General features: G+C 39.2%; 1 protein-coding gene, 1 long non-coding RNA gene and 14 gene segments (V, D, J or C); 2 read left to right on the forward strand and 14 right to left on the reverse strand.

Moving 5' to 3' along the window:
• The first annotated feature begins 21972 nt into the window (after positions 1-21972).
• LOC119011574 (M1-specific T cell receptor alpha chain-like) lies at positions 21973-61695 on the forward strand. Its single transcript, XM_037084804.1, has 5 exons — positions 21973-22031; positions 59398-59610; positions 59861-59905; positions 59996-60103; positions 61310-61695. Coding segments are annotated over exons 1-5 (408 nt in total). The 5' UTR covers positions 21973-21991; the 3' UTR covers positions 61312-61695.
• A 17919-nt stretch (positions 61696-79614) lies between these two features.
• On the reverse strand, positions 79615-81101 carry LOC119011729. The segment is given in 2 exon segments: positions 79615-80599; positions 80902-81101. Coding segments are annotated over 2 exon segments (429 nt in total).
• A 42-nt stretch (positions 81102-81143) lies between these two features.
• On the reverse strand, positions 81144-82009 carry LOC119011734. The segment is given in 2 exon segments: positions 81144-81509; positions 81642-82009. Coding segments are annotated over 2 exon segments (402 nt in total).
• Positions 82010-84049: 2040 nt separating this feature from the next.
• On the reverse strand, positions 84050-84884 carry LOC119011735 (the record flags this gene model as incomplete). The annotated part of the segment is given in 2 exon segments: positions 84050-84366; positions 84497-84884. Coding segments are annotated over 2 exon segments (372 nt in total), but the record flags the coding sequence as incomplete, so codon positions are not given.
• Positions 84885-86830: 1946 nt separating this feature from the next.
• LOC119011723 lies at positions 86831-87670 on the reverse strand. The segment is given in 2 exon segments: positions 86831-87229; positions 87320-87670. Coding segments are annotated over 2 exon segments (510 nt in total).
• Positions 87671-88925: 1255 nt separating this feature from the next.
• Positions 88926-89759, reverse strand: LOC119011727. The segment is given in 2 exon segments: positions 88926-89572; positions 89661-89759. Coding segments are annotated over 2 exon segments (432 nt in total).
• A 3451-nt stretch (positions 89760-93210) lies between these two features.
• Positions 93211-97429, reverse strand: LOC119011214. The segment is given in 2 exon segments: positions 93211-93590; positions 97208-97429. Coding segments are annotated over 2 exon segments (435 nt in total).
• A 7984-nt stretch (positions 97430-105413) lies between these two features.
• On the reverse strand, positions 105414-106329 carry LOC119011733. The segment is given in 2 exon segments: positions 105414-105779; positions 105892-106329. Coding segments are annotated over 2 exon segments (402 nt in total).
• A 1375-nt stretch (positions 106330-107704) lies between these two features.
• On the reverse strand, positions 107705-108464 carry LOC119011728. The segment is given in 2 exon segments: positions 107705-108094; positions 108222-108464. Coding segments are annotated over 2 exon segments (429 nt in total).
• Positions 108465-111045: 2581 nt separating this feature from the next.
• Positions 111046-112102, reverse strand: LOC119011726. The segment is given in 2 exon segments: positions 111046-111535; positions 111643-112102. Coding segments are annotated over 2 exon segments (435 nt in total).
• A 3419-nt stretch (positions 112103-115521) lies between these two features.
• Positions 115522-117014, reverse strand: LOC119011730. The segment is given in 2 exon segments: positions 115522-116582; positions 116884-117014. Coding segments are annotated over 2 exon segments (423 nt in total).
• A 111-nt stretch (positions 117015-117125) lies between these two features.
• On the reverse strand, positions 117126-117949 carry LOC119011732. The segment is given in 2 exon segments: positions 117126-117491; positions 117600-117949. Coding segments are annotated over 2 exon segments (402 nt in total).
• A 7010-nt stretch (positions 117950-124959) lies between these two features.
• LOC119011724 lies at positions 124960-125798 on the reverse strand. The segment is given in 2 exon segments: positions 124960-125476; positions 125604-125798. Coding segments are annotated over 2 exon segments (429 nt in total).
• A 41-nt stretch (positions 125799-125839) lies between these two features.
• LOC119011731 lies at positions 125840-126622 on the reverse strand. The segment is given in 2 exon segments: positions 125840-126223; positions 126303-126622. Coding segments are annotated over 2 exon segments (414 nt in total).
• Positions 126623-128312: 1690 nt separating this feature from the next.
• On the reverse strand, positions 128313-130246 carry LOC119011722. The segment is given in 2 exon segments: positions 128313-128902; positions 128992-130246. Coding segments are annotated over 2 exon segments (564 nt in total).
• Positions 130247-132822: 2576 nt separating this feature from the next.
• LOC119011736 lies at positions 132823-138378 on the forward strand. The gene is made up of 2 exons (XR_005072263.1): positions 132823-132894; positions 137703-138378. It is a non-coding gene; the product is annotated as an uncharacterized LOC119011736 (long non-coding RNA).
• The last annotated feature ends 5801 nt before the right edge of the window (positions 138379-144179 follow it).

Genomic DNA, 144179 nt, shown 5'->3' on the forward strand with positions numbered 1-144179 from the left:
CAGTTGTTTCACCCTCAGCTGAACTCTGGACCTGGTGTCAGTGGTTCTGATCATCGGGTCCTGTGACCCGTCAGACCCGTCTGTGTTGACACGTCACAGACCGTCACGGCTGTTTTTAGACCGAACCATCAGATAAGACTCCTCCTCTTTTCAAAGGAACCACAGCGGTTGATGGAAAAACCTCGAGCTGCGTTCAGCTGCTGCTGCCGGCTGCTCCCATAGACAAACAGTTCAACAGTTTTTGTACGACAGTTTTTCACAGTGTTTACGGATACGAAGAGATGACCAATGAAGATGGCACAGTCACTGTGACATACACTGTGAAGAAAGTCAGTCTGACACTCGTACAAAAACCTCCAGATCCTTTTCAGGCCTGCGACTCCCTGTGCAGAGTCACTGGTTCTGGTTTCAGGGCTCCTGAACCCACAGACTGGGCCATGACATCATGAAGAGGTTTTGAACATGTTCTTGACATCATTTGGAAAGACCTGGAGAAACCTTTTCCCTCAGAGAGGAACCAGAGACATGGAGACATTTGGTTCAAATCCTGACTATAGAAAAAACCCCCAGTACATTTAACATTCATTGGATAATGATGGCGAGTTAAAAACAATCACCAACAAACTGAAACAATCTGCTAACGGCAGAGAAGTTAACATGCTAATTATTAGCAGCTATAATATTTACCATGTTCACCATGAGGGCTGGGTATCACCAGGTACCTCGCGATATGATACTATCATGATATTTTGCCTACGATAACAATAATATCAGAACTCAGCAATACTACGATAATCGATATATTGCAAGAAATTTCATCCACAATACATCACGATATCGTGTCACTAAAGAAATTCAGAATCTATTGGCTGCACTGAATCCATTTCACAGGAATTACAAAACATTGTCAATCAATTTCACATGAATGACAGCCAAGTAAAACTAAGTGTGTACTGCACAATGGCTCTTCTTAACACGCACTGACTGCAATTTAAATATCGATATTTGGCATCAGTGTATCGATAACGTACCTCAAGACAAAATATTGCGATATATCGTAGTATCGATATTTTGGTACACCTCTGTTCACCATCCAGTGTTAACATGTCAGCGTGCTTAGAGCGCTGACACTACAGCGCAGTAAATAAATGCAGTACAGCTCCAGTTGTTTCACCCTCAGCTGAACTCTGGACCTGGTGTCAGTGGTTCTGATCATCGGGTCCTGTGACCCGTCAGACCCGTCTGTGTTGACACGTCACAGACCGTCACGGCTGTTTTTAGACCGAACCATCAGATAAGACTCCTCCTCTTTTCAAAGGAACCACAGCGGTTGATGGAAAAACCTCGAGCTGCGTTCAGCTGCTGCTGCCGGCTGCTCCCATAGACAAACAGTTCAACAGTTTTTGTACGACAGTTTTTCACAGTGTTTACGTACCCACAGTGAGTCGAGTCAGTCTGACACCCGTACAAAAACCTCCAGATCCTTTTCAGGCCTGCGACTCCCTGTGCAGAGTCACTGGTTCTGGTTTCAGGGCTCCTGAACCCACAGACTGGGCCATGACATCATGAAGAGGTTTTGAACATGTTCTTGACATCATTTGGAAAGACCTGGAGAAACCTTTTCCCTCAGAGGAGAACCAGAGACATGGAGACATTTGGTTCAAATCCTGACCACACCTGGTTCTTTACAGTTCGTGTCCACAAACGTCCTCCGGCGCCTGACCAGCTGAGTTTGGAGTGACTTGTGTCCGTCCTCGAGTAACTGATTAAGTATTCACAGTAGCTGTTAAAGGTATCGGCTCGGCTGGAGGTCCAGAGGACTGAATCCCTGAGAGCTGCTCAGGTTCTGGTCTCGTCAGAATTTTGAATGACATCTACATTTAACCCACATTGGATAATGACGGCGAGTTAAAAACAATTGGCAACAAACTGAAACAATCTGCTAACATGCCAACAGTTTTTCCAGTTGCTAACACAGTAAAATGCACAGCACAAATATTTAACCTGACACACAGAGATCAAACCTCTTCTCAAGTCTCCAAAACTTTAAACACATTTTCTGCTTTACACACATTTTGCAATTCAAAATATCACTGTTTAAATCCAATGAACACAGTTCAAAATCACACTACATGAACTAGTTGGCCACTAAATGTCCCACCAGGCCAAACAACTGTTACTGTAATTGTTACCACTTCAATCAGGAAGTCAGTACTAAAAAAACCACTGGTGAGCTTTTTTTTCCAACAACAATGGAAGAGGTTACAGAGAGTGGAAGGGGAAGAGGGAGGGTGAGAGGTGGAGCTGGTAGAGGAGCTCATGGCTCAAGTTACTTTTTCATGATGCTATATGTCATTTTGGTTGCAGTGCTTCATTTTGCAGGATATATGAAGTATTTGGGTGTTTGGTTTTGTGAATTGTGTTAAGTATTTTGATAAAACCAGCCTAGTTTGCAAAATCGCAATCGGAAAAAAACCAGCTATAGCAGCTGTAGCAGCTATAATATTAACCATGTTCACCATCAAGAGTGAACGCGTCCACACGCTTTGAGCGCTGACACTACAGCGCAGTAACTAAACGCAGTAGAGTGCGGTACAGGTGTTTGGCCCCCAGGTGATCTCTGGACCTGGTGTCAGTGGTTCTGATCATCGGGTCCTGTGACCCGTCAGACCCGTCTGTGTTGACACGTCACAGACCGTCGCGGCTGTTTTTAGACCGAACCATCAGATAAGACTCCTCCTCTTTTCAAAGGAACCACAGCGGTTGATGGAAAACCTCGAGCTGCGTTCAGCTGCTGCTGCCGGCTGCTCCCATAGACAAACAGTTCAACAGTTTTTGTACGACAGTTTTTCACAGTGTTTACGACGCACAGTGAGTCGAGTCAGTCTGACACCCGTACAAAAACCTCCAGATCCTTTTCAGGCCTGCGACTCCCTGTGCAGAGTCACTGGTTCTGGTTTCAGGGCTCCTGAACATTTCTGGTCTTCATTTGGAGAGACCTGGTGAAACCTTTTCCCACAGCGGGGAACCAGAGACATGGAGACATTTGGGTTCAAGTCCTGACCAGAGAGAATCCCCCGGTCACACACGGGTTTTCACGGGTCGTGTCCACAAACATCCTCAAGTAACTGACAAAGTATTCACAGTAGCTGTTAAAGGCCGTGGTACTGTGATAGGATGCTACCTGTACAACAAGCCCAGCCGTGAAGTTTCCTCACTACTAAATATTCACTATCATAACAAAGTGGAAGCGACTGGGAACGACAGCAACTCAGACACAAAGTGGTCGGCCACATTAAATGACGGAGCGAGGTCAGCGGATGCTGATGCTCAGAGTGCTCAGAGGTCGCCAACTCTCTGCAAGGTCAATCGCTACAGACCTCCAAACTTCATGTGGCCTTCAGATCAGGTCCAGAACAGTGCAGAGAGCTTCATGGAATGTGTTTCCATGGCCGAGCAGCTGCATCCAAGCCAGACATCAGCACAATACACAGCGTCAGATGCAGTGACGTACAGCACGCTGCCACTGGACTCTAGAGCAGTGGAGATGTTCTCTGGAGCGACCAATCGCTCTTCTCCATCTGACCTGATGGATGAGTCTGGGTCTGGTGTTTGCCAGGAGAACGGTACTTTACTGCACTGTGCCAAGTGTACAGTTTTGTACAGCTTGGCTCCAGCTTGGCTCCTTAGTTCCAGTCAAAGGAACTCTGAATGCTTCAGCACACCAACAGATGTTGGACAGTTCCAGCTCCCAGCTCTGTGGGAACAGTTTGGGGATGGTCCTTCCTGTTCCAACATGACTGCACCAGTGCACAAAGCAGCTCCATAAAGACACAAGGAGAGAGTTTGGTGTGGATGAACTTGACTGGTGGGCACAGAGTCCTGACCTCAACCTGACAGAACACCTTTGAGATGAATTAGAGTGGAGACCGAGAGCCAGGCCGTCCTGTCCAACATCAGTGTGTGACCTCTCAAATGTACTTCTGGAAGAAAGGTCTGACCGTCACTGTGACAACAGTAACTACAACAACACAACCGTGAAGGAGACAAACACTTGTGAGTTCAAGTTTTGCTCTAAATCACGTCACATAATCACGGCCATTCAACTGCAGGAGCTGCCAGACTGCTGCAGGAGACAGACGCTGTTTTTCATGCAGAAATGTCATGAAGAGTCAGTAGGACAGACAGGAGGACAGACAGGAAGACAGACAGGAAGACAGACACCTCTACAAGTATAACTGCTGGATTGCTGCTGTAAGACAGTTACAGTTTCTATGTTACTGTCGTTTGGTCCTGTAACATTGCTTTGTGGAACATTTCTCTGTATTTAGTTGAGTGCAGGACCTGTTTGGTGATCAGACTGAACACCATCAGACCGACGTGCCCTCGTTCCACACCTCTGGCTGATCCATTCACACAGGTCGGCTCTGATTCGACCTCCGGAAGCATCAGCGCTGCAGTGAAACTGTCTCCACATCTGAAACTTTCACAGGAGGACGATGTGGAGAATCAGGGACAGTGAGGACGGGGCTTCGGAGAAATCTCTGAGAAAGCTGGAAACTGTCCCGATGTCTCATGAACATTATCCAGTGATGTGACGCTTACAAATGTTGACACACAGTTAAAACTGCAGTCTCTGGCCTGGCAGCTCCTTCGCCCACCTGTAACTCAAACACCACCCCTTCATCTCTAAAGTGAGAGTCAGGTCATGAACATGTAATGTAGCAATGTCAGCGTCAGTGGTACGCAGCCTCTGACACGTACAAACGATGATATCAGTGGTTTGCAGAAATGTAAAGTGGGCTGCTGAACCACGTTTCATCACAATCCATCCTGCAGCCATCAGTTCATTCACTCGAACTGACTCGAGTTGACCAACTAAAAATGACGTCAGATTTTGTATTTAAATCAAAGAAAGCTCATCTGATCTGAGTAGCAGATTCAGAGGCACCTCCACCATCTTGGTCAGTTAGGTACAGCAGCACCACATGGACAAACCACACAGAACTACAGCAAAACTCAAAGTTAGTTACATTTTTGATTATGATTAAATTTTTGAATGATTATTTTAACTTTTCGAGCGTTTTTCAAGTTCAGTTCAAAGATGCTTTAATCAATAGATAATTGAAGGTGCAATACGTACGAATTTTAGTTGAACGTTCCAAAAATGAAATGATTGGCATAGTATGAAGAAACAAAACTGTGTTGCAAAGATCTGTTGACGTTAGCATGCTAACCAGCTAGCCCCTCGCCATTTTGTACCGCAGGAGATGGTCGACAACAACCACACAGAGTCCGCTAACACGACAGGTTAACTTAGCTTACAAACTAACAGCGGCTACAGTCAGCAGCAGTTAGCGGCTTTGTTTGGAGTAACAATTCAACAGGTGGCCAGTTCTTACATATTTTGAATTTGATATTGTGTAATGAACATTTCTACAAGAGAAGATTGTCATTTTATGAAACAATAGAATATTAAACGTTGTGTCAAACAGCAGCTTTTGTTGTGAGAAGCACTGAGATTGTCCCAAATGAAAAGAGATTATTTCATGACAAGAAGAGTTTAAATAACACTGATAATGATGCTCAGCATGTTATGAAATTATCACAGTAAAATATGAAGACAGAACATTTGGTGTTTAGCTGTGAGGAGTTTTTGTCTGCTGGCAGAGACCCTGAGCTGCCTCCTCCTGCAGCTGTCAGAGGTTTTTGTACGAGGGTTTTTCACCGTGATGGGGTGGACCACAGTGACTGAGCCTCCGCACAGAGCTGAACAAAAACCTCCAGTCTCCTCTAAACCGTCTGTTTCAGTCAGGAAACATCCAGAAACAACAAATAACCAGCACAACACAGCTGTGCTTCAGGTGAGTGCTCAGCTGCTTGTTTTCTACCTGAAAACTGTAACATTTCTTCACTTTACTGGACTTCATGTGTCCGACATGCTGCAGCTTCTGCTGCACAAATGTTGGACAATCTTTCATTTACCAGATAGATACTCGACTGAAACTCCTTGTGTTTCTTCCTCTGTGTTTCACAGCTCAGTGTGTGTCAACGTAAAGTGGATTTTTAACATTTTTGAGCTTCTCTGATGAAAATGAGCATCGTGAGGTTTTTGTATGGGGCTGTAACACTGTGATGCTTTAATATTTGGGAAAGCCACCAAACTCACCGTCGAACCTTCAGGTAAGAAAACTCACTTTCTACTTGTTAACATGATCAGATTTAACTTCATTTAAAGGCTCTGTTTAGGTTTGGAGTTGAGATTTTATGTTTTAAAGCTAAAATTTGACGAATCAGCTGAGTTGAGACGAGACGATGAGCTGCTGTGAAGCAGAGCTGCAGACGTCCTCAGTTCACACCAACAAAATCGAGATTTTAGAAAAAATTGATGCATATTGACAGAAGACGTCTCGTGCAGGAAGTCCTGGAAAAGTCTTAAAATGTCTTAAATGATGTTTTCTGTCAATTCTGAGCCTGAAATCTGCGATGCTTTAAGTCTTTAAGTCAGTCTGTTGGTGTGCTGTAATGACAAATAATAACAGTACTCAATCAAAATATGCACCGTAATTCTATTTAATCATCAAGTACAAGAACAAACCACTTCAGGTTCAGGAGAAAACTCAAACTTAAGTGGATTTCAATTCCTAAAATCATTTGAAATCCATCAGATCTTGAAATCTGTCGTTTCTGTGTGCACAACTCAGAAAGTTTAAATAATAATGAGAAATTAGTCTTTTTCATCATCAGAACATTAATTTGCAGTGCAAGAAAATCTCTATATGATAAAGAATAACAACTAAAAACTGTCGCAGCGTTAAAGAGAAAAACATAAAAATGAAAATCATGTTTGAATTTACAGCATCAACTGAAAATGTTACTCAAGCATTTTAAATACCTTCAGATAAATTGTGTTGGTTTCTACATTTTGCCTCTTTGTTGTTTTTCTGTTTGTTAAAAAGCACAATTCATGATAATAATAAGAAATAAACAATTGCTGATAATTGTAGCAATTTTTTGTACGAGAAAATATAAAAAGTGCTTTTTATGATGAAGAAAAACAACCAGAGATACAATAATCAGTTAAAACAGTTATAGGTTGTTAAAAAAACTATTAAATATTTAGATGCACGATGATTCACACAAACTAAATCTACAGATCTGGAAGTTTCAGAAAGGTCCTGAAATGTTTTTTAAATGTAAAGTCTGAAGTGTTTTTAGATAAAATCTGTTACTGTCAGTTTTAAATTCAGTTTTAAAGCTTCAGAAATGTCGAAATGTAAAACTATCCAGACTGATAACGATAATGATCAACATAAATATTCATATTGAATACTTAAATATTATTTTTGCGGTAAGAGAAATGCAGCTAAAAGCTCTTTTATGTTGATGAACATCCACTTAAAACAACAGAGTTAAAAGGCATTAAGAGAAAAACTAACTGTGTTCTGGATCGAATGAAGTCAGAACAGAAACTAAATAATTTTCTTTACCTTTGTGGCCATAAAGAGATAAAAAATATGTTCATCTCTTTATGCATTTGTCTTCTGATGAGAAATCAAGATTCTGATGATTATAATGAGAAATATTAATATAAAAATAAAGAGAAATCTAAGTTGTAAAATGAAATGAAATGAAACGATGTCGACTTTGAGGATTTAAGTGATTTTAGCTACGGGAAAATAAAATAAATCAGCTCTTCTATATAAGATATGAACCTCAAAGTGTTTTTTAAAATGCATTGTTTGTGGAAAAATGACAGTTCAGACTGATTGTTATAATTATTATTATGTAATGATGAAGTTCATTACTATAAGATATTACGTCTGACTTAAATCCTTTAAGTGAAATCAAATATAGCAGTTTGTAAGTTGTTGTGTTGTAAATCATGTTTGTGTTACTGAACACTGTTTGTGGTTCATAGTGTGCAAGAAAGTGTAAAAACTAGAATAAATGAGAGATTTTAATTCTTGATGGCTAGTTTGACTGATTTGGTGATGATATAAAACAGCATCATCTGCATATAGATTCATTTTATAGTCACTCGCAGACAAACGTCTTTGTTGAATAAAATAATGACGGACTGTTTCAGAGGATTTTGATGTTATTGTCTATTCTAGTCATTAAACAGTTCCAGACTGTAGAAACAGCTACGATCTCACTGTGATTTCATCTAAAACTGAAGATTATTTAGTTTTAAATTCAGCGTTAAAAGTCTCCTGAATGTTTCTCATTGTGCTGTTTGTCTGCTCAAAGTCCATTCTAATAAATCTGCTACTATTACTAATAAATTTTATTGTTATTATGTATTGCACATTAAAATATGTAAATATAACTATGTGTTAGAAAATAAATCTATTTGTTGAACCCAGTTGAAACTCCAGAACTTCAGTACACATTTAAAATACTTGTCATTACTTGAGTATTTCTATTTTCTGCTACTTTAAACTCCCACTTCACTACTTTAACTTCAGTTACTCTGTACTTTACAGATAACATCCTGCATAACTTCTGAAAACATCTTTCTGTCTCATATATCATCAATCAGATTTCTATGTTTTATTATATATTAGAGAAATGCTGAATATCTGATCTGATGATTGACAATAATCAGTCGACCTGCAGTACACAGCACGGAATTATACTGTTTGTATCAGTTACACTTACATGTACTTTTGGTACGTGAAGACTTGTTGTCATATGAGTGAGATGCACTTTTACCAAAGTAATATTTTAACACCATATCTTACCTTGGACTCGATTATGACTGTTGGTACTTTTACAACACTGTCTGTAATGTTACAACGATGTGTAAAGATGAATTTGCGGCGCTCAGGTGACTGTTTAACACCTGGGTCAGGATCTGTGTGGATCTGGTTTATCATGCTCTTGGTTCCGTGCAGTTACGTCTCCTGTTGCACCGACCCTGTTCATCCTGAATCCTCTTCAGCCGGAGGGGGTGCCGTTGAGCGAGCTGGCCGACGAGGTCTGCCTGGCCACTAACTTCCGTCCGAAGGGAGAGGAAATGGTTGTGAATGTGCGCGGGAAGCGTGAGCTTAGACATAACACCAGCGACGCCGTCATCTCCGAGAAAGAAAAGGGCTACTTCTACGCTGGATTCTCCAACGAGACGATCTACTCCTGTGAAATCAACGGCATGTCAACCAACAACGAGAACGGTACGAAGACTGCTGCCATGATATTCAAAACTATAAGTTCAAACTGTCCTGAAGCTCAGCAGTGACGTTTGTCTGGATCTACTGTCAATCATCAGTGTTCAGGATATGTTCACATGAAATATAACAAATATTACCTGTTTATTATTTGAATCTTTCACCTGTAAAACATTTGAACATCAGTCACACGTTCTTGTTTGTGGGTGTGATTCATTAGAGATCACCGACTGATAGAAGTCAATATTTTATCAATATTTCACATCATAATCAGCCACAGACAGATTGATGAGATCAGACTGGCAGTCTGAGATACTCAGTGATCTTCATCGTTGTCTCTCGGGTTTGTCGTGAGTCTCTGACGACTGTTTCTCTGTGTTTTCAGTCGACCTCTGCGCTGACCTCCATCCAGGTGAGTCCAAACACACCTGAACACCGGCTCGTTTCAGAACAGTGTCCTGTCAGTCATGTGGTGGGTCAGAATCAGAATCTGTTTGGTCCAAACACAAACTGATGGTGTTGTTTCTCTCCCGTTCAGAGAAAGCCAAGCTGAACCTGTACCTGCTGCTGATGAACGGGGTGCGAGTGGTGTTCACCAAAGTTCTGGCCTTCAGCACCATCTTCACCATCCGAGCCGTGCTCCCGTAGACGTGTTTGTCCTTCACAGGCTCCCGTAGACGCGTTTGTCCTTCACAGGCTCCTGTAGAAACCTGCCTGCACACCTGGAAACCACGTAGAGCATCGTGGAGGCGCAGAGCTGTTTCATTGTGTCGTCATATAATCTGCTTTGTACTGTAAAATATCTGCTGTCAAATATATTGAATATCTTCTGTCAGTTTTCTTTAATAACTATTTGAAAATGTATCTGAGTGTTTTTCTGACTCGTGTTTCTCGACTGATCGATCTGACGTCAGCGTGATGCCGTTAACTTTGTGCCTGTTCTGCTTCTAATAAAGTTCAGCAGCTCTGATTGAGTTTCAGTCTTCAGTCTGTGAGTCTGTGAGCAGGACGATGAAGCAGCTGACATCATGATTAAATCACACAAACACACAAACACCAAGAAAAGTCACAAGATTCAAATTAAAAAGTGCGACAAAATAAATAAAGCAACACAATGAAATGATGTATAATTATTTCTCCGTCAGGTTTGTTTCACTGCCGCAGTTTATCTGAATTTTATTTCATTTGATCTATTTTTTTTTTTAACTCAATACAAGCAAACACAAATTGTCATTTGATGACAGAATTAAATCTTCACAACAAAGAACAGAAGAAACAACAAAGTGAGTCAAAGAAAGAAACAAATTCAAATCCATCAAAGCAAATGTGTAAATGTTTTTCTTCAATATTTGGACAATTTTCATCCAGAATTTCAACAAAATGTTTGTGAATTTAAAATGTCGACTGAGTGGATTGAGACACGTGTGTGTGTGCGTACGTGTGTGTGTGCGTGTGTGTGTGTGTGCGCGTGCGTGCGTGTGTGTGTGTGTGTGTGTGTGTGTGCAGCAGTTCACAGTTGAAACCACAGCTCAACAGTCGGAGCTGAAGCTGCAGATACGATCAGACAGGAAACAGCTCCGTGTGTCTCAGCTGGATTAATGTTTTACTTCATGAGAGACTTAAAAGTGAAGACAGACTGAGAACACAGAACACAGAACATACAGAACACACAGAACACACAGAACACAGAACACACAGAACACACAGAACACAGAACACACAGAACACAGAACACACAGAACACACAGAACACAGAACACACAGAACACACAGAACACAGAACACAGAACACACAGAACACAGAACACACAGAACACACAGAACATACAGAACACACAGAACACAGAACACAGAACATACAGAACACAGAACACACAGAACACAGAACATACAGAACACACAGAACACACAGAACACAGAACACACAGAACACACAGAACACAGAACACAGAACACACAGAACACACAGAACACACAGAACACAGAACATACAGAACACACAGAACACAGAACATACAGAACACAGAACACACAGAACACACAGAACATACAGAACACAGAACACACAGAACACACAGAACATACAGAACACAGAACACTTTTACAGATGTCAGATCAGAGCTGATGTTAAACATTTGTTAAGAGATTATAATAAAGTTTTTTTTCACAGAAAGGTTCAGTTCTTGTTGGTTTGAAGCTCCCAGCTCATCAGATACTGATGGAACCGACCCACAGGCCCGACCCGATCCACAGGCCCGACCCGATCCACAGGTTCAGAGCTTCAGTTTCTGATGAGCAGGAAGAGACTCAATATCAACTTGTCAACATAAAAGACCCCGAAGGAGAATCAAGGTGGAGAGTGAGGATGTTGTGTGTGTGTGTGTTGTGTGTGTTGTGTGTGTGTGTGTGTGTGTTGAATCATGAGCCAGCAGCAGGTTCTGATGTCACTCACAGGCTCATCATGATCAGATGTGTTGATGAGGTCATCATGTTGTTTCCGCCTGTTCAACCTGTTCAGTGATGAAACTCTGACGTCATGACGCAGACAGGGCCGTCAGCTCACACACTGATGATGATGGAGGCTGAGTGACGCTGCCACCTGGTGGACGACACAGGTAAGTCACAAACATTTCAAATTCAAATCTTTATTGACACGAACATTTAAGGATGACACGTCATCACGTCAAGTGTTCTGAGTTGGTTTGTCTCATGTTTGATGATAATTCTGTCTGTTGGAATGTGCGTGAGTACTGACAGAGAATCAGTGTTAGCATCATGAGCTAACAGTGTTAGCATCAGGTAGTTGAGCTGAGCTAACAGTGTTAGCATCATGAGCTAACAGTGTAGCATCAGGTAGTTGAGCTGAGCTAACAGTGTTAGCATCATGAGCTAACAGTGTAGCATCAGGTAGTTGAGCTGAGCTAACAGTGTTAGCATCAGGTAGTTGAGCTGAGCTAACAGTGTTAGCGCTGCAGGCTGCTCCCTGGGAGTGAATGAGTATCTTCTGATGAATGAGTCGAGAGCAGAACTGTACAATCTGCTCACGTCTGACAGAACGACTCTGTCACATGATGAGTATAAAACAGCTTCTCTCAGGATCAGCTTGTTTTTAGGCCACAGGTGAAGTCTGGTTCTGAATCAGGTCACGTCAGCTCATCTCTTTCCTTCCTGTCTGTTACAGGAACTTTAGGTTGAGTCCTGCAGGAGGTTTGATGTCAGAGAGGAAGAAGCTGAAGAGGAGTCATGAACCTGATCAGCACCAGGACGGATCCAAGAAGACTTCTCCTCAGCACCAGGTACGACTGCCCCGTCAGCTCACATCACACCCTCTGTGACAGATGAGATCTGCGGAGGTGAACCGCTGAATGACATGAAGTCACTGCTGAACAGGGTTCTGATTGGGTCGTCTGGACTCAGGCGGCTGAATCACAAACTCTCTGTAACTTTCTAAAACATCAGAACCTCAAACAGACGTCGTGTTAAAGAACACGGACACTGGAGCAGAACCTCATTCTTCTGTGTAAACCCGACTGAGTCCAACAGAAAGTAAGAAAGTAGGAAGTTTAACTGGTTCTGAGTAGTTTTAAAAAAGACTCCACAAACTGAATTAGTGCAAAACAGACAACACTGCTGGAAAAACAGCTCAGACCAGCACCAAAACACAACATGCTGGACTTGCTGGTGCTGGTCTATGCTGTTTTTTTCCAGCAGGGAAGAACCAGGAGCTAAAACTGAAAGCTGAGAATTAAAATGATTGTTAAGTGACAAAGATGATCAGGATGTTGGTCGTCAGACTGAAGCAGCAGTTTTTATCCCAGTGTGAGTCACAGTGTGAACAATCAGGGAACTGGGAGACTTTATTTCAGCCGTGGAACCAAACTGACAGTTCAGACTGGTGAGATTCACGTTTTATTGACTTCACACTTTAACACGCTGATCGTTGGTGTTGATGGTTTTAACATTATGCAAAAATACAAATGAACAAAATATTTGTAAACTGACACAAAACTGCACAGAGTGATGATGAATATTAAAGTTAAAAAAGAGAGAATGATCCAGACAAATCAGATTAATATGAAATGTCAACTGAAAAATATAATAAACTAGTTTAAATTCAAATGTGCAAATGGATAAAACTAGACAATAACAACGAAATAAAACATGATAAAAATCACAAAGCCCAAATGTCTGGACGCTCGGTACCTGGAAAAGATGTTTATATATTTAAAAAAGGGAAAAATGAAGGAATCAAAGAATATTTTTACTAAATAGTCAGTAAAGAAATCTTCCATCTTAAAAACTCATAACTTTGACTCAACATGAAACTTATTTTCATTCATAACTCTGAATAACATTTGCTCCTGTTCGGGTCAGAACCGATCGTCTGCACAGTCGTTTTAGTGTGTGTGTGTGTGTGTGTGTGTGTGTGTGCTGGTGTGTATGGAAGTGGAAACAAACTGATGTTCGGCGGCGGCACGAAGCTCGTCGTGTCGACAGGTCGGTGAAAAGAATCTGATTTTTAACACAAAATGTAGTTTTAAATGTTAGGATGAGAGTCGAGGGACCGGTTCTACTAAAAACTGTGATTTTTCACCTTTTGTTGGAGTCAAACTGGTCCCAGTCTCAGTCGGTGGTTCTGACTGGTTTTTGTTGAGCTGTGTATGTCAGTGTGACTGGTCAGGGAGGGTACAGGACCGTATTTGGACCCGGAACAGAACTGACTGTACAAAGCAGTAAGTGATGTTTGGACCTGGTTTGGTTTCGTAAGAGCAGAATGTTCTGCCTCTTTAGTTCTGTCACAGATCAGGATTAAGTTTTTAATCTCAGATTAATGTTGTTTGTCTTGTTGCACTGTGATGATTAAATGTGTTCAGGGTTAAATTAGACTGGCGGTTCTGAAAACTCTCGTTTTCTGGGTTAAAGTCAGTAAAATACAAAATAAACACACAAATAAACTGGAGAAGTCGAGATTTCTTAAACCCGGTTTATTTGATTCAGGTTTAAATGTTTGAGTTGAACTGTTACAATAAAAGAATAAAACATTTATCATACGACAAAATACAACTTTATTTATTACTGTTCAGGACTCTGACACTATGAAACCAGTTCATCTAGTTTTATAAAATATTAAAAAAATAAATTAATTTGTGTCAAATGAAAAGTTTAGAGGTTTAAACTGATCTGATGAAGAAGCTCGGGGAGGTTTTCAGTCAGCCGTCCGTCACAGTGTGAGAGGAGCTGCAGAGAAACTGAGTTTTGGGAGAGGAACTCGGCTGATCGTCGACTCAGGTGAGACAGAAATCAATATTTAATATTAAAGATAAACCAACACTCAGAGAAACTCCTTCTTACCAACTAGTTTGTGTCGACAACTAAGTCCTAAACATCGTAATTTTGATATAAATCTGCTGTGACTTTAGTTTGCAGCAACAATCTGATTCTTCACTTTCCTCTGAGAAGAAATGAGTCTGAAACCAGTTTGACTTGTTTTCACCAGGAAGATTTTTTTCCTTCTTTTAAAACACAAAATTAAACTTTTAAAAGAGAAAATAAAAGCTGTTAAAACGAAGATTTTTACAGCTGGTTTGTAACCAGCTGGTTGTTGGACAGTGACGAGTTTTCAGTCAGCCGTCCGTCACAGTGCGACAGGAAACACAGGGAAAGTGAGTTTTGGGAGAGGAACTCGGCTGATCGTCGACTCAGGTGAGGTGAAAAAGTCACAAATATTGTTTTTAAAATAGGAAAAATGTTTTATAACCGACACTGAACGAATCTCCATCCTGTCGAGTCTGTTTGGCTTTATGAAGTCTTAAAAGTCTGGAAGTGTTTGTGAGGTCGATCCAACAATCTGAACTCAAACATGAACCTCCAACAGACAGAAAGAAAAAAAGAGCACAAAGTTTCTATTTTCTCAGAGTTTTGCAGAATCGAATCAGAAGGACGATGATGATGATTTAATATAAAAGTTAGAGATGAAACGTTTGATTCTGAAAAAGCTTTAAATGCCGACGTGTTGCTGCTGTTCTGTCTGAACTGAAGGAAAGATGATGTAGAGACTGAAGGGGACAGAGTTTGTAGAAGACGTGAGTGGATCCAGTTTTTGTGCTGCTGCGTGTGACGGTGTGAATTCTGGTGCTGCTTACGGTAAACTGCTGTTCGGATCGGGCTGCAGACTGAGCGTTCAGAACCGTGAGTGTGAAAAGTTTAACTTTGCTGGTCTCAAACTCTCTGTTCTGTCAGAGCTTAAAATCCTGAATGTTTGCTCGGCTTGTGTGAATGATTCTAATGTTTTATCCCTAAAAAACAGAAAAACAAAAAATGTAATGAACAACTCAAAGAAAATGTGAGAAATGTTGATTTCCTGAGATTATTTAATCCAGGTTGAAATATCTGAGCTCAGTTTAAAGATCGACAGAAACACAAAGAATCACAGTAACAACAAAAAACTGGTTCAAGTTCAACTTTAAAACTGTCAGTTTAAAATAGAAGTGATAGAGAAATAAACTGAGACAGCAGGTTTAAAGTTAATCCTGCTCAGATTTAAATTCAGGTGACTGAAAGTTAAACATGAGACAGTTTGAAGTTTTCGGTCAGCTGCCAGTCACAGTGTGACCAGAGGAGCTGAAAAGATCATTTTTGGAGACGGAACTCGTCTGATCGTCGACTCCGGTGAGAGAGAAACTCGTGTTTTATACAAGTGAACACAGACTGCAGGGTTTAATAAGTCTTAATATTAATATCAGCTTTAAACAAACTTCAAGTGAACGAGAGGACTGTTCTCATCTCTTCCTCCCTCAGAGAAGATTCAACAGTCTCAGCTGTTTATTCAGGATGTATTGATGAGTGAAGCTGCTGTCAGTGATGAAATGATCCACTGGACTCTGCAGAGTTATTCAATCAGAACAGAGCAGAAAATGATCCAGTGAAACTCTGTCAGGTTGTAAATATGTCAGAAAATAAGAAAACAGTGTTTGAAAACACTGAGATTAAACTGATTTTCAGTAGAATCAATGTGATAATCAAAACATGACGTAAATAATTTACAAACTCTTCAGTCACATCTGACTGTTGATGTACAAAGTGAATTTTCAGTCATTGTTTTTTTGAAGGAAGTCTGGTTCAGTTGTTCAGTCAGTTTGTGTCATGATGCTTCATGTTGTGTGAATACTGGAAATCAAAAGATGATCTTTGGAAGAGGAACCAGACTGAACGTTGAGCCCAGTGAGTTTATTATGGTTTAAATGTTTAAACTGTTCAGTGTAGAGCAGCAGATAAAGGAGGTGGAACCTGGTCGTTATCTGGACTGATTGATGAGTGAAGCTGCTGACGTGACAGAAATGATTAATTTGACTCTACAAAATCATCCAAACAACAAAAGTAGAAATCGAGGTGTGAATGTAAATCACCAATATGTCCTCAGAAAACATGAACAATGAAGAACCATCAGCTCCAAACAGAAACTGCTGACAGATCGTCTTTAATCATTCACATATTAATCACTGACTTAAATACTTGTACACACACACGTACACACTGCATTAAATAAATGTATCAATTAATATTATATCATCAAATAATTAATTAGATGTTTGTGACAGATGTCTTAATAGTAAAAATCATGTTTTTTTAAGTGAAGTTTGGTTCAGTTGTTCAGTCTGAGTTTGTGTCATGGTGCTTCATGTTGTGTGAATACTGGAACTGACAAGATGATCTTTGGAAGAGGAACCAGACTGAACGTTGAGCTCAGTGAGTAATTTATCATCATAATAATTATTTATATGAAGCATCTTTAAACTCACAGTTTACAGAGTTTGTCATGAATGTATACAGAGTAGATGGAGATAAAAACTTGTAGTTATCTTGACTTATCAATGAGTTTATCATTGAAACTGCTGACAGTGATAGAAATGATTGATGTGACTCAGAAACATGACATCAGCACAAAATAGAAAATAATTCAGCAGACGCTGTCAGGTGAGACACTTGTTGATCTAAATGTCAGGAACTATGACTGGTGATTCCTCAGTTCTGGTGTTTTCCAAAGACTGTCTTAATAAAACACCAAATAAAAAGAATCATCCAGCTAAAAGAAAGACAACTCAATAAAAACATGTTGATCAGAATAAACAGTGTGATAAATAAAGTAGTAACTCTTAAATCATGTCTGAATATTTATGTGCAAGGTACATTTAACATTCGTAGGTTTTTTAAGTGAAGTCTGGTTCAGTTTGTCACTCTGAGTTTGTGTCATGGTGCTTCATGTTGTGTGAATACTGGAGCTAAGATGATCTTTGGAAGAGGAACCAGACTGAACGTTGAGTCCAGTAAGTTCTGATAGAGATCAGAATTATTTCTGTCAAGAATTAAAATGAATGTTCTGCAGAGTTTGACATGAATTTACAAACCAGAGTAAACTATGTTTCATTACCTCATGTTATACTAACTTGAATTAATCAAGTTATTTATTAAATGAGTCATTAAAGTGAAAAAGGGAAATTATGTCCTTCAGTGCATTTTAAATCTGTTTAAATGTCACAACTGTGATGGGTTTTATTGTTGGATCAGAACTGGTCAGTTTTAGTTTTCTGTCTGGAGTTTGAGGTTTTTGCTGAAGAGTTTGTTGCTGTGTGAAAACTGGAGCAGGACAGAAGATGATGTTCGGTTCAGGAACTCGACTGACGGTCGAATCAAGTAAGAAATGTCTGTCTGATTAATACAGAAAACACAAAACAGAGAAGTCAGAATCACTTTTCAGTGATCCGGTTCCAGTTTGTGTTTTACTGTCGTAGATTTTAGATTAACGTGACCTCTGACCTCTGATCATCTGTCATGTTGGTGAAGTTTTAAAAAGTTTTAGTCGACTGTTTTCAGATGATTTTCAGTTTGCCGTCGTGGTTCAGACACTCAGCTGATGAGCTCTTGTAGTTCGAGGTTTCTGTGCTGAGACTCGACACTGTGTGAATTCTGGAGGCTACGGTAAATTCTTGTTCGGCTCCGGAACCAAAGTGACCATCGAGTCCAGTGAGTCTGAGTTTTTCTTTTTGTACTTTTTAAAGTGAGATTCCCAACATGATCATAAGACGTTTAAAACCAAGATGGACACAAAACATGAAGCGTTAAATTTAACACGAAGACCTTAAAAAACAGCAGCAGCATCAGTAGAAACATAATTAATTAATATACACGTTAAAACATGTCGGCATGAAGAAAACACACTGATGGATTTAAGAGACAGGAAACGTTAATTTCTGTGAACTGTTTTAATCTTAGTGACATTCAAAAACACACTGTGAAATCGATATAATATAGAATACCAACTCTAACAGATTTGATCTGCGACGGCTGAAGAACTAATTAAACAAACGTGAACAAAAACTGTTGTGGGTCTGTGAAGGTAAACAGCAGCAGCACAAACCGACACTCACAGTCCTGAAAAAGGCTTTTTAAATGTTTGTTTTACAGCTGAATATGCAACTGTTATGATCCTATAAATGAATAAATGAGGCTCAGACCATGAAAATGTTTTACTTCATACAAAAGTTTGTTTTCTCACAAAACATGTGAAGTTGTTTCCACTCAGAGAACCTGCAGTGATAAAAACTAAAACAAAGGAAAGTAAAAACTTCATAAAAAAGGTAAAACAAACAAATAGAACATCATTATAATGTTACACACATGTGATACAGTATCATGACACTCCTGTGACACTAGAATATAAAAATCTATATGCAAATATTTTAATCTTATATTAAAGAATAATGTACCAATATCAGTTTCTTTATGTGAATGGAATGTCACCATTCAGTCAAATGTAAAAATGATGTTTTTCCAAATGGAGTTTGGTTCAGTGAGTCACCCTGCTGAGTTTGTGTTCTGGTGCTTCATGTTGTGTGAATACCGGAGCCAACGATAAGATGTTGTTTGGCAGTGGAACCGGGCTGAACATCGAACCCAGTGAGTTCTGACACAGATCATAAACACTGTTTATATAAAAAGAAGAATGAATGTGAAATATCTGAAAGTTACATGAAGCTATGTGAGAAATGTTCACATGTAAAATGTGCAAAAACTCAAGTTGTTTTAAATCAGAAAAGATTAATTGACAAAAAGAACCTCGTCTATAATGTGCAGTGACACAAACTCAACGGCTGACAAAGTTCAAACACGGCAAAAGATCATAATGTTAAATACTTAAAGTATACAAACATGAAAATGTAAATTCAAATTATGATATTAAAGAATAATGCACAAATATTCAGTCACATGTTAAAATGATGTTTTTCCAAATGGAGTTTGGTTCAGTGAGTCACCCTGCTGAGTTTGTGTTCTGGTGCTTCATGTTGTGTGAATACTGGAAGTGTAACTAAACTCTTCTTTGGTAGTGGAACCAGATTAACCATTGAACCCAGTAAGTACTGATGCTAAATATTATTTACATCAAAAGCAGATTGTACATGAATCATCTGAGTCTGAGTTGGATATGTTGCACGCTGAGATCAAATTCTGTTTAAAACGTGTTTGATGAATTCACCTTGGCTTTTTTCCATTGGATGAACCTGGTTTATTTAATTAGGTTTGTATGATCCAGATTTAACAGAACTCCTCTGAACAGAGTTTAAATTAATACTTTAAGTGTCTGATGGTTTTTTTGGTGACATTTGTTCCATGTGTTGTCTCGGAGCTCTCACCTCTGATATCAGTCAGTTTAAAGTTGGGATATTTCTAGTGGAGTCTGGTGCGTCAGTGTTTTTGTTCAGTGCTGTCATGTTGTGTGACTGCCAGCGGACGTGAGAAACTCATCTTTGGTTCTGGTTCCCTGTTAGTGGTTCAGTCCAGTAAGTCTTCTGCTTTATCTTTATTTCATGAAGTCATCAGTGAGGCTGCTGACAATAATGAATATTGTTCATTCAGCTGGTCAGGCTGCTGAAGTGATGATAAGTGAGCATAATGCTGCTGTCAGGTAGAAACTCAGTGAGGTTTGTGTGCTGAAGCTTCGGACTGTGTGACTTATGATTCTGGTGGAAACAAGTTGATCTTTGGAAGCGGCACCAAACTGCACGTTAATGACAGTAAGTCGAATCATTTCCATTCACTCAAACAAATTCATTTAAAAGTTAAGCTCAAATCCACAAAGACTGCAGATCTGATCTGATTTTAACATGAATTCACAGAAGAATCAACACAGTGAGAGACACATTTTTAACAAAGCATTTACAAAAGTTACACAACTAAAAATCATGAAAATAAAAACATCAGTGAGGATTCTTTACGAGCCTCATTCGTGAAACAGTTCAGTCACTCTCTCTACTGTAAAGTCAACATAAGAAATATTAGAATCAAAATCTAGTTTAATTATAAAAAACCTGCTTATTTTGTAATGATGATGTCATCATTCAGACAAAAGTCCCAAATGTTAAAATTGTGTTTTTCTAAATGAAGTTTGGTTCAGACTGTTGCTGTGCTGAGTTTGTGTTATGATTCGTCATGTTGTGTGAATACTGGAAATCGAAAGATGATCTTTGGAAATGGAACCAGATTAACTATTGATCCCAGTGAGTACTGATATTGATCATTAACATCATTAATATGAAGCGTCTTTAAAGGTAAACATCTTGTGTTTTACTTGGACACACTGATTGTGATGATCAAGTCATCAATGTGTTAATGAAGAGAACATAAACACTATAACACCTCAATAATGCAGATAACATTAAAAAGTACATTTAATTTATGGAGTAAAAGTCACATTTTTTTAAATGAAGTTTGGTTCTGGTGGTCAGAGTTTGTTTTCTGGTGCTTCATTTTGTGTGAATACTGGGTACAGGATGATCTTTGGAGGTGGAACTAGGCTGAACGTTGAACCCAGTGAGTACTGATGGAGATAATAAATATTACTTTATGAAGCATCTTTAAACACGTTACCTATGTGCTGCATAAAAAACAGAATATTTAATAATACGATGAAGCCTGATGGATGAGTGAAGCTGCTGACAGTGATGGAAGTGATTCACTCAGCGCTTCAAGCTCATAAAATCATCATAAATTAATAATTGAGTCATAATGTTAGAAGACAACATCCATCAACAAACATGTAAAGTTTTTAATCATTGTCTTTATCACAGTAAGAAGTCATCCATGTATTAACCAGTAAGCAGCTCGTTCATAACTTACACTGTACAGTAAAAATCACCATTTGCAGTTTATTCAAATCATTTTTTTTATATAATTAATTGTGACATCTTTGAAATTGGACCAAAGTCCCAAAACTAAGAAATAATGTTTTTCTAGATGAAGTTTGGTTGAGTTGGTCACTGCTGAGTTCATGTGATGCTGCGTCATGTTGTGTGAATGAAAATAGAAACAAGCTCATCTTTGGAGTTGGAACCAGATTAAACATTGAACCCAGTGAGTACTGATCATAATCAACATTTATATGAAGCTAATTCTACAAAGTTTAACCAGGATATTTAAAATTGTAACAAATAGTCTAAATGAAAGCAAATGTCAACATTTTCATTTAGGCATAATTTATAAAAAATATATAGTCCCTTTATTTTGAATGAAAGAAGCTGCTCATTAGTTTTGATCATAATTCCTTCAGACAAAAATCCTAAAGATTAAAGTGATGAAACAAACTGTCCACATTTTATGAAATATTTTAGGATGTAGCTGTTTTAAAATCAAATTTAAAAAACCTGATTGTAAAATTAATCTTTTTTTCATTTAATCCTTTTTTTAAATGGAGTCTGGTTCAGTTTGTTACTCTGCTGAGTTTGTGTTCTGGTGCTGCACGTTGTGTGAATGATGGTGCTGGAACTAAGATGATCTTTGGAAGTGGAACCAGACTGAACGTTGAGCCCAGTGAGTTCTGTTAACTGACTTAATGACTAATCAACAAAAACTGCTGAATGTGATGGATGTTTGACTTTTGGTGGTTCAGTGTTGTTTTAAATGTGTTTGACTGGAAGTCAACACAGTTCAGAACATGATTCAGTGTAACTCTGCTGTCAGGATGTCAGGAACTAAGAAAACAGCTTTTAACTTCCAAAATAAGAAATCAAGATTTTATTAGCAAATAATGCTGAAATATTTAATATTAATTAACAAACACTTAATTGTTTATTTCAGTATCTCTGGGTATACATGGCCATTTACAATTTATTTATAACATATATTAAAATACATTAATTTAATTGAAAAATATTGCCCTATTTCAACTTAAGAGACCTCTTTAATGTAAAAATCTGTTTTTTCTTATATGAAGTCTGGTTCAGTTTGTCACTCTGAGTTTGTGTCATGGTGCTTCATGTTGTGTGAAGAGTGGATATGAAAAGTTCATCTTTGGAAGAGGAACCAGACTGAACGTTGAGCCCAGTGAGTAGTTTATTATAACTGTAATTTATATGAAGCATCTTTAAACACACAGTTTACAGAGTTTGACATGAATTTATCCCAAACCAGAGTAATATACGGAAAAAGAAAACTTGTAGTTATCAGGACTGATCGATGAGTGAAGCTGCTGTCAGTGATGGTAGAAAGCAGAACATTATTCAGTATAAGTCTGTTGTCTGGAGATAAAATGTCAGGAACAGGAACATCTGTAGAAATAATCATCTTGATCTTGATAATCAAGTTATCAAAATCAGTTATTGTCAACCGTGTATTAATCCCTGACATTAATATGTCTAAACTAAATAATGCACAGGACATGCAAACATTTACATTTGATCAGAAATTAATAGATGAAATAAATATATTGATAATATATTGATAATTATTCACCATGAAGGTAAGTGGGGTCTGTCTTTAACTGGACAGAATTCTCAATAGTAAAAGAAGACGTGTTTTTTTAAATGAAGTCTGGTTCAGTTTGTCACTCTGAGTTTGTGTCATGGTGCTTCATGTTGTGTGAATACTGGAAATAAGATGATCTTTGGAAGAGGAACCAGACTGAACGTTGAGCCCAGTGAGTAGTTTATTATAACTATTAATCATGTGAAGCATCTTTAAACACAGTTTACAGAGTTTGACATGAATTTATACAAACCAGAGTAGAAGATAAAAAAGATAAAACTTGTCGTTATCAGGATGTATTGATGAGTGAAGCTGCTGTCAGTGATGAAATGATCCACTGGACTCTGCAGAGTTATTCAATCAGAACAGAGTAGAAAATGATCCAGTGAAACTCTGTCAAGTGAAAAACTTGTATATCTAAAATGTCAGGAATTATGAAAAGTCTTTATAAAACACCAAAAATGAAGAATCATCCACCTGAAACAGAAAATATCATCAGATTGTCAAATCAGTTAGTATCAAACTGACTTTGAATCACTGACTTTAATACTTTTACACCAAATGATGTACAGTACATGCAAACATTTACATTTGATCAGAGCTAACTGAGGTCTTTCTTTAACTGGACAGAATTCTCAGTGGTAAAAATCAAGTTTTTTTAAATGAAGTCTGGTTCAGTTTGTCACTGAGTTTGTGTCATGGTGCTTCATGTTGTGTGAATAATGCAAATAAGATGATCTTTGGAAGTGGAACCAGACTGAACGTTGAGCCCAGTGAGTAGTTTATCATCATAATTATTTACATAAAGCATCTTTAAACACAAAGTTTACAGAGTTTGACATGAATTTATACAAAACCAGACTAGTTGATAAAAAAAACCCAACAGCTTGTATTTGCAGAGACATTTAGTTGATGCAGTAGAAAGTAATAAAACACTGTCAGATGGAAAAAATGTGCATCTGAAAAATGTCAGGAACCGAGAAAAACACCAGAATATGAAGAATCCTCTGGCTGAAACAGAGAACAGCTGTAATATTTTCTCATCATAACCTGAAATTCTACAGAGTTTCAGAAGAATCAATGTGATAATAAAATGCAGGACTATTTAAATAGATAAATCATATGTTAATAATTTATGTTCAAAGTGAATTTTTCAGTTGCAGTTTTTTTAAATGAAGTCTGGTTCAGTTTGTCACTCTGAGTTTGTGTCATGGTGCTTCATGTTGTGTGAATAATGCGAATCAAAAGATGATCTTTGGAAGTGGAACCAGACTGAACATTGAGCCCAGTGAGTACTTTATTATAACTTATTCATATTAAACATCTTTAAACACAGTTAACAGAGTTCAACATGAACATATAAAAAAACCAGAGTAGAATATTAAAAAAGATAAAACTTCAGGGGGAAAAAATTATGAAAATAGTCTTTAGTAAAAACCAAAAATGAAGAATCATCCAGCTGAAACAGAAAATATCATCAAATTGTCTAATCAGTTAGTGCCCATCATGTATCAATCACTGACTTTAGTACCTTTACATTGAATAATATACAGTACGTGTCAACATTGATCAATGATAAATAACTTGATAAAATGTTTTATTGATTATATCTTTAGAATTATTCAGCATGAAAGTAAATGGGGTCTTTCTCTAACTGGACAAGATTCTCAATAGTAAAACTCTTGTTTTTTTAAATGTTTGGTTCAGTTTGTCACTCTGAGTTTGTGTCATGATGCTTCATGTTGTGTGAATACTGGAAATAAGATCTTCTTTGGAAGAGGAACCAGACTGAACGTTGAGCCCAGTGAGTAGTTTATTATAACTATTAATCATATGAAGCATCTTTAAACACAGTTTATAGAGTTTGACATGAATATATACAAACCAGAGTAGAAGATAAAAAAGATAAAACTTGTAGTTATCAGGATGTATTGATGAGTGAAGCTGCTGTCAGTGATGAAATGATCCACTGGACTCTGCAGAGTTATTCAATCAGAACAGAGCAGAAAATGATCCAGTGAAACTCTGTCAGGTTGTAAATATGTCAGAAAATAAGAAAACAGTGTTTGAAAACACTGAGATTAAACTGATTTTCAGAAGAATCAATGTGATAATCAAAACATGATGTAAATAATTCTCAAGCTCTTCGGTCACATCTGACTGTTGATGTGCACAGTGAATTTTCAGTCATTGTTTTTTTGAAGGAAGTCTGGTTCAGTTGTTCAGTCACAGTTTGTGTCATGATGCTTCATGTTGTGTGAATACTGGAAATCAAAAGATGATCTTTGGAAGAGGAACCAGACTGAACGTTGAGCCCAGTGAGTTTATTATGGTTTAAATGTTTAAACTGTTCAGTGTAGAGCAGCAGATAAAGGAGGTGGAACCTGGTCGTTATCTGGACTGATTGATGAGTGAAGCTGCTGACGTGACAGAAATGATTAATTTGACTCTTCAAAATCATCCAAACAACAAAAGTAGAAATCGAGGTGTGAATGTAAATCACCAATATGTCCTCAGAAAACATGAACAATGAAGAACCATCAACTACAAACAGAAACTGCTGACAGATCGTCTTTAATCATTCACATATTAATCACTGACTTACATACTTGTACACACACACGTACACACTGCATTAAATAAATGTATCAATTAATATTATATCATCAATTAATAATCATGAATTAGGTGTTTGTGACAGATGTCTCAATAGTAAAAATCATGTTTTTTTAAATGAAGTCTGGTTCAGTTGTTCAGTCTGAGTTTGTGTTCTGGTGCTTCATGTTGTGTGACTGGATCCAATCAATACAAGATGTTCTTTGGAAGTGGAACCAGATTAACCATTGAACCCAGTGAGTACTGAAATTCATTATGATCATTGTTAATATGAAATCATAAAATCAGGACAAAGTTGATAATTTAACAGTGAACGTTACGCAGAACACAGCAGCTGAGGGAGTATTAATGAGAGTAATCAATGTGTTAATAAAAATATAATTAATGTTTTGTTTTGGTAACAGAAGCTTCATTATTTATTTATAATATTAAAACAATATTTATATGAGAGTAAACACACAGTGCTCAGATTGATGCAGTTCAGTTTGTGTCACGGTGCTTCATGTTGTGTGACTGATGGAGGTGGATTCAAGATGATCTTTGGAAGAGGAACCAGATTAAACATTGAAGCCAGTGAGTACAGATTAATATTACAGATGTCCAATATAGAGTATGTTAAAATTATTATTGTGTTTTACAGGAATATAAACAAAACCCAAGTTGCAGCATAGATTAAAAAAAAGAATCATCAGTCAGTGACGACTGAAAACAGCGTCTAATAGTGATGGAAACACTCGATTGACTTTCAGACTCGTGAAATCACTACAGAGTTAAAATACTGAGGTCAGGTGGAAACGTTGTGCATCCAACATTTCAGGAACTAAGAAATCAGTTATTAGAGCAATTTAAGAACCTTCCAGCTAAAAAAAGATTAAAATGAATTAACAAAAATCGTTGAAAACTTGTTCTTGATCGTAATTATTAATTCTTAAATGTATTCATCAAGAGCATGAGCACAAAATGAGACTGTCGATCATATAGTCAAAATATAATCACTTTATTAAAAATATATATTAGTAAAAAATTAATTCAATGAAAAATATTGACCTTTTCACCAGGCAGTATTTTTTCTGATTGGAGTCTGGTTCAGTTTGAAGCTCTGCTGAGTTTGTGACATGGGACTGAATGTTGTGTGAATACTGGATCTGCAACTAAGATGATCTTTGGAGGTGGAACCAGATTAAACGTTGAGCACAGTGAGTAGTTTATTAAAATAATTATTATATGAAGCATCTTGAAACACAGTTTACAGAGTTTGGCATGAATATATACAAACCAGAGCAGAAGATGAAAAACATAATAAACTTGTAGTTATCAGGATGTATTGAGGAGTGAAGCTGCTGTCAGTGATGAAATGATCCACTGGACTCTGCAGAGTTATTCAATCAGAACAGAGCAGAACATTATTCACTATAAGTCTGTTGTCAGGAGGTAAAATTGTCAGCAACAGGAACATCTTTAGAAAATATAAAAAATCAATAATCATCCACCTGAAATGAAAACAAACTCAATAAAAAACTGTTAATCAGAATAATCAGTGTGATGAATAGTAAATAGTTCAAATTAAATTAAATGTAAATCAAATGCATGATTATCTAAATTATTAAAGCATATATTGATATTTTACGTGCAAAGTGAATTTCTCTGTCTTAGTTTTCTTAAATGAAGTTTGGTTCAGTTGTTCAGTCTGAGTTTGTGTCATGGTGCTTCATGTTGTGTGAATACTGGAACTGACAAGATGATCTTTGGAAGTGGAACCAGACTGAACGTTGAGCTCAGTGAGTAATTTATCATCATAATAATTATTTATATGAAGCATCTTTAAACTCACAGTTTACAGAGTTTGTCATGAATGTATACAGAGTAGATGGAGATAAAAACTTGTAGTTATCTTGACTTATCAATGAGTTTATCATTGAAACTGCTGACAGTGATAGAAATGATTGATGCGACTCTTCAGAAACATGACATCAGCACAAAATAATAATAATAATTCAGCAGACGCTGTCAGGTGAGACACTTGTTGATCTAAATGTCAGGAACTATGACTGGTGATTCCTCAGTTCTGGTGTTTTCCAAAGACGGGTTAGGGTTAGGGTTAGGGTTAGGGTTAGCTAACCCTTAATAAAACACCAAATAAAAAGAATCATCCAGCTAAAAGAAAGACAACTCAATAAAAACATGTTAATCAGAATCAACAGTGTGATAAATAAAGTAGTAACTCTTAAATCATGTCTGAATATTTATGTGCAAGGTACATTTAACAGTTTTTAAGTGAAGTCTGGTTCAGTTTGTCACTCTGAGTTTGTGTCATGGTGCTTCATGTTGTGTGAATAATGTCAAGATTATTTTTGGAAGAGGAACCAGACTGAACGTTGAGCCCAGTGAGTAGTTTATTATAACTATTATTCATATGAAGCATCTTTAAACACAGTTTGACATGAATATATCCAAACCACATTAGAAGATAAAAACATAATAAACTTGTAGTTATCAGGATGTATTGATGAGTGAAGCTGCTGTCAGTGATGAAATGATCCACTGGACTCTGCAGAGTCATTCAATCAGAACAGAGTAGAACATTATTCACTATAAGTCTGTTGTCAGGAGGTAAAATTGTCAGGAACAGGAACATCTTTAGAAAACATGAAAAATTAAACAAAGACAAACTGAATTAAAAACTGTTAATCAGAATAATCAATGTGATGAATAGTAAATATTTCAAAACCTGTTGAATTAATGTTATAAACAAATGCATGATTATTTAAATAGTTAAATCATATCATGATATTTTACATGCAAAGTGAATTTTTCAGTTGAAGTTTTATTAATGAAGTCTGGTTCAGTTTGTCACTCTGAGTTTGTGTCATGGTGCTTCATGTTGTGTGAATGTTGGAATTGACAAGGTGATCTTTGGAAGTGGAACCAGACTGAACGTTGAGCCCAGTGAGTAATTTATCATCATAATAATTATTTATATGAAGCATCTTTGACATTTACAGAGTTTGACATTACTTCATACAAACTAGATCAGAAGATAAACAAGTTCAAACTTTGATTTATCAGGATTTATTGATGAGTGAAGCTGCTGTCAGTGATGGAAATAATTCACATACTCTTTGGTCACATCAGACTGGTTCAGTTGTTCAGTCACAGTTTGTGTCATGATGCTTCATGTTGTGTGAATACTGGAAATCAAAAGATGATCTTTGGAAGAGGAACCAGACTGAACGTTGAGCCCAGTGAGTTTATTATGGTTTAAATGTTTAAACTGTTCAGTGTAGAGCAGCAGATAAAGGAGGTGGAACCTGGTCGTTATCTGGACTGATTGATGAGTGAAGCTGCTGACGTGACAGAAATGATTAATATGACTCTACAAAATCATCCAAACAACAAAAGTAGAAATCGAGGTGTGAATGTAAATCACCAATATGTCCTCAGAAAACATGAACAATGAAGAACCATCAACTACAAACAGAAACTGCTGACAGATCGTCTTTAATCATTCACATATTAATCACTGACTTAAATACTTGTACACACACACACACACACACACACACACACACACGTACACACTGCATTAAATAAATGTATCAATTAATATTATATAATGATTATTAATCATAAATTGGGTGTTTATGTGACTGGACAGATGTCTCAATAGTAAAAATCATGTTTTTTTAAGTGAAGTTTGGTTCCATTGTCACTGCTGAGTTTGTGTCATGGTGCTTCATGTTGTGTGAATACTGGATCCAGTCAATACAAGATCTTCTTTGGAAGTGGAACCAGATTAACCATTGAACCCAGTAAGTGCTGATAAATGTCTTAAAGACTGAACATGTTGTACAGGAAAACAAACAAATACAGAATAACAGGCGTAAGAGATAAAAAGCTGCTAACAGTGACTGAAATCATTGTTTGACCCTTCAGACTCATAAAATCAACAAAGTAGAAAATAATGCAGTATAATTCTGTCAGCCGTCACATTGAATCCTTTTATATCCAGAATAGAAACTCAGATAACAGTCTAAAAATATAAGAAATGATGAATATTCAAGCTTTTATGAGCAAAAATTGAGATTGTTCTGCACTTAATTAATTCATGAACGCTAAAACAGTTTGTCCTGTGATGCAGAGTAAATATGGCTGTTTACATTTGATTTGACATTAACACATATTACCAATACACGTATTTATTGAAAATATTACCTTTTTCTTAACTGGACAGAAGTCTTCAGGCTTTTCTCTATGAAGTTGGTTCAGTTTGTGTCATGGTGCTTCATGTTGTGTGAATGCTGGATACAAGATGATCTTTGGAAGAGGAACTAGACTGAACGTTGAGCCCAGTGAGTAGTTTATTATAATAATTATTTATATGAAGCATCTTTAAACACAGTTTACAGAGTTTGACATGAATATATCCAAACCAGAGTAGAAGATAAAAACATAATAAACTTGTAGTTATCAGGATGTATTGAGGAGTGAAGCTGCTGTCAGTGATGAAATGATCCACTGGACTCTGCAGAGTCATTCAATCAGAACAGAGTAGAACATTATTCACTATAAGTCTGTTGTCAGGAGGTAAAATTGTCAGGAACAGGAACATCTTTAGAAAATATAAAAAATTAAACAAAGACAAACTGAATTAAAAACTGTTAATCAGAATAATCAATGTGATGAATAGTAAATATTTCAAAACCTGTTGAATTAATGAGATAATCAAATGCATGATTATTTAAATAGTTAAATCATATCTTGATATTTTATGTGCAAAGTGACTTTTTCAGTTGCAGTTTTATTAATGAAGTCTGGTTCAGTTTGTTACTCTGAGTTTGTGTCATGGTGCTTCATGTTGTGTGAATGCTGGAGCTAAGATGATCTTTGGAAGTGGAACCAGATTAACCATTGAGCCCAGTGAGTACTGACACTGATCATAAACAATATTTATATGCAGCACTTAAAAACTTTGCAGGGTTAGACATAAATATTCAGGAGACCAGGTTAATAAAAACACAACTTTACCTGTGAGATGCATAAAAACTAAATATAAGGTGAGGCCGAACTAGATGTAATCAATCGATGTCTCGCATGTTAAAATTGATATTCTGCTAAATATACTGTGTGAAAACTGCAGGTACAAATTTCATATTTGAACATGAGATCTTTGAAAGCAAACTTGTTGTTAAATGCAAAATTAGATCAGAAAATAAATAAGATAAACAGCTGCGTCAGTCTTGATTCACTGATGAGTGAACAGTTTGAGATGAATCAAAATCATCAGCTAAAGTTCATCAAACGTGAAACACTAAAATTTGTTGGTCAGAATCTCGGCTGTACCGTAAATGTCATTATTAACATTAACAATTATTAACAACAAACCAAATTAAAAACAACAATATTTTTAATAACATCCGTCACACCACAGTTTCTTCAGCAGGCATCTGTACGTATTAAAGATAGTTTTTAAACCTAAATGTTAAAACATTATCACTGTCTTAAATCACAGTCAGCACATCGTTGTATGTAATATGAAAACTGCTACTTTCTGAATGAAGTTTGGTTGTGTTTGTTTTCAGTATCAGTTGTGTAGTTATTATACCAATTTAAATTATATTTATAAATTATATTAATATATTAATTAGTATTCTTTAAACTGAACAGAAGCCTTGTGTTTTTCTAAATGTCTAAAGTTCGGTTCAGTTGTTCAGTCAGTTTGTGTCATAGTGTTTCATGTTGTGTGAATACTGGAGGGGGAAATAAGATCTTCTTTGGAAGTGGAACCAGACTGAACGTTGAACCCAGTGAGTACTGCGATAGACCATTTTGTATATAAATATATATATATATATATATATATATATATATGTAAAGCATCTCAATGAGTAATGAGTGTAGTGTTTAACTTGAACAAACTGATGATGATAATCACGTCATCAATGTATTGATCAATATAAACATCTCAATAATTCTACTGTTCAGTTAATGTTAAAATACATTTAATATTTATGGTGTAAATGTAACAGGTTTTAAGTGAAGTTCGGTTCAGTTGGTCTCTGCTGAGTTTGTGTCATGGTGCTTCATGTTGTGTGAATACTGGAGGATATAAGATCTTCTTTGGAAGTGGAACCAGACTGAACGTTGAGCCCAGTGAGTACTGATAGAGATAATAATCAATATTTTTATAAAGTATCTTCAGAAACAAATGTTGCCTGTGTTTTGCATCCAAGACGGGATCGTTGTCCAAGATAGTCGACTCTTCAGTCTCGTAAAATCATCAGAACGTAAGAAATGATCATTCGTACTATTTTCGACTATTGGAGAACATCAAAATACACCAACATCCAGATCGAAGAAAGACGTGAAGTTTTATGAGATGAAATTGTTTAAATATTGTCTTTAATTTAAAAATCTAGTCATCAGTGTTTTAATCAAGAGCATGAACAGTTCGTAAATTGTCCTAATAACTGGAGACTATAAGTTATAGATAGTTTATTTATTGAATTCATTAGACGAGAGATTCTAATGTAAAAATATAGTTTTGTGGATGAGCTCTGGTTCAGTTTGTCACTCTGAGTTTGTGTTCTGGTGCTTCATGTTGTGTGACTACAACAACTCAAAAGATGATCTTTGGAAGTGGAACCAGATTAAACATCGAACCCAGTGAGTCCTGAATCAAATTATAATTAGTATCTATACGTGATGTCCTTTAAAGCAAACATCACCTCATTTAACAGGAAACATCGATGAAGATAATCAAGTCATTGAGTAGTTTGTTCATAATTTATATCCTAATGTACTTTGTATCACTTCAGTTTATTTTTTTTTATGTTAAACTAAACTAAAGAAATACCTTTTAATGATTAATGACTTTTTAGGAAAATTGTGACCTTTTTTTTTAGAATTGGACGAAGGTCCTAAATATTAAAATAATGTACTTCTGAATGAAGTTTGGTTCAGCTGGTTACTGCAGAGTTTGTGTTCTGGTGCTTCATGTTGTGTGAATACTGGAGGTGTGAATAAGATCATCTTTGGAAGTGGAACCAGACTGAACATTGAACCCAGTGAGTACTGATGTAGATTTAATATACTGGTTTTACAGTTTTTAGAGTTATTCAAACATTTATACTCTTCTACTTTTCCACTATTGATTCTACTTCAGATGCTACTTCAAAAAAGTCAAAGCTTTTCAACAAACCCTCAAATTTTCCAGACTTTCATACATGATTGTTTTTATTTAACTTTTAAAGTCATCGATGCAGTTTAGTGTCAACGTCTCAACATCCGTCACACCACAGTTCCTTCAGCAGGCGTTCTGTACGTATTAAAGATAGTTTTTAAACCTAAATGTTAAAACATCATCACCGTCTTAAATCACAGTCAGCACATCGTTGTATGTAATATGAAAACAACTACTTTCTAAATGTTGGTTGTGTTTGTTTTCAGTATTAATTGTGGCGTTATTACACCAATTTAAATGATAAATGATATTAATAATCAAAGAATTTAATGAAAATAGTTCTTTATTTATTTAATTCTTTAAACTGAACTGAAGCCTCGTGTTTTTCTAAATGTCTAAAGTTTGGTGAGTTCAGTCGGTTTGTGTCATGGTGCTTCATGTTGTGTGAATACTGGAGGTGCATATAAGATGATCTTCGGAAGTGGAACCAGATTAAACATTGAACTCAGTAAGTCCTGAAATAAATTATAATTCATATCTATATGTGATGTCCTTTAAAGCAAACATCTCATTTAACATGAAGACATCGATAATCACGTCATCGGGTAGTTTGTTCATAACTTATACTCTTAACGTATGTTTCGACAATTCATTTTATTTTCATTTTAAACTAAAATAAATACCTTTTGATTATTAATGGCTTTTTAGGAAAATTGTGAGCTTTGAGCTTTTTTAGAATTGAACGAAAGTCCTTAATATTAAAATAATGTATTTCCAAATGAGGTTTTGGTTCAGTTGGTCACTGTTGAGTTTGTGTTCTGGTGCTTCATGTTGTGTGAATACTGGAGGCTTTAATAAGATCAACTTCGGAAGTGGAACCAGACTGAACATTGAACCCAGTGAGTGCTGATAAACATCATAATCAATATTTATATGAGGCGTCTTTAAAAGCAGATACTGTTGTGTTTAACATTGATCAAGATAATAACATCATCCACATTTTGCCCATAATTTATACCTTGGAGAAAATACAATAATTTCCTTCTTTTCAAGAAAATTGTCACATTTTTAGAACTTCAACAAGTTTGATTTCTTGAACAGAATTCCTATGTCTAAAAATATGGATTTTTGAATGAGCTTTGGTTCAGTTTGTCGCTCTGAGTTTGTGTTCTGGTGCTTCATGTTGTGTGACAATGACTCAAAAGGTGATCTTTGGAAGTGGAACCAGATTAAACATCGAACCCAGTGAGTCCTGAAATAAACTCTAATTAGTATCTATATGTGATGGCCTTTAAAGCAAACATCTCCTTTAACGTGAAGATAATGAAGTTATCAAGCGGTTTGTTCATAATTTATATCTTAACATACATTTGATCAGTTCAGTTCATTTTTTAATTTTTATTTTAAAACTAAATCAAAGAAATATCTTTTAGTAATTAATGACTTTTTAGGAAAATTGTGACCTTTTTTAAAAATTGGATGAAAGTCCTGAGTATTAAAATAATGTATTTCTGAATGAGGTTTGGTTGAGTTGGTCGCTGTTCAGTTTGTGTTCTGGTGCTTCATGTTGTGTGACTGCATCGACTCAAAGCAAGCTCATCTTTGGAAGTGGAACCAGATTAACCATTGAACCCAGTGAGTACTGATATAGATCATAAACATTGTTTATATGAAGCATCTTTAAAGTCAAACTTTACTGGTGTTATTTAAACTAAACTGAGTTCATGACTTTGATTGAAATAATAATTCAGAATATCAAATATCTCAATATGCCAACCAAGAAGTTTAATCTGGATGATGCTGCAGTTTTGTTGTTATCCAACATTCAAAGATGGTTTAATGAGACTAATCGTAATAAATACACTAACCAAGTATGTTTAACAGACAAGTGTTTTTAAACTGTATCTTTACTTTGCAGTGATTATTAGAGGGAACATGTTCAGTTGCTCAGTCAGTTCAGTTTGTGTTCTGGTGCTTCATGTTGTGTGAATACTGGAGGCTTTAATAAGATCGTCTTTGGAAGTGGAACCAGACTGAACATTGAACCCAGTGAGTACTGATAAACATCATAATCAATATTTATATGAGGCGTCTTTAAAAGCAAATACTGTTGTGTTTAACATTGATTAAAATAATAACATCATTCACATTTTGCCCATAACTTATATATTGGAGAAAATATAATAATTTCCTTCTTTTCAAGAGAATTTTCACATTTTTAGAACTTCAACAAGTTTGATTTCTTGGACAAAAGTAATAAATCTAAAAATAATGTTTTTCTGAATGAGCTTTGGTTCAGTTAGTTTTTGTTCTGGTGCTTCATGTTGTGTGAATACTGGATCCAATCTGAACAAGATGTTCTTTGGAAGTGGAACCAGATTAACCATTGAACCCAGTAAGTGCTGATAAATGTCTTAAAGACTGAACATGTTGTACAGGAAAACAAACAAATACAGAATAACAGGCGTAAGAGACAAAAAGCTGCTAACAGTGACTGAAATCATTGTTTGACCCTTCAGACTCATAAAATAAACAAAGCAGAAAGTAATTCAGTATAATTCTGTCAGCCGTCACATTGAATCCTTTTATATCAGTTTGTTCAATATCTCAGATGCAGAGTAAATATGACGGTTTAAATTTCATTTAACATTAACACATATCACAAATACATGTATTTATTGAAGACTGACCTTTTTTAACAAGACAGAAGTCTTCAGGCAAACTGGTTCAGTTTGTTACTCTGAGTTTGTGTCATGGTGCTTCATGTTGTGTGAATGCTGGAGGTGCATCTAAGATGATCTTTGGAAGTGGAACCAGATTAAACATTGAGCCCAGTGAGTACTGACACTGATCATAAACAATATTTATATCCAGCACTTAAAAACTTTGCAGGGTCAGACATAAATATTCAGGAGACCAGGTTAATAAAAACACAACTTTACCTGTGAGATGCATAAAAACTAAATATATAATATAAGGTGAGGCCTAACTAGATGTAATCAATCGATGTCTCACATGTAAAATTGATATTCTGCTAAATATACTGTATGAAAACTGCAGGCACAAATTTCATATTTGAACATGAGATCTTTGAAAGCAAACTTGTTGTTGTTAAATTCAAAATTAGATCAGAAAATAGATTAGATAAACAGCTGCGTCAGTCTTGGTTCTTTGATGAGTGAACAGTTTGATCAGAATTATCAAATATATCAGTTGATAAAGTTCATCAGATCATCAGCATGTTCGTCAAACGTGGAACACTAAAATATGTTGGTCAGAATCTTTGCTGAACAGTAAACGTCAAAATTAACCTTCACATGCAAACCAAATGTAAAGATTATGTTTTTCTGAATGAGGTCTGGTTCAGTTCATCACAGCTGAGTTTGTGACATAATGCCTCACAATGTGTGACTGGAGGGTCAAGTCAGTTTAAGATCATCTTTGGAAGTGGAACCAGACTGAACATTGAACCCAGTGAGTACTGATAAACATCATAATCAATATTTATATGAGGCGTCTTCAAAAGCAAATACTGTTGTGTTTAACATTGATCAAGATAATAACGTCATTCACATTTTGCACATAATTTATATCTTGCAGTAAATATGATAATTTCCTTTTTTCAAGATAATTGTCACATTTTTAGAACTTTAAAAGTCCTAAATCTAAAAATAATGTTTTTGGAATAGAGTTTGGTTCAGTTAGTCACTTTGAGTTTGTGTTCTGGTGCTTCATGTTGTGTGACTGGAACTAGTCAAAACAAGCTCATCTTTGGAAGTGGAACCAGATTAAACATTGAACCCAGTGAGTACTGATATAGATCATAATTAATATTTATATGAGGCGTCTTTAAAAGCAAATGCTGTTGTGTTTAACATTGATCAAGATAATGTTGTTCACATTTTGCCCATAATTTCATAACCATAACTATGTCTTGCAGTAAAGATAATCATTTCTTTTTTTCAAGTAAATTTCGATTTCTTGGTCAAAAGTCCTGAATCTAAAAATGATATATTTCTGAATGGGCTTTGGTTGAGTATGTCACTGAGTTTGTGTTCTGGTGCTTCACGTTGTGTGACTGGAGCTAATCAAAGCAAGTTCATCTTTGGAAGTGGAACCAGATTAAACATTGAACCCAGTGAGTACCGATAAAGATCATGAACTTGGTTTATATGGTTTCTCTAATAGCAAACACTGTCATGTTTAACATGAAAACATCCAGCTAGATAATCTGGTCATTGACGTATTAATGAAGAGCATGAACAGTTTGTTCAGAATTTATGTCTTGCAGTAAATATCACCATTACATTTTATTCATTTTGTAAATAATATATACGTCTTTTTTTTTTAGTCTGGTTGAGTCAGCAGCTCTGAGTTTGTGTCATAGTGTTTCATGTTGTGTGACTACAACGAATCAAAACAAGATGATCTTTGGAAGTGGAACCAGATTAAACGTTGAACCCAGTGAGTACTGATATACATCATAATCAATAAATATGGAGCATCATTTAATCCAAATTGATTTGGATAGAAGAAATTGACTAGAAGACAAAAAATATGATTTTCATAAAATCTGCACAAAGTAGAAAATACTTCAATAAGGCGCTTGACGTAAAACAAAAACATAAATTATTTTATTATGATGATGCTGCAGTTTAGTTTTTATCCAAATACTTGAAGATGGTTTAATGAACAAAATGAGCACAGTCATAATAATTTCATCAACCAAACGGCTACTGACAGAAAAGCATCTCTAAAACCGTTAGTTCAGTGCTGTACAGTAAATATTATAAACTAAAGATCATTTGTTTCTGAATGACGTCTGGTTCTGTTGTTCAGCCCGTTCAGTTTGTGTCATGGTGCTTCATGCTGTGTGAATGCTGGAGGTGGATATAAACTCTTCTTTGGAAGTGGAACCAAACTAAACATTGAACCCAGTAAGTACTGCTAATAATGTCAAATATTGTCGATATCAGGCTCAAAAAATCGCAAAAGTAGATGGTGAAAAAGAATTCAGTCTAACTTTGGTTGTAAAATCTAAATTGTAAACTTTCCACAGACGAGACGATAGTTTTGTTTTAACTGGATGATGAGTTATCCAAATTATTACAAATCCTTTTTGGACACCAACCAGTTGTAAGATCATCTTGATCATTTTCATCCTAAACATTAAAATCATAGACAATCAAATTTTGATATTTAATAGAATAAATGGTTTAAAATAACTTGTCAGTCATCAGGTAAAGTTTGGTGCTGACTTTGTGTGCTGGTGATTCATGTTGTGTGAATACTGGGAACCAGTTTAGGATCACCTTTGGAACTGGAACCAGATTAAACGTTGAACCCAGTGAGTATCAACGTGCAGCATATTATAAATACTGACAGTGACATGTTAGATAGTGATGAATAAAAATCTAACTAGCAGAAAAATGTGATATGTTTAGAACAAACTAAAAACTGAATTTCTAATTTATAAAAAATAATATACAGGCAGATTTATTTGACATTTGTAGACATTTAGTTGGATTTTTATAATTGTGCCTGTAGATTCAGTTCATTTAAATGAAACCTGCACTTGTTCAGTCTCAGTCGACCGTCTTTGAGGGTTTTTACCAGGCTGACTGACACTGTGTGACTGTGGGAGATAAGCTTCTGTTCGGCCGAGGAATCAGGCTGAACCTTCAGTCACGTAAGTTCATGGAAAGTCTGAAAACAAGCTGAATGTACTTTGGATATTCAGGGTGGAATTCTGCAGATGAAAGAGCTGCAGGTCATACTTTAATTACTAATGAAGTTTTATCTGGAGGCACTGACTTCAGTTCCTTCCCATTAGTTTCTCTCTTACTTCGAGATTTTGGAGATACTGTTTTCAAAATGTCCAGTTATTTCCCCAGTATGAGCAGAAGAAGCTCCTCTTCCAACCAGATGCAGCACAAAATAAATTTGACCCCAAATTATCAACTGAACCAACTGAATGAAGCTAACATAACATCAGCTCATATTGGCTGAGGTTTGTGCACTGACGTCTCCGACTGTGTGAATGTGAACAAGATTTTCTTTGGAAGCGGCACCAAACTTAATGTTTATTTCAGTAAGTTAAATTCTTTTAATTCTTTGGTGACAATACGATTGAAAAGTTTGACAAGGTTTCAAATTAATTTTTCTTATGTACTAAGATTTTCCATCAACATACAGACACAAGATACTGAAGCATCATATGACTTTAATGTTTGATTTTCACACAACAGACTAATATAAAATATTTGGAAGTTTAACCTTAAAAATCAGAATTACAAAAATAAAAGTTGTCATGAAAGAGAGTTTTAAATCTCAAATATCTCAGGATTTCTGAGGAAAGGGGCAAACTGAAATCTAGATTTTCTTTTGCTTAGTTTCCAAAAAAGTTGATGTTTTATTATTTTTACAAGCATGTAATGTAATAATGAATGTAGTATTTCTCTACAACGGAAGTTGTACAAATAGATTTTAGAAGATATTAATGAGAAAATTAACAGCAGAAAATGTGAAACATCAAATGAAAAATAGAAGTTTTTGGATTCTGGCACCTTGTTGAAATAAAACCGTATTCAGGGCTGTGAGGGTTATTATCCTGTCAGCTCGCACGGTGGGACAAACTCTCAGAGAGTGACGTTTGGAGCTGGAATCAAACTGACTGTGGAGACACGTGAGTCAACTCATCTAAATGACCTCAAATCAATCTGCCATATTCCAGAAATTCACATGACTTTTTATTGACCAAACGTAACAGAGCTTTCAGTTACAAACTAATACTTAAATCCTGACATAAAAATGTGCTTGTAGAGGGCTTATAAAACTGAAATAACACATGGAGTTCATTTCAAATACACAAAATTATTCACACACTTCTATAAACACATGCAGCCTCCCGGATCCTTAAAGACTTTACCGTCCAATACATCCATCACTGTTTCTTAAACATTTCTACTCTTGCAGACTTAGGAGAGTGAATTTAAATTTAAATCTTTAAGTAAAGCTAATAAAGCTAATTATCTCTTTCTGCAGCTGTGGTGGTAAATTAAACAAACTAACTACAAATCAACACAATGAATAAAACCAAGTATTCAAAAGTAAGTTTAACTTTAGTATCTTATCCTGTGAACACACTGACTTATGAAAAGTTAGTGTATCTGAATCACAGAGTTTAGACTGAAAACCACCTTTATATTCATGATGAACAGATTGTTTAAACACACAGTTAAGTCCATGCTGATATCTGTTGATGTGCTTTTCCAAGTAAGATCGTTGAGTTCACTGTGAGCCGTGTCACTGCTGAGGTGAAGCAGAGTTTATGTCAAAGTGTTTTGTGTTGTGTGAACACTGGAACTTACAAGCTCACCTTTGGGTCGGGGATCAGACTGAGCGTTGAAGCCAGTAAGTCCAGTCAGTCTGGTTTTATTTCAAACATCTGATTCAACATCAAACAGATCTCAAATGTCAAAGGTGAACAGCTGATTTAGAATTTAAACACATCAGCTACTGTACAACTTGCATTCAGTTTATATACAGTCAATGTAATGTAATGTACAGAGGTCACACTGATGACAATAACCACACCGTCTGCAAACAACTTTAGTTTTTGATTAATTTTGCTATTTGGTTTCCATCGGTTATACTTCTTCTTATGAAGACAAAACATTATTCTTAAATGTTTCACATATTTAGTTTTCCTTGATGGAAATATTCCAGATTTCTTTTGCTGATATATTACTCACTGGTTTTTGATATAAAATATGTTGCCCCATATTCACATTGAAGAATTATAGACCATCAGGCCAAATACAAGCTTGCTGCAACTGTTTTAGGTTTCTTTAATCTTTAATCAGTGTATGTTCACAAGGATGTGGGTCATGTAGTTATTGTTCAGATCACATCCACTGTGTGACACTTACCGGAAACAACAAAATATTTTTTGGAGAAGGAACCAAACTAACTGTACAAAGCAGTGAGTATTAAGATTAACACTTTCAATGGTTTTGACTTTTTCTTCTTTCTGCCAAATCTGCTGTTCTGTTACGTTATTGAAAATGTCTTGCTGTCTAAAAACATAGCGCTGAAGAGTTGAAATCAGTGGCCTAATATTTCAGCATAAGGTTTTTAAATAATTGAGTGGCACTAAAAATATATCCTTCATACATTAAACACATTTTCAGAAATCTGGGATCAGAGTATCTTCAAAAAAGGTCAACTCTTCTGTAATGGGAAGAGTTACAGAATGGGAACTGAAGTGGTTGAAATTGTCTCACACCATGAGGGAGCATGCCATCATTCAACTCATCTAACAAATGTGAAAAAATCAGTTTCATGACTAAGTGGCTTCAAACTCAGGTTGCTTGTTCCAGCATTGATCGGTTGTTATTTCTAAAGATGCCAAATGTATTTTATTTGGGGGAAAATGTCCAAAAATAATACAAAAGATTTCAAGGAATGCTTTTTTTCTTTTCTTTTTTTTCTGGAAAACCAAATATTTGAAACATTAAACAATAATGAATAAACAAGTCGCAAATTCAATCCAAAAACTAAAGCTGTTTGCAGACGATGTGATCATTTCCATCAGTGTAACCTTTAGTTATTGTTGAGGACAGAAACACTGTGAGACTGGGACAGGAAACAGAAAAATATTGTTTGGTGAAGGAATACAGTTGACTGTTAACTCAAGTGAGTATAACTTAACTTTTAATATATCTCTGCTGTATTTAGATGTCAAACATCGAAAAGAGATGCAAGATTCTAAACCCTGTTAAACCCCCCAAAATTCAGTCTCCATGATGATAAATCAGTCACTGCTGATGAATGTCTTAACTTTCTTTTTGCTTTAGAAATACCTCAGTTTAGTTTTGATGGAATTCTTAATGCGTGACAGCCTGGTCCTTAAGAAAATAGTGTATCCACTAACATTTGGCAATACAGTTGCTCCAATCATTAATTTCTTTGTTTATGAACTTTAAAACTGAATTAATGAAAAAAGTAAAATAAGTTTCACTTAATATTTCTAAAACATGTTTAATATAACTCTTGTGTCTGACTGAGGAACGAGTTGATGTAGTTATTGTTCAGATCAGGGTGACTGTGTGACTTCATCTGGAAACTGGAAAATCTTTTTTGGAAACGGAATCAAACTAACTGTCGAGAGCAGTGAGTATTCAAATACAAATATAGTATTTATAAAGAAAGAAAAAGATACATTGACTTTTATTTCATGTAAGTAATCCTGTTTGCTGGGAGTTAACATGAAGTTTGTAAGCAAATCATTAAAAAAACAACAACAACAACAAAAACCCTCTAATGACAAACCGCATTATGAAATGTTTCAGAAAACATCTATAATTTGCAGATGATGTTATTCTGTTTGTTGGATTCAGACTGATAAAAGGCTTCATATATGTATCGTTACGGAGGGACTCAAACAGACTTTTGTTGTTAGTATCACTGATCAGTGATCAGATATTGAGAATGGAACATTTTGATGTTTTTGTTTTATAGACAAAGATCGAAAGGCCATTTATTTAATAACCTATTTTGTCAAAGTGAAAAGCCTTTGTTTAGTAACTTTATTCTTCACCATCTTACGGTATTTACTGATGTTGATCTTTAAATATAATCCATTATTTTAAAGTCATGGTTGGTCTTGAATAACAATTTCTAACAAATTAAGCTGGACATGACACAGCAGCTGCTTGCTGACTGTTGGTGTGTTTATGTCGCAGTGTTTGTCAGAGTGTGACTAACTCTGTGGATAAACTCATCTTTGGTTCAGGAACAAAACTGACTGTTGACTCAAGTAAGTTATAATATCTGACTGTTTCTGTCTATATACGACAAACACTGTCTGATTGGAGTGCCGTGATGTACTGGTATTGCAATTGTAATATGTTAAAAATGAAATATCGATATAGTGTAAATAATACAACACCTCTTAAATTATTTATGTTTCTTTCTGTTCTTGTTTTGTCATAATAGAAGTAATAAGCAGTAATGCACCTTAATGCTGGTAACCAGCCATCGTACAACTGAAAAATCTATTAAGGATAATCTTTTGTATGCTTTGTACAGTTGTAGTCAAACACTCTCTCAACAATCGTATTTTGAGTGTAATTCACCCGACAGAAAGGAAATAACTTTAAAACTCAAAAGATATTCCAATAATACAGTTACCGTGAATTCTTTGGGCCATGATAATCATGTAGCAAGATATAGTGACAGCCCTAAATATGATACCAGGGCTCAAAAAACAAACAAAAAAAATGATTAAAAGGCTAATTTTATTTTGGAACAAATACAAAATCTGTATGGAGGCAGTTTTATTCAAAGTTGTGCCAGAATATTTTTTAAGCAGTTTCAGTCCATGTGGTTATTGTTGAGCTAAGATCCACTGTGTGACTTCTGGATCTGGAAACTTCAAACTGATGTTTGGAGAAGGAATCAAACTAACTATAGAAACCAGTGAGTATCATCAATTCATATATCAACATACATTTTATATATTTATACCAAGGTATGATTTAGTTTTGACACATCTCAAAAAAATGCAAATGTATGGCTGTTGATATGAAAAATCACATGTTCAAACATGATAGTCTTACCAATGTGAAAAAGCTGATGCGTTGCCTGATCACATATTTTGGCTCTGAGCAAAATATGTTTACAGCCATTAAAAGATTAGCAGCAGTTCATGTAGTTATTGTCCAAATCAGATCCACTGTGTGACTACTGGAGGAAACTTGAAGCTCATTTTTGGAGAAGGAATCAAACTAACTGTAGAAACCAGTGAGTATCAAGAATCTGCATCATTGTCAGAGAAAATAAACATGCAACATAAGCTGTTTATGCGCAGGTATGAGTTGTTAAGTAGTTCTGACGAGTTGAAATAAAATCAGCTATAGTTAAAAAAAATACCATGACCGCACAATTTCATATTGATGTTGATGATACAATAACTGTCCATGACATGTTGTGTAACTTTTAGAGGTGATCAGATGATGATTTTAGCGGTTTTGTACTTTAACATCAGTAGTCAGTTTTTGAGAACATCACGGTCCTGGACTGTGACCTTTTTTCAATCAAATGCTGACCAAACTTATTGTCGAGATCAGTTTATTCACTCATCATTCATATAAACACATATGAAACAGACAATTATGTCTCAAATCCAAATATGATTGTTTGCAGATTGTGTAATTAAATTGTCACAGTTTTGTGGCACATCAGTTATTGATCTGAGCAGAAACATTGTGTGACTGGCTCTGGGGCGGCAGCCTGGAAAATCTTTTTTGGGGAAGGAATCAAACTAACTGTAGTGGCCAGTGAGTATTGTCATAATTTCATCGCATATTTATTTATTAGTTGCATTTAAGGTAAAGATCAAATTTTTTGACAGGATGCAAAATATTGATCAACTTCAGCAGCTCAACAAACACAAAGTTCAGTGAACATACTTCTGTTACCTGTTGGTATAAACATACATTTGACATTCTTAATTGGGGGAATTGAAAACGGTGGAAACTGGAATCTATACAAGACAGGGCAGACACATACTGATGTATATAACAGGAAATATTCAATCCATTACTGAATTCAGAGTATTTAATGTCATATGCACGTAAGGAAATATGTCTCCCTGTACAGGGAAATTCTTCCTTTGCCCTCCACAGAATGACACTGTAAAATATTAGCAATTTTAAAAGGCAGCAAGTTAAACATGTTTAAAAAAGCAGCAACAATAATAATAATAAAAAACAGAGCAATATAATCTCACTAACCACTATAACTTATTCTCCACCTTGTGTTATGACTTTTTCATTGAATTCAGGGCAGATATGATCAACAATTTAATAGAACAGACTGTAGAATTACATTTTTAATATATCTGTGTAGGAGTTTGCTCCTATTTATTTTTGTTATTTTTATGTTTTATCCCCATTCAAGTTATTTAGACTCCCTGCAGTTCTTTGAGTTGACATAGATAAACCTGCTGGTCCCTCTGGGTTTCTGTTGCTGGATTTCTCAGAGTGTGACTGGCTCTGGAGTTGGTAAACTCACCTTTGGCTCTGGTGTTAAACTGACAGTCAACTCCAGTAAGTACAAAGATCTCCTTTTTTAATTTGCAGTTTAAAACAGTCAAATGTTCACTTTAGGTGGACACATTTAAAACAAATGAGATAGATTACAGGAAGCAGTACCGAAACCATGTCAGAAAAAGTCTTACTTCAAAAGATTTAAAGATTTTAATACCAGTAATTTACCATTTGATAATAAAAAAAAGCTTTGAGAAGGAATTAAATGAACTGTAGTGAACTTTTAGTATAAAACTTTGTCTATATTTTAATTTATGAAAGGCGTTAAACTGTGTTGCTGTTATCTCCCCCAAGAAATTCTTGGTATTGACACAATGCAAAGTAAACCATGTATGGCTAATATTATCATAACAGCTAAATGTCATCACAGTTCACTTCGATTTTCTTCATAAATCTCAAAATTACATCACAAATGTCCGTTAAATGGCTTAATATCGATTTTGACGTATCATCAATGTTAAAATGATTAAAATATGATGTATGATTACGTGTATGACATCATGTAAAGTTTTTAGGTTGTCAGAGTTATTCAGGATTCATATAAGTAATGCAAACAATAATACACTAAGTAATGTCGTACATGTCTGGGTTTATGTAGCTGTATTTCCCACAGTGTGACAAACTCTGCAGCATCTAAACTCGTCTTTGGATCTGGCATTAAACTGACAGTTGGCTCCAGTAAGTACAAATTGATATAAATATATTATCGCCTATTTAATATTAATAACAACTGTGTATCTGAAGCTCCATTGACATACAAATAAAATGAGCCAGTTTTATGTCATTTCCCCAAAAATGATGGGACTACTGGGACAGCAGCAATATGGTATAATGACACATACACACTCTTTTATGATCATCTGGAGTTTTAAAGCAACACTTTCTAAAAGCCATTTCTCAGTCTTTGTTATGGGACTGATTATACAGTAGAACATGTAGTTATTGTTCAGATCAGATCCACTGTGTGACTGCTGCAGGAGACACCAGGCTGATGTTTGGAAAAGGGACCAAACTAAAAGTAGAAATCAGTGAGTATTAATAAAGGAGTATTTACAAGAGTTATTGACACACATATGATATATACATATGATGTTCATGTCTGCCATTGCTTAAAAATCTTTATTCATAATTAATGTGATTATGGAAAAAAAATCACAGTACCATAACAGTCTGCTGCAGTTTTCCTGCTGAAATCCAACATAATCTCAAAAGAATTCAGATTATTTCAAATCAGATCAATATATTGATTTAATCTGATAGAACCGTGTGTCCATACTGTTATCAACAGTCAGTAAAAGTGTGGCAGTTTGCAGAGAATGTGATTATATTTGTTGCTGTTAGGTTCGTTAAGCTGCAGGGTTTTCTGTTGAGAAATTGAACACTGTGTGACTGGGACAGCAAACTGGAAAATACATTTTGGAAGGGGAATCAAACTGGTTGTGGAAAACAGTAAGTTTATTTATTATTGTTGCCAATGATCTCCAGTTTATGGATCCAAAATGTACGCAAATAGATTAAATGTCAGCAGGACACTATTATTTTCACATTTTAACTAGTAATACACTGTTAAAAACTAGTGCAATGCATTTTTAAACAGTGGATTCTTTTATTATTTGTAATGAGAGAACTTCCAATTATCACTCAAAATAATAATAGATGTAAAAAACAATATTTGTGCTGCTTAGCTCTTGGTTTGGTGTCCTGTTTTTGTTTGATGCCACAGAATCTCTTCTCAACAGAGACTTGTGATTAATGTCATTGGATCTCTTACTGTGTGAATAATTATGGGCAGAAGATGATCTTTGGTTCTGGCACAAAATTGAGAGTTGAATCCAGTAAGTTACTTTCTTCATTTATAATGAATTTTATTTGATCAAACTGTCGGAATTAGGCATTTTTTTGGCCATCCTACATAATCAACATACATACTTGATGAAATCTCTTGACACAGCTTTAGTGTAGACAGAAAAAGAGCATTTACTCTCTATTCCAGCCGTGTAATTGGTTCTCTTGAATCTTTTGTGTATTGTTTTTACAGACATTCATGAATTTCCCTGTAAGACACATAAGGATCATGAGGGCTATATTACTTGCTTATTAATATTACCTGGATTACTTGCATGTCATCTTCTTTAAAGTTTGAATTGAGTAGCTTCATGATGAGGTACTTCATGTCATTGGTCTTTGGGTTTAAGCACTTTGGTTCCTCACTGTGTGACCACTTTTGGAAATACAAAAATCATCTTTGGTTCTGGCACACGACTGAGAGTTGAATCAAGTAAGTTATTTAAAGATTTGCAAGAAATACAAACTTTAAATTCAATGTTTTTACCTTGATTCACACTGCCAACAGCCACATGCTAAAATCACATTCTTTTTAATGAATTCAGAACAAATATTTAAGCTTAAGCAGAGTTGATTTAAAGCCACATACAAATTATTCGGGATATATTTTTCCCTCTTCCTTGTAAAATATAAATAGTATTGTCATGGGATAATTTATGGTCTGTGTCACGGTCCTCAGGGTTCATGTAGTTGTGTTTTGTGTTGTGTGACTGGCTACTCCAATGCAAAGCTAATCTTTGGCTCTGGCACAAAACTGGAAATTGCACCAAGTAAGTAACTTTATTCATTTGTAAGAACGAATGTTTGATATAATCTTACACATTTTACAGCAAATTCTACAGTTGCTGAAATATCCACCAACTGATTAATCTTCAGTTCGAACATACAAACAACTCTGTAAAAAAAACTGCTTTCACTGCTGTAGTGTTGATTTTGAAATATGTTATTATATTTTGTATTTTATTATTTTGTTTCAAATTATTCAGTCATATGCAGTCATTCTGCTCAAATCCAATTAGTTTTAAAGCATCCTAAAAAGAATCGATCATTATTTAGTAAAAAGAGAATCTGCATGAGGAAACAGTCATTAATGTTTAGAGTAGATCCACTGTGTGACTGACTCTGCAGGAACAGGGAGGCTGAGTTTCGGAAAAGGGACCAAACTAAAAGTAGAGAGCAGTGAGTATCAACTCTTTATAGTTAAAAGGAAAATGAATTGTGAGTCTGAAATTGAAATAGTCACATTATAGCATCATCAGAAGTCTACTGACATATTTTGATATAGAGAAAATTGGTCATCACAACGACGACGACATCTGAGGCTGCTCAAACCTTTTAAAAACTGTATTTAAAAGATTAATCTTCATAGATTCTAATCAATCCAGTTTGATTTGGTTTACTGTGATTTATGAGAGAGGAGTCAGCTTCTACTAAAAAAGTTGTGAATCTAAGTTCATACTAATCAGTAAGATTTTAATGTAGAATGATAATATATGACATATTCATTTCTTAGTGCTAACTCTAAATCTTTTGGCTGTTTATGATTTAAAGCTTGATGAGGAAACAGTTTGTAGTCATTGATCAGGTCAGATCCACTGTGTGACTGCCTCAGGATCGAACCGGAGACTGATTTTTGGGAAAGGAACCAAACTGACTGTAGAGTTTAGTAAGTAGAATTGAAATTTTCAATTAGTAAATTACAATAAGTTCTCACACGCTATCACATTGTTTCTCCTTAGTTCAGACAAGTTTAAGATAAAGATCTGTTATCATTGGAAGAAATGTGTTCTTAATGTCTTCACGAAACAATGACTGACACTTACCAGTCATTGTTAAGTTTTAAAGAATTCAACATGCTCAAAAATATCTGCCACTGAAGTTAATAATTTTACAAATAATGCAGTTACATTATATATGAAGAATTTTGATGGTTTTCACTAACAATCAAACCCTTCAGCTAGAAGAGTAGGAGTTCAAAAGTTAAACTGTTTGCAGATGATGTGATTGAATTTGTTTCTGTGAGGTTTTCACAACAGTTGTTGTTAAAGACTGAAACAATGTGGGACTTCAAACTGGAAATTCTTCTTTGGCAAAGGAATCAGGCTGATTGTTGAGTCCAGTAAGTGCTGCCAGTTTATTAGTAAAATGTGGTATATTTAACATGTTCTTAGTTTATCAGGTTAGACTTTTTACAAAGATAAAATGAAATGGAGAAAAACATGAATGCGAACAAAAACATCCATGATGTTAATAAAATGTTTAATAAGCCCAACTGTGATCAAATGAGATTGCACAATTCAAACAGATTGATATAAGTAACACGTTTTTTATTTTTCATCACTTTAGTACAATCCATTCATTCCAAACTTGAAAGAATTCAGAATAATCTGTTTCCGATTAATACATTTGTTTAACTTAAAGAACCCTGCATACATATACAGTTGTCAGTATTCTCTCAGTAAACGTGCGGCTGTTTGCAGATGATGTGATTATATTTGTTACTGTTTGGTTATTGATGCTGCAGGGTTGTTTGTTGACAAACAAACACTGTGTGACTGGGACAAGTAACCTGAAAATCATTTTTGGGAAGGGCATCAAACTGTTCGCGGAGGACAGTAAGTTCAATTATTATTGTTGCAATTTAACCACAGATGACACAAATTAACTAAAAACCTGCGACAAGACAAATATCTGCTTTAGCTTTTTCAGTCCAGGTTATTGCATTATCAGCAAACTGAAAGTTGAACTTTGATGTTAATACCTCACCTCAAGTCCAGCTCTAGAACAGATGTTGTGCTTAATATTAAATATTCTTACAAATTATTACTGTGTACACTGAACTATTTAGTTGTGATGAAACCTTTCTTTTTTTGTATTTTAAACCCCAGAGAACAACAGTAAAGTACATGTCAGCAGGACACACCGATTTCCACATTTAAACTCAAATCATACATCGTTCAAAATTAGGAAGATAAAATTAGGAAACAGTGGGTGTTTTATTTGACATGTAGAAGTGTTGGAAAATACAGTACTTATGATGCAAAACTGTTGGTTTGTTGGTCAGGAAGTTTTTTCTCTGAGACTTGTGATTTATGTCATTGGATCTCTTACTGTGTGAATGTTAATGGACAGAAGATGATCTTCGGTTCTGGCACAAAACTGAGAGTTGAATCGAGTAAGTTACTTAATTTATTTAAATGGGGTTTTTGTTATGAACTGACATTTTTCAGCTGATCTACGCCTTCAACTTAAATGCTCCAAGAGATCTTTAAACACAGATTTAATGTAGACATAAACAAGAGCAAGAACTTCAGATTTGCTTTCGAACTGTTGAAATAATTTAATATTTGATAACAGTATAAAACTTGACATTACTGTAAACATTAATGACTGCTTATTTCTGCATATTACCCAATGACACAACCTACAACCTGTATTACACAATGAATATTTAGATGTAAGTTAATGCCTGAAAATATCACCTGCAACACACAAAACCAGCAGTGCAAAGACAAATCCTGTTGAAATTGAATCACATTAACTTTGATCACTGAGCCTGAATTACACTCATCAATGTATTCATTTTCAAAAACAGAAGCAATACCTGGTACACATAATTCATCACATTATTTATATGACTGAATGTAAAATAATTACAGAAGAGGATTAGTTCGTCTAGAAATGAGAGAAAATCCAGTTGCTCTATTAAAGAACACAGTGAGCGGATTCAATTATTCTAAAAAACTAATGTAGTGAAAAACAAAACAGTACGTTAACACTGTTTCTATAAAACACACATTTAACTTGTTCTCGCTGTAAAAAGCTTAAATTCACTGAAGCTCATCATCGTTACTGAGCCGTCTTGTTTCAGTGATGTCAGTATTTAACGTATTAGAGTTTCTGAGTGTGTGACTGATTCTGGCCTTTACAAAATCAACTTTGGTGCTGGAACAAAACTGATTGTTGCTTCAAGTAAGTCAATATTCATGTTTAACTGAAGGCATAATTTATTAATTATTTATATTCAACTGTGAAACAGATTTATTTTAAACCGTTAAATCCCTTAACGATGAATATCTTTAATATTTTATTTTAGAATTTCACAATACTTAACAGGTTTATATAAGTTGTGACTCGTCTGGCTTTAAGATATTTTCAGTTCCAGCCTAATTGTTTATTTATCTGGTTTATGTATCTGTGGTGTTTATTTAAAGGTGCCAGTAGTTTTTGTTGAGTCTGTTTCCAGTGTGTGAATGATGGAGTGAAGCTCCTCTTCAGCACTGGAACAACTCTGCACATTGAAGCAAGTAAGAAACAAATATTTTTTTACTTGAGGTTCAGACAGATAAACTTATAACAGAATGATTTATTATTTTCTTGTGAACATCAGACCTGAATCTCTAAAGAGTTAATAGAAGAGAGAGTAAGTGGATCTTATTAATATTTTAAACTTCAAACTCACAGCGAAAGTTATCTGAGACTCTCTCCACTCTCTCTTCACTTTACATTTTTATCATATTCTCATTTTTCATATCAACTTTATTTCCACATCGAAAAATCTGCTGATGCTGATAATGATGGAAACAAAAACAAGAATTAATGTTGATAGCAGTGCTGCTGCAGCGTTTCTCTTGAAAAGCATTTTAAAAATTGAACTCTTTGGAACTGGAGCTGATCTGAGATCAGTGTGTTTGTGTTGTTGTTGCTGTCACGGTGTGACTGGCTCTGGAAATTATAGGATCCTCTTTGGTTCTGGCACCAAACTGACTGTCGAGTCCAGTAAGTTTTTAATTCGTATCAACTCTGAAAGATTGATTATTGATCTACTGACTAATTTAACTCACAATGCAGATTGTGTCAGTTCCATGTACGCTAAGAACAGAAACATGCTAATTAACTCCTGAATGTCCAAAGTGAAGATGAAGATTAGATCAGATTAGTTTTCATGAGGACTGTGAGGAGACAGTTACCCAAATAACATGATGCTTGACTAAATAACTTCAACTGCACTGAATACAAACTACAGTTTTTGTTATATGTTCAAAGTTCTCTAATAGTTTAATATTTGATCATTATTACATATTTTGAGAACACAGTAGTTTTAATGGCAGCCATTTTAAGTTAGTGCTTGAGGAGTTTGAGTCGTCTTGAACACATCGATGTCAACATTGTTCACCAACTAGGTAAAAGAGAAGATAATGTAAATATAATGTTCTTTGTAAAAATGACAAAAAAGAAAATATTCCACATGATTTTATATATAATGGATTTTCTTTATAAAGTTGATCTTTATCAACAGCAAATTCATGATTTAATGAACTGAAGCTTTAAAATCCGCTGAAGTCGGTTTTTGTTCATCCTGTTGTTGTTGTGTGAATCTCGGGGGAACAAAACTTCTGTTTGGCAGCGGAACGACTCTGACTGTACAGAACAGTAAGAACATCTCTTCTTACAAAATGTCTATGGAAAGTAATCAAATTACTTCACTTAACAGTTTATCACTTGTTGTTCTCACTGTAAATGTTTTGTCTCGAGAATTTTAAATGTAACTGAGAATATTTAAAGTTCAGATCAAACTTTACGTCTCCAGATTGAAACAGTTCCACAAAATCTTTTCCTTTCTGATCAGTAAAGTCTCTGAAGAAGTGAAGGTGAGCGGTTGAGTTTTTTGGTTTGTAGTCGTGCGCTGTGTGACTGAGTCTGGACTCAGAAAACTTTCCTTTGGAAGAGGAACCAAAGTAAATATTGAAACCAGTGAGTCAAATCTTTCATTTTCTTTTACAAAATAGACTCTCTCCATCTTTTTTCACTTTACTTGGATTTCATACAACAGACTCGACTGTTTTCACTCTCAAACTCTCTTCTTAACTCTCATGTAGGTTTTATTTGTGCAATATCTTAATGAGTAACATTTCAGTGTTCATCAGTTTGATTTGACAGTTGATTGGCTCCATTTTCACAGCGTCTTTCCTCATTTCCCTCAAAACTTGTTTTGGTTTGACTAAAAGGACGTTACTGTGATCTGAAAAGCTATTCAGACATAACAGATTCATATTTAACGTGTGTTGTGATGACTCAAGTCTTTTATTTTGGGAAAATGAAATACAAACATGAATATAAAACAAGTGGAAACGTTTTCATCCGATAGTACCTGAGAAAAACTAAAAACGCAGAAAAAGAAAATATAAGAAGTCACTGAAGGTGAAGAGAGTTTTTGCTCGGCCTTCCTGAACTGTGTGACTGCAGGCGGCAACCAAAAACTCCAGTTTGGATCAGGAACTAAACTCATCGTCCGCCATCGTGAGTAAAACTGTTTATCACACTATGTTTAAAGACAAAGAAGCAACCGTCAATATACAAATATGTACAATGCAGCTTTTCTTTTTACATTTGAAAAGGCAAAATGATTAATTGTTGGAGGAACTTTCGTTAAGTTATTTCCTCAAAGGTCCATCAACACTAACATCAACATTAACTAATATACAGTGTCAATGAAACAACAGGAAACTGGAGCGATTACACTAAAGTTTACATTTCAGATATGAATCAGATCAAACATAACCAAAGAAATCTAAAATTCATCAGACGGAACTGAATCAGCGTTCATGAATCCACATTTTATGTCTTTTGTCGTTTTCTTTCTTTAAAATGGTCAAAAACAAAATCTCCGTCTGCGTTGTGTGTTTGTGTTGCGATGTTCGGACCAGGAACTGAGCTGAAAATACAAAACAGTAAGATTTTCTATTCGACAGCCAGAAAATAACCAAATCATTACCAAGTTACAGTTCAACAAGTGGAAAAATGAACATTGCATATAGATATATGTCATTTATGAACAAAAATGTAAATTTCTTCTGCTTAATAAAACAATTACTTATTCACAAGTAACAATAACATCACTTGTCAAAATGCCGAGTTGAGACTTAACATTATTTTATTTTCACTAACTCTTTGTTCGCATGTGAAAACAGCATGTAAATTGATTATTATATCGTGTGACACGTTTTGATTAGAGACAGTTCTTCCTTCAAACTCTGCTGACTTCTGACAACATGTGACACAACGAAACAACCAGCTCATCAGTGTGAAAACTTAATGTCAGTTTAAATAGAATCAGACTGATGTCAAAACACTGCATGAGATTCAGTTAACTGTAATATTCCACGTTTTTAACCTCGTAAAAGTTAGTTATTTAATTCAAGTCTTTGTTTCTAATAAGATGCTTGAACACCTTCAGAGTGTGTGAGGAGTTATTGATCAGCCCTCCTGAACTGTGTGACTGGAACTGGAATCCAGAAACTCCAGTTTGGATCAGGAGTGAAACTCGTCGTCAACGACAGTGAGTCAAAGATTTGTGAGGAAAAACTCGTCTGCGTAAAAAAAGAAACTTAGTTCCGTTTTTTTTAACTGAATTATTGTGTATCTTATGAAAACCTGTTGTGTTATCACAGAAATCACTTATTGTGGTTGCACCAAACAGATTTAATAACTTATGTTGGCTCCCAGTTTTCATGAGCTCCCATGTTTTGTCAACAAACGTGGATTTGTGAGAGTTTGTGAACTGAGGAGGACGGATGTGAGTTATTGATCAGCTCTCCTGAACTGTGGGACTGATGCTGGATATCAAAAGCTCCAGTTTGGATCAGGAGTGAAACTCGTCGTCCACGACCGTGAGTCAAACTGTTCGTAAGATCTGTGCCGATTCAACATCTAACAAGTGTTGCGTAGATTAAACCTGGGCACTAATCACAGGTTTGATCAGAAACTTGATCATTGTGTTTGATTTACCTTAGTGAAGCTGTCAGGTTGAAGGTTTGTTTAAGGTTTGAGGTGAAGAGTTCCTCAGTGTATTTGCTCTGAACTGTGACACTGTGTGAATTATGGAGACAACAAACTGATTTTTGGATCAGGCATGAAGCTGACAGTTCACAGCAGTAAGTCTCTGAAACTCATGTGAATATTGATGTGTGACTGTGATCACTGTTTAAAATCAGAGTTACAGCTCGAGTCTCGTATGAACATCAGTATTTGCTCCCAGCCGGTTTATCAACACTAAGATTTTAATTTACACCTTTAAATTATTAGAATTGTCAAATTAATTCAAATCAAGGTGAAACTCTTCCCGCTGATTTAATGACCAGTTACATTAACATGGACAAATATTTAAAGTATAAATATATAAATACATTTAAATACTGATTGATTATGGTTTTAACAATATATTGTTGTGTCCGTTTATTATGTTCTTGAGATTATTACTTGTTACATTCTAGAGTTAAAATATGAAGCGATTAAGAGTTGAGAGGTTTGTGAGCTGGTCACAGTGTGAATGATGGCACACAGAAGCGGAACCAAACTCTCCGTACGATCCAGTAAGAACAGAATATTTGTTTTATGGCACAAGAGTAAGAATTGATTTATTTTAGGAACTTTCTAAAACAAGCTACAAAGTGCTTTTTCTACTGAAATGGGAAGTAAAACAAATATAAATCTAGTTATCATGGAGTTTGAATACAAATCCACTAAAAGCCTGTTGAAAGAAGAGTTCAGACTTTAAGCTCATTCGGTTTGTTTTATTGTTTCAAAGACGGAGCAAATTAAAATCCTCATATTTCCAGTCGATGTGAGGTATCAGTATTATACCTTTAACTGTAAACGTGTGAAACTTTTAAACTATCACTATTTGTTTTGTTCGAGGACAAAATGTTTTATTGTGTTCGGGTGAACTTTGGATTTCACCAAATCTAAGAAATTTCAAACCATCAATCTGACTGTGACATGAAATCAAACTGATTAACAGACGAAACACTCAGAACTACAATCCTCCATTAAAATCACCAAGCGTAAAGTTACTGTTAAACTAGTGATTTGTCCTGCGGAGGCTCAGTAAAACTGTCCCGACTCAAACATCCGACTTTCTGTCATCAGGCGTCTCGTTGTGTGAACGACGGGACGCGACGGCTGATGTTCGGACGAGGAACCGAGCTGAAAATACAGAACAGTAAGATTTTCTGTTCAGCATCTGAAAAATAAAAGTTGCTTATTAAAAGTTTCGCCCAAAACAATATCATGAAATTCAACAACATCAGCTGCTGACACAGTTTAATGTCAATATTTATTTGGTAAATACTTCTGGACTGATTAGTTACTGACATGTAATTCAGTTGAATAAAAACAAATCAATGATAGTTGTTAATGTTGGTGAATTACCTGTGACTAGTAACAAAACTGCAATGTGCATATTCAATAATCACAATTATCACAGAATTATCTTGGTCATGATTTGCGACAACTGGAATCTGAACCTTCATTACAGGTCAGATTTAACTTCTGCTGTCTGTTAATCCACATAAATGAAGCATCATCATGGGAAGTGTCTCTGTGATTGTTCTAATCTTTATAAATAAATGATCAATAACAGACAGGAAGAGTAAGAACCCTTCAAAGTAAAACAAGCAGCATGTGTTGACCAGCCTGCAGTTGTTGTTAAAGCTCCGACTGGTGTGTGACTCAGTCTGGAGTCCAGAAGGTTTCGTTTGGATCAGGGATCCACGTCACTGTACAAACACGTGAGTCGGTTTCAATTCATCAAGCAGCTCGTCAGTCAGTTTAAATGTTACAGAGAAAAAAACATCGACAGGCTTTTTAATGTGAGTCAAGATTTAAAAACACCCTTAAATGAACTGTGACATATTTCCTTGTTGTACAGAAAAGAAAAGGAAGATCAGTTTGTAGACAGAGTTGGTTTATATATTAAAACTCAAGTTACAGGCACATTAACATGTGACAGTTTAGCCATCGAGGCCGTTTCACCTGCAGTCCGTCGATGGATGTGATAAAACTGACAGTAGACAAATAAGATATTTGAAACGAGACAGCAAGACTTTTCATCGAGCGGAGCAAATATAAAACAGGACAATGCACTTAGATTATAAATTAAAATGAGAGATAATAAGCTTGTGGCTCCTCGAGGTCGTCAGCAGGTTGTTGTCGAGCCGTCAGACAATGTGTGAATTCTAACAACAGGAAACTGACTTTCGGTTCAGGAGCTCAGCTGAAAATTCAAACAAGTGAGTCGAAAAAATATTTATAAAGACAAATTGAATTAAAATCACAATGACTTGTTAAATGTGGAGGCTGATGTTTAGATGCTTTTCTGCATCACACGACATGAAAACTGATCTTAGAGATTTTTCTAATATCACGACTAAACTGTGTTTCAGGTTTACAATCTTCAGTCAGCAGTAACAACTTCTGACACGACAAAATACATCAAACCTTCAAGATAAATGTATTATAATATTTAATCACACATAAATCATCAGAGAACATCAACCAGAGGCTCATTTCACAAACATTTAACACAACGTTAAAATGTTAGTGAGCGAAACAATAATGAACTAACGATGACAAACATCAGTTTTATTAAACTACATCGTCATCATCATCATCCGACAAGCTGTGAATTAGTGATCCTGAGTTCTGCTGGAGCTGAGAGTGTTTGGATCAGAGTGTGAGGTGGTTTCTTGTTCTGGAGTCGATCAGTGTGTGAACGTCGGATACAAGTTAGTCTTTGGAAACGGGATCAAACTGCACGTCCAGGGTCGTAAGTTTATCGTCTGTAAATCTTTCAACTGCAATAATTTAGACTTCATCAGGTCATCGTCAGTAAGTCTGAGGTGAAACTTTGTCCAAATCACTCTGAAAACTGTCATGTTTGTAACTTTACAAACTAATCAATCAAACATTACTGATAATTGATTTGGTGTTGGTTGATCACATGAGCACTGGCTGTGTGAGCTGCTGATGTTTGTCGTATGGAGGCTGCTGACTGTGTGAACGCTGCCGGCTCTAAAATCACCTTCGGAGCTGGAATCCATTTAATCATACAAACAAGTGAGTCAAGAAAAAGGAAACATGGGCAGAATTAATTAATATTAGTTATAGGTTATCGGTTAATGATTAAAACTAACATCATCAAGAGAAAATTCGCTGAAAGTTTTGATGATAAATCATTATTCAATTCTCCACATTGATAAAATCTACATTAGTTATAATAAAATATGTAGTTTTGTTGAAACTGAGACTCTTCAGTGTTCTGGAGGTTCTGGAGGTTCTGGAGGTTCTGATGGTTCTGCAGAGGTTTTTGAATGTGGCTGACTGTCTGTGTGAATCAGAACAACTACAAGTTCACGTTTGGATCTGGAGTCAAAGTTATCGTATCACCGCGTGAGTGTGTTTTATAATATTCATGACCGAATTGTTACATTCAGACTAGTTATTCATCTAATCATCAGCGTGTCTTTGTGTAAACGTTCCTTTATTAATGACGTATTCTGAACTTTTACAGTTACAAGGTTCTGATCAGACAGTCAAGTTTTATTACTCTTCTGTTTTATTGACATTTGTTCTAATTAACAACATTTAACAAAAGCAGCACAGAGTCATGATGAACGGACGGAAAAACAAAATAATGAACAGCGATGGTTTAGTGTTTCTGCTGTCAGGACTGACTTTGGATCTGGAGTTAATCTTGTTGTCCTGACGAGTAAGTGTGAGACGTATCGTAGTTAAAACTGAACCCAGAACTCCTCGACTGACTAACAACACGATGTCTAAAATCAAACTGCCTTCATAACAACAGCGGCACATCTGACCATCTGCATGTTCGACTCATTCCAACATTTACTGTTGACAAAAACTCAAATCTATCTGACGAGCTGTAAAAATCCAACACAACAACAATGTGTAACACAACAAATTCATATTTATGCTGTGATGAAAAAAGTGAGTTATGAAATATTAAATTAAATCTGATCACATTTAGATATCAGTCACATGATTGTTTGGAGGGTTTAAGTGTTGAATGAAGTGTAAAAGTCAGCCGACTGGTTTCTGTCATCAGTCGGTCTGTTGTGTGAATTACAACAACAACAAACTTCTGTTTGGATCAGGAACCGAGGTCGTCATCGTGCTGAGTGAGTCACTAGTCAAAAATACCAAAACAATGTGGACGACACACAAACAGGAGGTAACAACTTCATGCTAACTGCGATATTAAACAACTAAATGTTGGTGTGAAAAATGTAAATGATAAATTGTGTGAATAACGAGTGAAAGTCTCGTCTGGTTACATGTTTACTATAACTGAGTGTAACTGTCCTTTTTGTTCACTTGACTCACTCCAATAATAATATGCAAAAAGAGACAAAACACAGTAAACAAAGATAAAGATTATTTTGATTATGAGCATATTCTTTCAAATTTCTATTGATACTGTGATAATATCGTCACCTTGGATTGTTCTGTCATTGATAATCATGTAGTAAATATCTGATATCGTGACGGCCCGACAACAAACTGTGGACTTTACTTGAAAATGAATATGAAGAAGTTCAGTTTGAGATGTAAACTTGAAGTTAATCTTCCAAAAACAATTTAAAAGGACGATTAACCTCCTCGACTGAGGCCCGACGGTCTTCCTCAGTTCAACCAGATTTCACGGCTGATGTTTGCGAGTGTGTTTCACTCACAGTGTGTCTGTGAGTGGCATCATCTTCTTCTTCTTCTTTGGATTTATGTTCAGTCAAAATCAATCTGAGAAAATGTCTTGTGAACTGGACACACGGTCATTTTCTGTCTGAGTCTGACCGTTATTTGTCTTTTTGTGTGTTTTCAGAGTTAGAGGTAGAACCGGACTACTACAGACTGGAAGACAATGGGACCACGGCATGCCTCGCTACTGGCTTCACAAGACAAGATGGAACATACAACCATGAACTCTTCAAGGATCTTATCAACAAGACAGCGGCCGTCCGTATAGAAGACGACAAGGTGTACAACCAGGTGGTTGTGTTACCAACTGGAAACAATGGGGACAGATGTGAGACAGGTAATAATACAATTTAATACGTTTGACATCTGAGTATCTGATTTTAGAGACTAAAGAATCATAATTTCAGCTGGAAAAGAAAAAAACAGAAAGTGTAAAACGAAGATGAATGATGATAAATGGAGTTGGAAAAATGTGAAATGAATGGACAGATTATTGAAGAAGTGTAACTGTAAAATGGGGCGACAGTGTGTAACTGCTCAGAGAAATGATCGCTGTGAAAAACTAAAAGTACCTCTTGTTCTTTCAGGGACTGAAAGTAAAGACAGTTCATGTGAAGACGGTATCAAACCAGGTTTGTATTAAATCTGACTGAACAGACGTTTCTGTGTTTTAAAGGTTTGTTTGTTCTCCAGTTTAATTTTTGTCATGTCGTCGTCTGCAGATCCAAAGGTGAACTTTGTTTCTGTGACCGTCCTGTGCCTCAGACTGCTCTTCATCAAGACCGTCGTCTTCAACGTCCTGATGACTTTCCGACTGTGGATCAGTCAGTGTGAGTACAAAGAGCATGAAGTCTGAGGGAAGCTTGTTTCCTCTATATTTGATCACGTTTTCGTCCTGTTTCACAGAGTGTCACAGGAACGCGTCCTAAAAGCAGAAAATAAGTGAGCGTCCTCTCAAAGTAGATTTCTGAAATCATATCTGTGGTTAAAAATGGAGCTTAAAGGTGCATAATGTATTAACAGAACGTGGAGAAACAACAGTTCTGAAATTATGTAAAAGATGTGTCACGTTGCAGAAATATCTACTGAAGTTAGCATGCTAACCAGCTAGCCACTTTGTAGGCTGATGTATACTGAGGATAAATAAAACCAACACTGCTCCGCGAGTCTGCCAACACAAACGCTAACTGAGCTTACTAGCTAACGACTGCTACAGTTAGCAGCAGTTAGCGGCTACTTTGGTCATATTTGTTTGGAGTATGAATTTAACACATTTGATTTGATTTGATATTGCACCTTTTAAGAGATTTTGTTCTACGACATTAAAAACGGTTAGCGGTTGCTAACAAGTGTCTAAATGAGTCTTCAGAGGTTGTCGGGGTTATTAAAGGTAATTGTGCATCATCAACTTGTTTATAGCCATTACAACATCAGCATTTCACCTCTGGCCATTTCATTTACACTACAAAAATCATAAAGTGGTGCTCATCTGTGAAGATTATCTTGCTGAAAAAACGTGTAAGTATCAAAAAAACTTGAGATTTTTTTCAGCAATAATCCAAAATCCAAATGAAGATCCAGTAGACTTTTTGTGGAGGGAACCAGGAACGATGCTAACTTCAGTTAGCCTACAAAAATACGTACATCTTGATAAAACAGACAGAAACACACTGATTCACATGTTAATCATGACCACAGAGTGAACATGTAATGTACCGCTGGGCTTTGACAGATGTAATGAAAACTGCATTGTTTTGAAATGAGACACATTTAAGTCCATTTATGAATTGAAAGGCAGTAACAGAATGTGGTGTTGCAGGCGTGTTGCTCTCCTGTTTTACTGAGGACGTCTGTACATCATGTTTCATACAAAGAGTTTTATCATGATGTGACTTTGACTCGGCTGCTGCCTCAGCCAGGACTGTCTAGTAAAAGATTTTGTCCTTAGTGAGACGTTTTGGAAACATAAAGGTGAATTAAATAGATAAATGAAAATGTTCATGTTAATTAAATATTTTTTCTGGTTTGTCTTGCAGAAACTCATCAGACCTTCACCTGAAACTAATCAGAGATGGTGGATACGCAGAAGCACTCGGATCAAGTCATCGCTGAGCGTCACTTCTTTTTTTCATCATTGTCTCGTCGTGTGAAATAACAAGTATAAATATCAAATCATCTGTCAGCTTCTGAATATCATCAGGAAATCCTGCTGTGCATGTAATCTTTATTATGTTGGAGAAGTTAATACTTCTGTTGCTTTTGATGAATGAATCTTGACTCTTTCTGTCCTGCTGGTGTAAATATCAGTTACAGTCTGACAGCATCCTGCTGCCAGAAAACATCTCTGAAGAAAACTTTATAAAAACTGCTGTGTGATATTATTTCCTGTGTTGTTGCTACAATAAAAATCAGATAGAATGAACTGAATGACTGTTGTGTTTATTTAAGCTGTAGAATTCCTGCTGTCACTCGACTTCCTCATGTTCGGAGTCACAGACTTCACTGCTGCATCTGTACAAGTAAAGAGATTATTGATTAAGTTGATGAGATTTGATTGATAACAGCTAAACTCCAGAAGCTCTTTATGGCCATGGGTCAAACATGATTTCATCGTGATAACAACCTGCATATATTTGTTTTGTTGAAATCATTGATTTATTTAGTTATTATCTTGGGATAATAAATGTTTAACGATCGCCGCTTCTCAATCTGACATTTTCATCTGAGCTCAGCTGGTTTGTTAAGAGACCGTGTGTGCAGCTGCTGATCTAACAAACATGAAGCCATCAGGAACCTGTTGTTGTCTTGTGATAACACAAATGATGTCTTCATGTTGACCATGATAACGACCTAAATAACTCCTGATCCTGACTAAATGTTCATCACAAGAACATGGAGGAGATATAGTTTGACCCACAATGTTAACAATGTTCAGGGCTTCAAATTCTAATTAATAAATGTTGCTGAATCATTCTGAATACACACAAATATCAGGAAATCACATTGATGTCTAAACTGATTTAAAGACGGTTTTTAGGGCTTCAATATTTCTCTCATTGGAACAACAGCAGCCAGCAGGTGTGTGTTGATGTGCACGTGGACTCATAAGTCAAATAATAAATGTTTGAAATATGAAACACTTGTTTAAAAACCGGAACATGTAAAGAGGGATTATAGTTTGAGCAGGTTTTACTGTCAGTGTGTCACCAGGACGTGTTGTGTAATCAGACATCTGAGATGTCGGTGGTTCTCTGTGGTGTTGATGTGAGCTGATGTGCTTCCTGTTTGAAACACAGAGTCAAAGTGTGTCATTAAACACAGTGAAGCCTTCGACTGATGGAGGTAAACAGGAAACAACAGTCACTGCAGAGACACAGTGAAGGCACAAATATTACGACACTTCAGTTATAAAGTAATCCCAGTGAAGCAACCAACATTTGATCTGTGCGATGATGTGATTCATTAACATTTAGGGCATTTAGCGACACTTTTGTCCAAAGCGACTTAATAAGTACATTTGTCAAAAAGGAGAAACACGGCATCCCTGTCGATGTCAAGCCCTCATCTGAGGATCGTAACTGGTATTTGTCAATGATACTTTCAGTGCATAAGTGCTGTGATTGAAGTGCAGCGATATGAACATTCACTCTGAAAACTGCAGCCATGTTGTTTCAGTTAGCTGGTGGTGTACCACAGGGATCTATCCTCGGCCCACTAATACTCAGTCAGTATATCAACGATCGGCCGTCTGTTCGTCCTGAAGTTTGAATCCAACTATATGCAGATGATTGTGTTTGATTTATAAGAGGCAGAACCAAAGCAGATGATTATGGAAGACTGAAACTGCCAAACTTAAAAAAGTAAAGAAAGAAACCAATAAATGGCTCAACATGTAAATTTGTTTACATGAACTGTTTTTATCTGCTGTTAATTCTTTCTTCTCTGTGAAGCACTTTGTAACCTTGTTTAGAAAAGTGCTATATAAATGATTATAAATATATAAAACTAACAAATTGATCAATCTGTTATGGTTTTGTTTTGTTTTATTCACCTTTGTATTAATTCCCATTTACGTTCATATTTATTTTTATGTTTTATTAATTCTTTTTTAGATTTATTCATTTATTCTCATATTTATTGTTATTATGTACAATCCAAAGGCAACGAATACGGAAATAAGTGATTAAATAAATACATAAGTAAGTTAAAACAGAAAGATTGATTCATTTCATATTTGTTTTATTATTTATATATTTATTCATGATTTCTGCAGTTTCCTCTGTATTTTTGCAGCTCTGCTCACCAGTGTCGTGGTTCAGGTCCGGTTCTCTCTACGGTCAATAAAACAGTCACCGTGTTCTTCTGCAGACTCAGTAGATCCACCAGGATCCTTCACACACCTGCAGCTGGTGACGTTTCAGGTCGTCACTGAGTTCAGATGGATTCTGCTGTTCACTGACTCTAATTTCTCCTTAAAGACGCGATTAAATATCTGAGAAAGAAAAGAAATCACACGGCTGCGTGAAATGTTTCCAAGTTGTGGTCGAGTGTTTTAGAGTTGCATTTTCTCCCGTCTATAATTTAACAAAATGTAACTTATTTTTATAGCTCAGATGATAAACGTGAACATCAGTCAGCAGACACGAGGACGCTGATACAGACTGAAACATCACAGCTTCAACTTGTTGGATTAGATTAGTTAGATTACAATCCATCCCATTGTTTAACTGAATAGATGTCATCAAACTCACAGTGTAGAGTTTGTAGACTTTTCCTGCAGGTCACACAGGTGGAGCTCATTTCAGTAATGACGGTTCACTTTAATGAAAAGTGTCAAACAGGAAGCAGCTTCATGTTTTGGTGCTTTGAGTTCTGGAGGTGAGATCAACTGTCGGTGCTCCGGACTGAGCGAGAGTCCAGTTTAACATCAGCGTGTTGAAATGATCAAAGTGTTTCTACATGAAACACACTGACGGGAACATTTCGTACTGATGTTCTGCATTAATGAACTGCGTTCAGACTTTTCAGTTTCATTATGAGTCAGTTTTCAGTTCCATCGTTAACATTTTCTGAAGTTGTGTCTTCAGTGTAGAGATGAGTGTGTCTGTGCTGAGCAGATGCTGAGAAATGAAGTCTGTTGATTTAAAGGAATGAACTGAATCATTTGATGAATTATCAGATTTAACACTTCCATTGTTTTTATCATTTCCTTCAACATGTGGGCCGTTTCTCAGAACCGGCTCAGTGTTTCAGATCTGAACCGATCGATGGAAAACAAACTTCATCGTCGAGTCTCTTCATCAAAACTCTGCGCAGCTTCACCCGCCGGGGTTCATCTCAGTTGTTTACTGTGTTCTTAATCACTGAAACTGTGTTTTCACGCTGACTGCTGTGATGTGCTGTTAGTGTTAAACATTATTGATCAGACAGATCAGTGTTATCAGTGTTTGTGATCAGCAGAGCAGCTCAAACTGGATCGAGCTGCGATTCTGTCTGTGGTTTCCTGTTTGTTCTGCTGCACAAAACACTCATAAGAGTCAGTGTGTGTGTGTGTGTGTGTGTGTGTGTGTGTGTTTGTGTGTGTGTGTGTGTGTGTGTGTGTGTGTGTGTGTGTGTGTGTGTGCGTGAGTGCAGAAATGTTTACCACACATGTGAGCAGTGTTATTGACGGCTGATGTTGGCGATCAGGTCTGTTCGTCTCAGAGGTGCTGGGCGGGTCGAGGTCGGGCTTTGTGCAGAGGACTCTTGTCTTACAGAGCTGATCTGTGGACGCTGGCATCGTCATTTGAACGTGTGAAAGATGAACTGCTGACACAAAACTGAACATTTTGAGCTGCAGCATCAACATTTAACCTCCAGTGGAACAAAGAGACCCGATCCAGGACACACGTGTGGACAGGCAGCTCTGTTTGTTCGGCTCCTCATTAATAAACACAAATGTTTCATACACAGATTTGGAAAAACATGTAATCGATGATTTTGCAGAATTGTCCACAATCAATGTCGTCCAAATACTTTTGGCCATATGACGTTTTCTTTGAACCATCACAGACATTCCTGCAGGTGTATTAAATAATAACCAGTAATCAATAACTTGATCAGCGTCCATCAATCAGTCTGAAGGTTGGAAGAGGATGAAAACAATTCACTGATAAATCATCTGCTGGCTGACGGAGGCAGAACCGGCACACTGAGCCGTCCGGTGGGTCGTTATTCAACTTTAATGGGATGAAAATCAACATGCGCATATTATTTTAGTAATGAGGTCGATCAATATTATTATTATCAAGAGCAGCTCAAAGAATCAGCTGCAGACAGTTGATCTTTGAGCCTCAGTCCTGGTTCTGTCTGTTGAGAAGCCGGCACGCAGAACTTCACAGGCCTTGTTCTCGCGGTCGTGTGATCAGGACCTTTCATCAGTTCCCAGCTCACAGTCCAGAGGGGATCCTGCTTTTGTGGTGGCACCAAAACATTGGAACAGTGTCCGTCGGTCCTTCAGGTCCACTGAGTCTGAGGTCCGTTTTAAACAACAGATTAGTGACACGACAGTTTTCTCATAGATCCTCCTGACGTCAGTGTGTGTTGGTGTTTGTTTGGATGGATGTGCGCTTTATTGCTCATGTGAAGCACTTTGTGACTGTGTGTGCTACAGAAATAAAGTCTTTATTATTATTATTATCATATCATAACGACACTGTGGAGCATCAGAATAAACAGGACATTTAAGAGACTTCAGTGAATTTCTCCAATCAGCTGTTAGTTGCACAATTGCACATCAGACATTTTATTCTTAAAGACGATCGTGACGAAATGTAGAGATTAAAAACATGTTTTTATTTTATCTGATGAACTTTTTAACACGATTAACTGAGAACATCAGAATCATCAACATGGAAACAACAGAAACCACACAGTAACTCACAGCTGTGTGTGTGTGTGTGTGTGTGTGTGTGTGTGTGTGTGTGTGTGCGCCCACTTCCACTCCACCTGGTTTCCACTGTCTTTGTCCCAGTTTCATCATTTCATCATTATAATATTTTTAACCTTCATGAGTGATGTGAGATTTTTCATGTTTTATTATAGATTTGATCATTTACGTCTTCTTGTATTGAAACATTTGTCACTATATTTAAGTATCTTTAGAGCTCTGATTCATGGCGTCACAATCAAACATTACACTGGTATTTATTAATGTTTCTCTGTCCAAATACTTTTGGCCATGTTGTGTATCTGCATACACTCGGTCTCTGCAGACAGGAAGCTTTAAAGGTTAAAGGTCATATTGAAACATTGTCATGTAGACAAATCATTTAAAAACATACTAAAACATCTTAAGACCTCACAGAAAAATCACAGATGGAACTTTAAGAGCAGGAAACATGTTGCAGAGGTGTGAAGCTTCGTCGAGAGATTTTAATAAATGAGCTCAAACAAGTTCAGACACACTGATTATATGATTTATAATGTGATAGAAATAGAAACAAATGTAGAAATTAGACTTTGACCGATGCTTTAACTTTAGTATTTTCTAGGTAAGACATGACAAATATATTTATAAAGCACCATTCAGACACGAGGTCATTCAGACTGATTTAAAGGATGTATACAGTATAAACTGTATAAACAGTAAAAAGTAAGAAAATGAGCAACTAAATAGTTAAAATTGAAAGAAATTCCAGAAGAAAGTCACATTCACGTGTCTGTTAGAAAAAAATAAGGTCATCTAACGTCACCTGACTCCGTCAAACACTGCAGGAGAAGACATGATATTCATATGTATAAATATATATATCATTTTAAATTTAAGGAAAAAACAGATCATAAAACAGCATAAAAACATCTAAAACTGAAAAAAGGAAGAAAATAACCACAAACATCGACATGTTTTAAATGATAATTCTCACTGAGGTAAAATTCTAAAAGGCGACATATTAACGTGACCTCAGGAGGTCGAAGAGGACGATGTTGAGTTCAGATCATGAGAGTCAACATTTATACTCAGAGGACACACAGCACTTTGTCTGAGTGATAAGATGAATTAATAGAACTGGAGATTTTTGTGAGAAAGAAAACATTTAACCTAATTAATTAATATAAACATGAATATGACACAGAAGAAGTAAAAGAATAAATAAACAAACATGTAAAAAGAACATTATGTTCTCACTAACATCTCTCTGGCTCATCACGCTGTAAAAACTTTGTATGTTTTATAAAAGTTTAAATCATTATGTGTCGTTCTGTGGAGGATGTTGTAGCTGTGATCTGATTGGCTGCTGCTGCTGCTGGAAAATCTTCAGCCTCACTGTTTCCACAGGATGTGGTCGCTCGACGAAGACGAGCTGCACGAAGGCGCCTGCGTCACAGACGAAGGCGGCGGCGGTTTCAGCCTCAAAGCCTGCTGGGACAGGATGTGTGTGTGTGTGTGTGTGTGTGTGTGTGTGTGTGTGTGTGTGTGTGGGCGGGGAAATCGAGGTCAGGCGGTGCTGAGGTGGCGACGCCTCATCAGGTGTGGCCTCAGACTCAGCGTGAGAAAACAGATCAGACGCCTCAATACAAACCAGCAGGTCACACAGATCTGATCAGTGTGTCACTCAGTGTTCAGTGTGTGTGTGTTCAGTGTGTGTGTGTTCAGTGTGTGTGTGTTCAGTGTGTGTGTGTTCAGTGTGTGTTCCAGGCCAGGTGGACGTCAGAACAGCTGCTCAGAGGTCAGAGGCCAACATGAGACCGACAACCTTTAAAGCTTTTTACTGACGTACTCACTGTTTTAATGGTCATATTGTTGTAAATATGCACCACATATAAGAATCACATCTAAGAATGAAATAAAACAAGATGAAATAAAACAAGATGAAATAAAACAAGATGAAATAAAACAAGATGAAATAAAACAAGAAGAAATAAAACAAGATGAAATAAAAGGCAAACAAACAACAACTCAGTGATTCAACAGAGGAGATTCAGTTCAAATCATCACAAATGTTAAATCTTTCTAAAGTTCTGAACTTTTCCAAATGCAGAAAATTCACAGGAGATTAATATATTTGTCATTTGTCATATAACTTTATTAACTTTATTAACCAGCATCACTCTAAAAACACCAGAATTAGTGGCTGGTTTTCACTTGTCGTCTGTGAAGAAGTTGATTTAAGACGTGTTAAAGGTAGAGAAGGGGCGTCTGTAGCTCAGCAGTGGAGCGAGTCGGCTAGTTACCAGAAGGTCGCGGGTTAAAATCCCGGCTCCCCTGGACTGAGCTGCATATCAAAGTGCCCTTGAGCAAGATACTGAACCCCAAATTGCTCCTGATGTGCAGATGACACCTTGCATGGCGGCCTGGGACCGGCTCCAGCAAAAACCCTGCGACACAATAAAGATAAAGTGGTTACAGATGATGACATGACAAGTTAAAGCAGAGGACGACACTGACAGCGATGAACGTTAATTAAATCTTGTACTATAAATGACAACACAACAAAGCAAACACACACTTCACAGAACAGCACGGCAACAACTGATGAGAACAGAGACTGATCTGAGAACAGAGCTACAGGACAGTGTAGTGTCCTCTGGTGTCCAAACTAAAGGACGCAGTTTATACTGTGTTACTGTGTTTATATGTGGCGGACCCTGCCACGACTCGAGTTCAAACAGTGTTCTGGGACCTTAATGTCGTCTGGGAACAGCTGGTTGATTCAGTGATGGAGATACGTTAGTATTATGATGTTATTAATGTTGTAAATTCTGAGTTTGAATTTCTTCTTCAGAAACTGCGTACTGCCCCTTTAATGAGAGGCCGTGCCGACTGTACCAGCCTGCTGTGACTCCTACAGGCCTCTGATCATGGGTGAGTCTCTCTCCGGTCGTCGCTGGTTCGACTCTTTCCTCAGACAGATGTGACTCAGGTCGGGTCGGCCACAGTCCGAACGCTGCAGCGTCTGACGAGTCCGAGACTCAGAAGCAGATGATTTTAAAAACAGGAACTTTACAGAGGACAAGAGTCAAAATCTGATTGGTCCCACAATTCATAGTTTTACTTGAGTAAAAGTACAATAATGTAATTCAAGTATAAATAAATAAATATCTATTATGCAGACTGGTGTACTCTCTCTCTCTCTCTCTCTCTCCATATATATATATATATATATATATATATATATATATATATATATATATATATATATATATATTAGACTGTACTTCTTAACTGGCCTGTGTAACATACTGAATCCAAATATCAAAGTAATAACTAGCAACTTTCCGTTATGTTTGGATTGCCTCACCAAACATTTGCAAACAAAGAGCTGAGAAAGAAATCTGAGTCTGAGTGTGTTTCTGTACGAACACACACACACATGATGTCGTGTTACAGACGAGTAAATCAGCCTAATTTCAAAACTGTATGATAGTGAGTTCCTTAGTGAATGTATCTGTAATCTAATTACATCTTTCTACCAGAATACAGTTACATCACCTCGTTACATGTGTTGTGTTGAGCAGGTTAATAATCTGATCAGATGTTTTGTTTGTTGAAATATCGGCAAAGTTTCACTGTCAGATTATTATGACCAAACAGTAACACGTGAAGTATTCAAGTAAAGTACAAATACCTCGACAATGTACTGTGGTAACGCTCTTCAGTACTGTGAGTATTATTTCATGTTATTTTGTGCTCACATGTTCCTGAATATGAAGTGTGTAATAATAATTTGTCGCTCTGTGTTGACTCTGTTGTGTTGGAGCTGATTTTATACTTTACAGCTGCAATTTAACCCTAAAATAGTGATGAATCTAAAAACTGCACACTGTGACATCAGTCCTACATTATCATTATATTTCATAAATGTCTCCATGCGACTGGTCGCGGTGTGATGATGGAGGTTGAGCCTCCTCAGGTGACCTGCTGTGACACTAACCTCCTGCAGCTTCACCGCTGGTGGAAAATCATTTGTTTGTTTGTTCGTTGGTTTGTTTGTTGTTTCCTGCAGCTTCACCGCCGACAGGAAGCCGGCAGCAGCGTGTGCACGACGAGGAGACGAGGCTGCAGCAGCTCTGAGGTCAGAATCTGACAAACATCCGGCAGAAACATGTTTCCAACACGTGGTGGAAAACAAGCTGCAGCTGAGTCTTTCAGCAGCTTCGTCCTGTGACAAAACAATAAACATAAAACTATCACATACACAGAAATGTGATATTATTACTCAACTGAGTTTTATGACCTTGTCTTGTGTTTCTGTAAATAAACAGAAACATTTATATAATTTACGTCCACTAACATGTAATACATGATTATATACTGACTGTCAGTGACGGGATGTAAAGTACATTACTACAGTACTGTGCTTCTCTACAATCCTGAGGTACTTATACTCAATATTTCCATTTTCTGCTACTTTACACTTCCACTAGGCTACATTTATCTGACACATTTATATAATAGTTACTCTACAGATTACTTTACATGCTGCATCATTTTTAAATGAATTGATTTTTTCATCAGTCAGATAAAAACAGTGATTGTGACAATCAGCTGACTCACAGTTTATACATGTACATATATGGATCAGTTACTTTACTGATACTTTGGTACTGATGGTCAGAGGTCGGAGGTCAGAGGTCGGAGGTCGGAGGTCAGAGGTCGGAGGTCAGAGGTCGGAGGTCAGAGGTCAGAGGTCGGAGGTCAGAGGTCAGAGGTCAGAGGTCGGGGTGTGGTGCTGGCAGATCGTCACTGTTGCTCATGGACACTTCAACAGCTCTGTACAGATCAACAGAGGCAGAGATGTTATAAAAGGTTTCAGGTTGAAGTTCATTTGTCGGTTTGACTGTGAAAAGATGTTTCGTAAAGTCCAGGCTGGAAAAACACATTTCAGGTGTTCAGTATGAGTGTAATAAACATCTGATTCTTAATAAAGTCTGATGAAAACAAAATGATCTGAATCACTGTATTCATTCATGATCTCTTCTTCTTGCTGTCTTCTCTACATGTTTAACTTAATAAATGTATTGTTATTATTATTTATGTCTGTATTATTGCCTTCTGTCTGTGATCCAGATTCCCTCATGTGGATATGAAAGGTTTATTTTTCCTCTCTAACAGTTTAGTCATGTTAATAGTCTCTGACTGTTTTGAAGCTGTTCGGTTAATAATCCTCTGACATGAGCTCTCACTTTTATCACAGGATGTCTGGACGGAGTCTGTAGAGTCCAGCTGAATGGAGCTGCAGCGGTTCTGCTGCTGCAGCTGGATCAGTGCGTCCTCAGGTGTCCTGCAGGAGGCGTGTTGAACACTTTCCTTCTGGTTTTAGATGTGACACCAGCACCATCCTGTGGCTTTTAACATGAACTGCTCCAAACAACTATGTTAGTCAGGTCATGTAGAAAAGTTATTTTCTCCTTTTGGAAACTCAAAATCCCAGCGGTGACATTAAGTGAGAGCAGTCCTGGTTTTCACGGGCGACATCATGGTCCTCCTCCCCACCCGTCTGCTTTAGAACTGATTGACTGAAAAGATTTTGCCGTTCACCTTTAAAGCTCGTCTTTATCAATAGAAACGCTGACACCATATGAGCTTTGGATGAACCTTCCTGGTCGTCCTGAAGTCGAGGATCAGATCTGAAGGTGAACGCATGTTTTCTGTCAGGGCCTCAACTTTGTGCCGACGTACATGAGGAGATTCACAGAATCATAACTGCTGCTGCAGACGAGCCTTAATGTGAAGTTGCCCTTTTTAAATTCATGTGTCTCTTTCTGATGTGATGTCGTCCTCTTATCGTCCTTTACTGATGATGTTTATTCAGGCTCTTTGTCTGCATTACATTTTGTGATTATCCCAGTTTTACTGCGTTTATTCCTCTTACTTGTGATTATTAGCTCTGACATGTGTTTGGACTCCTCCTCACACTGGGCCTTCCTGTTTGGCTCCAGAGTTGCATCTGTGATATTTTCCTGCTTTGTAAACTCTGTTTTTAAAGGTGCACCGTAAGTAAAGTTTATTTATAATAATAAAGACAATATATTCAATGTTTTACCTCATAATTCAATTGAATACTCTGAATTTGATGACGACATCGTGTTTGAAGTTGAGACAGGCACAATTAAATCCTGCTCCAAAAACACCATTTGACAGGTAAAGGGGCTCCTGACAGGTGATGACATCATGACCAGGTCTTAAACAAACATCCTCAGCTGGTTCACTCGTCAGCTGAACACATGGCTGTATAACTGAGACTCAGCAACACGTCAAACTGTTGTCGCTGAACACAGTTCGTTTGTTAAGAATTGATTTTATTGATTTTTACAGAAACACAACTTGCTTCACATTTGTTTCATGCTGAGCACTCTTCCTCACCTACAGCAGCGGATACTGGAACCAGGCGGCTGTCTTTATTTTATTTTGTTTAACCTGATGAACCTCCTGCTGACGGCCTTCAGTGACCTCACTGCTCCCTCACTGCCAACTCAAGTGAATGATTTGCCTAAAACATTGACTTTGAGTACTTAAATCACTCAATTAACTTGTTCAATCATGTTGAGTCACTGTGTATCAATAAAAGTACCCTGAATGAATGAAAACGTACATCAACCTTCTGCGTTACATCAATTATCACATATAAAGTTAACTTCTACATAAATTGTTCATTATTATTCATAAAAGTGACACATTTCAAACCGGTTGTTCTGTCTCGTGTAATAAATCACACAGCTGTTTATTTCATTTATTCACATCAACTCAACATGAGAGAAACTTAAATTTGTCCGTTAACTTGTGTCATAAAACTAGATGTTACATTTCTGTAATTACTTCATGATGAATTATGTTTGATTGTTTTTACTTCTTATTTTGTCATATACTAACCCTCTACTTTTATTTTCTTTTGTAAGTCACTTTGGAACATTGTTAGGAGTTGTGTTATCTTGCTGTAGAACAGATGAGGCCCTCTGTCAGGCGGTGCCGGTCCACTCTGAGCCTGAGGTTCTGGACGTGGAGCCGTTACTCACCTTGCTTGGTTGGTGTTTTTTGCTTCACCTGTTTTCTTCGACCTTTTTTACTGTGAAGATAAATCAGTCCAGCAGTCTGTGCTGCCAGCGCTCATGCAGGTGCTCCAGGTGTCCTGTGGGTGGCGCTCTGCAGGCTGCTGGTTTGAGTTTTTGGTGTGACACCAGCGCCACCTTGTGACAAGACTCAGCAGCTGTAACACATCAGTCCAGTCCTGAATAAAGGTGGTAAAACCTGCGATGTGATGAGGGACGGCTCTTTGTGTTTGGGCCTTTTTGGATGCAGAAGTACACTCAGCGGAACCAGAGACTGAACGACGATCTGCAGCTCGGTTTTGTTCCAAGGAAATCAAAGTTCAAAGTTCTGACACAACCGTCAGACTGCAGGGGAGATGTCTCAGCCCGAGTGTTGTGTAGTGTTGTGTAGTGTTTGTGTGGTGTCACCTCGTTCTCCCCCTCCTCCTCACCTGTGTGTGGAGGTCCACACCTGAGCCTACCTGCTCTCTCTTTGTTGATTAGTGTCATTTTCTTTGTAAATAAACGATTTTCTAGATGAACTATTACCTCCTGTTTCTTTTCCCTCCCTTCTTTTGACTGTTTCACTCCCTCATCCCCTGAACTTCTTAAATCTTACATCTAATCACATTCTCATTTGATACTCGGTAACTTCTTTACAACTATTACCGTATTTTTCGGACTATAAGTCGCTCTGGAGTATAAGTCGCACCAGCCAAAAAATGCATAATGAAGAAGAAAAAAACATATATAAGTCGCACTGGACTATAAGTCGCATTTTTTCTGGGACATTTATTTCATAAAATCAGAGACCTGTCACGTTGTGCTCAGTTACTTGCTTTTCAATAAACTCACGGAAGCTGTCGATCTTGGCTTGGAAGTCTGCTGGCAGTTTTTGGGACATCGATGTCCGTGCTCTGATAGAGAGGCGGCTGCGCTGCATGAAGCGGTAACACCAAGAAGGACCTCCCGCAAAGTCACTGATGTTCATCTCCTTGGCAACTACCTGGGCGTGGAGGCGTAACTGAACTGTTGACAAGCCTCTCCCAGCGGCACGTTGTTCAAGCACCCATCTGTGAACTTGTTCCTCTAGCTGTGGCCATCTAGCTTTTAGCCTGCGATTAGCTTTTTTGGTTTTCTTCATTGTCGTTAGAGTATCCTCCGCTTTTCGCCAGTCCCTCACAAGTTTCTCGCTCACTCCAAACTTTCTTTCAGCTGCTCGATTACCGTTTTCAGCTGCATATTTTACAACTTGCAGCTTGTAATCTGCTGAGTATAATTTCTTTTTGGGGGCTTCTTTCTTTTTCTGTTCAATCTTTCTCACTTGTCTTTATAGGTTTATGTTTTATATTTTAATTTTTCTGTGGTACAGGAGTAATAGGCGTAGCAGATAATGGCACACTAGCCTAGAGCGTCCCCTCATGGCTGTCAGCATGAACATGTGAAATTACCTATATATTTTAATATATAAGTCTCACCTGAGTATAAGTCGCAGGACCAGCCAAACCATGAAAAAAAGTGCGACTTATAGTCCGAAAAATACGGTAAACAGTAATGATAAGAATCAGTCTGCTGGTTTTCTGTAAAACACCTTGTTAGGAAAAATGCTACAGACAGACAGTTTATCATCATCATCATCATCATCATCATTGTTAGATTCATGATAAAAATATAAAGGTGGTGGAACAAAAGAAAAAGATCATTATAACATCACACTGCTTCTCTTTGTTCTGTTTGACATTAACGATTATTTAACATACTGACAAGTTTAAAGAATAATGCATCTACAGTATCACATATAAAATCAGTCAGTCAGGATGTTACAGCTCTTGTAATGGTAAAATATCACAAAGACTCACTGATGTAAAGCACACGCATGTTAAATGTTTCTTCATGATGAGACTGGATTGTAGATTAAAAAACAACTTACAAAGATCCGTTGAAATGTGCACAATTGTACAAACAGAGTTGAATGTAACATTGATTAATACTGAGGACGATCTGTGAATTTAATCAGTGGATTTTCACAAATCTTTTCCTTTGTAATTATTCTATATTATTTTACTTTGTATTAATGTATTTGAACAGTTTCAACAGGTTAACTGGTTTTATTTGTATCCTTTTCTGGAACCAGTGTGGTTGAGGGTGTTCAATAAAGCTAAAACAAAAAACAACAAATAAAAAACCGCCTCACCTGGCCGCAGTTTAAACTTTCAGAGGCCCATGGAGCTGTGAGGAGGAGGAGGAAGAGGAGGAGGAGGAGGAGGAGGAGGAAGAGGAGGAGGAGGCCCGGGAAGACTGGACCTGACTGGAGGTCAACACGTTCGGGCCTCTGGTCGTTTGTCGGCTCTCTCAGTGTTAATGACGAGCTGTTGTTCGGTCACCGCTCAGCCATTTTCTTCTGGAGGGAGTTGGCGGGTGTTTTGTCTCAGCTAGCTGAGCTCGGCTAACCTAGCTAACACTGGGTCATAATGACCAGCTGCTGCCAGTGACTCAGCCTGTGCTAACAAGATGCTAGCTACCCTGGAGCTGCTTCTTCACTGAGCGCAGCTGTAAGGTAAGACAAACACAGTTTTCTTGTAAAAACTGAAGTAAATAATATGACTGTTGCTGGTCTTTAGGCCTTGTGTTGTACTGTGACAAGGCTCCTGTAAAGTGCACCTTAAACTGTCTCAGTAGTTTGTTGCTGTCAGTGATGTGGTTTTCACTCCCACAGAAATATTAGCACTAACTACAACACACACACACACACACACACACACACACACACACACACACACACACACACACACACACACACACACTAACAATGATATTCAAGAAGGGCAGTGGCCATTTGTTGAACCAAGGCAATAAGAATTGTATTTGTTGAAAAAAAGCTAGAAAATGTCTGTCGTCACCATTGAAAAGAAGTTGATGTTGATTTTAAAACGTTTTTGAACGACCTTAATTGAAAGTTCACATTCGGGCTCCAAGATGATGATACTCTTACACGTTATAAATGATACCAGAATCAGAATCAGAATTCCTTTATTGTCCCGCAGTTCTTCTCATTATTACAAAAAACAATAATATTAGTAAACAATAAACAATATAATGAAAAAGGTAAGACATAGAATAGACTTCTACATGCATTTAAACACATTATTGTACAACATGAACTTTTAATTATAAATATTGTGTCAGTGTGTTGTTATTTACAAATAATAAATATAGGTATTAAAGATTGTCCAGATAGTCCAAACCCAAAATGAGAATTGAGTTGTGTATAGAGTTTGCATTGCAATAATTAATTGATATCATTTCTATTTAAAGTAAAAAGACATGTAATGATATGGACGGGACTCCAGCCAGTAGAGTCCTGACTGATAATCCATAAGTTAACCTGTTTGACTCCAGCAGACGTTTGGACATCGATGTGTGAAGTATCATTTTTATTTTTTCAGCCAGTGAACTTGACCCGTGTTATTGTGCGCAGTAGTCAACGCTTCAAGAACATGCAAATGTGTTTTAAAGCAGTAAGCACAACGTCTTATTTTACATGAACGTGTAAAACTGCATGTCCTGAAAGCTTTTTGTTAGCAGAACACAGCCGATATGGGTTCACTTAGACATTTTATAAGACTTAAATGTTTTAATGCAGCGTCTTTGTGTAGACCACATATCCAGGGTGCCCCATGATGGACAGGCGCCGCTGAATAATTTGCAGCACATGTTTTGTTATGTTCTGCCTTGAAAATAACAAAGAAAGAAAGGCCTGGACTGCACTTGGGGAAAGGGACGGGCCTGACTGACGGATGAAAAGGTCCGAACCTTCAGGCTCGCAATTTAGAAAATGAAATAAAGAGGAGGAGGACAAGAAATCCCAATATAAAGGTATGTTGCTTTTATAGAGTTAAAAAGAGTACCATGTGGAACAATGAAGTTTAATGTGTACTAGCTGCTGAATTGAAATAAAACAAAACTAGCTAAGTATGCTAGACAATGAAGCTATGTTAGCATCTACACCGCTCTCTGAAACATGTACTGTAAGTTCAGAAAATTATTAAATGCAGGTCTTAATCAAGTGAAACATATGTATACAATGCCTATTTTATATGAGGTGGAATGAGACAGACTTAATGTAGTGGTGTATGACTATGAATCTACTGCTTGTTTGAATACGGCTGCAGGTCAGGTAACAAATCCTAATCTTGCCTGGGGCATCAGAATGGCTGGAGCTGGCCCTGCACATATGACCTGCCAGAGCAACCAGAGATGCATCCACCACTCAAGATTCACTGATCTGTGGAGGGACTCCATCCCAAACCCAGTGACCCTCTGATGTTTTATTAGGACAGTTTATGTCATCTTATCTGCCTTCCTGTGAAACCTCAGGCAGAGAGAACTGTCCCTCGTATGACTTTCTGACCTTCACACCTTAAAGGGGATTCTCCTTTACCTGATATGGTCTTTACAGCACATTAATAACTGAATTTCTCTCAGGGGGAAGAACTGGCAGGTAGAAGAAGTCTACCTGCATAAGTCTACCTGAAAAGATGTACAAAGCTGTGGAATACAAAAACACTTCAAACTGCATGATAGGAGACAGAATCTTCACAATGTTAGAGCTAATCATTTCCACTTGAGGGCGCTGTTGATCAGTGAATGGAGGAGCTGAAGAGCGTTAAACTTGTCAGGTTTTTGTACAGAGTTTTGGTGTTTCCTGTCACTGTGGGCCTCACAGCACAGTAGTACACAGCAGAGTCTGTCACTGCAGCAGAGGAGATCTGCAGATGCATTTTGGTTTTATCATCACTCACGGTGAAGGACAGTCTGGAGTTTGGATCATTTAATTCTCCTCCTGTTCCAGAGTGAGAGATGAGGAACTCTGGTGGTTTTCCTGGATATTGTCAATACCAGAAGAAATAATCAGTATAAGTGGCAGCTTTTAAATATGTGTAGGACAGAGTAACAGTGCTGTCTTCTAAACTGGACTCTTCATTCTTGACTGGACTGAGTTCTTCACAGCTGACACCTGAAGGAAGAGAAATCTGTATTATGCTTTATTACACAACAATGAAGAAGTTAATCACATTTATAAGAAGTTGGAATGAGACTTAAAATACAGCATAATGTAACATACCTGTTATAATAGTGAGAAACATCAGAAACAGCCCATAATAGTCCAGTGACAGCATGTTGAATAAAGGTAATGTTTGTGGTTTGTGTATTGAACTCTGCTGAATATGGAAGTTCCTCTCTCTTCTATAGTTCAGTAACAGCTCAGCTCCTCCCTGAATCTCTCCGTCTCCTCTTAGATCTGTATTCTGTCTCCTCACTGTTAAACTTTATCTACCTTCAACTCTGGAATAGATAGATCAAATGTAACATATGGTTAAAGTTCCCTGAAATCAATCTGGAGAGAAGCAACGTTCTAACAGTTTGAAAACTCCGACCTGTATACTTATCTAACCCTACAGAAAGTCTAGTAATTGGCACATCTGCATAGGATAATCAGAATCTTTCTCTTGAATTCACTGACAGAGATATGACGTCGAGGCTCCATATAACACCGCCTCCAATTACTGATACGCAGATTAGTATGAGACTAATATTATCACATGATCTGTGTTTTCTGAAATGTGGTCGGCAATAAAGGATGGCATTTTTCCTCAACAAATGTGTGAACATGGCTTAAACAGCTTTACAGTGAAATGTGTCAAAAAACAAAATCTAATAAGAAAGTTAGGGTACGAAGCAGATTTATTAAATCACTATAAATGTCTTTGTTTTCATGGTGTGTTGAGTTTGAAGCTTCATCCAGTTGGTTTGTCACTGATGTGGATTTGCTGCTCATGTGAATCCTCCCACAGTGTTTGATTAGCAGCTGTAACCACAGTGACTGTGATAAAACAGGAATTAGCAGAATCCATCTGATATGAAGCTGTGGTTTGAATACCACTTCCCTCCTCTTTGAAGAGTAGTCAGATATCTGTGTTCAGGTTTTTGTACAGCCTCTTCTACACTTTGTATCACTGTGTTTCTAGAGCACAGTAGTAGAGAGCTGTGTCTGCCAGGGTTAGCTCTCTGATGGTCAGGCTGGTTGATGTATCTGATGTTTGAGACTGATATCGATTGTTGGGAATATACTCGTAATCACTCCAAGCTCCCTCTCCTTTCCTGAGTATAAACTGAGGAGCCTGAAGGTCAGAATCATGTCTGTACCAGTAAAGATAAAGACCTGATGCAGTTGTCTTATATTGACATGTGAGTGTGACAGATTGTCCTTCTCTTCCACTGACTTCATCTTTTACAGGAGAGATGCTGTCTCCAGCTATTAGTCCTGGAAAAAGTGTAGAAAATGAAGCCATTAGACTAACATTGTTCATGAGGCTGAGAGGAGAAGACAGTGGAAAATATCAAGTGTACAGTGTTACTCTGTGCTCCTTCACAGTCACATACAAACAATATCATTCAATCAACATCCATGTTGTCAATCTGATGAAAACATGAGCAGCATTGACTCTGTCAGAGCAAAGACATGAGAAAAGTGATGAAATCCAGGTTGTGTATATGTGGTTAATGCAGCAGGTTCAACACAACTTAAATTCCTGTTGTGTTCCAAAACTCACCTGTAAAGTGACAGAAGAGTAAAAAGAAGTAAAGCAACATGTCTTTGGATTTCTTAAAGCCAGACAGACAGCAGATGAGCAGTGTTCTTCCACTGCAGCACAGTGAGGAAGGAATGATGTCATTGGTTGAGTTGAGGCTAAATGGGCGGGGCCAATCAGCTCTTCACATTATTTATTCACTTCAACTCAACCAATCCATTTCTGTCTGTTGTCACAGCAGCTCTGTGTGGAATCTTTATTGGTTGATGTTTTGTTGTATTTGTCATCAGTCCAGTGACACTGGCTCAGACTGTAATGGGTTCATGGTGTGTGACTCCCTCTAGTGGATGTTGTGGAGTATTGTGTTGTCTTTGCTCCAAAGGTTTTTGTACAGAGTTTTGGTGTTTCCTGTCACTGTGGGCCTCACAGCACAGTAGTACACAGCAGAGTCAGACAGCTGAAGCTTCTGGATCTTCAGAGGAACTGAGTTTGAGGTAGAATCCAGTGTGGATGAAAATCTCTCCTCATATTCCTTCTCTGTGTTCCCTGTACCAAACTTAGGACGGTTCAGCATGAATTTTGGGCTGCTGTTTCCATCCTGTTTGTACCAGAACAAAGTTGGATTTGAGTCACTGGTCTCAAATGTGCAGTCCAGTGTAACTGTGTCTCCTTCAGCAGCAATGACATCTCCTGTTGGCTGGATCACTCTGTCTGCTCCTTTACACTCTGAGGAAGAAGAGAACATGCAGAGGACGAGATGAATCAATAAAGATGATTGATTAAAGGAGAACAATCAGTAGGTTTAAAGAGTTACCTAGCCAGAGAGTCAGACACACAGACATGTAGAATAGTTGTGATTTTCACTGACTCATGTCGGATGTCAGATTAAAATATATGAGTTATGCACAAGATGCAAACAAAGATGATCAAATCTAATTTCATGTGTCATGAGAAACACAATCAGTCACAGCTCAGTTAAATGTTATAAAACAGTCTTAAAAGTCAACTTGTTGTGTTTTGTGTCTCACCACAGAACAGAGCAGCAAGAATAATCCACAGCCGATGTTCCATCTCTGCAACAAGGTTTAAATGAACAGGAGAAACTAGCTGCTGTTCAACATTCAGTGTGAGAGTTGTTCTCTTCACAGCAGCAGTTATTATTGACAGAATGGTTGAACACAGAGCAGAAGTAGTGCACCGCCTACTGGATGATGTCGCCCTCTAGTGGAGGTAAAAAGTTCAGAACAACAGTGTGGAAGAAAAAAGGCTTCCAGCAGCTTGTCAGTGTGTCAGCTTGTGTTTTTGTACAGAGTTTTGGTGTTTCCTGTCACTGTGGGCCTCACAGCACAGTAGTACACAGCAGAGTCTGTCACTGCAGCAGAGGAGATCTGCAGATACATTTTGGTTTTATCATCACTCACGTTGAAGGACAGTCTAGAGACTCGATCAGATATTGGTGTTCCTGTTCCATAGTGAGAAATAAGGAACTCTGGTGGTTTTCCTGGATATTGTCGATACCAGAAGAAATAATCACTAACAGTTGCTTGTTTGGAGTATGTGTAGGACAGAGTAACAGTGCTGTCTTCTAAACTGGACTCTTCATTCTTGTCCGGACTGAGTTCTTCACAGCTGACACCTAAAGAAAGAGAAATACGTTTAAGGTTATGTTAAAAAAAAAAAAAAAAAAAAAAAAAAATAAAAAGAAATGAACTTCCTTCAGAAAACATTAGAATTTAACTTGACAGAATAAAAACATAATGTAACATACCTGTTATAATAGAGAGAAACATCAGAGACAGCCCATAATAGTCCAGTGACAGCATGTTGAATAAAGGTAATGTTTGTGGTTTGTGTATTGAACTCTGCTGAATATGGAAGTTCCTCTCTCTTCTATAGTTCAGTAACAGCTCAGCTCCTCCCTGAATCTCTCCGTCTCCTCTTAGATCTGTATTTTCACCTCTTCTTCTTCCTCCTGGTTAACAGACTGAAGGCAGCAGTTTCTAATAACTCTGAGCTGATGTAGTCTCTGGGCTCCCTTCATCAAAGGTGTCATTTGTTAATAAAGAATTCTGCGGAGGCTCGGCTGGGTGGATTGATAGAACAATCTTTATTGAAACAGATCTCAAGCCTGCATCTGAACCAGCGTCGGCCGCTCCCTGGTGTTCTCAGATCCTGGCAAAGTTCTGCTCAATGCTTTGCCTTCTGCTCTATCAGAAATCCTCTTGGACCTTCTATCTTAGGAAATCAACAAGTAACCACCCCCCATCTTCTTTTCCTTTGCTGGCCTTTATAGAGTCCCTTCTCCAGTACACACCTACTTCTTCTAATTGGTCACTTTGGTGAATTAAGGGTGCATCTATCCGATAGACTAAAAGAGGAGTTGACCTGTCTCCCTGCTCACCTCCCATAACTCATCTAACTTGGCTGCAGTCTTCTCTCCAAAATTGCCCAAATGGTCTGTCTTTCCTTCTAGGGGAACATAAACGTTTAGGCATCTGCCACCATTTGAAGTGAGGGTCAAACTCAGTTTTAGTACTTTATGGTGGCCTTGCCAACTGCTCACCTTTAACACACTCACAGCTGAAAAACAACTCTGAGGCCCCTGGACCTGCAAGCTCCACAACGTCTACATTCCTTCACTCAGACACAAGGAAACATAATTATTCATCATTAAATCTGAACTAAGTAAAATCAAATATCAGAATGTGTTGCCGTCCAGATATGTGACTGATGGGAGGGAGGATCAATGAACAATGAACAATGAACTGATTTTATAGTCCTGAAGTAGAGACATTATTCAGCCCAGTTTCACAGCAACACGTGTGACAGACCCACAGATCTTCTACAGGACAGTGTGTGAGTGTGACAGTTTGTCTCACCTGGTGCAAAATGTAGAAATACATCAAGGGGCAGTAATGTTGAAATCATTAGGAGGATGAGCGACCAGCAAAGAACCAGAATGTCCACATGAGGAGAAGGTCAGGGTTGATTGTGTGGTTCATTCAGGGGACTTTCAGGTTATCAATAACCAGGGTTCCAGACCTGTTTGAAGCCAGTAGTCTGATTACTGATTTATGGATGAAGTGACCGCAGTTTTTCAGAATCACAAATCCTTTAATGTCCCCAGACGAGAAATTTGTTTGTCAGTCCAGTCCAGTTTATTGATCAGGTGAACTCCCAGGTGCTTCTAAGATGTCACCATCTCAATGTCCATTCCCAGGATGTTCACCTGTGTGCAGGGTTGTCTGTGCCGTTGGAAATCCACCACCAGCTCTTTGGTCTCCCCGGCATAAAGCTGGAGGTGGTTCTGCTGGCACCAGTCCACAAAGTCCTGAATAAGTTCTCTGTAGGCTCTGTCGTCCCTGATGAGGCCGACGATAGAGTCATCAGAACTTCTGTAGGTGGCAGTGAGCTGATTGGTGGGAGAAGTCTGCGGTGTACAAGGTGAACAGGAAAGGGGCCAGGACTGTTCCCTGTGGGGCCCCTGTACTGCATATTATTGTGTCCAACACGTAGCCCCGAGTCCTCACATGCTGTGGCTGGTTTGTGAGGTAATCCAGGATCCAGGATGTGAGCCCCAGCTTGTCCCCCACAAGTGCAGGTTGTATAGTGTTAAAAGCACCGGAGAAATCAAACAATATGATCCTCACAGTGCTTCCAGGCTTTTTCCCAGGTTTTTCTGTCCTTTCTTGAAGCAAGTCTGTTTGGTGCCTTTAATTTGATAGACATGACTTGTGTGATACCAAGGTGCATTATTTAATCACTGTACAACTTCAGTCTGCTGATAATGAAATGAAAAGCTCATTGTCAGATTTTATACCCAAACAATGAGCGGTAAGCTGAACAGTCAACAACAGTCAGCTGATCAAGATTTAATTTCAGCTGGTTGAAAGAACAAGAGGAGGACCTCAAAGTTTCTCAGTTCTTGGTTCAACTGATTGCATGAAGGTCTGAAACAGAAGAAACTTACATCTAATAAACCAGCTAGAATCAAATAGTTCTATCATGTCATCTTCATTTGTGAAGCTTTTCATCACAACTGAGTTTCATGAGTGAAAACACTCCAGACTGTATCATCACATCCTGCTGAAGTTTAACAGTGTGTGACTCCCTCTAGTGGATGTTGTGGAGTATTGTGTTGTCTTTGCTCCAAAGGTTTTTGTACAGAGTTTTGGTGTTTCCTGTCACTGTGGGCTTCACAGCACAGTAGTACACAGCAGAGTCTGTCACTGCAGCAGAGGAGATCTGCAGATACATTTTGGTTTTATCATCACTCACGTTGAAGGACAGTCTAGAGACTGGATCAGATATTGGTGTTCCTGTTCCATAGTGAGAAATAAGGAACTCTGGTGGTTTTCCTGGATATTGTCGATACCAGAAGAAATAATCACTAACAGTTGCTTGTTTGGAGTATGTGTAGGACAGAGTAACAGTGCTGTCTTCTAAACTGGACTCTTCATTCTTGTCCGGACTGAGTTCTTCACAGCTGACACCTAAAGAAAGAGAAATACGTTTAAGGTTATGTTAAAAAAAAAAAAAAAAAAAAAAAACTCAAAAGAAATGAACTTCCTTCAGAAAACATTAGAATTTAACTTGACAGAATAAAAACATAATGTAACATACCTGTTATAATAGAGAGAAACATCAGAGACAGCCCATAATAGTCCAGTGACAGCATGTTGAATAAAGGTAATGTTTGTGGTTTGTGTATTGAACTCTGCTGAATATGGAAGTTCCTCTCTCTTCTATAGTTCAGTAACAGCTCAGCTCCTCCCTGAATCTCTCCGTCTCCTCTTAGATCTGTATTTTCACCTCTTCTTCTTCCTCCTGGTTAACAGACTGAAGGCAGCAGTTTCTAATAACTCTGAGCTGATGTAGTCTCTGGGCTCCCTTCATCAAAGGTGTCATTTGTTAATAAAGAATTCTGCGGAGGCTCGGCTGGGTGGATTGATAGAACAATCTTTATTGAAACAGATCTCAAGCCTGCATCTGAACCAGCGTCGGCCGCTCCCTGGTGTTCTCAAATCCTGGCAAAGTTCTGCCCAATGCTTTGCCTTCTGCTCTATCAGAAATCCTCTTGGACCTTCTATCTTAGGAAATTAACAAGTAACATCCCCCATTTTCTTTTCCTTTGCTGGCCTTTATAGAGTCCGTTCTCCAGTACACACCTACTTCTTCTAATTGGTCACTTTGGTGAATTAAGGGTCCATCTATCCGATAGACTAAAAGAGGAGTTGACCTGTCTCCCTGCTCACCTCCCATAACTCATCTAACTTGGCTGCAGTCTTCTCTCCAAAATTGCCCAAATGGTCTGTCTTTCCTTCTAGGGGAACATAAACGTTTAGGCATCTGCCACCATTTGAAGTGAGGGTCAAACTCAGTTTTAGTACTTTATGGTGGCCTTGCCAACTGCTCACCTTTAACACACTCACAGCTGAAAAACAACTCTGAGGCCCCTGGACCTGCAAGCTCCACAACGTCTACATTCCTTCACTCAGACACAAGGAAACATAATTATTCATCATTAAATCTGAACTAAGTAAAATCAAATATCAGAATGTGTTGCCGTCCAGATATGTGACTGATGGGAGGGAGGATCAATGAACAATGAACAATGAACTGATTTTATAGTCCTGAAGTAGAGACATTATTCAGCCCAGTTTCACAGCAACACGTGTGACAGACCCACAGATCTTCTACAGGACAGTGTGTGAGTGTGACAGTTTGTCTCACCTGGTGCAAAATGTAGAAATACATCAAGGGGCAGTAATGTTGAAATCATTAGGAGGATGAGCGACCAGCAAAGAACCAGAATGTCCACATGAGGAGAAGGTCAGGGTTGATTGTGTGGTTCATTCAGGGGACTTTCAGGTTATCAATAACCAGGGTTCCAGACCTGTTTGAAGCCAGTAGTCTGATTACTGATTTATGGATGAAGTGACCGCAGTTTTTCAGAATCACAAATCCTTTAATGTCCCCAGACGAGAAATTTGTTTGTCAGTCCAGTCCAGTTTATTGATCAGGTGAACTCCCAGGTGCTTCTAAGATGTCACCATCTCAATGTCCATTCCCAGGATGTTCACCTGTGTGCAGGGTTGTCTGTGCCGTTGGAAATCCACCACCAGCTCTTTGGTCTCCCCGGCATAAAGCTGGAGGTGGTTCTGCTGGCACCAGTCCACAAAGTCCTGAATAAGTTCTCTGTAGGCTCTGTCGTCCCTGATGAGGCCGACGATAGAGTCATCAGAACTTCTGTAGGTGGCAGTGAGCTGATTGGTGGGAGAAGTCTGCGGTGTACAAGGTGAACAGGAAAGGGGCCAGGACTGTTCCCTGTGGGGCCCCTGTACTGCATATTATTGTGTCCAACACGTAGCCCCGAGTCCTCACATGCTGTGGCTGGTTTGTGAGGTAATCCAGGATCCAGGATGTGAGCCCCAGCTTGTCCCCCACAAGTGCAGGTTGTATAGTGTTAAAAGCACCGGAGAAATCAAACAATATGATCCTCACAGTGCTTCCAGGCTTTTTCCCAGGTTTTTCTGTCCTTTCTTGAAGCAAGTCTGTTTGGTGCCTTTAATTTGATAGACATGACTTGTGTGATACCAAGGTGCATTATTTAATCACTGTACAACTTCAGTCTGCTGATAATGAAATGAAAAGCTCATTGTCAGATTTTATACCCAAACAATGAGCGGTAAGCTGAACAGTCAACAACAATCAGCTGATCAAGATTTAATTTCAGCTGGTTGAAAGAACAAGAGGAGGACCTCAAAGTTTCTCAGTTCTTGGTTCAACTGATTGCATGAAGGTCTGAAACAGAAGAAACTTACATCTAATAAACCAGCTAGAATCAAATAGTTCTATCATGTCATCTTCATTTGTGAAGCTTTTCATCACAACTGAGTTTCATGAGTGAAAACACTCCAGACTGTATCATCACATCCTGCTGAAGTTTAACAGTGTGTGACTCCCTCTAGTGGATGTTGTGGAGTATTGTGTTGTCTTTGCTCCAAAGGTTTTTGTACAGAGTTTTGGTGTTTCCTGTCACTGTGGGCTGCAGAGCACAGTAGTACACAGCAGAGTCAGACAGCTGAAGCTTCTGGATCTTCAGAGGAACTGATCTTAAGGTTGGATTCAGTGTGGATGAAAATCTCTCCTTATATTCGTCCTCTGTGTTCCCTGTACCAATCGTAAAGCGGCTCAGGATGAATTTGGGGCTGTTGTCTCCATCCTGTTTGTACCAGAAGAGAGATGGACTTGATGAACTGCTGTTATATTGACAGCCGAGTGTTACTGCCTCTCCTTCAGCAGCAGTCACATCTCCTTCTGGCTGCAGCACGTTGTCTTGTTGTGCTCTGCATCCTGTAAAACAGCAACAAACAGTATCAGTGTGCTGTTAAAGAAGCATGTCAGTGTTGGATCCATGTCACAGAAACAGAGTTGTGTTCATACCGAGACACATAACAGCCAGCAGCCCTGAGATGAACAGAGGCTGCATCATATGTGCAGTGTTGAGTAAGTGTGAGCTCCAGCAAGTGTAAAGAAGGCTGTGATCTCTGTGTTCAGTCTTCATCAACACTCAGTTGGTGGATTAGAAGGAGGAGCCTGATCACAGTGACAGGGCTCATTCACAGCCCTGTGTTACTCCCTACTGACAACTTTACACTCTACACATGTTACTGCCACTCTGCTGTCAGAGTACAACTTGTCTTCTGTGTCCTCATCAGAGGACATATGTTCTGTTCAACAGCTGCAGACTGCAGATTCACTTTGTTCCCTGACAAATAAAAGGTGCTAACTGTTGTGAAGCTGCTACGGCCCTTTAATATTTATCATCAGACAGATTACAGGCAGACTGAGGATGAATATTTGAACAACATGTGACTTTTTATGTTCTTTTCAGAAGGTTTTTCCCTCAATATAAATTGACAGTTTCATATATTTTGGTTCTCTGCAGCCACGACAGGTCAACTACAAATACAGTGAATATTTTCTGTTGATTTTGATTGAAGTGTTAATTAACAATCAGTTCAGAGTTTTATTAGTTAGTTTGTTCCGAGTGCATCTCAACACTTTGAACAATGGAAGCAGCTGATTGTGTCCTGATGAACCACAGGCTACAAAGAGGATTTATTGAGTGAGTCGGTGTCGTTGTCTTTGTTTTCATGGTGTGTTGAGTTTGAAGCTTCATCCAGTTGGTTTGTCATTGATGTGGATTTGCTGCTCATGTGAATCCTCCCACAGTGTTTGATTAGCAGCTGTAACCACAGTGACTGTGATAAAACAGGAATTAGCAGAATCCATCTGATATGAAGCTGTGGTTTGAATACCACTTCCCTCCTCTTTGAAGAGTAGTCAGATATCTGTGTTCAGGTTTTTGTACAGCCTCTTCTACACTTTGTATCACTGTGTTTCTAGAGCACAGTAGTAGAGAGCTGTGTCTGCCAGGGTTAGCTCTCTGATGGTCAGGTTGGTTGATGTATCTGATGTTTGAGACTGATATCGATTGTTGGGAATATACTCAGTTGTCACCCTCTTTGCTCCTTTCCAGAGTATAAACTGAGGAGCCTGAAGGTCAGAATGATGTCTGTACCAGTTAAGGGCAACACTGTCTTCAGTTGTCTCATATTGACATGTGAGTGTGACAGATTGTCCTTCTCTTCCACTGACTTCATCTTCTACAGGAGAGATGCTGTCTCCAGCTATTAGTCCTGGAAAAAGTGTAGAAAATGAAGCCATTAGACTAACATTGTTCATGAGGCTGAGAGGAGAAGACAGTGGAAAATATCAAGTGTACAGTGTTACTCTGTGCTCCTTCACAGTCACATACAAACTATATCATTCAATCAACATCCATGTTGTCAATCTGATGAAAACATGAGCAGCATTGACTCTGTCAGAGCAAAGACATGAGAAAAGTGATGAAATCCAGGTTGTGTATATGTGGTTAATGCAGCAGGTTCAACACAACTTAAATTCCTGTTGTGTTCCAAAACTCACCTGTAAAGTGACAGAAGAGTAAAAAGAAGTAAAGCAACATGTCTTTGGATTTCTTAAAGCCAGACAGACAGCAGATGAGCAGTGTTCTTCCACTGCAGCACAGTGAGGAAGGAATGATGTCATTGGTTGAGTTGAGGCTAAATGGGCGGGGCCAATCAGCTCTTCACTTTATTTATTCACTTCAACTCAACCAATCCATTTCTGTCTGTTGTCACAGCAGCTCTGTGTGGAATCTTTATTGGTTGATGTTTTGTTGTATTTGTCATCAGTCCAGTGACACTGGCTCAGACTGTAATGGGTTCATGGTGTGTGACTCCCTCTAGTGGATGTTGTGGAGTATTGTGTTGTCTTTGCTCCAAAGGTTTTTGTACAGAGTTTTGGTGTTTCCTGTCACTGTGGGCTGCAGAGCACAGTAGTACACAGCAGAGTCAGACAGCTGAAGCTTCTGGATCTTCAGAGGAACTGAGTTTGAGGTAGAATTCACTTTGGATGAAAATCTGTCCTCATATTCCTTCTCTGTGTTCACTGTACCAAACTGAGAGCAGCCCAGTATGAATTTGGGGCTGTTGTTTCCATCCTGTTTGTACCAGAACAAAGTTGGACCTGTGTTACTGGTCTCAAATGTGCAGTCCAGTGTAACTGTGTGTCCTTCAGCAGCAATGACATCTCCTGTTGGCTGGATCACTCTGTCTGCTCCTTTACACTCTGAGGAAGAAGAGAACATGCAGAGGAAGAGATGAATCAATAAAGATGATTGATTAAAGGAGAACAATCAGTAGGTTTAAAGAGTTACCTAGCCAGAGAGTCAGAATCAGGATGTTTCTCAGCCAGTGTTTCATGTCTGCAGTGAGAGGGGAGGAGAGAGAGGAAGAACATTGATACTCTGATGGATCTGAGCCTTCACATCATTGGTCCTTCATCTGTATCATCTGTTGAGGAACTCTCTACATTTACATCTCATTTACATTTCATCTGTTCAGCTCAAATGTTCTTCATGATGATTGTAGCAGACTGAACACAGGAATATAATAAGAAACTAAATTCTGTCATCAATATTTTGATGGTTTAATCAAAAGGCTCTTTGTTCCTGTGTTGTGTTAATTTACAGGATTACATATCCTCTTTTTTAATCTAGTTAACTTTTGAAACCTTTTTGGCTCCATGCATCTCAACTCTGCAGCCTGTCACTGAACACAATAAGACCAGAGAACACCGTGTGTCTCCTCTGTGGACTCAGACAGACCTTGTCTGAGCCTGGACTCATCATCCTGAAGAAGTGAGACCAGCTGATTCACAGAACCTACAAGTTCACCTCATCATCAGCTCATCCATCACTGCATGATGAGGCATCTGGACTGCAACACATTCTGGTCTTTAATTCAACTCAGTTTAAATTTAACCTGTTCCTTCACTTTGTGTGAGTTAAGGAATGTAGACAGTGTGGGACTCACAGCTCCAAGGGACCCTGGAGTCAGTATTCAGCTGTGTGTGTGTCAAAGGTTAGCAGAAGACAAGGCAGCTATGGAGGAATAAAACAGAGTTTGACCCCCATGTCAGATGGATGGAGATGTCTAAACTTGTACAGTTATGGGATACAAGACCTAATGAGTGACAGTAACATATTTAGTTGTTTATGGGAGATGAGCAGGTAGATAGTCCAACTCCTTTTCTAGTCCATTCGACAGATGGACCCTCAGCCCAATTGGAAGAAGTGGGCAGGTACAACAAAAGGGACTTTAAATAGGCCTGCATGAGTGGAGAGGGTGAGGTGGTAACTGGTAGATTTCCTAAGATCAGTGGTTTGATAGGATTTGTGAAAGAGCAGAGGGTGAAGCATTTTGGCATTTCTTTCCCATAGATTTGACAATACCAGGAAGCGGCCGCTTCTGGATCAGACGCAGGCTTGAGATCTGTTTCAATAAAGATTGCTCTATCATTCCACCCAGCCTTGCCTCCTCCTTAAAAGCTGTTAGAAAGTCATCAAGTGGTCGGCCAGAATCAGACCACAGAAACATATAAGATGTTTTTGAAACTTCATCTACTCCAGCAGCATCATCCAGTTATTATCTGATGATCTGTATGTTCAGAACTTATTTTGGTTAAATGTTTTACTTCTGTGTTGTTTCAACACCTTCTCACATGTTTGAAATATTGCATTTACAGAAGCAATTAACTGCCAATTGTCCCTCAAAGAAAGAAAAGACCACCTGGATGTTGACAGGAAGTCTAGTTTATTGATCCAGTCCAACATCCACTGATGGGCTTCACAGGCCAACAACAAGTGAAAAGTCCCCCAGTCTGTCCTGCCTCAACATGTGGAGAACTGGTTGATACCTCAGTACAGGACATTAAGGAGACACTCTGAGCTTAGAATGAGACATAATGAAATGTACATTATATGAGGGCTTACAGTAAGTCCAGCATCAGTTCTTAATGTCATTACAACACCAGAAAAAGTTCAACTAAAGTTCAGTCGGAGCAGCTGTGGCTCAGGAGGTAATGGGGGTTGAAAGGTTGTTGGTTAAATCCCAACAATTCTTTGAGCAAGACACAGTGCAGTGCATTTACTCTTTAATGTAGTGTTTGATGACGTGAGGATATTGTGTCTTCTTTTTTGATTTTATCATCAGTGAAAACACTCCAGATTGTATCATCACATCCTGCTGCAGTTTAACAGTGTGTGACTCCCTCTAGTGGATGTTGTGGAGTATTGTGTTGTCTTTGCTCCAAAGGTTTTTGTACAGAGTTTTGGTGTTTCCTGTCACTGTGGGCCTCACAGCACAGTAGTACACAGCAGAGTCTGTCACTGCAGCAGAGGAGATCTGCAGATGCATTTTGGTTTTATCATCACTCACTGTCGCAGACAGTCTATTGTTTTTTTCATTTTGTGTTCCCAAGTGAAAGATGAGCAACTCTGGTGGTTTTCCTGGATATTGTCGATACCAGAAGAAATAATCACTACCAGTTGCTTGTTTGGAGTATGTGTAGGACAGAGTAACAGTGCTGTCTTCTAAACTGGACTCTTCATTCTTGACTGGACTGAGTTCTTCACAGCTGACACCTGAAGGAAAAGAAATCTGTTTTATATTTTGGAGAAAATGAACTCAAAAGAAATGAACTGCCATCAGAAAACAGTAGAATTTAACTTGACAGAATAAAAGCATAATGTAACATACCTGTTATAATAGAGAGAAACATCAGAGACAGCCCATAATAGTCCAGTGACAGCATGTTGAATAAAGGTAATGTTTGTGGTTTGTGTATTGAACTCTGCTGAATATGGAAGTTCCTCTCTCTTCTATAGTTCAGTAACAGCTCAGCTCCTCCCTGAATCTCTCCGTCTCCTCTTAGATCTGTATTTTCACCTCTTCTTCTTCCTCCTGGTTAACAGACTGAAGGCAGCAGTTTCTAATAACTCTGAGCTGATGTAGTCTCTGGGCTCCCTTCATCAAAGGTGTCATTTGTTAATAAAGAATTCTGCGGAGGCTCGGCTGGGTGGATTGATAGAACAATCTTTATTGAAACAGATCTCAAGCCTGCATCTGAACCAGCGTCAGCCGCTCCCTGGTGTTCTCAGATCCTGGCAAAGTTCTGCTCAATGCTTTGCCTTCTGCTCTATCAGAAATCCTCTTGGACCTTCTATCTTAGGTAATCAACAAGTAACCATCCCCCATTTTCTTTTCCTTTGCTGGCCTTTATAGAGTCCCTTCTCCAGTACACACCTACTTCTTCTAATTGGTCACTTTGGTGAAGTAAGGGTCCATCTATCCGATAGACTAAAAGAGGAGTTGACCTGTCTCCCTGCTCACCTCCCATAACTCATCTAACTTGGCTGCAGTCTTCTCTCCAAAATTGCCCAAATGGTCTGTCTTTCCTTCTAGGGGAACATAAATGTTCAGGCATCTGCCACCATTTGAAGTGAGGGTCAAACTCAGTTTTAGTACTTTATGGTGGCCTTGCCAACTGCTCACCTTTAACACACTCACAGCTGAAAACCAACTCCGAGGCCCCTGGACCTGCAAGCTCCACAACGTCTACATTCCTTCACTCACACACAAGGAAAAATAATTATTTATCATTAAATCTGAACTAAGTAAAATCAAAGATCAGAATGTGTTGCCGACCAGATATGTGACTGATGGGAGGGAGGATCAATGAACACTGAACAATGAACTGATTTTATAGTCCTGAAGTAGAGACATTATTCAGCCCAGTTTCACAGCAACACGTGTGACAGACCCACAGATCTTCTACAGGACAGTGTGTGAGTGTGACAGTTTGTCTCACCTGGTGCAAAATGTAGAAATACATCAAGGGTGCAGTTTAACAGTGTGTGACTCCCTCTAGTGGATGTTGTGGAGTATTGTGTTGTCTTTGCTCCAAAGGTTTTTGTACAGAGTTTTGGTGTTTCCTGTCACTGTGGGCCTCACAGCACAGTAGTACACAGCAGAGTCTGTCACTGCAGCAGAGGAGATCTGCAGATGCATTTTGGTTTTATCATCACTCACGTTGAAGGACAGTCTAGAGACTGGATCAGATATTGGTGTTCCTGTTCCATAGTGAGAGATGAGGAACTCTGGTGGTTTTCCTGGATATTGTCGATACCAGAAGAAATAATCACTACCAGTTGCTTGTTTGGAGTATGTGTAGGACAGAGTAACAGTGCTGTCTTCTAAACTGGACTCTTCAATCTTGACTGGACTGAGTTCTTCACAGCTGACACCTGAGGGAACAGAAATCTGTTTTTATATTGTGTCAAAAACTAAAAAGAAATGAACTGCCATCAGTCAACATTAGAATTTAACTTGACATAATAAAAGCATAATGTAACATACCTGTTATAATAGAGAGAAACATCAGAAACAGCCCATAATAGTCCAGTGACAGCATGTTGAATAAAGGTAATGTTTGTGGTTTGTGTATTGAACTCTGCTGAATATGGAAGTTCCTCTCTCTTCTATAGTTCAGTAACAGCTCAGCTCCTCCCTGAATCTCTCCGTCTCCTCTTAGATCTGTATTTTCACCTCTTCTTCTTCCTCCTGGTTAACAGACTGAAGGCAGCAGTTTTGGAGGTGGAAAGATTCTGTTTTGTTCTTGTCTTTTCCTTCCTTGTTTCCCTTCTGATGGAGTTGTAGCAGTGGAGGTGTCATGCCTGTGGTAAAGTACATCCAGGTGTGATGAACCAGTCATTTTAACTTCTTTTACAATTCAAACCTGTGCAGGTGAAAATCTAACATCAACTTTGGAGGCTCAGCTCCATGAACTCCTGAGTTGGACACCAACAGTAGTGCATTAACTCCTCTAACTAACACTCCATCACTCTGCCTGCTGAGGAACGCTACACTGCTCCTGACAACACTGCTGGTTGTGTTGACAGTGATATACTGAGGGGGGTCGTTTGTTCCAGGACGAGGGGTCTGGTCCTCCATGTACACCCAAGATTTACATCTATGTGATCTGACAAACATTTTTTGTGTGACAGCACATGGTAATATAATGTTAGTTTCTGAAGGTATCAGAAGGTGTTCCTCCTCTGTTCATATGCTCCAAACACAGGAGTGTTTATTGACCTTCATATGAAGTGTAGTTTCTGGGCTGTCTTCATCAAAGGTGTCAGCATGTAGTATGTTGATAAAAGAATTCTGCGGAGGCCAGGCTGGGTGGAAGAATAGAGCGATCTTTATTGAAACAGATCTCAAGCCAAGGTCTGAACAGAGCGTGGCCACATGTCTGGTGTTCTCAAATCTATGGTAAAAGCAATGCCAAAATACTACCAATTACCACCTCATTTTCTCTGGTGTGGGGGTCTTTTTTAAAATCTATTTTCCATACACGCCTACTTCTCCTAATTGGTTACTTTGATAGATTAAAGGTAAGGCAAGGCAAGTTTATTTGTATAGCACAATTCAGACACATGGCAACTCAAAGTGCCTTACAGGCACACACAAGTTACATTAAAAGACATAAAATTGTCATTTAAAAGACATTAAAAATTGCATTAAAGAAAATTCAAAATTGCATTTTAGACCATTAAAAACATTAAGAAACAAACATCAAAACAAGTCGGCTAAAATAGAAAAGCTTTAAAAGAAACAAGACTGTAGAGGCAGAGTCATAATGCAGTTCAAAGACTTGAATTGCTTGAGTTAAAAGCAGTGGCAAAAAGAAATGTTTTACATCTATCCCATGGGAGAAAAGAAGGATGGGTCTGCCTCACACCCCCTATGAAATAACTCTTGTGTGTGTTACTTAACTTTGCTGATGTCAGCTAAAGTGGACAGGATGGTCTCTCTATACTTAGATGACCTTGAGTCGGCCCTAAACTTCTGGTGTGTGTCCCTTCCTGTAGCTTAGCTCTGATGCCCACCTCAGAACTGATGAAGGCTCCTGGTCATGGGGACACTTGCACTTTCACATTCCTACACTTGTCTACAGGGGAGCATCAGGTCCTGTCCCATCCTGTCTTCTTACTATACACTATCGTCTTAGAGCCCAGGATGTGTAAGAAACACACAGACACTAAACACACAGCAGTAAATCATGAAGGCCTACTGTTAGAGATAAAACATAGCCCTCTCCACTCCTCCTCTCCTGTCTTCACCTGTGTTCCTCCTCATCTTTCATTAAAAAAGAAGATGATTCCACAGCAGTGCCTGGATGCTGGATGCATTTAGGTGAAACACTGGAATCCTCCCACAGTGTTTGATTAGCAGCTGTAACCACAGTGACTGTGATAAAACAGGAATTAGCAGAATCCATCTGATATGAAGCTGTGGTTTGAATACCACTTCCCTCCTCTTTGAAGAGTAGTCAGATATCTGTGTTCAGGTTTTTGTACAGCCTCTTCTACACTTTGCATCACTGTGTTTCTAGAGCACAGTAGTAGAGAGCTGTGTCTGCCAGGGTTAGCTCTCTGATGGTCAGGCTGGTTGATGTATCTGATGTTTGAGACTGATATCGATTGTTGGGAATATACTCCTGACCAGTCTGTGATTTTGCTCCTTTCCAGAGTATAAACTGAGGAGCCTGAAGGTCAGAATCATGTCTGTACCAGTAAAGCCAAGGATCCGAATAACTTGTCTCATATTGACATATGAGTGTGACAGATTGTCCTTCTCTTCCACTGACTTCATCTTCTACAGGAGAGATGCTGTCTCCAGCTATTAGTCCTGGAAAAAGTGTAGAAAATGAAGCCATTAGACTAACATTGTTCATGAGGCTGAGAGGAGAAGACAGTGGAAAATATCAAGTGTACAGTGTTACTCTGTGCTCCTTCACAGTCACATACAAACAATATCATTCAATCAACATCCATGTTGTCAATCTGATGAAAACATGAGCAGCATTGACTCTGTCAGAGCAAAGACATGAGAAAAGTGATGAAATCCAGGTTGTGTATATGTGGTTAATGCAGCAGGTTCAACACAACTTAAATTCCTGTTGTGTTCCAAAACTCACCTGTAAAGTGACAGAAGAGTAAAAAGAAGTAAAGCAACATGTCTTTGGATTTCTTAAAGCCAGACAGACAGCAGATGAGCAGTGTTCTTCCACTGCAGCACAGTGAGGAAGGAATGATGTCATTGGTTGAGTTGAGGCTAAATGGGCGGGGCCAATCAGCTCTTCACTTTATTTATTCACCTCAACTCAACCAATCCATTTCTGTCTGTTGTCACAGCAGCTCTGTGTGGAATCTTTATTGGTTGATGTTTTGTTGTATTTGTCATCAGTCCAGTGACACTGGCTCAGACTGTAATGGGTTCATGGTGTGTGACTCCCTCTAGTGGATGTTGTGGAGTATTGTGTTGTCTTTGCTCCAAAGGTTTTTGTACAGAGTTTTGGTGTTTCCTGTCACTGTGGGCCTCACAGCACAGTAGTACACAGCAGAGTCTGTCACTGCAGCAGAGGAGATCTGCAGATGCATTTTGGTTTTATCATCACTTACTGTCGCAGACAGTCTATTGTTTTTTTCATTTTGTGTTCCCAAGTGAAAGATGAGCAACTCTGGTGGTTTTCCTGGATATTGTCGATACCAGAAGAAATAATCTCCACCATCAGCTTGTTTGGAGTATGTGTAGGACAGAGTAACAGTGCTGTCTTCTAAACTGGACTCTTCATTCTTGACTGGACTGAGTTCTTCACAGCTGACACCTAAAGGAAGAAATAACTCTTTTTAATATTACGTTACAAAATCAAAACCCATGAACTACCCTCAGAAAATATTCCACCTAAAGGAAGAAAAATACGTTTTGTATTATGTTAAAAAGAACCTCAAAAGAAATGAACTGCTATTAGAAAACTTTAGAATTGAACTTGACAGAATAAAAGCATAATGTGACATACCTGTTATAATAGTGAGAAACATCAGAGACAGCCCATAATAGTCCAGTGACAGCATGTTGAATAAAGGTAATGTTTGTGGTTTGTGTATTGAACTCTGCTGAATATGGAAGTTCCTCTCTCTTCTATAGTTCAGTAACAGCTCAGCTCCTCCCTGAATCTCTCCGTCTCCTCTTAGATCTGTATTTTCACCTCTTCTTCTTCCTCCTGGTTAACAGACTGAAGGCAGCAGTTTGTATCAGCTGCAGCTGGGAAGTTTTCTTTTCTGTAGTTTTTAGTCTTTGATTCTTTGATTACTGGAATGAATTACAGAAATGTAGCTGTGATGGTCTCTAGAACGGATCATCGTCTCAGGCTTTGCATAGACAAGAGGGATTTATTCTATACTCCTAAAGTAGAGAAAACATTATTTCATTAATGTACAGATTTTATATTGTGACTGGTGACATTCACAGATATATGTTGTATGTCGCCTCACTCGGGGCACCAGATGTAGTGCTTCATGCAACATCAATAGAAAGTTTGGGGTTAAAATTGGCTGTCAGTAATGATAATGATTATCAGGGATAATTTTTAATAACGATAAATAATATGGCTCCTCTCTTTCTCCTCCTTGTGGATCTGTATTCGATCTATCTGTTACATTTGCTCTACCTTAAAATCTGAAATGTCACTGATGCTTCAGTCACCATCATGTAACTCATGTTTCACTCATGTAGGATACAAACCAGTGTTTTGTGTGTTTGATGAATCAAACATGTGAAACACATGCTGGAATCAATTAATCACACGTCTTTTGAAAATGGAGGCTTCTTTATCAGAAATCCCAACTGTGAAACATGAATTTCTCTCTCCAGACTTGTTTCTGTTCAGTCTCTAGAAACATGATCTCTTTAAGTGTCAGCAGGGAGAGCTGAATATCAAGCAGCTCTTCTTCCGGTCACCCGGGCCAGAGCCGTCCATGGGACAGCACCCCCCGCTGCCAGACCAGAGACCACTCCCAGCCTGACAGGCCCCCATGAGGAAACACTGGAGATTAAAAACTGACAGACTAAAACAGTAAAATAAAGCAAAAAGCATAGAAGCTGAAAACACGAGGGACTAAAACATAAAAGTATAAAGGCTAAAAGCACAAGGGACTAAAGGTTAAAATATGAGATTAAAACAGTAAAAGAAAAAATAAATAAATAGGTAAATAAAATGAAATAAAATAAAATAAAAATAGAATAAAATAAAAAGGATTTAAATGAATAAGTAAATAAATAAATAAAAGTGTTCTGATTAGCACGGCAAGTGGTCAGACACAGCCAGGTCCACAACAGAAGGCGCACCAATGGACAGGCCGTAGGTTATGACCAGGTCCAGGGTGCGCCCCCTGCTGTGGGTCGGCTGCGTGACATGCTGATTAAAATCTAGACAGTGTAGAAGGTTTAAAAATTCTCTCGACATTGAATCGGAGGAATTATCTGTGTAAATTAAAATCACCGGTTATTAATATTCTGTTATAATTGCTGTGAGTTATTGACAGTAGCTCTGAGAATTCACTGTTAAAAGAGGTGGAATAGCAGGGTGGTCTGCAGACTGTCATACAGAGGATGGGGGGGCTGCTAAAAACAAAGGCATGGTATTCAAATGATAAATTTTTGTTAAAAAAGACTTCATTTGACATCATGGTGTCTTTAGTGATTGATGCAGTTCCACCTCCTTTTTGTCCCCCTCTTGTAGAAAATAAAAAGTTAAAATTTGGTGGGGAAGCCTCAGTGAGAACAACAGGTGCATCAGTGCCAAGCCATGTCTCTGTCAGGAGAATGCTGTCTAAATTGTTATCTAAAATTACATCATTTATCATTACATCAATCTTTCATAAAAGATTTGTTTAAAGGGGACATATTATGCAAAACCCACTTTTTCCTTACTTTACTATGTATAATTGCATATCCAGAGTGCCTCCCGACCCCTTAAGAGTGATTTAGGACCTCTACGTCAATGTTTTGTGAACAGGCGGAGTCAGGAAATGTGTCTCTAAGAGAGCCATTTGGATTTCACCCGCACACTTACGTAAGAGTGCGGGTGATTTGAATGCTCCCGCCCTCACGCTGGATATCTCCTCCCATATTACTCCGGCTACCTGAAGGAGGATCCGCCATTTTCTCGCTTCACTTGTACGCGACAGCCTGACCGCTAGCATGTACAACCCGAAAGCCAAGCACTCCTGCTCTGTCGTCGGATGCACGGACACTCATGTTTCCCTACATTGCCTTCCTACCAAAGAGGATATCAGAGCGAAGTGGCTAAATTTTATTTTTCAGGGAAACGCCCCACCTTCACTGAGCAAAAGCGTTGTTGTCTGTGCCAATCACTTCACACCGGACTGTTTCAGCAACCAGGGTCAGTATCAGGCTGGACTGGCAACGAGATTGTTCCTCAAAGATGGATCAGTACCCACTGTCCGTGTCAACGCCACAGAAGAAGAAAATGTAAGTATTTTTTAAAACAGTGTTTGTGTTACTTTGGCTGTTTAGCACATGAGCTAACGCTAACGGGTGATGTAAATATGAGGCTGAGCTAACGTTACAACAGTGGGCTTACTGGTCTTAGGATTCACGGTAATGTTAATGTTGCCTAACCTTAAATTGTCATATCAGCACTCATGACAGTGAACTGAGAAATTGAATTGGGATATTGAGATTTGATCGCTTCTAACCGGCCGGTGATCCACTAAGATGTTGTCCGTGGACGACGAGCTAGCTAGCGCTACTCGGCCGTGAACAGCGCTAGCTAGCCATCGTCATGTTCACGGCCGAACAGCGCTAGCTAGCTCATCGTCCGCGGACAACTTCTCAGTTACTACAGCTACTGTTCCGACATGAACACGCATGGGAAACCGTCTCCTCCACATGCTCACAGCCGATCAGACGGTGTGAAATTGTCTCAGTTGTTCGCGGACGGAGAGCTAATGTTCCACTGTGAACACGCAGAGAGGACGGTATGAAATGCTCTGTTATTCACGGCCAGCGAGCTACGTTACGTCAATTAGCATGTTGTGTTAAAGGCTAAAGGACAGTGTGTTAGATGCCCAGGAGCACCCTGGCAGTCGAACGACTTATTTTGTGTTGATATACACGTATATACTACGTGTGTAGTGTTAGCTGCTGGTACGAGAGACTCGATCTGACAGTACCAAAACTTTATCTGCAGTCAAGCAATCTTTACTTTGCTTTGGAGCCTGAGACAGGGGTTACCTGTCTGCTGTGCTACGATTAACGTTAGTTATATGAAGGCATGGACACAATTCACGTTCAGCACGGCCATTTTAATGTCCATGCTGAACGTGCGCTCATCATGTCTTTTCAGAGGAATGTTAAAAACACAGTTTGGTCTAAAAACAGTCCTGCGTGTGATTTGTCTGCGTGAGAGTCTTGTTTCAATAGTGTGGATGTTGTCCTGTGCCTCGGGGGCGATTGAATGGGGGGCGTGTGTCGTGTAGGTAGAGGCGGGTGAAGGTGAGTGAGTGGCAGGCGTGTTTACCGTGAGTCAGGAGGTCGGTGTGGTGCAGGAACGGACAGTCAGGTCAATGATGACAGATAAAAGCCGTGATCCTTCCTGGTTTGGGTGGAGGCCATCCCGTTTAACCCCTTCGCACCCACCTTTGTTGGTAATTTTCGCCTAATTAGCATACCCAAATGGAAAAGCTTATAACACAACAACTACAAGTCCCAGATGGATGTATGATACTTCACTTGAAAGCTGAGAACCTCTAGTTTCTGACAATGTGCTTACCCAGCATGTACCATACACACAACCTAAATGACATCAGTTCAAACATGGCTCTAAAACATTTTTTTTTCTTCGAAAAAAATAGGTCATTTTTGAATAACAATAACTCAGATGTGCTTTAGGTAAGGCATATGGCAATATACCACATACCTTCTACATCTTGTCAACTACACCTGGATGAAATTTCAGACTTCTAGGCCTAACCTTACGGGAGTTATGGAGTTTTTAGTTTGTGGTGTCACTGGCGTCCACAAACCTCTCCAAAACGTCTCCAAATGGCCAAATTGTGCCAAATGCTTTTTCTCACTTCTGTGACACTGGAAACATTACTGAAGCATTTTGGTGACTATAAAGCCTTCCTCCATGATTCAAAACATAATTTTTTCACACATTCATTTGATGGGTGGTGGAGGGGTTTCCACACACTTCTAGGTGGCCATATTGAGATATTGTCATGCGACAAGACACTACAGAATAGTAACCATTATACAAAAATGACATACTGAAGTGAATTTCAAACAAGGCTTTTATTATCTTTCAATATACTAATACTGTATGTGCGCAGCGGGGGAGGTAGCACTGGTGGATGCAGAGGAGGATCGTTGGCACTTCTGATGACCGCCTTCAGCAGGAGAGGGGGTTGGGCGTCTGACTGTCTCACTTTCAGGCTCCCAATCCACGTCAGTGTCTTCAGACTGTGTCCTACAAAACACAATGCAATGCACAAATGTTACCAAATATAATGAAAAATGAAAAAATATATAAATGCAATTCAATAGGGTGCTATTTACATAGGAAATAAATAAACACAGATATATGATATTACATATTACACAAAAACATCAGGAAAGTAACCGTACATAAACAGAATAATTGAATTGGGGGAATATTCCCAGTGTCTGGTCAGTGAAAAAGATCTAATTCAATTTGTTTACAAGCTTGATAAAAAAAAAAAATCTAAATAAAAAGGAATTAGAGGCTCAAAGAGAATTACATCATAGGACAGAATTACAAGGATTACATAGCTTTGGTTGAGTAGTTGAGGCTAGCTAGCTAGGCTAATTAGCCCCTGGGGCCCTAAACATTTAGCGTCATTTATGAAATGCTAATGTATACTGGACTGTTCACTGTAAGCATAAGAACCCCTTCCCACTAACTTTCATTCAAATTTCACTCATGGCTAAATAAATAAATCAAACATCATCAAAGATAACGGTACTCACCGATCTAAGATGTCGTCGAGGCCCTTAGCAAACATCTCCTCTCTCTCAGAGTCCTACTCACTGTCTACAGTTTCATCAGATGATGCCATGATCCATTCCAGGTCTTCTTCTCGGACATATTTAGTGTTTTTTGTGGATTTCGCCATTGTAAACTGTGAAAACTGCCGTCCATTAAAATTTAAATGTCCGCTGCGAGTGCGTCTGCTGCGCAAAGTTAGCCCGCTAGCTGCCAGACGCAGCGATATTCCTCAGCTCGTACAAAACGGACCTGGGCACGCCTACCATCGTTGGAAAGGTAAAATAATTGGCTAGAAGCCTGAGTGATTGACATGTTGATAGCCAAAACGCTATCCCTGTACTAAGGCGGCAAATAACAGTAGACAAAGCCGATTGGCCCTTTAAACAAGGAGCGCTCCATGTACTTCACGGGCTGTGCTGGGGTGAAAACTGAACGGAAAAAGATGGGGACACTTTTGTTTTGTAGCCAGCAAAGTGATGAAAACAAGCACACCCAACAACACAATACAGGAACTAGAGAAAATAAACATACGGCCGGCGAAGTCTGGATTTTATTTGACAAACAAAGTCGGTAGACGGTAAACAAATGGACTTTACAGGACGATATTCACAACCTGGAATAATTTTATGAAAAACCATTTTGATGCTTTTGATCAGTGGATTCTTACGGACAACTGGAATATAAATAATTGAGGATCGGACACATATTACGGCTTTATGGCCGCGTCAAAGGTAGGGAGTCGCCGTGCGTTTCTTGTATCTCACGTTTACCATGCTGGTAAATATAAATGATTTATGGTTTAGTGCTCATGATTTCTGCAAAATCAACTGGATGAATGAATTACCCTTTCCAACGATGTATAGTATGTCCGTAATGATGAAAGCTGAAGCGAGTAACGTCACTGCGCAGTGTAGAAAACAGTCAGTTATCTGCAATCGCCCGCCGGCGGGCGGGTGGGTGCGTAGAGGTTAAAAAGGCTAGGCCTGTTTAAAAACGCTGTAAAATTGTCGACAAACGGGATACTTTTTGACAAGCAGTACCCCTTCAGCCACAGGTGCAGCTGACGAAGGCGGCTGGTGGTGTCGTCACCATACCTAGGTGGGGGAAGCGGGCCGGCGATAATTAGCCGCTTCCCCGTGTCCAGCAGGCGATCCACGAGGGAGATGTAATCCCGTTTTAGTACCTCCGACTGCTGGTTTGGTCGTTGATGTTGAAGGACCTCAGCCGTCTCAGAAAACAGGTACAACTCTGTCCCTTCCTGTAGAGGGTGTTAGTGTTCTTTATCCAGTCCAGATTATTATCAGTGTGGACCCCCATATACTTATCATCCTCCAATGTCCACACTGACCCCTCAATGGAAACAGGAGTCAACAGCACCTTGGTCCTCCTCAGGTCCACAGCCAGTTCCTTGGTCCACAGCAGTCCTGTACTCATCCTCAGCTCCCTCACTGATACATCCAACTATGGCTGAGTCATTTGAGAACTTCTGGAGATGACAGGTCTCTGTCCAGTGGCTGAAGTTTGTGGTGTAGAGGGTGAAGAGGAGGGGAGAGAGGAAAGTGCCCTGTCTGGCCCTGGTGTTGCTGACCGCTCTATCTGATACACAGTGTTGTAAGCGCACATACTGTGGACTGCCAGTCAGATAGTCAACAATCCAGGTCACAAGGGGAATCGACCCTCATCGCTGTCAGCTTCTCACCCAGTAGAACCAGACAGATGGTGTTGAATGCACTGGAGAAGTCTAAAAACATGACTCTCACAGTGCTCACTGGCTTGTCCAGGTGGGTGTAGACATGGTTGAGCAGGTAGATGATGACATCCTCAACTCCAAGTTGGGGCTGACAGACGAACTCTAGGGGGTCCGAGAGTGGTTTGACCAAGGGCCAGAGCTGCTCCAAGACCACCAGTCTATCCAGGGTGTTCATGATGTGGGAGGTCAGTGCCACAGGTCTGTAGTCCTTGGAGCCACAGGGACACGGCATCTTTGGCACAGGGACAAGACAGGACGTCCTGACAGTGAAGTCCTCCAATCTATGTTGTTTTATAGCTGATTATTGTTAAAAATCTTCAAGATATGATTTCAACATCATCAATATTTTCAGTGCTGTCATGGCAACCCTGGTGAAATGTGGTTTTAATGTTCAGAGTAAATAAGTTGTAAGTGGTTTAATTCTAAAACTTTATCTCAATCCTGTCTGAGAGTAAAGTGATCCCAGACTGTATCATCACATCCTGCTGCAGTTTAACAGTGTGTGACTCCCTCTAGTGGATGTTGTGGAGTATTGTGTTGTGTTTGCTCCAAAGGTTTTTGTACAGAGTTTTGGTGTTTCCTGTCACTGTGGGCTGCAGAGCACAGTAGTACACAGCAGAGTCAGACAGCTGAAGCTTCTGGATCTTCAGAGGAACTGAGTTTGAGGTAGAATTCACTTTGGATGAAAATCTGTCCTCATATTCCTTCTCTGTGTTCCCTGCACCAAACTGAGAGCAGCTCAGCATGAATTTGGGGCTGTTGTTTCCATCCTGTTTGTACCAGAAGAGATAATAACCTGAGACACTGGTCTCAAATGTGCAGTCCAGTGTAACTGTGTCTCCTTCAGCAGCAATGACATCTCCTGTTGGCTGGATCACTCTGTCTGCTCCTTTACACTCTGAGGAAGTAGAGAACATGCAGAGGAAGAGATGAATCAATAAAGATGATTGATTAAAGGAGAACAATCAGTAGGTTTAAAGAGTTACCTAGCCAGAGAGTCAGACACACAGACATGTAGAATCGTTGTGATTTTCACTGACTCATGTCGGATGTCAAATTAAAATATGAGTTATGCACAAGATGCAAACAAAGATGATCAAATCTAATTTCATGTGTCATGAGAAACACAATCAGTCACAGCTCAGTTAAATGTTATAAAACAGTCTTAAAAGTCAACTTGTTGTGTTTTGTGTCTCACCACAGAACAGAGCAGCAAGAATAATCCACAGCCGATGTTCCATCTCTGCAACAAGGTTTAAATGAACAGGAGAAACTAGCTGCTGTTCAACATTCAGTGTGAGAGTTGTTCTCTTCACAGCAGCAGTTATTATTGACAGAATGGTTGAACACAGAGCAGAAGTAGTGCACCGCCTACTGGATGATGTCGCCCTCTAGTGGAGGTAAAAAGTTCAGAACAACAGTGTGGAAGAAAAAAGGCTTCCAGCAGCTTGTCAGTGTGTCAGCTTGTGTTTTTGTACAGAGTTTTGGTGTTTCCTGTCACTGTGGGCCTCACAGCACAGTAGTACACAGCAGAGTCTGTCACTGCAGCAGAGGAGATCTGCAGATGCATTTTGGTTTTATCATCACTCACGTTGAAGGACAGTCTAGAGACTCGATCAGATATTGGTGTTCCTGTTCCCAAGTGAGAGATGAGGAACTCTGGTGGTTTTCCTGGATATTGTCGATACCAGAAGAAATAATCGTTGCCATCAGCTTGTTTGGAGTATGTGTAGGACAGAGTAACAGTGCTGTCTTCTAAACTGGACTCTTCTTTCTTGACTGGACTGAGTTCTTCACAGCTGACACCTGAAGGAAGAGAAATACTTTCACATTATGTTAAAAGAACTCAAAAGAAATGAACTGCCTTCAGAAAACATTAGAATTGAACTTGACAGAATAAAAGCATAATGTAACATACCTGTTATAATAGAGAGAAACATCAGAGACAGCCCATAATAGTCCAGTGACAGCATGTTGAATAAAGGTAATGTTTGTGGTTTGTGTATTGAACTCTGCTGAATATGGAAGTTCCTCTCTCTTCTATAGTTCAGTAACAGCTCAGCTCCTCCCTGAATCTCTCCGTCTCCTCTCAGATCTGTATTCTGTCTCCTCTCTCTTCACTTCCTCAAACTTTAGCTCTGAAATGACACTCGTGCTGCAGCCACCATCATATAAATCATGTTTCTCTCACGTTGGACACATAAAATCCTCTTCATGACTACAGTGCATGTGGCTCATGTACCCAGAGAAATCATCTGGTCCATATGATCTCAAACACTAACAGTCAGACAACCTCTGCTGAATATGACATTTCTTATGTTACAGTGAATGATCTTCAAATCAAACTCTTTTGAGACTCTCCAGTTTCCCCACCAGTCAGGACAGAAACCTTTTGCAGCTGAGGTGTCTGCACAGTTACACATTATGATTTCAGACTTAACTGCAACAGTTTGTTTTTCCTTATGGAGAGGTAATAAATGTGGTCTTGTGTTGTTTACATGTTCAGGGGCCTTGGAGCCAGTAGTCAGCTCTGTGTTTGCATTAGGAGGTTTAGCTAAATGATGAAATCTTGTCCACTTGTGTCTATAAGCTCAACAGAGTGATGTCCGCAGAGTTAGATTATGTACAGAAGAAGGAGGCAGGTCAACTTCTCTTTCTACTATAGATGGACCCTCGCTCCACCAAAGTGACCAATTAGACAAAATAGGAAGGTGCAAGTGAACAGACTTTAAAATAGGCCCGCAGAAGCAGAGAAGGGTGGTGGTTCTTTGTAGATTTCTAAGATCAAAGACTCGATAAGATTTCTGATACAGCAGAGGGCAGAACTTTGTCATAGATTTGAGAACCCCAGGTAGCAGCCGCCTGGTTCGGACGCAGGCTTGAGATCTGTTTCAATAAAGATTGCTCTATCATTCCACCCAGCCTTGCCTCCGGAGATTCCTTCATCAACTTACTACATGCCGACACCTTTGATGAAGACAGCCCAGAAACTACACAGCTCAGATTAAAAGCTGTAAGAAAGTCATCAAGTGGTCGGCCAGAATCAGACCACAGAAACATATAAGATGTTTTTGAAACTTCATCTACTCCAGCAGCATCATCCAGTTATTATCTGATGATCTGTATGTTCAGAACTTATTTTGGTTAAATGTTTTACTTCTGTGTTGTTTCAACACCTTCTCACATGTTTGAAATATTGCATTTACAGAAGCAATTAACTGCCAATTGTCCCTCAAAGAAAGAAAAGACCACCTGGATGTTGACAGGAAGTCTAGTTTATTGATCCAGTCCAACATCCACTGATGGGCTTCACAGGCCAACAACAAGTGAAAAGTCGCCCAGTCTGTCCTGCCTCAACATGTGGAGAACTGGTTGATACCTCAGTACAGGACATTAAGGAGACACTCTGAGCTGAACATGAGACGTAATAAAAGCTACATTATATGAGGGCTTACAGTAAGTCCAGCATCAGTTCTTAATGTCATTACAACACCAGAGTAAGTTCAACTTAAGTTCAGTTGGAGCAGTTGTGGCTCAGGAGGTAATGGGGGTTGAAAGGTTGTTGGTTAAATCCCAACAATTCTTTGAGCAAGACACACTGCAGTGCATTTACTCTTTAACGTAGTGTTTGATGACGTGAGGATATTGTGTCTTCTTTTTTGATTTTATCATCAGTGAAAACACTCCAGACTTTATCATCACATCCTGCTGCAGTTTAACAGTGTGTGACTCCCTCTAGTGGATGTTGTGGAGTATTGTGTTGTCTTTGCTCCAAAGGTTTTTGTACAGAGTTTTGGTGTTTCCTGTCACTGTGGGCTGCAGAGCACAGTAGTACACAGCAGAGTCAGACAGCTGAAGCTTCTGGATCTTCAGAGGAACTGAGTTTGAGGTGGAATTCACTTTGGATGAAAATCTGTCCTCATATTCCTTCTCTGTGTTCACTGTACCAAACTGAGAGCAGCTCAGCATGAATTTGGGGCTGTTGTTTCCATCCTGTTTGTACCAGAACAAAGTTGGATTTGAGTCACTGGTCTCAAATGTGCAGTCCAGTGTAACTGTGTCTCCTTCAGCAGCAATGACATCTCCTGTTGGCTGGATCACTCTGTCTGCTCCTTTACACTCTGAGGAAGAAGAGAACATGCAGAGGAAGAGATGAATCAATAAAGATGATTGATCACAGGAGAACAATCAGTAGTTTTAAAGAGTAAACCAGTCTTAAAAGTCAACTTGTTGTGTTTTGTGTCTCACCACAGAACAGAGCAGCAAGAATAATCCACAGCCGATGTTCCATCTCTGCAACAAGGTTTAAATGAACAGGAGAAACTAGCTGCTGTTCAACATTCAGTGTGAGAGTTGTTCTCTTCACAGCAGCAGTTATTATTGACAGAATGGTTGAACACAGAGCAGAAGTAGTGCACCGCCTACTGGATGATGTCGCCCTCTAGTGGAGGTAAAAAGTTCAGAACAACAGTGTGGAAGAAAAAAGGCTTCCAGCAGCTTGTCAGTGTGTCAGCTTGTGTTTTTGTACAGAGTTTTGGTGTTTCTTGTCACTGTGGGCCTCACAGCACAGTAGTACACAGCAGAGTCTGTCACTGCAGCAGAGGAGATCTGCAGATGCATTTTGGTTTTATCACTAACTTCAGCAGACAGTCGAGAGTCTTGATTATTTAATATTTCTCCTGTTCCTAAGTGAGAGATGAGGAACTCTGGTGGTTTTCCTGGATATTGTTGATACCAGAAGAAATTATCATAGCCGTCAGCTTGTTTGGAGTATGTGTAGGACAGAGTAACAGTGCTGTCTTCTAAACTGGACTCTTCATTCTTGACTGGACTGAGTTCTTCACAGCTGACACCTGAAGGAAGAAATAACTCTGTAACTTCCTGATGTAAATATTTCATCACTGAAGCCCTTGTGAAGTGAATTATGTCACCTACCTGTTATTGTGAGCAGAAACAAAGTGACAGACAGACTGAAGTTCACTGACAGCATCTTAAAGATCAAGACAATCTGTTTTTGTATGAAACTCCACAGTGAGAGTTTGTCTTTTCTGAACTTGAGTCTGAGTTTCTCTCCTCCCTTAATCCCTCCCTCCTTCCTCTCACAGCTCTGACAGATAGTGTGTTTGTCACTGCTGTGCTGCTGTTATTCACTAACTTCCATCATTTCCATCTGGTAAGAAGCAGCTGATGAGGTAACACTGATTTACAGCTGACAGCACAGGTGAAGGTCCTGACTCTGCTCAGTCTTTAATCTGACAATGTGCTCCCCTTCACTTCCACATGACAACCATATTAATGACTGATTGGAAACTTGTCTCAAACAATACTGTTCACATTATTGTGTCCCATGTGAGGACCAGTCAAATCATGAGAGTCCTGTACAAACATAAATCACCTACAAAGATGATTTTCAGCTCCAACCAGGAAGATTGTTTCCATCTGTCAGACTGTCTCTTCTGAAGTCTCATGGTTGATCATTATTGTTCATCAATCAGTCTGATATTGTTGGTCAGTTTTTTCATGTGCCACGTATGTTACAAATAGTTTGATTTATAACCTGGATCTTATATATTCCAACCAGGGTGAAGTTAGTTTTAGGTTGGATGTTGGACAGACATTGTCTCTGGATCCAGCAGCGTCAGTTTGTCCCGGTGTTGGCAGTCAGAGGACGTTAGCTGACGTCTGAAACACAGAGGTTTCACTCAGGGTCCGTCAATGAATTACTGTCTGACTGAAACAAAGTTCATGTTATTTTCAGTACCTTCCTGCTGGCTTGACCTTATTAGTGAAGATTATGGAGACAAATGTACATGTCATTATTTTTTACTATCATTTTAGGTTTGTAATATTAATGTTGTCTTTAGAAAACTCAGCATGTTTTATCATTTGTTTCCAGGTCACATGACAAAATGCTTATTTGTCATAGTAATGATAACATTTAGTTTTGATTTTGCATCAGTGGGTCACATGGCATGAACTCTGCTGAAAGGAACGCACATTTATAATGAGTTTTATTCATGACTGAATTATTAATGTGTATAACTTAATGACAGCAGGTGTGTCGTCATCATCCAGAGAGGTGAAACAATTCATCGTTGGTTTGGAGTCACTGTGTTAACAGCTGTAACCACAGTGACTGTGATAAAACAGGAATTAGCAGAATCCATCTGATATGAAGCTGTGGTTTGAATACCACTTCCCTCCTCTTTGAAGAGTAGTCAGATATCTGTGTTCAGGTTTTTGTACAGCCTCTTCTACACTTTGCATCACTGTGTTTCTAGAGCACAGTAGTAGAGAGCTGTGTCTGCCAGGGTTAGCTCTCTGATGGTCAGTGAAGTTGTTGTTGGTGTCGTTTTAGACTGATATCTGTTATCAGGAATATATTCAGCTGAGCTATCTTTGGCTCCTTTCAAGAGTATAAACTGAGGAGCCTGAAGGTCAGAATCATGTCTGTACCAGTGAAGGCTAGGATAACTCACACTTGTCTCATATCGACATCTGAGTGTGACAGATTGTCCTTCTCTTCCACTGACTTCATCTTCTACAGGAGAGATGCTGTCTCCAGCTATTAGTCCTGGAAAAAGTGTAGAAAATGAAGCCATTAGACTAACATTGTTCATGAGGCTGAGAGGAGAAGACAGTGGAAAATATCAAGTGTACAGTGTTACTCTGTGCTCCTTCACAGTCACATACAAACAATATCATTCAATCAACATCCATGTTGTCAATCTGATGAAAACATGAGCAGCATTGACTCTGTCAGAGCAAAGACATGAGAAAAGTGATGAAATCCAGGTTGTGTATATGTGGTTAATGCAGCAGGTTCAACACAACTTAAATTCCTGTTGTGTTCCAAAACTCACCTGTAAAGTGACAGAAGAGTAAAAAGAAGTAAAGCAACATGTCTTTGGATTTCTTAAAGCCAGACAGACAGCAGATGAGCAGTGTTCTTCCACTGCAGCACAGTGAGGAAGGAATGATGTCATTGGTTGAGTTGAGGCTAAATGGGCGGGGCCAATCAGCTCTTCACTTTATTCATTCACTTCAACTCAACCAATCCATTTCTGTCTGTTGTCACAGCAGCTCTGTGTGGAATCTTTATTGGTTGATGTTTTGTTGTATTTGTCATCAGTCCAGTGACACTGGCTCAGACTGTAATGGGTTCATGGTGTGTGACTCCCTCTAGTGGATGTTGTGGAGTATTGTGTTGTCTTTGCTCCAAAGGTTTTTGTACAGAGTTTTGGTGTTTCCTGTCACTGTGGGCCTCACAGCACAGTAGTACACAGCAGAGTCTGTCACTGCAGCAGAGGAGATCTGCAGATGCATTTTGGTTTTATCATCACTCATGTTGAAGGACAGTCTAGAGACTGGATCAGATATTGGTGTTCCTGTTCCAGAGTGAGAGATGAGGAACTCTGGTGGTTTTCCTGGATATTGTCGATACCAGAAGAAATAATCACTACCAGTTGCTTGTTTGGAGTATGTGTAGGACAGAGTAACAGTGCTGTCTTCTAAACTGGACTCTTCATTCTTGACTGGACTGAGTTCTTCACAGCTGACACCTGAAGGAAGAAAAATACTTTCATATTATGTTAAAAGAACTCAAAAGAAATGAACTGCCTTCAGAAAACATTAGAACTTGACAGAATAAAAGCATAATGTAACATACCTGCTATAATAGAGAGAAACATCAGAGACAGCCCATAATAGTCCAGTGACAGCATGTTGAATAAAGGTAATGTTTGTGGTTTGTGTATTGAACTCTGCTGAATATGGAAGTTCCTCTCTCTTCTATAGTTCAGTAACAGCTCAGCTCCTCCCTGAATCTCTCCGTCTCCTCTTAGATCTGTATTTTCACCTCTTCTTCTTCCTCCTGGTTAACAGACTGAAGGCAGCAGTTTGTATCAGCTGCAGCTGGGAAGTTTTCTTTGTTGTAGTTTTTGTGTTTGATTCCTTGATTACTGGAATGAATTACGGAAACATAGCTGTGATGGTTTCTAGAACGGATCATCGTCTCAGGCTTTGCAGAGACAAGAGGGACTTATTCTATACTCCTAAAGTAGAGAAAACATTATTTCATTAATGTACAAATTTTATATTGTTACTGGTAACATTCACACATACATGTTGTATGTCGCCTCACTCGGGGCACCAGATGTAGTGCTTCATGCAACATCGGTAGGGAGTTTTGGGATAAACTTGGCTGTCAATAACAATTAATGATTATCAGGGATAATTATTAATCATCATTCGTCACTTCTTTGTCTTCTCAGATCTGTATTTTTTCTCCTATCAGTTACACTTCTTCTACCTTTAACTCTGAAATGACACTGTTGCTGCAGTCACATCATATAAATCATGTTTCTCTTGTGTTGGATACAAACCAGCGTTTTGTGCAGTTGATGAGTCAAACATGTGAAACACATGCTGAAATTAATTAATCCCTCTTTTTTCAAAATACCTGCTTCATTATTAAAAATGCACTCCTCTTTTCTGTTCACTCTCTACAAACATGATTGAAGTGTGTGCAGGGAGAGCTGAATATCAAGCAGCTCTTCTTCAGTTTAAACTCTGCGGTGTGCGACCCAGCAACCTCTCAGTCGTTCTGTTGTGTTTATTGTCTTTAACCCGTTTGTAAGCGCGTGTTTTTAGTTATCGTTTTCAATACGTGTGTGTGGAAGATTTGTCAGCACTCCGGTGTCGTGGATCATGGGGACTTCAGTGAAGCTTTTTAGACTTTTTTGTGTGTCAACGCTGCTGCTGGATCGCGCAAGCCACGCCGCAGGACATGGCAGTGGGAGAGCTGCTCTCAGCTGGGAGCTTCTCCTGTCCTTACAGACTTCTACAGCCAGCATGGTCCCAGAGAACATACCGATGGAGCTCTGAAGGCAGTTAAAGAAGTCAAGCCATCGGAAACAAGGAAGAAGAGGCGGTGTACAAAGGAGATTCAAAACTCTTCGGCTTGACAATCGCCGCAAACTACCGCCACTTCCTTCTGTCTTGTTGTCAAACGTTCAGTCTAGTAGAAACAAAATAGATGAGCTGGAGACGTACACCAAGTTCAGACGGGAAGTCAAAGACACCTGCCTTCTGGGGCGCCGCATAGCTCGGTCGGTAGCGCGCGCGTGACCCATGTGCCGAGGCTCTGCAGTGGACCCGGGTTCGACTCCTGGCCCGGGTCCCTTTGCTGCATGTCACTCCCCGTCTCTTTCCCTGTTTCCTGTCCAACTCTTCAGCTGTACTGTCAAATAAAGCCAGAAAAGGCCAAAAAAATACTTTAAAAAAAAAAAGACACCTGCCTTCTTGCCTTCACCGAGACATGGCTCAGTGATACGGATCAAGACTCGGACCTGACTTTAACTGGGTTTGGTAGCCCAATTCACAGGGACTGGTCACCGGAGAACACAGGCAAAAGTCGAGGTGGAGGAGTCTGCTTCTACGTGAAGCAGAGGTATTGTAACACCGTGGTGATTAGAGAGAGGATATGCACCACTGATGTGGAATTACTGTCTATTTCTCTCCGCCCATTTTACCTGCCTTGCGAATTGCAACAACTCTTGTTCACATTAATGTACATTCACCCGTGAGCCAACGTGTCAGCTGTTTCCCAGCTGATCAGTGACATCACAGACAAACTGGACTCTATTTGCCCTGACGCACCAAAGTTTGTCCTAGGAGATTTTAATCATTGTGAGTTTAAAAAGTCCTTGAGGACATATGATCAGTATGTTACTGGTCCCACCACACAGAGGAACACCATACTGGATCTTTGCTATGGATCAATTAGCGGGGCTTACAAATCCCAGCCTCTTCCTCCCTTTGGTGCTTCTTACCACAGCAGTGTGTATCTCCTGCCTGTATACAAGCCAGCCTTCAGACGTCTGGAGCAGGAGGAGAGAACAGTGAACGTCTGGTCAGGACAACATCTCCTCCCTCCAGGCATGCTTTGAGTGTACAGTCTGGAACTGCTTTTCTGATGTGTGTGATGATGTAAATGAACTCTCAGACACTATCTCATCATAAATCACATTCTGTGTGGACTTGATAATTACTACTAAAAAGTTATCACTTACCAGAATAATAAGCCCTGGGTCACTAAAGAACTTAAAGGTGTGATCAACAAGAAGAAAAGAGTTTTCTATTCAGGTGACCTTTTGGAGAAAAAGGCTGTCTCTAAAGAAGTTAAGGAGCAAATAAGGAAGTCCAAAATTAAGTATAGGAATAAAATTGAAAGTCAGTATTGTAGTGGGGATCTTAGAGCTGCCTGGAGAGGAATAAAGTCTATGGCATCAATTAATCAGTCATCTTGTGAGACCAGGCAGCCCATCCGAGTAAATAGTGAGGATGATAACAACGGCAAACTGTTTCAATTTGTATTTCTCTCAGTTTGAAAGGTCTGATTTTATGAATAATATTTCTAAGTTGCGGGAATCTCTGTCCCCACAGAATGATGTTGTGATATCCCAGGAAAATGTCACAAATCTCCTCAAGAGGGTAAATATATGTAAAGCAGCTGGCCCAGACTCCATCTGCGGTCGCACTCTGTGTCACCGTGCTGACCAGCTCAGTGAAGTATTCTCACTACTGTTCCAGATGTGCGTTGATAGTGGCCAGATACCGACTGTGTGGAAGACATCCACCATTATTCCTGTTCCCAAAGTTTGTAATCCAAGAGTACTCAATGAATTCATGCCAGTCGCTCTCACGTCTCTTGTGATGAAGGTTCTTGAGAAAATATTAAAGGATGAAATTGTCTCCCTTATAAATGGTAAACTTGATCCACTAAAATTTGCATATCAGCCTGGGAAAGGTGTGGATGATGCAAAGATTTTTATCTTAGATAGGCTATATAAGCACCTTGAGAAACCCAGTTCTCATGCTAGGCTTTTATTTTCAGATTTTTCCTCAGCTTTTAATAAGATGCAGCCTCATGTTTTAATTGAACATCTTGCTTCTTACTTTGATCTACCTGATCAGATTTGATTGCTGCTCTTAAATTTCTTAACAGACAGAATTCAGCGAGTATTTGTGAATGGTCATATGTCCACCTCCATCACTTCCAACACAGGCTCTCCACAGGGCTGTGTCCTTTCTCCTTTGTTATTTATTATGTATACTGACAGATGCAGGTCTTCCCAAGTGGACAGCCATCTTGCTAAATTTTCTGATGACACGGCCCTGCTGTCACTCCTCCAGGGGGCCCAATCAGACCACGGCTGTGCATTATCCTCATTTGTGGAATGGTGCGATGATAACTACCTGGACTTGAACGTGACAAAAACCAAGGAGTTAATTATTGATTTTAGGAGGAACCCTCCTGATCCTGCTGCATGCACTATTCATGGAGGAAAGGTAGAAATTGTAGAGATGCACAAGTATTTAGACACAATGTTTGACTATAGACTCAAGTTTGACAAAAACATAGAATCCATTGTTAAATGGGGCCAACAACGTATCCATCTACTGCAGAAGCTGAACTCTTTTAATGTTTCTAAGAGCATTTTATGTAACTTCTGTCATTCTTTTATTGAAAGTCTGTTGACATTTTCTTTTACTTGTTGGTTTTATGGTCTATCTGTGAAGGAGAAGAACTGTGTTAGCAGCATTATCAAAGTCTGTTCCAAGATCATTGGAATTCAGTTTACAGACTTAAGCTCCATCTGGAACAAACGAGTTACCCAGAAAACCAGAAAGATCTTTAGTCATCCAGACCACATCCTGGGTCAGGAATTCTGTTTGATGCCCTCAGGGCGACGTTACCTTGCTCACTGAGGCTGCAAACTGAATTGCCCTGCGGGGATTAATAAAGTTGTTTGAATTGAATTGAACTGAAAAAACAGACTGAGTGTCTGAATACTGACTTTTGGTCAGCTCTAGTTTCTGCTCAGACTTAAATAACACACAATGTCTCTTATTTTAAAAGGAGTTCTTCCACCCACTGATGAATGTTTTTGTTCCTGTTGGAAATGAATATATTAAATATTAGATCAACAATTATGTGTTACTGATGAACACAGCTAACATACAGAGAAACACATCATTTGTCACTTAAAGTAATCAGTGATCATTTTATCCTCCTATTTGTCTTCTGGGTCAAACTGTCGTGTAGCGCAATGATCTCACACAGAGAATTCATCAGTTCAACTCTTTTGTGTTTGTGAGTTTTTGAGTCCACAGATGGTAAATGTCATAGACCATCCAGCTGCAGTTTAACAGTGTGTGACTCCCTCTAGTGGATGTTGTGGAGTATTGTGTTGTCTTTGCTCCAAAGGTTTTTGTACAGAGTTTTGATGTTTCCTGTCACTGTGGGCCGCAGAGCACAGTAGTACACAGCAGAGTCAGACAGCTGAAGCTTCTGGATCTTCAGAGGAACTGACTTGTTGATGATTGTAGCATTAAATCTGTCTTTCTTAAAGTCAGCAGCATGTTCTACTGTTAGTGAGGAACATTTCAGAATGTACTTTGGGAAGTCGTTTACTTCTTGTTTGTACCAGAACAAATAGGGAAATGTGTCACTGGTCTCAAATGTGCAGTCCAGTGTAACTGTGTCTCCTTCAGCAGCAGTGACATCTCCTGTTGGCTGGATCACTCTGTCTGCTCCTTTACACTCTGAGGAAGAAGAGAACATGCAGAGGACGAGATGAATCAATAAAGATGATTGATTAAAGGAGAACAATCAGTAGGTTTAAAGAGTTACCTAGCCAGAGAGTCAGACACACAGACATGTAGAATAGTTGTGATTTTCACTGACTCATGTCGGATGTCAGATTAAAATATATGAGTTATGCACAGATGCAAACAAAGATGATCAAATCTAATTTCATGTGTCATGAGAAACACAATCAGTCACAGCTCAGTTAAATGTTATAAAACAGTCTTAAAAGTCAACTTGTTGTGTTTTGTGTCTCACCACAGAACAGAGCAGCAAGAATAATCCACAGCCGATGTTCCATCTCTGCAACAAGGTTTAAATGAACAGGAGAAACTAGCTGCTGTTCAACATTCAGTGTGAGAGTTGTTCTCTTCACAGCAGCAGTTATTATTGACAGAATGGTTGAACACAGAGCAGAAGTAGTGCACCGCCTACTGGATGATGTCGCCCTCTAGTGGAGGTAAAAAGTTCAGAACAACAGTGTGGAAGAAAAAAGGCTTCCAGCAGCTTGTCAGTGTGTCAGCTTGTGTTTTTGTACAGAGTTTTGGTGTTTCCTGTCACTGTGGGCCTCACAGCACAGTAGTACACAGCAGAGTCTGTCACTGCAGCAGAGGAGATCTGCAGATGCATTTTGGTTTTATCATCACTCATGTTGAAGGACAGTCTAGCGACTGGATCAGATATTGGTGTTCCTGTTCCATAGTGAGAAATAAGGAACTCTGGTGGTTTTCCTGGATGTTGTCGATACCAGAAGAAACGATCACTACCAGTTGCTTGTTTGGAGTATGTGTAGGACAGAGTAACAGTGCTGTCTTCTAAACTGGACTCTTCATTCTTGACTGGACTGAGTTCTTCACAGCTGACACCTGAAGGAAGAGAAATCTCTTTTATATTATGTTAAAAAAACTGAAATGAACTGCCTGCAGTCAACATTAGAATTTAACTTGACAGAATGAAAGCATAATGTAACATACCTGTTATAATAGTGAGAAACATCAGAGACAGCCCATAATAGTCCAGTGACAGCATGTTGAATAAAGGTAATGTTTGTGGTTTGTGTATTGAACTCTGCTGAATATGGAAGTTCCTCTCTCTTCTATAGTTCAGTAACAGCTCAGCTCCTCCCTGAATCTCTCCGTCTCCTCTTAGATCTGTATTTTCACCTCTTCTTCTTCCTCCTGGTTAACAGATTGAATTCAACCTGTTTGAAACCAGGAGTTTGGTTACTCAGTTATTGAAGAAGTGAAACCAGGTTTTTCTCCTTTGTCTAAGCAAGTCTTTTTGGTGCCTTTCTGTTGGTAGACGTGACATGTGTGTCAGTGGTAACTTGACCAGAGAATGAGACTGTGTTGATGATAATTAAGTAACAGCTCATTGTCAGATTTTATACCCAGATGATGAGCAGTATGCTGAACACAAACAGTCAGCTGATGAAGATTTAATTTCAGCTGGTTGACAGAACAAGAGGAGGACCTCAAAGTTTCTCAGTTCTTGATTCAACTGATTGCATGAAGGTCTGAAATAATATTTCATTCAATTTCATTTCATGTTCCATTTATTGGATATGAAAGTTTAAAAGTAACATTAAGTTACAGGTAAACGGGCCTGACTCAGTTTAAAAACTGGTTTCCAGCAGGTTCCTGTTCTGCAGAACATGGAACATAAACCACAGTTATGTCACTTCAAGACATAAACACATTTATTGGATATTAGCAGACAGATACAGACAAATAAGAATTGTGGTGGAAATTTCTGTCAATAAAAGAGTAAAGTCAGATCTGTCTTTTCGCTAAGTTTAATCCAACCATCTGCAGATGGACTCACCACACAGTCAAATTCATGAGCTGAGTGAATGAGCCCCGAGTAATGTGTGGGACTCACAGCTCCAAGGGACCCTGGAGTCAGTATTCAGCTGTGTGTGTGTCAAAGGTTAGCAGAAGACAAGGCAGCTATGGAGGAATAAAACAGAGTTTGACCCCCATGTCAGATGGATGGAGATGTCTAAACTTGTACAGTTATGGGATACAAGACCTAATGAGTGACAGTAACATATTTAGTTGTTTATGGGAGATGAGCAGGTAGATAGTCCAACTCCTTTTCTAGTCCATTGGACAGATGGACCCTCAACCCAACTAGAAGAAGTGGGCAGGTACAACAAAAGGGACTTTAAATAGGCCTGCATGAGTGGAGAAGGTGAGGTGGTAACTGGTAGATTTCCTAAGATCAGTGGTTTGATAGGACTTGTGAAAGAGCAGAGGGTGAAGCATTTTGGCATTTCTTTCCCATCCATAGATTTGACAATACCAGGAAGCGGCCGCCTGGTTCGGACGCAGGCTTGAGATCTGTTTCAATAAAGATTGCTCTATCATTCCACCCAGACTTGCCTCCACAGAGTTCTTTTATCATCAAACTACATGCCAACAGCTTTGATGAAGAGAGCCCAGAGATGACAATGACTTATTCAGTGGAGGTGGTGTCACTTCTAACGGCTGCTTGATAATCAAATCAAATCAAATCAATCTTTATTTATATGGCGCTTTTCATACAGAAAAAAGTAGCTCAAAGTGCCTCACAGAAATAAACAAACAACAGCAGAAAAATAGAAACAGCAAAATAAAAAAAGGAGAAGATAGGTAAAAGAACCCAAACCCTCCCCCCCCTTCATACATGGACAGAGACATACACAGTCATACACACACTCACACATATGCACGCGGACACACACACACTAATACACACCCATACAGTAGCTGTCACTAAAGAGACACGGCTGGACAGCGAGACCTGGTGTATGGAGGAAGCTACCTTTGGGGAGCCAGCCACACCGGGAGAGATCCTGGTCCAAGGCCGCAGGGAGCACCACCACAGAGACCACCCCACCCCGGGCAGACAGGAGGCCCCACACCAAGGTGCAGAGCCCTCTGGTCACCCGGGCCGGAGCCGTCCATGGGACAGCACCCCCCGCGGCCAGACCAGAGACCACTCCCAGCCCGGCAGGCCCCCAGGAGGAAACACTGGAGATTAAAAACTGACAGACTAAAACAGTAAAATAAGGCAAAAAGCATAGAAGCTGAAAACACGAGGGACTAAAACATAAAAGTATAAAGGCTAAAAGCACAAGGGACTAAAGGTTAAAATATGAGAGATTAAAACAGTAAAAGAAAAAATAAATAAATAGATAAATAAAATAAAATAAAATAAAAAGGATTTAAATGAAGAAGTAAATAAATGAATGAATAAGTAAATAAATAAATAAAAGTGCTCTGATTAGTACGGCATAAAGGAATTAAGAAGAATTTAAATTTCAATTAAAAGCCTGATTAAAGGTTGGTCTTGAGCCTCTTTTTAAAAACCTCTACAGTCTCTGCGACCCTGAGGCTCTCTGGCAGGCTGTTCCACAGTCGGGGCCCATAACAACTGAAAGCCTCCCTGTGCTTTGTTGAACTAACCTGTGGTGGTTAAAAGGCCGGTGCCGGAGGACCTCAGGGTCCGCGGGGGCTGATAGAGTAAAAGCAGGTCAGATAAATAAGAAGGCCCAAGACCGTTAAGACATTTAAAAACTAGTAAAAGAACCTTAAAATCAATCCTGAAACGCACGGGGAGCCAATGAAATGACTTTAAAACCGGTGTAATGTGCTCCCGCCCTCTGGTCCTCGTCAGCACTCGTCCAGCTGAGTTTTGTAATAATTGTAGATTCGAAATGCTCTTTTTGGGAAGGCCAGAGAGCAGAGCATTACAGTAGTCTAAACGACAAGAGATAAAAGCATGCATCAGCACCTCCGTGCTGGCCTGAGAGAGACTCTGGCTATATTCTTAAGATGGTAAAAACCTGTCTTTGTTATATTTTTGATGTGTGGAATAAAACTGAGCTCAGAGTCAAAAATCACACCCAGATTTTTTACAGATTGTGATGGTTTAAAATCCTTTAACTTTGGTAAAAGTTTCTCTTTCAGGCCTTCAGGACCAACGAGTAAAACCTCTGTTTTGTCCTGGTTGAGCTGTAGGAAATTTGCTGCCATCCATGTCTTGATATCTAAAATGCAGTTAAAAAGGACATCAATAGGCCCTGTGTCATCAGGAGACACAGCCATGTACAGTTGCGTATCGTCAGCATAACTATGAAAGTTGATGCCTCCTGATGACGTCCCCAAGGGGAAGCATGTACAGATTAAACAGAGTTGGACCTAAAATTGACCCTTGGGGAACCCCACACTTTATTTTGTGGGTTTCTGAGGAACATGTATCCATACTTACAAAGAAGTGTCGGTCTGTGAGGTAAGAAACGAACCAGTTAAGAACAGTACCAGAGAGGCCGACCAGGTTCTTCAGTCTGTTTAATAAAATGTGATGGTCTACTCTGTATCGAAGGCAGCGGTTAGATCCAGCAGTACCAAGACTGTGAGTTTATGGTTATCTAAGTTGCACCTGATGTCGTTTAAAATCTTTAAAAGGGCTGTCTCAGTACTGTGGTTCGTCCTACAGCCAGACTGATACTTCTCTAAAATGTTGTTTACAATTAAAAAAATCATTCACTTGATTGAAAACAAGTTTTTCCAAAATTTTACTTAAAAATGGTAAGTTGGATACAGGCCGATAATTATTAACGATGTTGGGATCTAGGTTGCTCTTCTTCAGAAGGGGCTTCACCACCGCCGTTTTAAAGGAGGCGGGGAAGACGCCCGTCTGAAGAGAGCAATTCACCATATATAACAGCTGATCCTCAAAAAATCCACAAAGTGTTTTAAAAAACGGTGTGGGAATTGGGTCTAATAGGCAGGTCGTGGGCTTTACTTGGGAGAAAACTCGACCAAGTGTCCTCGCATCAACCAGGGCAAAACTCTCTAGTGTTTCCTCAGGTAAAGTCAGTGATCCAGGTGTGTCGACATTTAAAATCTGTTGAGGTAAGAGACTCGTTCTGATGTCATTGATTTTACTTCTGAAGTGGTCTGCAAAATCCTCGCAAAGGGCGTCAGTTGGTGTTTCGGAGGATCTATTAAAATGTGTGTTTGTTAAAAAGTCAATTGTGGAGAAGAGGAATTTTTGGTTGTTTTTGTGTTCGTCGATTTATTTTTGGAAATGGGAGATTCTTGACTGTTTGACTGCGTTATTGTAGGTTTTGAGGTGTTCATGTAAAATTTCATGTTGAACAGTTAACTTTGTTTTTCTCCATCTCCTCTCAGCACTCCTGCAGTTTCTCTTGAGTTTTTTAGTTTCTGTATTTCTCCACGGGGGTGTAGGTCTTGTATTAATGTTTTTCATTAAAAGTGGAGCCACTGAGTCCAGTGCTGATTTTATTTTATGGTTAAAGCTGTCAACAATAAAATCACATGGTGCTGGTAAAATTGCAGCTTGTCAGTGTGTCAGCTTGTGTTTTTGTACAGAGTTTTGGTGTTTCCTGTCACTGTGGGCCTCACAGCACAGTAGTACACAGCAGAGTCTGTCACTGCAGCAGAGGAGATCTGCAGATGCATTTTGGTTTTATCATCACTCACGTTGACGGACAGTCTAGAGTTTTGATTTTTTAATATTCCTCCTGTTCCTAAGTGAGAGATGAGGAACTCTGGTGGTTTTCCTGGATATTGTTGATACCAGTTAAACTGATCTCCACCATCAGCTTGTTTGGAGTATGTGTAGGACAGAGTAACAGTGCTGTCTTCTAAACTGGACTCTTCATTCTTGACTGGACTGAGTTCTTCACAGCTGACACCTGAAGGAAGATAAATACTTTTATATTATGTTAAAAGAACTAAAAAGAAATGAACTGCCTTCAGAAAACATTAGAATTTAACTTGACAGAATAAAAGCATAATGTAACATACCTAACAGCCCATAATAGTCCAGTGACAGCATGTTGAATAAAGGTAATGTTTGTGGTTTGTGTATTGAACTCTGCTGAATATGGAAGTTCCTCTCTCTTCTATAGTTCAGTAACAGCTCAGCTCCTCCCTGAATCTCTCCGTCTCCTCTTAGATCTGTATTTTCACCTCTTCTTCTTCCTCCTGGTTAACAGACTGAAGGCAGCAGTTTGTAACAGCTGGAGCTGGGAAGGCTGTGTTTTGTTCTTGTCTTTTCTTTACGTGTTTCCCCTCTGATGAAGTTGTAGCAGGGGAGGTGTCATGCTTGTGATAAAGTAAATCCAGGTGTGATGAACCAGTGATTTTATCTTCTCTTAAAATTCAAACCTGTGGGGGTGAAAATCTAACATCAGTTTTGGAGGCTCAACTAACTCCTGAGTTGGACACCAACAGTAGTGCAGTAACTGTTCTAACAAACACTCCATCACTCTGCCTGCTGAGGAACGCTACACTGCTCCTGACAACACTACTAGTTGTGATATGCTGAGGGGGGTCATGTTCTCCAGGATGAGGGTCTGGTCCTCCATGTCCCCCCTCAGATTTACATCTACTTGACTTTAAAAACATTTTCAATGATAGAGTAACTTCATTCTTTAATTATTATGAATGATGGTTTATATTGATAACTCTACCTCTTGATATCTCTACCTCTACCTGTGGTAAATTCAATTGATTGGACATGATTTGTAAAGGGACACCTGTCATCTGCCTATATAAGGTCTTACAGCTGACAGTGCATATCAGAGCAAAAACTAAGCCATGAGGTCAAAGAAACTACCTGCAGACTGCAGAGACAGGATTGTTTCGAGGCACAGATCTGAGGAAGGCGACAAAAACAGTTCTGTTGCATTGAAGATCCCTCAAGAGCACAGTGGCCTCAATACATTTTAAATGGAAGAAGTCTGGAACAAACAGGACTCTTCATAAACTGGCCACCTGACCAAACTGAGCAATGGGAGGAAAAGGGCCTTGGTAAAAGAGTTACCACAAACCCAAGGTTCACGCTGGCTGAGCTCCAGAGATCCTGTGTTGACATGGAAGAAACTTCCAAAAGGACAACCATCACTGCAACACTCCACTGATCTGAGTAGCCATGAGACACAAGAAAGCTCACTTGGAATTAACAAAAAAGGACCTAAAGGACACTCAGACTGTGAGAAACAAAACTCTGTGGTCTGATGAAACCAAGAGTCAACTGTCATGTCTGAAAGGAACCAGGCACCTCTCATCACCTTTTCGCTCAGGAGGTGGCGTAACGTTACTTTGCTTCTCACTGTGGTGGCGGTTAATATACTGCTGCATGTTGCTCATGTTGCCGGTATATGTTAGCAGTCTCTTGCAATATTTACATGCTGTTTTGGTTTTGTCTGTCCGTTTCTCACCAGTTGTATTTGTGTATATGGGGAATCCAAAATGCCGCCACACAGGTGATTTAAAACCGCTCGGTGAATCCTCAGTTTCAACGTTGTTGTCTACCGTCGCCATGTCTTCCCTCATTCTGTGGCCCTTACCTAAGTAGTGACGTAAGTCACGTGACTTGATTCACGATTAATTTTTTCTGTCAACCGGTGCGAATCGTCATGCATTTTTACCCATTATTAATCGCGTCACGATGCATCGTTACATCCCTAGCGATGATAACTACCTGGACTTGAACGTGACAAAAACCAAGGAGTTACTTATTGATTTTGGGAGGAACCCTCCTGATCCTGCTGCATGCACTACTCATGGAGGAAAGGTAGAAATTGTAGAGATGCACAAGTATTTAGACGCAATTTTTGACTATAGACTCAAGTTTGACAAAAACACAGAGTCCATTGTTAAATGGGGCCAACAACGTATCCATCTACTGCAGAAGCTGAACTCTTTTAATGTTTCTAAGAGCATTTTATGTAACTTCTGTCATTCTTTTATTGAAAGTCTGTTGACATTTTCTTTTACTTGTTGGTTTTATGGTCTATCTGTGAAGGAGAAGAACTGTGTTAGCAGCATTATCAAAGTCTGTTCCAAGATCATTGGAATTCAGTTTACAGACTTAAGCTCCATCTGGAACAAACGAGTTACCCAGAAAACCAGAAAGATCTTTAGTCATCCAGACCACATCCTGGGTCAGGAATTCTGTTTGATGCCCTCAGGGCGACGTTACCTTGCTCACTGAGGCTGCAAACTGAATTGCCCTGCGGGGATTAATAAAGTTGTTTTAACTGAATTGAATTGAAAAAACAGACTGAGTGTCTGAATACTGACTTTTGGTCAGCTCTAGTTTCTGCTCAGACTAACAAACAATGTCTCTTATTTTAAAAGGAATTCTTCCACCCACTGATGAATGTTTTTGTTCCTGTTGGAAATGAATATATTAAATATTAGATCAACAATTATGTGTTACTGATGAACACAGCTAACATACAGAGAAACACATCATTTGTCAGTTAAAGTGATCAGTGATCATTTTATCCTCCTATTTATCTTCTGGGTCAAACTGTCGTGTAGCGCAATGATCTCACACAGAGAATTCATCAGTTCAACTCTTTTGTGTTTGTGAGTTTTTGAGTCCACAGATGGTAAATGTCATAGACCATCCAGCTGCAGTTTAACAGTGTGTGACTCCCTCTAGTGGATGTTGTGGAGTATTGTGTTGTCTTTGCTCCAAAGGTTTTTGTACAGAGTTTTGGTGTTTCCTGTCACTGTGGGCTGCAGAGCACAGTAGTACACAGCAGAGTCAGACAGCTGAAGCTTCTGGATCTTCAGAGGAACTGAGTTTGAGGTAGAATTCACTTTGGATGAAAATCTCTCCTCATATTCCTTCTCTGTGTTCCCCGCACCAAACTGAGAGCAGCTCAGCATGAATTTGGGGCTGTTGTTTCCATCCTGTTTGTACCAGAAGAGATAATAACCTGGGTTACTGGTCTCAAATGTGCAGTCCAGTGTAACTGTGTCTCCTTCAGCAGCAATGACATCTCCTGTTGGCTGGATCACTCTGTCTGCTCCTTTACACTCTGAGGAAGTAGAGAACATGCAGAGGAAGAGATGAATCAATAAAGATGATTGATTAAAGGAGAACAATCAGTAGGTTTAAAGAGTAAACCAGACTTAAAAGTCAACTTGTTGTGTTTTGTGTCTCACCACAGAACAGAGCAGCAAGAATAATCCACAGCCGATGTTCCATCTCTGCAACAAGGTTTAAATGAACAGGAGAAACTAGCTGCTGTTCAACATTCAGTGTGAGAGTTGTTCTCTTCACAGCAGCAGTTATTATTGACAGAATGGTTGAACACAGAGCAGAAGTAGTGCACCGCCTACTGGATGATGTCGCCCTCTAGTGGAGGTAAAAAGTTCAGAACAACAGTGTGGAAGAAAAAAGGCTTCCAGCAGCTTGTCAGTGTGTCAGCTTGTGTTTTTGTACAGAGTTTTGGTGTTTCCTGTCACTGTGGGCCTCACAGCACAGTAGTACACAGCAGAGTCTGTCACTGCAGCAGAGGAGATCTGCAGATACACACCACGTTTTTCTTCAGACAGTTTAGCCGAGAACTTTGTGTCTGATTTTAAAGACTCTGCAGGTCTTGTAACATTCAGCCCTGAGATGTAGAGCAGGAACTCTGGTGGTTTTCCTGGATATTGTTGATACCAGAAGAAATTATCATAGCCATCAGCTTGTTTGGAGTATGTGTAGGACAGAGTAACAGTGCTGTCTTCTAAACTGGACTCTTCATTCTTGACTGGACTGAGTTCTTCACAGCTGACACCTGAAGGAAGAAATAACTCTGTAAATTCCTGATGTAAATATTTCATCACTGAAGCTCTTGTAAAGTGAATTATACCTACCTGTTATTGTGAGCAGAAACAAAGTGACAGACAGACTGAAGTTCACTGACAGCATCTTAAAGATCAAGACAATCTGTTTTTGTATGAAACTCCACAGTGAGAGTTTGTCTTTTCTGAACTTGAGTCTGAGTTTCTCTCCTCCCTTAATCCCTCCCTCCTTCCTCTCACAGCTCTGACAGATAGTGTGTTTGTCACTGCTGTGCTGCTGTTATTCACTAACTTCCATCATTTCCATCTGGTAAGAAGCAGCTGATGAGGTAACACTGATTTACAGCTGACAGCACAGGTGAAGGTCCTGACTCTGCTCAGTCTTTAATCTGACAATGTGCTCCCCTTCACTTCCACATGACAACCATATTAATGACTGATTGGAAACTTGTCTCAAACAATACTGTTCACATTATTGTGTCCCATGTGAGGACCAGTCAAATCATGAGAGTCCTGTACAAACATAAATCACCTACAAAGATGATTTTCAGCTCCAACCAGGAAGATTGTTTCCATCTGTCAGACTGTCTCTTCTGAAGTCTCATGTTTGATCATTATTGTTCATCAATCAGTCTGATATTGTTGGTCAGTTATTTCTTGTGCCACCTATGTTACAAATAGTTTGATTTATAACCTGGATCTTATATATTCCAACCAGGGTGAAGTCAGTTTCAGGTTGGATGTTGGACAGACATTGTCTCTGGATCCAGCAGCGTCAGTTTGTCCCGGTGTTGGCAGTCAGAGGACGTTAGCTGACGTCTGAAACACAGAGGTTTCACTCAGGGTCCGTCAATGAATTACTGTCTGACTGAAACAAAGTTCATGTTATTTTCAGTACCTTCCTGCTGGCTTGACCTTATTAGTGAAGATTATGGAGACAAATGTACATGTCATTATTTTTTACTTTCATTTTTAGTTTCTAATATTAATGTTGTCTTTAGAAAACTCAGCATGTTTTATCATTTGTTTCCAGGTCACATGACAAAATGCTTATTTGTCATAGTAATGATAACATTTAGTTTTGATTTTGCATCAGTGGGTCACATGGCATGAACTCTACTGAAAGGAACGCACATTTATAATGAATTTTATTCATGACTGAATTATTAATGTGTATAACTTAATGACAGCAGGTGTGTCGTCATCATCCAGAGAGGTAAAACAATTCATCGTTGGTTTGGAGTCACTGTGTTAACAGCTGTAACCACAGTGACTGTGATAAAACAGGAATTAGCAGAATCCATCTGATATGAAGCTGTGGTTTGAATACCACTTCCCTCCTCTTTGAAGAGTAGTCAGATATCTGTGTTCAGGTTTTTGTACAGCCTCTTCTACACTTTGTATCACTGTGTTTCTAGAGCACAGTAGTAGAGAGCTGTGTCTGCCAGGGTTAGCTCTCTGATGGTCAGGCTGGTTGATGTATCTGATGTTTGAGACTGATATCGATTGTTGGGAATATACTCAGTTGTCACCCTCTTTGCTCCTTTCCAGAGTATAAACTGAGGAGCCTGAAGGTCAGAATGATGTCTGTACCAGTAAAGCCTAGGATGCGAATAACTTGTCTCATATTGACATATGAGTGTGACAGATTGTCCTTCTCTTCCACTGACTTCATCTTCTACAGGAGAGATGCTGTCTCCAGCTATTAGTCCTGGAAAAAGTGTAGAAAATGAAGCCATTAGACTAACATTGTTCATGAGGCTGAGAGGAGAAGACAGTGGAAAATATCAAGTGTACAGTGTTACTCTGTGCTCCTTCACAGTCACATACAAACAATATCATTCAATCAACATCCATGCTGTCAATCTGATGAAAACATGAGCAGCATTGACTCTGTCAGAGCAAAGACATGAGAAAAGTGATGAAATCCAGGTTGTGTATATGTGGTTAATGCAGCAGGTTCAACACAACTTAAATTCCTGTTGTGTTCCAAAACTCACCTGTAAAGTGACAGAAGAGTAAAAAGAAGTAAAGCAACATGTCTTTGGATTTCTTAAAGCCAGACAGACAGCAGATGAGCAGTGTTCTTCCACTGCAGCACAATGAGGAAGGAATGATGTCATTGGTTGAGTTGAGGCTAAATGGGCGGGGCCAATCAGCTCTTCACATTATTTATTCACTTCAACTCAACCAATCCATTTCTGTCTGTTGTCACAGCAGCTCTGTGTGGAATCTTTATTGGTTGATGTTTTGTTGTATTTGTCATCAGTCCAGTGACACTGGCTCAGACTGTAATGGGTTCATGGTGTGTGACTCCCTCTAGTGGATGTTGTGGAGTATTGTGTTGTCTTTGCTCCAAAGGTTTTTGTACAGAGTTTTGGTGTTTCCTGTCACTGTGGGCTGCAGAGCACAGTAGTACACAGCAGAGTCTGTCACTGCAGCAGAGGAGATCTGCAGATGAAACTCCTTTCTGTTCTTGTCATGTGAAACAGACAACTTCTCTGTTTTGTCTGAATATTCTGCCATGAGAAGCTGTGGAGATGAACTGGACTTCTGTTGATACCAGTAGATGTAGTCAGCAGAGCCTGAATAGTTGCAGGACAGAGTCACAGTGTCTCCTTCCACAGCCAGCATTACATCTTTAAATGGTTTCACTAAATCCTCAGAGGATCCTGAAAGAACAAACATATATTTCACTGTGACATTTGTATTTCTTTACAGTGAGTTTAGTCAAATAAAAACTTGATTAAAGTTGACTCACCAGCATGAAACATGAAGATCATCATCCAGATTAAAAAGAGCTGCATTATCTTCAGCTGTAGTGAATGAAGAACAGAGAGAACACAGCAGCTCTTCACTTCTAAAATGAAGCCTTTCATATTCAGTTGTGTAGCTCCTCCTCTTGCTGTGGTCTGTTTACATTCAGGCTGATGGAAGCTGGAGAAATGACAGTGATGCTGAGTCATCATCATCCAAGACGGTCACACTGAAGGAGGAATCTGCAGAAAATTCACTCACATCAATCAACTGTCTGATGAATTGAAATCTGACAACTGTATTGTAGTTCCTGGGCTCTCTTCCTCAAAGGTGTCAGCATGTAGTTTGATGATAAAAGGATTCTGTGTGGAGGCAAGGCTGGGTGGAATGATAGAGCAATCTTTATTGAAACAGATCTCAAGCCTGCGTCTGATCCAGAAGCGGCCGCTTGCTGGTATTCTCAAATCTATGGCAAAAGCAATGCCAAAATGCTTCTCCCTCTGTCCTTTCAGAAGTCCTATTGAGCCTTCGATCTTAGGAATCCTACAAGTACACCTACAACTACAGTACGCCCACTTCTTCTAGTTGGTCACTCTGGTAAATTCTCCAATTGAATTAAAGAGGAGTTCACCTGTCTCCCTGCTCATCTCCCATAACTCATCTAACTTGGCTACAGTCAACATCAGGTCTTGTGGGTCCCCAAAATGACCCAAATGGGTTCCCTATCTTTCTACAGGAACATCAACTTTTAGGCATCTCCCACTATTTGCCGTGCAGGTCAAACTCAGTTTCAGTACTTCATGGTGGTCTGGCTGCCTGCTAACTTTTGACACACTCACAGGTAGAAACCAACTCCTTGACCTTCACTCACACAAGGAAAACCAATTAGTCACTGTTGACTCTAAACTGAGTAGATCAGAATGTGTTACCATCCAGATCCTTCTGTATACTGCAGAATTTTACTACTGACACATTCCCATGGGATAATCCAAGTCTTTATTTATCTTCAATTTACTGACATGATCATGATGTCACAGCTCTGTATCACATCAACATCAACAGCAGATGGTCCCCACTTTCTCAATTATAGTAATTGCTTCATTTTTGACCACACATACATAAAATACACATGGATGTGTTGGGTAACTTCCCCTCTCAGTCATGATGTTAAAGCACAACCAATAGCAGTAGTAAAAGCAGCAGTTTTTCCCGCCTTATTTACAATCCCAGATTGTATCATCACAGCCAGCTGAAGTTTAACAGTGTGTGACTCCCTCTAGTGGATGTTGTGGAGTATTGTGTTGTCTTTGCTCCAAAGGTTTTTGTACAGAGTTTTGGTGTTTCCTGTCACTGTGGGCCTCACAGCACAGTAGTACACAGCAGAGTCTGTCACTGCAGCAGAGGAGATCTGCAGATGCATTTTGGTCTTATCATCACTCACTGTCGCAGACAGTCTATTGTTTTTTTCATTTTGTGTTCCCAAGTGAAAGATGAGCAACTCTGGTGGTTTTCCTGGATGTTGTCGATACCAGTAGAAAGTTTCTTGGGCAGTTGCTTGTTTGGAGTATGTGTAGGACAGAGTAACAGTGCTGTCTTCTAAACTGGACTCTTCATTCTTGACTGGACTGAGTTCTTCACAGCTGACACCTAAAGGAAGAGAAATACTTTCATATTATGTTAAAAAAAACTCAAAAGAAATGAACTGCCTTCAGAAAACATTAGAATTGAACTTGACAGAATAAAAGCATAATGTAACATACCTGTTATAATAGAGAGAAACATCAGAGACAGCCCATAATAGTCCAGTGACAGCATGTTGAATAAAGGTAATGTTTGTGGTTTGTGTATTGAACTCTGCTGAATATGGAAGTTCCTCTCTCTTCTATAGTTCAGTAACAGCTCAGCTCCTCCCTGAATCTCTCCGTCTCCTCTTAGATCTGTATTCTCACCTCTTCTTCTTCCTCCTGGTTAACAGATTGAATTCAACCTGTTTGAAACCAGGAGTTTGGTTACTCAGTTATTGAAGAAGTGAAACCAGGTTTTTCTCCTTTGTCTAAGCAAGTCTTTTTGGTGCCTTTCTTTTGGTAGACGTGACATGTGTGTCAGTGGTAACTTGACCAGAGAATGAGACTGTGTTGTTTTCACTGGTAGGTGAGGTCCAACATGAGAGTGACACTGTGGACTGGTGTGTTTGTTAGACAGCTTGGTTAGATACCAGGGTGTATTATTCCAACACTGTACAACTTCAGTCAGATGATAATTAAGTAACAGCTCATTGTCAGATTTTATACCCAGATGATGAGCTGCTGAACCTGCTGAACATCAACAATCAGCTGATCAAGATTTAATTTCAGCTGGTTGACAGAACAAGAGGAGGACCTCAAAGTTTCTCAGTTCTTGATTCAACTGATTACATGAAGGTCTGAAATAATATTTCATTTCATTTCATTTCATGTTCCATTTATTGGACATGAAAGTTTAAAAGTAACATTAAGTTACAGGTAAACGGGCCTGACTCAGTTTAAAAACTGGTTTCCAGCAGGTTCCATGTTCTGCAGAACATGGAACATAAACCACAGTCATGTCACATCAAGACATAAACACATTTATTGGATATTAGCAGAAAGATACAGACAAATAAGAACAAACAATACAGAGAGTCTGAACAGTACATAAACAAGCAATGAGTGCAAGTATGAGTGTTGAGAAGGTTTAGTTTGTATGTCTTCTTGAAATATGTGTTAGATGGTAAAGTTCTGATGTGATGTCATTCCTAATTGTGGTGAATGTGTGAAAGAAGGATTTCCGACAGTAATTGTTTTTGTATGCAGGGACTGGAATGAGAGCCTGTGAGACTGATCTAGTGAGGCACACTTATCTCACATTATGTGTTTGGAGAAGTGCAGCAAGTGTTGGTGAAGTGCTGTTTTGAATCTGAAAATAATATGTAATAGCGTGGCTGTGTGTGTAATTCTGAAAAGTCAAGGCGTTGGAGCGTTTGAGTGCAGTGCAATGGTGAAACCACTTTTAGAGGTTACTGTTGATCTTAAGCGCTCGATAATACAGACCCGGTATGTGTTCAGTAAGACAGTAGGAAATTGTTGAAAATACAGTTGCGTGTAGGTACATTTCAGAATCAGATAAAGACAGATATGATCCAATCGTATTATACACATAAAGTTTCTGAATCAACTTATTTGTTAGTTTAGAAATGTGCTCACAGTATGTAAGATGTGAATCAAGTGGCACACCAAGATATTTGGAGGTCTTTGTAATGACAAGATCTTGACTTGCAAAGGTGATAGGATCAGTGAAGGAAACACATTTTCTGGGAGAGTGAAAGTACATTCATCCAGTTTTCTTTACATTGATGGTCAAATGCTTCTTTTTCAACCAGTCATTTAAGATCTGAAGATCAGATGATAATTTGGATTTTATGACATTAGGATTTAGTCAGAGAGAAAAATCACAGTATCATCAGCAGACAGTAAACATTTTGAGTATTTGCATACTTGAGGGAGATCATTGATGTATAATAAAAAAAATGAAGGGTCCAAGTATGCTGCCTTGTGGAACACCCATATCACAGACTACAGGTTGGCATGATGCTCGATCAATTTTGACAACTTGCGACCTGTTTCTCAGATACGAAGAAACCATTTCAATCACAGATGAAGACAGTTTAACAGAGTGAAGTTTATTAAGCAGGATTTGATGGTTCACTGTGTCAAAAGCTTTAGGAAAATCACTAAAAAGTAGCTCCAGTGATGTGACCTTTGTTCAGAGAGTCACCGTACATATAATAAACCAGCTGGAAACAAACAGTTCTCTGTCATGAAGCTCCTCTGCAGTCAGTAGGAGGAGACTTGTATGTCAAACTATCTTCATTTTGTCACATCGTGGTGAGGTTGTCTTGTCTTGGTATCTGTCTTGTGAACTTCCTGTTTTATTTTGAAATTAACTCTCCTTTCGTTTCAGGTCACTTACCCTTCCTCCCGTGTCCATGGTCTGACGTCATCCCTAATCCCTGATTGTTTCCACCTGTGAACCCCTTCCTCATGTGTATAAAGTCTGCGTCTTCCCCTGTCTCTGTGCCAAAGTATTTCGTCTTTATGTCGTTTACCGAAGCCTTTGATCACAGCATTGTTCCACGCCTTGTTGAGAGATTGAATCATATATGGTTAAGTATTGTTCATGTTTTATTTTCTCTGAATTTTGTATCCTCGAGAAGAGTGATTTTGATTTGTATTTTCTGGTTAGGATTTTGAGTTGAAGTTTGAAGTTTTACAGCCTTTCGTTTTCCTCGTCACGAGTGAATTTTTGTTGATAACTTTATTAAGAAAGAGTATTTAATTTTCATAGCCTCTGAGCTTCCTCTTCGGAGTGTTTTTTGTTTTGTAAATTTTGATATCTATGTACATATTTAAGAACAGTGTAGGTTTTCCTCCTACGGGAGCGTTTTCAGTTATTCTGTGTTTCATGTTGTTTGTCTTGTTTGTCTCGCAGAGTTTCATAGAGTTTTATTTGTCATTCTCGCTGGAGAGTTACAAAAACAGAATAATAAAACTTGACACTACTACTGCCATTTCCGCATCTGAGTTCTCTTTTCTGCCCGAGTCTGACAGTATACTTTGGCCAGCAATGGACTCAGCGGAGGCAGAACGACTCGCCGAAACGCTGCGGACCCAGGAAGCTCGATTGAACCGTCAGGAGGAGTTCCAGACCGCCATGGCGGCCAACATGGGACATCTCTCCTCCCAGCTACAAGAGCTTATCGGACAACTCTGTCGACAAAATCCAACCACGCCAGCTCCACCCTCTCCAGTCACCCCGGAACCACCAGCGACTTCCGGAGGAGCTTCCTGTAAGCTGGCGCCCCCCACGAAATATGCCGGTGAGCCAGGTCTTTGCCGAACATTTGTGATCGACTGCTCAATTCATTTTGAGTTTACACCACAAGCTTTCCCCTCAGAACGAGCTAAGGTGGCGTTTATGATATCTCACCTGACCGGACGAGCCAAAGCTTGGGCTTCGGCCGAATGGAGCCGCAACTCCACGGTATGTGAAACTATCACAGGATTTCAAACGGCTTTAACTAAAACATTTGACCCGGTGAGTTCTGACAGGGAAAAGGCCCAGGAACTAAGTACCTTGAGGCAAGGTAGAGACACTGTGTGTGACTACGCCATTCAATTCCGGACACTGGCTGCGGAGAGCGGATGGAACAACGCCGCTCTCTATGACACTTTCTTAAAAGGTCTCTCAACAGATATCCAGGATTTATTGGTGCCACTCGATCTTCCCTCAAGTCTGGATGCTCTCATCGCTCTTGCCATACGCACAGATAATCGTCGCACACAGCTCCGGAAACACCGCGAAGGGAGACGGGGCGACAGAGAGCGATCGGCGACTCCACAGGAATCAAAATGGCCGACAACGCACCGAATCGCCCCAGAGAAAGTCCAGACACGCGCTGACGAAGAGCCCATGCAGATAGGACGCGCTCGATTATCTCCTGAGGAACGCCAGAAAAGACGCCAAGAAGGAAGGTGTTTTTATTGTGGAGAGATCGGTCACCTCGTCAGCTCCTGTCCTGCTAAGAAGATACCGGTGGTGAGTGCTAATCTGATTGCTAAGTCGACTGTGCGTATACTTACCCAAGTTAAGTTAAACGATGAGTGGAACATGAAAGCGCTGATAGATTCAGGAGCAGACGAGAGTCTCATGGATTGGAACTTGGCCCAGACATTACACATTGATTGTGAGCAGCTAGCTAAGACCATTCGAGCGCGCTCTCTCAATGGAGCAGACATTTTCATAATCACTCACATTACCAAACCTATAGAAATGGTAATTGGTCCTCACCACGAAAAAATCCAGTTTCATTTGTTCCACTCCACCTCCCACTCGTTGATTCTGGGACAACCATGGCTCTTTCTACATAACCCTCACGTCGACTGGAAAAGCGGTCAGATTAGAGAATGGGGGGAGGAATGCACTAAACGTTGCTTGAATGAACCTGTTACCGAAATAAATCTCTTCTCCACTAACCCTGTCACAGACCCCGAATACCCGGACCTGACCTCAGTCCCGAGCTGCTACCACCATATAAAAGAGGTATTTAACAAAACTAAAGCCTTGTCTCTCCCTCCCCACCGTCCGTACGACTGCGCCATCGACCTGATCCCCGGCTCTACCATTCCCAAGGGGCGACTATATTCCATCTCTGGACCCGAGAAGAAGGCTATGAACGATTACATCTCTGCTTCGCTACAAGCAGGACTCATTCGGCCATCTTCATCACCCGCGGGAGCGGGGTTTTTCTTTATGGGTAAGAAAGACGGATCATTACACCCATGCACTGATTATAGCTCATTGAATGACATTACCATTAAGAACAGATACCCTCTTCCTCTGATGACATCGGTCTTCGACCAGCTTCAGCAGGCGAAGGTGTTTACCAAACTCGACCTTCGCAACGCATATCACCTGGTCAGGATCCGAGAGGGGGACGAATGGAAGACCGGGTTTAACACTCCCAACGGACATTATGAATATTGTGTCATGCCATTCGGTCTCACAAATGCACCTGCTGTGTTCCAGGCCATGATTAATGATGTTCTTAGAGACTTCTTGGACCAGTTCGTTTACGTCTATTTGGACGACATCCTGATTTACTCCTCAGACATTACCACACACCAAGCTCACGTCACCCAAGTTCTCAAACGTCTTCTGGAACACAAACTGTATGTAAAAGCTGAAAAGAGTGTGTTTCATGCCGAGACTGTCTCATTCCTGGGCTTCATTGTAGCCCCTGGAAGAGTTCAGATGGATCCGGCTAAAGTTAGCGCTGTAGCCGAATGGCCAACCCCCGACAGTCGCAAGAAGGTTCAGCAATTCTTAGGATTTGCAAACTTTTACAGGCGATTTGTCAGAGGCTTTAGCGCGACAGCTGCTCCTCTCCATGCTCTTACCTCCACGCAGGTTCCTTTCATCTGGAATCCCGAGGCTGAAAGGGCCTTTCAGGAACTCAAGCATCGCTTCACTACAGCCCCAATCCTCACCTTACCGGATCCTCAAAGACAGTTCGTGGTGGAGGTGGATGCGTCGAACGATGGGGTAGGAGCTATTCTCTCTCAGAGATCAGAAAAGGACGGTAAGATGCATCCTTGCGCCTTCCTGTCACGACAGTTGTCACCAGCCGAAAGAAACTACGACGTTGGCAACCGAGAATTGCTAGCTGTCAAGCTAGCCTTGGAGGAGTGGCGTCATTGGTTGGAGGGTGCCGAGTTACCTTTCATTGTCTGGACAGATCACAAGAATCTGGAATTCATTCGCAAAGCCAAAAGATTAAACTCTCACCAGGCCAGGTGGGCGCTTTTCTTTAACCGTTTCTCTTTTACCTTGTCTTACAGGCCGGGATCCCGGAATGTAAAACCTGACGTGCTGTCCAGACTGTTTGATCCCGAGCCTAAGACCAAGCAAGCCGAAACAATCCTTCCACTGAACTGTGTGGTTGGAGTGGTGACTTGGCCCATAGAAAATGAGGTAAAGCAAGCTAACGGTGGAGCCCCGTCACCTCGTGGTTGCCCCGACAATCGTCTGTATGTACCCGCTGAGCTACGACCACAGGTGATTCATTGGGCTCACACCTCGCTGCTTTCATGCCATCCGGGAGTCAAACGTACCATGTATGTCATCTCTCGGAGATTCTGGTGGCCGGCGATGGAGTCGGAGGTCCGGGAGTACATAGAGGCGTGTTCGGTCTGTGCCCGCAACAAAACATCATCCAAGGCTCGCACAGGACTCCTACAACCACTTCCCATCCCATCCAGACCATGGTCGGATATCTCCGTGGACTTTGTTACTGGGCTACCGGTCTCGCAAGGAAATACCACAGTTCTCACAGTGGTAGATCGCTTCTCAAAAATGGTACGTTTTATTGCATTACCGAAACTACCATCAGCTAAAGAAGCCGCAGAAGTCATGATGTGTTCCGAATCCACGGATTTCCTAAAGACATTGTTTCGGACCGGGGGCCTCAGTTCATATCCAAGTTTTGGAAGGAATTTTGCAGTCTTATTGGGGCCACAGCCAGTCTGACGTCAGGATACCACCCAGAAGCTAATGGCCAGACCGAACGCCTAAATCAACAACTGGAAACCGGCCTCCGATGCGTGGTTAACCAGAATCCCTCGACATGGAGCGAACACCTGGTCTGGGTAGAGTATGCGCATAATTCATTACCAACATCTGCTACTGGTATATCACCTTTTCACTGTGCTTTTGGTTACCAACCACCCCTGTTTCCAGACAATGAAAGGGAGGCGTCGGTACCCTCCGCCTATGCCATGGTTCAGCGCTGTCGTCGAGTCTGGGCAGCAGCCAAACAGATCCTCATCCGTCAAGGAGATCGAGTAAAGAGATACGCCGATCGGAAGAGACGACCTGCACCAGATTATCGACCAGGACAGAGAGTGTGGCTCTCGGCCAAGGACTTAAATCTTAAGGGATCATCCAAGAAACTGGCTCCACGCTTTGTAGGTCCATTCCCCATCACCAGAAACATTGGTCCAGCAGCAGTTCGACTACGCCTGCCTCGGTCCTTACGAGTACATCCCACCTTTCATGTGAGTCAGATCAAACCAGCGAAAGAAAGCAGGATGGTGTCAGGAGTCGGCCCTAGAGGGGGGGGTACTGTCACATCGTGGTGAGGTTGTCTCGTCTTGGTATCTGTCTTGTGAACTTCCTGTTTTATTTTGAAATTAACTCTCCTTTCGTTTCAGGTCACTTACCCTTCCTCCCGTGTCCATGGTCTGACGTCATCCCTAATCCCTGATTGTTTCCACCTGTGAACCCCTTCCTCATGTGTATAAAGTCTGCGTCTTCCCCTGTCTCTGTGCCAAAGTATTTCGTCTTTATGTCGTTTACCAAAGCCTTTGATCACAGCCTTGTTCCACGCCTTGTTGAGAGATTGAATCATATATGGTTAAGTATTGTTCATGTTTTATTTTCTCTGAATTTTGTATCCTCGAGAAGAGTGATTTTGATTTGTATTTTCTGGTTAGGATTTTGAGTTGAAGTTTGAAGTTTTACAGCCTTTTGTTTTCCTCGTCACGAGTGAATTTTTGTTGATAACTTTATTAAGAAAGAGTATTTAATTTTCATAGCCTCTGAGTTTCCTCTTCGGAGTGTTTTTTGTTTTGTAAATTTTGATATCTATGTACATATTTAAGAACAGTGTAGGTATTCCTCCTACGGGAGCGTTTTCAGTTATTCTGTGTTTCATGTTGTTTGTCTGGTTTGTCTCGCAGAGTTTCATAGAGTTTTATTTGTCATTCTCGCTGGAGAGTTACAAAAACAGAATAATAAAACTTGACACTACTACTGCCATTTCCGCATCTGAGTTCTCTTTTCTGCCCGAGTCTGACACATTTGTGAAGCTTTTCATCACAGCTGTGTCTCATGGGTGAAAACACTCCAGACTGTATCATCACATCCTGCTGCTGTGTGACTCCCTCTAGTGGATGTTGTGGAGTATTGTGTTGTCTTTGCTCCAAAGGTTTTTGTACAGAGTTTTGGTGTTTCCTGTCACTGTGGGCTGCAGAGCACAGTAGTACACAGCAGAGTCAGACAGCTGAAGCTTCTGGATCTTCAGAGGAACTGAGTTTGAGGTGGAATTCACTTTGGATGAAAATCTGTCCTCATATTCCTTTTCTGTGTTCCCCTCACCAAACTTAGGACGGTTCAGTATGAATTTAGGGCTGTTGTTTCCGTCCTGTTTGTACCAGAACAAAGTTGGACCTGTGTTACTGGTCTCAAATGTGCAGTCCAGTGTAACTGTGTCTCCTTCAGCAGCAATGACATCTCCTGTTGGCTGGATCACTCTGTCTGCTCCTTTACACTCTGAGGAAGAAGAGAACATGCAGAGAAAGAGATGAATCAATAAAGATGATTGATTAAAGGAGAACAATCAGTAGGTTTAAAGAGTTACCTAGCCAGAGAGTCAGAATCAGGATGTTTCTCAGCCAGTGTTTCATGTCTGCAGTGAGAGGGGAGGAGAGAGAGGAAGAACATTGATACTCTGATGGATCTGAGCCTTCACATCATTGGTCCTTCATCTGTATCATCTGTTGAGGAACTCTCTACATTTACATCTCATTTACATTTCATCTGTTCAGCTCAAATGTTCTTCATGATGATTGTAGCGGACTGAACACAGGAATATAATAAGAAACTAAATTCTTTCATCAGCATTTTGATGGTTTAATCAAAACTCTCTTTGTTCCTGTGTTGTGTTCATTTACAGGATTCCTCTCTGCTGTCTGATGAGTTCTGGTCATAACTTTTAACACAGTGATATAATGAAATGTCATAACACATGAGAGTATTTGATCTTTACCAGTATGATTTACTGATTTATTGTTTTAGATGTATTTCAGTATTATATAATCCAAAACTACAGATAAGAAGATGTTTATTTGCTCTGTTACTTGTTTCTCTGTGTTTTTGATTAATTCCTCTCACAAGCTCTGAGTACTGCAATGATTCTTATTATAAGTTGCATTTATTGAATCAGTATATTTCCAGTTTGCAAATTCAAACATTATTTCATGAATCAATCAAATTACTCCCCTTTCAGTAGAGGCCAGTTCTCTTTAGATATAAATATTTCATTAGTAATTATTAAAAGAATTCCAAGGATCCTCTTTCCTCAGAAATCTTGACTTGACTCTTGACTTTTGCTCATCACCTTTTAAGGGCTCTCTGCTCCTCTGCTTGGCCAAGTGGCCAACAGGCATGTGGGCTTCTGTTTTTCACTTTTTACTGAGAGCTGAACAAAGCTCCAGAATCAACACTGAACTGAGGAGACAGACTGTAGATCCATGAAAGGCAGAAACAATAATGATTAATTTCATAATCTTCCTTTTCTTCATTATTACATTTTTGCTTTTGAAGACTGTGTCTCTGAACACAACGAGGCCAGATAACACATGCTGAGTGTCTCCTCTGTGGACTCAGATAGAGCTTGTCTGGACTCATCACCCTGAAGAAGTGAGACCAGCTGATTCACTCAACTGACTGTATAACGTCCTCATCTGACTGTGTCCCGATGACCGAGGATCACAGAGTCTGCTCGCCGTGCTCGACGCTTTCCAGGAAGTTCGCCTCATTATCAACCTGTCCATCACCACAGGAAAGTGGGAAATTAGAGTCAGAAATACTTGATTGATCCCTCAGAGGAAATTGCTTCTGTTACAGCCGCTACTATTCAATGTTCAAAATATGTAGACAATAATAATAATAATAGTAAAAATAAAAATAAAAATAAAAATAATAATATCTCTATACAAAGAAGAACAACAAAAACAAAACAAAAGTCCAAGAAATGGACACTTCACTAGTGATACAGACATATATACAGAGCAATAAATAATGCCGAAGTTGAAAACACATTTGCCATTGCACACTGTTTGTCTCAAATTGCACATGAGAGAGAAACAAAATGTCAGAGTTAGGGTTTATTATTATTATTAGTTTATTATTGACTCAGAGTGTTTGACTCTCAGCGAGGAGATGAAGAGTTTGATGGCCACAGGCAGGAAGGATTTCCTCTGGCCACATCATGGAGTGGATGGAAGCCGTTGTCCAAGATGACGTCTAACTCAGACAGCATCCTCCTCTCTGACACCACCATCAGAGAGTCCAAAACTCCCACAACATCACTGGCCTTGAGGATCAGTCTGTTCAGTCTTTTGGCGTCCGCTGCCTGCAGCCTGCTGCACAAGCACACAACAGCATAGAGGACAGCACTGGCCACCACCGACTCATAAAGCATCCTGAACATAGTCTGGCAGATGTTGAAGGACCTCAGCTGTCTCAGAAAACAGGTACAACTCTGTCCCTTCCTGTAGAGGGTGTTAGTGTTCTTTATCCAGTCCAGATTATTATCAGTGTGGACCCCCATATACTTATCATCCTCCAATGTCCACACTGACCCCTCAATGGAAACAGGAGTCAACAGCACCTTGGTCCTCCTCAGGTCCACAGCCAGTTCCTTGGTCCACAGCAGTCATGTACTCATCCTCAGCTCCCTCACTGATACATCCAACTATTGCTGAGTCATTTGAGAACTTCTGGAGATGACAGGTCTCTGTCCAGTGGCTGAAGTTTGTGGTGTAGAGGGTGAAGAGGAGGGGAGAGAGGAAAGTGCCCTGTCTGGCCCTGGTGTTGCTGACCGCTCTATCTGATACACAGTGTTGTAAGTGCACATACTGTGGACTGCCAGTCAGATAGTCAACAATCCAGGTCACAAGGGGAATCGACCCTCATCGCTGTCAGCTTCTCACCCAGTAGAACCAGACAGATGGTGTTGAATGCACTGGAGAAGTCTAAAAACATGACTCTCACAGTGCTCACTGGCTTGTCCAGGTGGGCGTAGACATGGTTGAGCAGGTAGATGATGACATCCTCAACTCCAAGTTGGGGCTTACAGACGAACTCTAGGGGGTCCGAGAGTGGTTTGACCAAGGGCCAGAGCTGCTCCAAGACCACCAGTCTATCCAGGGTGTTCATGATGTGGGAGGTCAGTGCCACAGGTCTGTAGTCCTTGGAGCCACAGGGACACGGCATCTTTGGCACAGGGACAAGGCAGGACGTCCTGACAGTGAAGTCCTCCAATCTATGTTGTTTTATAGCTGATTATTGTTAAAAATCTTCAAGATATGATTTCAACATCATCAATATTTTCAGTGCTGTCATGGTAACCCTGGTGAAATGTGGTTTAATGTTCAGAGTAAATAAGTTGTAAGTGGTTTAATTCTAAAGCTTTACATCTCAATCCTGTCTGAGAGTAAAGTGATCCCAGACTGTATCATCACATCCTGCTGCAGTTTAACAGTGTGTGAGTCCCTCTAGTGGATGTTGCGGAGTATTGTGTTGTCTTTGCTCCAAAGGTTTTTGTACAGAGTTTTGGTGTTTCCTGTCACTGTGGGCCTCACAGCACAGTAGTACACAGCAGAGTCTGTCACTGCAGCAGAGGAGATCTGCAGATGCATTTTGGTTTTATCATCACTTACTGTCGCAGACAGTCGGTTGTTTTTTTCATTTTGTGTTCCCAAGTGAGAGATGAGGAACTCTGGTGGTTTTCCTGGATATTGTCGATACCAGAAGAAATAATCACTAACAGTTGCTTGTTTGGAGTATGTGTAGGACAGAGTAACAGTGCTGTCTTCTAAACTGGACTCTTCAATCTTGACTGGACTGAGTTCTTCACAGCTGACACCTAAAGGAAGAGAAATATGTTTTACATTATTTTAAAAGAAACTCAAAAGAAGTGCCTTGGGAAAAACATTAGAAATCAATTGACAGAAAAGCATAATGTAACATACCTGTTATAATAGAGAGAAACATCAGAGACAGCCCATAATAGTCCAGTGACAGCATGTTGAATAAAGGTAATGTTTGTGATTTGTGTATTGAACTCTGCTGAATATGGAAGTTCCTCTCTCTTCTATAGTTCAGTAACAGCTCAGCTCCTCCCTGAATCTCTCCGTCTCCTCTTAGATCTGTATTTTCACCTCTTCTTCTTCCTCCTGGTTAACAGACTGAAGGCAGCAGTTTGTAACAAGAAATTACAGTCTGATAGATGAACAGGTAAACTCATTTTACACAGAAAAGATCAAAAATCAATCAATGTCTGAGTCTGTGATCAACAGTTTATGGAGAAACTTATTAAGATCGTTTGATTCGTCAGTAGTGACACACCAAACACTTACTGTGACAGCTGATAAATATGCTAATGTGATAGGACGGCAGGCTGACCCAATTTAGGATTTCTGCTGTTTAGTCGGATTTTTCTTTTTGATATAAATATATTTTGTTCAGTTCAGCTTCACACTAAACTTCTTTATCAGCAGACATCAGTATGTTTTACCTGCAGCATCAGACTCATGTTTTAACACCTTTCCTCATCATCTGTGATGTCAAAGCACCAGATTTTTTTTACTGGTTCATAGACACATCATTCATATTGACAACAGTTTCTAGCGTGCAAGCATGTTAAGATATTATTTAGTAATCAAATTATTCCTCGTAGCAGTCTCATTGTGTAAGACTTTCCATCTTTCTTGGTTTTGGTCTGGTTTTCATAACCTCTCTGGGCCGACTGCAGTGGGTTCAGATCACCTGTGTGCAGGGTGGTGGAGACTGACTCCTAGTTAATGAGTGGAAGCAGCGTTTCCCTCCCAGCCAATCAGGGAGTGATGACAGCACTCACTCTCATTCTGAACCTGTCCCTGATACACTGCAGACATCTTCCCATTAGGTCACCAGCCAGAAACTCTGGTCTGTTTATGCACCTACTGTGATTTCTTTACTGCCCCATTTCATTCTAATGAGGGAGACGGACGGGTAACTTTGTGGTCACTCAACTTGGCTACAGAATAAACAAAGTTAGTCTCTCTGCATCAGCTGCGTTCTTATGTATGCAAGTGTTGCTAGCCGTGTGTCAGGTTTGGGGTTTAAAGGGGAAGACTATGGAAAATGGAAGTTGGACCCAAACGCAGTTACTCTCAGGAGGCAAGGATACGGGCAAAACAAAAAGTGAGCTTTCTTTAAAGCCAAAATCCACGAAAAAAAACAAAAACAAAAACAGGAGTACCAAAAAAAACAAGGAGCATGAAATTTCAAGAACTAGGAATCAAAGTTAACAAAGAAACAGCAAAACAAAGTGGCAAAATAAAACAGTTGAAAGTACAAAGAAAATTAGACAAATTGCATTTCCTGCGAAAATACAGTGTGAATGCTGAAGGCCGAAGGGAAATCTGCTGAATGTTCTGCTGACAAGCTGAAAAACTAAAGGCAGAAAGAGCATAAAAAGCTGAGCACGCTGATAGCTGAACAGTTTCTGTAGCTGAACATGAAGCTGAATGTATAAAGAAGCTCAAAAGGCAGAGAGATGAACATATGAAAAGGCTAAAAAGGTGTAGCGCAAGAGGGCTGAAAGAGCTTGAAAAGGAGAAAAAAGACAGAAAAGGCCGAAAAGTTGTAGAATAAGAGGGCAGAAAGAGCTCAAAAAGGTGAAAAAATAGCTGAACAGTTTCTGTAGCGGAACATGAAGCAAAATGTATAAAAAAGCAGCAAAGGTAAAAAGATGAATATTTTTAAAAGATGAAAAGGCAGATAAGCTGA

Source organism: Acanthopagrus latus, chromosome 21, assembly GCF_904848185.1.
Source record: "Acanthopagrus latus isolate v.2019 chromosome 21, fAcaLat1.1, whole genome shotgun sequence".
NCBI lineage: Eukaryota > Metazoa > Chordata > Actinopteri > Spariformes > Sparidae > Acanthopagrus > Acanthopagrus latus.

Excerpts from the sequence above, each read along its gene's own strand:
- LOC119011574 (XM_037084804.1), top strand. The coding sequence starts at position 21,992 with ATGATCTTTGGAAGTGGAACCAGACTGAACGTTGAGCCCA. Across the intron at positions 22,032-59,397 it reads CAGACTGAACGTTGAGCCCA|AGTTAGAGGTAGAACCGGAC; the intron begins GTGAGTTCTGTT and ends GTGTGTTTTCAG. Across the intron at positions 59,611-59,860 it reads TGGGGACAGATGTGAGACAG|GGACTGAAAGTAAAGACAGT; the intron begins GTAATAATACAA and ends TTGTTCTTTCAG.